General features: G+C 64.3%; 14 protein-coding genes across 19 annotated transcripts; 8 read left to right on the forward strand and 6 right to left on the reverse strand.

The window, feature by feature from the left end:
• Positions 1-6,468: 6,468 nt before the first annotated feature.
• Positions 6,469-9,125, reverse strand: SLC35E4 (solute carrier family 35 member E4). The gene is made up of 2 exons (XM_086474382.1): positions 8,516-9,125; positions 6,469-6,896 (listed from the first exon to the last, which is right to left on the reverse strand). Exons 1-2 carry the CDS (start codon positions 9,123-9,125, stop codon positions 6,469-6,471), a joined length of 1,038 nt encoding a protein of 345 aa, XP_086330508.1.
• A 1,394-nt stretch (positions 9,126-10,519) lies between these two features.
• Positions 10,520-13,831, reverse strand: TCN2 (transcobalamin 2). The gene is made up of 10 exons (XM_086474405.1): positions 13,777-13,831; positions 12,890-13,082; positions 12,740-12,790; positions 12,428-12,567; positions 12,156-12,320; positions 11,914-12,089; positions 11,318-11,492; positions 11,011-11,203; positions 10,693-10,814; positions 10,520-10,594 (listed from the first exon to the last, which is right to left on the reverse strand). Exons 1-10 carry the CDS (start codon positions 13,829-13,831, stop codon positions 10,533-10,535), a joined length of 1,332 nt encoding a protein of 443 aa, XP_086330531.1. The 3' UTR covers positions 10,520-10,532.
• Positions 13,832-16,454: 2,623 nt separating this feature from the next.
• On the forward strand, positions 16,455-24,015 carry PES1 (pescadillo ribosomal biogenesis factor 1). 3 transcript variants are annotated; one of them, XM_086474021.1, is made up of 15 exons: positions 16,455-16,489; positions 17,025-17,104; positions 17,416-17,569; positions 17,668-17,777; positions 18,786-18,957; positions 19,214-19,303; positions 20,354-20,470; positions 20,627-20,704; positions 21,074-21,163; positions 21,384-21,514; positions 21,679-21,804; positions 21,966-22,150; positions 22,247-22,407; positions 22,731-22,898; positions 23,350-24,015. In XM_086474021.1, exons 1-15 carry the CDS (start codon positions 16,466-16,468, stop codon positions 23,434-23,436), a joined length of 1,773 nt encoding a protein of 590 aa, XP_086330147.1. In that variant the 5' UTR covers positions 16,455-16,465; the 3' UTR covers positions 23,437-24,015. The 3 variants fall into 3 exon arrangements, with proteins under 3 accessions (XP_086330147.1, XP_086330146.1, XP_086330148.1); XM_086474020.1 differs by having other exon boundaries at positions 22,247-22,395; XM_086474022.1 differs by having other exon boundaries at positions 22,253-22,395.
• A 9,302-nt stretch (positions 24,016-33,317) lies between these two features.
• Positions 33,318-35,983, forward strand: GAL3ST1 (galactose-3-O-sulfotransferase 1). Its single transcript, XM_009961238.2, has 2 exons — positions 33,318-33,442; positions 34,834-35,983. Exons 1-2 carry the CDS (start codon positions 33,318-33,320, stop codon positions 35,981-35,983), a joined length of 1,275 nt encoding a protein of 424 aa, XP_009959540.1.
• Positions 35,984-39,752: 3,769 nt separating this feature from the next.
• LOC147414280 (zona pellucida sperm-binding protein 3-like) lies at positions 39,753-42,187 on the forward strand. The gene is made up of 7 exons (XM_086474426.1): positions 39,753-39,930; positions 40,488-40,668; positions 40,804-40,921; positions 41,112-41,203; positions 41,536-41,630; positions 41,718-41,798; positions 41,916-42,187. The coding sequence occupies exons 1-7, from the start codon at positions 39,753-39,755 to the stop codon at positions 42,185-42,187; spliced, it is 1,017 nt and encodes a 338-aa protein (XP_086330552.1).
• A 614-nt stretch (positions 42,188-42,801) lies between these two features.
• Positions 42,802-44,617, reverse strand: MTFP1 (mitochondrial fission process 1). 2 transcript variants are annotated; one of them, XM_086474395.1, is made up of 4 exons: positions 44,566-44,617; positions 43,562-43,689; positions 43,235-43,467; positions 42,802-42,877 (listed from the first exon to the last, which is right to left on the reverse strand). In XM_086474395.1, the coding sequence occupies exons 1-4, from the start codon at positions 44,615-44,617 to the stop codon at positions 42,802-42,804; spliced, it is 489 nt and encodes a 162-aa protein (XP_086330521.1). The 2 variants fall into 2 exon arrangements, with proteins under 2 accessions (XP_086330521.1, XP_086330520.1); XM_086474394.1 differs by having other exon boundaries at positions 43,235-43,480; positions 43,515-43,689.
• A 686-nt stretch (positions 44,618-45,303) lies between these two features.
• SEC14L2 (SEC14 like lipid binding 2) lies at positions 45,304-49,822 on the reverse strand. The gene is made up of 12 exons (XM_086473953.1): positions 49,769-49,822; positions 48,222-48,297; positions 48,060-48,103; positions 47,780-47,839; positions 47,490-47,678; positions 46,869-46,964; positions 46,537-46,597; positions 46,372-46,455; positions 46,054-46,160; positions 45,825-45,964; positions 45,555-45,724; positions 45,304-45,455 (listed from the first exon to the last, which is right to left on the reverse strand). Exons 1-12 carry the CDS (start codon positions 49,820-49,822, stop codon positions 45,304-45,306), a joined length of 1,233 nt encoding a protein of 410 aa, XP_086330079.1.
• A 2,748-nt stretch (positions 49,823-52,570) lies between these two features.
• RNF215 (ring finger protein 215) lies at positions 52,571-56,673 on the forward strand. Its single transcript, XM_086473952.1, has 10 exons — positions 52,571-52,858; positions 53,728-53,856; positions 54,165-54,236; positions 54,314-54,399; positions 55,071-55,125; positions 55,450-55,554; positions 55,704-55,820; positions 55,896-56,033; positions 56,273-56,375; positions 56,499-56,673. The coding sequence occupies exons 1-10, from the start codon at positions 52,571-52,573 to the stop codon at positions 56,519-56,521; spliced, it is 1,116 nt and encodes a 371-aa protein (XP_086330078.1). The 3' UTR covers positions 56,522-56,673.
• A 1,128-nt stretch (positions 56,674-57,801) lies between these two features.
• Positions 57,802-64,306, reverse strand: LOC104340180 (coiled-coil domain-containing protein 157). The gene is made up of 11 exons (XM_086474427.1): positions 64,300-64,306; positions 64,044-64,110; positions 63,067-63,265; positions 61,435-62,143; positions 61,048-61,125; positions 60,503-60,693; positions 60,189-60,335; positions 59,661-59,766; positions 59,041-59,282; positions 58,117-58,193; positions 57,802-58,039 (listed from the first exon to the last, which is right to left on the reverse strand). The coding sequence occupies exons 1-11, from the start codon at positions 64,304-64,306 to the stop codon at positions 57,802-57,804; spliced, it is 2,061 nt and encodes a 686-aa protein (XP_086330553.1).
• Positions 64,307-64,845: 539 nt separating this feature from the next.
• On the reverse strand, positions 64,846-65,097 carry LOC147414283 (coiled-coil domain-containing protein 157-like). Its single transcript, XM_086474377.1, has one exon. It carries the CDS (start codon positions 65,095-65,097, stop codon positions 64,846-64,848), a length of 252 nt encoding a protein of 83 aa, XP_086330503.1.
• A 608-nt stretch (positions 65,098-65,705) lies between these two features.
• Positions 65,706-78,887, forward strand: SF3A1 (splicing factor 3a subunit 1). Of its 2 annotated transcripts, none has more exons than XM_086474485.1 (16): positions 65,706-65,771; positions 66,941-67,053; positions 69,475-69,679; positions 70,313-70,570; positions 71,009-71,083; positions 71,781-71,931; positions 72,203-72,396; positions 73,025-73,142; positions 73,262-73,447; positions 73,789-73,910; positions 74,075-74,317; positions 74,957-75,167; positions 75,915-76,069; positions 76,870-76,971; positions 77,183-77,254; positions 78,190-78,887. In XM_086474485.1, the coding sequence occupies exons 1-16, from the start codon at positions 65,706-65,708 to the stop codon at positions 78,289-78,291; spliced, it is 2,373 nt and encodes a 790-aa protein (XP_086330611.1). In that variant the 3' UTR covers positions 78,292-78,887. The 2 variants fall into 2 exon arrangements, with proteins under 2 accessions (XP_086330611.1, XP_086330612.1); XM_086474486.1 differs by having other exon boundaries at positions 66,950-67,053.
• A 1,341-nt stretch (positions 78,888-80,228) lies between these two features.
• Positions 80,229-90,087, forward strand: TBC1D10A (TBC1 domain family member 10A). Of its 2 annotated transcripts, none has more exons than XM_086474162.1 (9): positions 80,229-80,437; positions 83,721-83,835; positions 86,827-86,934; positions 87,265-87,371; positions 88,014-88,128; positions 88,408-88,473; positions 88,806-88,995; positions 89,309-89,463; positions 89,695-90,087. In XM_086474162.1, the coding sequence occupies exons 1-9, from the start codon at positions 80,229-80,231 to the stop codon at positions 90,085-90,087; spliced, it is 1,458 nt and encodes a 485-aa protein (XP_086330288.1). The 2 variants fall into 2 exon arrangements, with proteins under 2 accessions (XP_086330288.1, XP_086330289.1); XM_086474163.1 differs by having other exon boundaries at positions 80,229-80,434; positions 83,736-83,835.
• A 2,481-nt stretch (positions 90,088-92,568) lies between these two features.
• On the forward strand, positions 92,569-97,625 carry CASTOR1 (cytosolic arginine sensor for mTORC1 subunit 1). Its single transcript, XM_086474290.1, has 9 exons — positions 92,569-92,681; positions 92,834-92,904; positions 95,400-95,593; positions 95,748-95,880; positions 96,112-96,235; positions 96,894-97,007; positions 97,115-97,197; positions 97,371-97,465; positions 97,560-97,625. Exons 1-9 carry the CDS (start codon positions 92,569-92,571, stop codon positions 97,623-97,625), a joined length of 993 nt encoding a protein of 330 aa, XP_086330416.1.
• A 3,407-nt stretch (positions 97,626-101,032) lies between these two features.
• On the forward strand, positions 101,033-102,788 carry OSM (oncostatin M). Its single transcript, XM_086474452.1, has 3 exons — positions 101,033-101,069; positions 102,041-102,177; positions 102,312-102,788. The coding sequence occupies exons 1-3, from the start codon at positions 101,033-101,035 to the stop codon at positions 102,786-102,788; spliced, it is 651 nt and encodes a 216-aa protein (XP_086330578.1).
• The last annotated feature ends 1,596 nt before the right edge of the window (positions 102,789-104,384 follow it).

Consider the following 104,384-nt stretch of genomic DNA (forward strand, 5'->3'; position numbering starts at 1 on the left):
CTGCCCAGGGAAGTGGCTGGGTCACCATCCCGGGGGGTATTTAAAAGGCACGTAGACGTGGCACTTAGGGACATGGATTAGTGATGGACTTGGCAGTGTCAAGTTGGACTGGATGATCCTAAGAGTCTTTTCCAACCTAAATGATTCTGTGATTCTTTGATCCTATATCCTACCAAAGGCACTTTGGGAGTGCTCCTCCACACCCACAAAGAGCAACCTGGCAAACTAGCTCTCTGCAGGGCTCAAAGCAGCTCTCGTGACAGCTGTGGTGGGTGACAAAGAGCTTCACCTTCCTTTGGGCGTATTGCTTTTCTCCCAAGGCACCTTCTAGAAGCAGAGCAAAGACCCAACTCCTCATGGACATGCAAGAAGTTCCTCTTGGAAAACAGAAACGTCGAAGGAAAGAGACAGAACAAGCTGGTTGGGTGCATGTCAGAGAGCATCGGAGACATGGCAGACCTCTTGGAGGAGCCCTGCGTGTTGTGTGGCCACCAGGGGCCTTGGTACTCCTCAGACTGGATCTGTGACCAGGCAAGGGTGCAGTGGGTGACTGTGGAGTCACCCCCACCCCTCTCTACTCCAGCTTTGCAGTTGAGCACCAGGCTTTCCCTACAGGGAGAACAACGGTGCCGCGAGCCCCAGCAGGTCCTGCGGGCGCCTGGCTCTCGCGTGCCGGCCACGGAGGGCACCGCTGGCTGGGCCCCAGGCACAGGCACCTGCTCTCCGAGGGAGCGGAGACCAGGGCTTTGCGTACCCGGAGGTGGACGGAGGCTCGTTGAAGTGGGAGTCCTGATGGCCTGGCAAGTCCATGGCAACGAGGCGGGTCCGAGGGCAAGCTGGGAAGTTGGGTGGGAGTCCAGACCCAGCTCCGCGGGGCATGGCTGCAGCAGAGCATCGAGGGTGAGCACCTCGGTTTGAACGCAACTCTCAAGAGAAATGGGGGAAGGGGGTGGTGATGCTGCTGCCAGCGCTTTCTCGAACACCTCTTTCTTCACGGCCGTCAGAACCCGGGTGGGACACCTGCACCGGACCCCCAAACCCACTGAACCAAGCTCCCGTTCTGGCTTAGGGCGCCACTGAGGCACCATCTGTGTTTCGCTGTGGATCATAAGTTTTTATATAGGGGTCTTATGCCTACAGTAATCAGCACACCACTATAACCCCCTTAAACGTCTGTATCTCAGACCCCTACTTTATGAGGTAAAGTTATAAAAATAAAGTTGTAACTTTAAGAATGTCTTTAAGCTCGTGTGATTTCATCTTTTAGAAACTCAGCTACAAGCAGTCGACAGCCTTCTGAGAGCAGAGCGGTGAGCCCGTGCCATAGAGAGAGAGCAATAAAGTCACCAGCAAAGCCAACCTGCCCCAAAATGATTAAGAGCAAATTCTGGAAGGGTTTTTTTTGGGGTGCTGAAGCAGAGAATGTGGGCTGGAAGGGGGTCTGAAGGCTCATCCTATCCACCCCCTGGCCTCCAACCAGGCTTGGGCTGCTTCAAGCACCCTCAGATGTTGCTCACCACTGCTGGGCGTTGCGCTCCTCATGTCGCCTATCCGTGGGCCAGACTGTCCCGCCGAGGAGAATGCATTTCTCTTAATGTCTACTGTAAAAAAGGCTTTGCCATAATTCCAGCTCCAGAGCCAGGATGGTCCCTGATCCCATTTGAGGAATGTGATGTGGTAGGTTTAAGACCACAGCCCAGCATAGAAGGGAAGGATATCAGTAACTGGCTTAGGCTCCCTGGCTTAGCAAGCGTTCGTCCTTGCTGCCTCCCAGCTGCAGCTCCCTGGTCCCTCTGTGCCAATGCAGCAAGCCTCCCGGCCTCCCCGGGGGCAGCAATTAACCCCTTGTCCTGCAACATAGAAAATTCCCACCCTGTGCTCGCAGGCACCTGGCTGGCATGCAGTGAAGCCACCCTGGATCTCCTCTCCCCTGCACGGGGACATGCTGCTCCTCTGCCAAGGGCAGCAGCTGACAGCTCAGCCCCCAGCACGCTCCGCCGCTGCCCCGGAGGAAGGTTTCAGCAGCATTTTAACAGCAGATCCAGAAGAAACCAGCCAGCCAGCTCTCATAACACCACCATCCCCTCGGACACACACTTTTTTCTGCCATCCCAGACTTTCACGCTTCACCTGGAGCTTGTTGCCAGCCACTGCCTCCAGCACGGTGCGACCAAGCACATGGAGATGCCACCCATCCTTGCTGCTGCTGCTGCTCACTGGCTTCAGAGCTGTCACCCCTCCTTGCGTCTCCTGTCCCCGCTGTCATTTCAGGATAGGGAATGCAGAAACCCGACAGCAGCGCCCGTGTGGAAGATCAGGCAGCACGGGCTGGGTGCCTGCACGTGGTTAACCCCAGGCAGTGGCATCCCAGGGGTTAGTGAGCCCTGGCATGTGGGTGCCCCTGCCTGCCTGCGGTTGGGTATTATCTAAAAAGAGGTGAAAATCCAGAGGATGCTCGGCAGGGGCTGTGGATAAGGAAAAGCCCCCATATTTGGGGGCACCCAAAGAGCTGCTGGGGCTTCAGAGGCAGAATCGTGGCCCTTAGACCAGGGCGATGGTCCACCTCAGTACCCTCACCGTGTTGAAACCAGGCCCGGGGAGCCGGGGCTGGTGAGGGGAACCAGCCCCCAGCAGGGAGCGGGAAGCCGCTGCCCGCCAGGAGGCCGAGGCATGGGGACACACGTGCCCCTGCGAGGGCTGACCCGTCCTTCTCTGCTCCCGCTGGGGCTTGTGGCCCGTGCCACAGGGCCTGCCCTCCAGAAAGGCGTCTGCCTTGGAGCAGAGGTGTCCCAGTCTGCTCCCCCACCCACGAAGATGCCAGGGATGGGATGCCTTTCCCTTGCCCGGCTTAGCCGGAGCAGCGCTGGACCCGGCACATGGGCAGCTGCTGCTGTGCCTGTGGGAAATCAGATTCTTCCCGTGGCCAGAGCGGAGGGATGCCACCAGGCTGAGATCATGGCCTGAAATACCCAGAGAGAGGGCCACCATGCCAAGCCAGCCTGCCCGCCGCTGCCAGGCCCTTCCCAGACAGCATCCAAGCTCCCGGTCCCAGCACAAACACTGCCACCAGCCTGCACAGGGACACCCCGGAGCAGCAGGGCACGGGGCCGGCACCGCCACGCACTGAAACCGGGGCGGACAAGGCAAAGCCACAGACACAGGCAGGATCTGGGTAGACCCCGGCGCCAGCAAATGAGTCAGGGGGCTGGGACGGGCAGGTGCTCCCCCCGGGAAGGGCTCCTCGATCCAGCGATGCTGCAGGATCTGGTTTGCAGACCCCATTCCTCCTGTCCCCTGGTAGGGGACAGCGTGGGTGGAAGGTTCCGAGAGTGCCCAGGAGGGGAGTTTCGCCCAGTCCTGTCCCTGGGGCCACACCAGGATTTGCCTTTTGAAAAGAACCAGAAAACCAAAACAACTTTCAACCCTCCCCGTTGTGGAAAAGCTTCTGAAATGTGAGCCCAGAAAGCAAACAGGCTTGTGGCTGCCACGCTTTTGGCCAGAGCAGGGGCCACTTGCAGATAACTTGGGGCCCTTTGAGTCCTTTACAGGACGGGCACCCCTCCAGCCGTGGCCCTGGGGCACCCCGGGAAAGGTGGCACCAGCAGCGGGCACCCCGGCACACCCCGGCAGCCCGGCGAGCTGCCCTTCCTTTGTCGTGTGCTGGGGAAAGAGCCGTCACTGGGACGTTTCTGGAAGTGGCCTCAAAACTCCCCGCCACGATGAGTGGAAAAAAATTGTTGTTGGGAAAGAGGGTGGGAGCGAGGAGGGAGTTTCCAGTGCTTGCAGGGTGATGTGAGTCACGGGGCTGGAGAAGGACTGGACGGGTGACACCAGGGGACAGGATGCTGCCCAGCATCACGCCGCCCCGGGGCAGGGCGAAGCCACGCTGCGGGGCGGCCGGCGCCAGCTCCCAGCAGGACTGGCCCTTCTCTGGACGCGGGCGGGCGGTGACTCCTCTCCTCATCACCGCGTCCCTCCCATGTGTCCCTCCCATGTCCTGCGGGAGGGCCGCAGTGGGGCCCTGGGGCTGCTCAACCGCAGCTGCCGCTGCACCGGGGCGTGGAGAGGGTGGGCGCAGCAGTCCTGGCGTCCCCCAGGGCTGGGCCTATCCCGAGACATTTCTGTGCCTCAGTTTCCCATCCCTGCACCAGGTGGTTCTGCCCTTCCTGCCACGATACCGGCGTGCGCTTCGCGTGGGAGATGGCCCGGGGAGCCAAGGGTGGAGTCCGACAAAAATAGAGCTTTATTTCAGGACAAGTGCAATCAGAGCTGGGCCCTTCGACCCCGGCACGGAGACGGTGAGCGCAGCAGCAGCCACCACAGCCGCCGCATCCGGCGGTGCCGGTGTGCCTGTCGGGGCGCGCCGGCGTCCGTGCCAGGGCGTACACGTGCTGGACATCCCTTTGCCAGGGGGAGCGTGTGCCGTGCTGCAGGCCGGCCCTGTCCCAGAGCGATGGCGGGTGGGTCTGAGCCGTCCCCATCCCCTCTGCCGGGCTCTCGCCATCCCTGTAAGGGAGCCCCAGGGACGGGCAGGCAGCCCTGCCCGCGCCTGCCTGCTCCAGCCACGGCAAACTGGGAGGGACAGGGCCAGAGCCATGGTGGCCGGGAGGGCACGGTGGGGACGAGGACAACACGGGCAGCCCCCTGGGATCAGCACGAGACGTGGGGTTGGGGAAAGGAGAGGGGACGCTCACGCGCCCCGTCCCTCGGTGTCTTGTTCGGCCACGAGAACAGTGGGGACACAGAGCCCCGGGTTTACTCCAGCCAGCAGAGCTCAGTAGTGACGCACACGCACACGTGCACACACACGCACACACGTGCACACACATGCACACACACACGCACACACACATGCACACACACATGCACACACGCAGCTCTGTGTTTCCCCAGGCGGGACAGCAGTCGGATGCGCAGTCGTGTACCTGCAGCCACGTCCCTGAGCGTGCCCAGCCTGCGTGTGCACGCGGGGACAGGCGGGCAGAGCCAGCGCACGCAGCTGCACACGCACACAGGCACCTGCTCACCCGCAGAGCCTGCGTGCACACCAGTACCTGTCAGCCCGCACACGCGCGCACACACGCCCCTGTGCACGCGTGGCTCTGTATTTGCACACACAGAACCTGGGCACACGTGCCCACGGAGACTGTGTGCACCAACGCACCTGCGCACACCTGCACATCGGGCTCTGTGCAGGCTTGTGCACACAGCACCCGTGCACAGCAGCACACCCCTGCCCACGTGCACAAGATCTGCTTGCACACGCAGAGCCTGTGCACACCAACACACATGTGCACCCCTGCACATGAGGCTCTGCACACACAGCAACACACTTGTGCACACCGAACCTGTGCACACCAGCACGTGCATGCCCACACACACACACAGTCGTGCACACGGACACGTTCACACATACACAGGGTCTACAGCGATGTACACGTGCCCACATGCGTGAGACCTGCTTGCACACGTAGAGCCTTCACACACCAACACACACGCACCCCATGCACGCACAGCCGCACGCAGAGACCCGCTCACACTTTCAGAGCCTGTGCACACCCAGACGTGCCCACGCGCACAGAGCTGTGCACACAGAGCCACTTGCACATGCAGAGTCTGTGCACATCAACACACACGTGTGCACAGTGCTGTGCACGCCAAGACACACACATGCACACAGTGCCACGCACAGCAGCGGACACACGTGTGCACAAAGAGCTTGTGCACACCAGTACATCCATGTGCACGGTGCTGTGCAAACCAGCATACGTGCACAGAGAAGTGCAAACCAGCATAGGCACACACAGATCTGTGTGCACCAGAAAACACACGTGCACACAGAGCTGTGCACACGTGTGTGTGCGCAGGGCCACGCACACCAGCACACCCATGTGCACACAGAGCCGTGCACACCAGCACATGTGTGTGCATACAATGCCATGCACAACAGCACACCCATGTGCACACAGAGCCGTGCACACCGGCACACGTGTGTGCACACAGGGCCATGCACACTGGCACACCCATGTGCACACAGAGCCGTGCACACCAGCACAAGTGTGTGCACACAGGGCCATGCACCCCGGCACACCCATGTGCACACAGAGCTGTGCACACCAGCACACACAATGCCACGCACACTGGCACACCCATGTGCACACAGAGCCGTGCAAACTAGCACATGTGTGTGTGCACACAATGCCATGCACCCCGGCACACCCACATGCACACAGAGCCGTGCACACCAGCACACACGTGTGCACACAGGGCCACGCACACCGGCACGTGTGCGCACACCACCACGCACATCTGTGTGCACAGCACCACGCGCCTCAGCGCGCCAGCGTGCACCCAGAGCCGTGCACACCAGCAAACACGTGTGCACCCACCAGCCCGCCTGCGCACCCGCAGAGCCACGCTCGCTCACGCCCCGCAGGCTTCCATCCGCCCCCGTTCCCCGCGGGGACCCTACTCCCTCCGGGGGGGGCCCCGGCCCGGCCGTGCCGCCCAGCGCGCGGCGATGAGGTCCGGCTGGTGGTACATGAACATCCCAGCCAGCATCAGCCCGATGCCCAGGTAGCTGAGCCCGCTCAGGTGGCTGCCGAAGAGCAGGCGGGAGAGCAGCAGGTTGCCCACCACGGTGACGTTGCCCAGGACGTGGACGGTGAGGGCAGAGGTGAGGGAGAGGACGCAGAAGGTGGCCAGGTTGTAGAGGACGGAGCTCAGGCAGCTGAGCAGGATGCAGGCCCAGAGGGTGCCATCGTAGCGCAGGACACCCTCCCAGGAGGGACCCACCTCCAGCGCCACGGCCGCCCCAAAGAGGAGGCAGAAACTGGGCAGGGAGGTCAGGCAGAGCAGGGAGAGGGCGTCCAGCCGGTCCTCCTGCAGCAGCAGACCTGGGGGGTGGATGGGGACAGTCAGCAGGACACCCAGACCCTCCCAGCGGGGACGGCCAGCACCCACAGGGCACCCACTGACACAAGCCCTCCCCCCGGTCAGTGCCCAAGCAGTTAAAAAATCCCAAATGTCAAAGGAAAGGGGGAAATGGGGGGGACACACATGACAGCCCCTTCCACGGAGCTGAGGGTGCCCTGGTTCAGGGGGTGCCCCTGTTTGGGGGTCCAGGCTGCCACAGGGCAGGGTTGGACGGGGCAGTTTTCCCACCCCATTTTGGAGCATACATGGGTTCCACTTCCTACCCCCCCCCCCCCCCCCCATCCTCTTTTTTCAGCTGATATTGCAGCCAGCAGCAGCAATTCTGGGCAAGTGGCCTGTCCCTTCTGTGTCCCCACGACCCCTCCACGTCATTCGGGGACAGCGGGCACAGCCAGGCCAGCTGTGATGCACAGGCGTGCACAGGGGGCACGTGCCGCATCCCCAGGGCCGCTCTCCGTGGGTGCTGGGCAGTGGTGTCCCTCGGGTGGTCACAGCACCCCTGCTGCAGCCACCGGAAGTGTCCCCGGGGACCTTGGGGATGGCACGGGGCGTGTGCCCCGGGCTCTCGGCCCCACGCCAGAGCCCATCCCGTGGCGCCCGCCTGAGTCACCAGCTCTGAGGAAACGCTCCCTTCCCGGCCGAAAAACAACCCGGCCGGCTCCTCTCCACCGCCTGCCAAGGACATCGTGGCTGCCAGAGTCCCCAGGCACGGGGACAGTGCCCCTCAGCAAAGGGACTCGCAGGGGACGTGGCAGCCCGCAGCGCTGGTGCAGGGAGCCCACGGGGATGGGGACAAGGCAGCCTGGGTGTCCCTGTGCCGGGCCAAGGCACTGCCACCCCTCATGGCCCCAGGACATGGGACAGTGTCACTGAGAGACAGCAGTGCCCGTTGGCCACCAACGTTGTTTGCTTGTCACTGACAAACCGGGGTCACGTCACCTCAGGGCCAGGATCACGGCACAGCCCAGACAGGTGGCACTGGGGTGGCACAGGTGACAGGGTGGGCAAGGGATGGCACCAGGGCTGGGGTGGCACTAGGGTGGCATCAGGGACAGGGTGGGCAAGGGGTGGCACTGGGGGGTGGCAACAGGGACAGGGTGGGGAGGGGTTAGTGCTGAGGCTGGGGTGGCACTAGGGTGGCATCAGGGACAGGGTGGGCAAGGGGCGGCACTGGGGGGGTGGCAACGGGGACAGGGTGGGGAGGGGTTAGTGCTGAGGCTGGGATGACACCAGGGTGACACCAAAGCCAGTGTGGGTGGCGAGTGATACCAAGGCCAGGGAGGCAATGGCCAGCCCTGAAATTGGGGTGGCACTGGGGCTACAGGGGCACTGAGGTGGCCAGGGGGGAAAGCAGGTGACACTGGGACTGGGATGGCATGGGCTCGGCGCTGAGGACCAGAGCGCGGCGAGGGTTGGGGTGGCAATGGCACGTCGCTGGTGCCAAGGTGAGCAGAGAGTGTCACCAGCACCGGGGCGGCCCTGGGGTGACACCAACACCCCCGGCGCCCCGGGGGCCGTGCCAGGGGAGGGCGGGCGGGCGGGCGGGCATGCGGGACGGGGACAGGTGGGTGGCACTTACTCTGCTGGATGGACTTGAGGGCGCGGAGGACGGTGGCGGCCAGGAGGAAGCCGCAGCCAGGCTGGTGGAAGCGGAGCCCGCCGGCGATGCTGCAGGCGGCCCCGGCGCAGACGGGCCCCAGGGCGGCGTATTGCAGCGGGTGGTGCCGCCGGCCCCCCAGCAGCCCCGACAGCAGGAGGGTGACCAGCGGGGTGGTGGTGGCCACCGCCTGCGCCACGTCCAGCTGCACGTAGCTCAAGCCCAGGTTGCCCAACGCCACGCTGGTGCAGAAGGTGAGGCTGAGCAGGTAGATCCTGGCACGGGGCCGGGGGGCCGGTGGTGAAGGTCCCCGTGCCCAGCCCAGCGGGTACCCCACGGCCACCCCCGACAGCATGTGGAGGGACGACAGCAGCAGGGGGTAGCGGAACCCGTGGGTGGTGAAGATCCATTTGTTGAGGCCGGCCATGGTGGTGCCGGTGCCCAGCCAGGCCAGGACCGTGAGGGTCAGGGGCAGCCGCGGCGGTGGCGGCCGCCCCCCCTCCGCCTGCCCCGGGTCGGGTTTCCAGGGCCGGAGGGTCCCCTCGCCGACCGTCATCGCTGCTTCATCGCCCCGCCGGGACCGCAGGCACATGGGCACCGGCTCCGCTCCCCCCCGTTGCCACTCGCCGCTCTGCTTCGTCCTCCCCGCGCCGTGTCGAAAGCCGCTGGCCCCGGGAGGCGGCGGCGGCGACGGCGGCGGCGGTGGCGGCGGCGGATCCCCGGCTCCTGAAGGCAGCGGCGACGGTGGCGTCACCTCCCCGGGGGTGGTGGCAGGGCTCAGCCCCGGGGTGCCGGTGCCATGTGCGAGGGAGGCAGCGGCGGCGGCGGCCGGGAGCGAGCGGAAAGTTTGGCGATGGCGGGGAGCGCAGGGAGGGAGGCTCCTCCCCGCCAGGCCGCCGCCGCGTCACGGCCACCGTGCGGGGGTACGGGGGTGCAAGGGCGCGGGGGGGGGGGGGGGGGTGTGCACGCCCAGGGATGCTGCTCGGTGCGGCAGGGCCTGCTGGGAACCGGCGGCCGTGCATCCCCGCCGGAGGCCGGAGCACGGGCGGCTCCATGGCGACGCGGCGGCGGGACTGCGTCCGAGCGGGCGGGGGGGGGGGGAAGGCAGGCGCCATCGCTCCCCGCCCCCCGCCCGGGACCATCGCCCGCCCTGGTAGCGCCACCCTGACCCCAAACGGCAGCGGGACCCCCCCGCCCCGGATGCCAAACGGCAGCGGGACCCCCCAGCCCCGGATGCCAAACGGCAGCGGGACCCCCCCGCCCCGGACCCCAAACGGCAGCGGGACCCCCCCCGCCCCGGACCCCAAACGGCAGCGGGACCCCCCCGCCCCGGATCCCAAACGGCAGCGGGACCCCCCCCGCCCCGGACCCCAAACGGCAGCGGGACCCCCCCCGCCCCGGACCCCAAACGGCAGCGGGACCCCCCCGCCCCGGATCCCAAACGGCAGCGGGACCCCCCCCGCCCCGGACACTGCCTCGCCCCGGCTCCGCTCACTGCCGGCTGCCCCTCGGTGGTTTTTGGGGGTGGATTAAAGCCGGGGGGGTGGGGGGGGATCACGCAGGTTTGGGGCACACCCAGGAGGTCCCCCTTGGGCTACGTGTGGCACTGGGGTCACCGCAGCCCCCGAGCTCTGGGGGTGGTAGGTGGGGGCTCAATGGGGAGGGCCGGGGGTGTCCCCCGCGAGGGTTTACAGAGGACGGCCCCGGCTGGCAGCGGTGGCTCAGACACTCCAAAACTGGCTGCTTTGAGCACCCCAAAACCGGCCGTTCCCAGTGTCTGCCTGCCCCATGCCCGAGCGGGGCCGGGACCGGAGGAGCTGCTGGTTTGGGTGCTCCCATCCCACTGTGCCCGCAGGACACAACAGGGCATTGCGTGTCCCCTCTCTTCCCCGGGCGGGCTTGGGGTGCTGGCACTCGGGGCGCAAGGCAAGCAGGAGGCGGGGAGCCAGCAGGTCCTGTGCCCAAGGCAGGCGTTTCATTGCCATCACCCCCCCATCCTCTACCACTTGCTCAGGCGCAGGGTGAGGCTCTCCCCGTCATGAGGTCTGTACTCGGCAACACCTGCAGAGAGAGGGACAGGGACCCCGGGTGGGAGAGTGGCCGTGGAGGCCACCCAGGACCCCCCGCTGCCTCCCCTGGGACCCCCACCCATCACTCACCCATCTGCAGGCTGGTGCTGGAGTTGGTGAGGAGCTGCCAGTAGCTCCGCTTCTGCTGCTGGGCTTCCAGCCCCATCACCGTGGTCAGGAAGGGGCCCTGGGGGGTGTCCTGGGTGTCAAACCTGGTGGGTGGGAGAGGGGGGGGGGAAGAGTCTGGCCCCGGCACTGCTGGCAGCGGGGCAGATCTGCTGCCAAGCCGTCCAGGCAGTGGGGACTGAGGTGAGCCTGTGGCATGGGTGCAGGGCACGTGGCCACCCCAGGTGTGACACCCAGGGACCCCAGAGGGTCCCCCCCACCCCAGCACACAGGACCACGTACGTGAAGTTCTGGGGTCCCTGCACAGCGGCTGCCTTGAGCACGTCCAGGAGGGAGGCACCGGCGGGCGCGGGCACCGGCTGGTCATAGAGCCGGTGCTGGGGGCACCGCGGCTCGGGGCACACCACCACCAGCCGCACCGTCACCTTCCCCGGCACCTCGAGCGGCGACTCAGGGCTGATGGGCCTCAGCGTGTCTGCAAGAAGGAAGCCACTACGGCGCTGACGGACACCCAGCCACCGCTGCGGGGGCATCTATGCCAACCCCATCCCAGCTCCCCCAAATCTGCCGGCAGCACCGCGGCTCCTACCCGGCTCCTCCCGGCAGCGCATGGAGGCGATGTCCAGGTAAGAGCGGCCATGCAGCGCCGGCAGCGCCTGGGCCATGGTCGCAGCAGTGGTGAAGGCGTCCAGGTTCCCCAGGAGCGCAGCCATGGCCCGGCCGTACGCCGGCTGCAGCCGGCACACGTTGGTGGCGATGAAGACCTGGGGGATGGAGGGAAGGAAGTGGCAGGGCAGCGCCCGGAGGTGGGAGACAGGTCGAGGCCCTGGGCCATGGCCACCGCGCTGCTGCCACTGCTGCTGAGCATCGCCTGCCCGCCCAGCCCCTGCCCCGGGCACCCATGCCTGCACCCGCCCCTGCGCCCACAGCCACCTCTGCACCCGCACCTGCACCCCTGCTTATGCCTGCACCTGTGCCCGTGCTCACACCTACCATGCACCGGCACCCATGCCCACACCTGAGCGTGCACCCAGTCCTGCGCACGTGCCCACCCGCACCTGCCCCCCAAACCTCCACCCCTGCCTGCACCCCCACCAGCTCCTGCACCCCCGCTCCTCGCCCATGCCTGCACCCATTCCTCCACCCCACGTCCCACCCCGGAAACCCCCAGCACATGGCACCCACCTGCATGGCCCACGGGGTGCTGTAGACGTTGCCGAAGAAGCCGTCCTGGCCCTGTGCCTCAACCATCCTCTTCCTCACCCCGCGCCTGGCCACCCGCAGCTCCGCCGCCAGCCTGGTCCCCACCAGCCGCTCCCGCTCCAGGCAGGTGAAGGCCAGCGCTGCCACCGCCTCCGTGTCTGCAGGGACACGGCGTCACCACACCCTTGGGTGCCACTGCCCCGCCTGTCCCCAGGGACCCTTACCCATGGTGCTGCCGCCGGCGTGGTGCCTGAACCTGCCGTGCTGCTCGGCCGTCAGGAGCCGGCGGATCACCTCCTCCCGCACCCGCTTGCGGTGGACGCACAGCGCCAGCACGCCCAGGCTGTACTGGTAGTAACTGGTGAGAGGGTGGCCGTGCCGCCGGGAGCCTGGAGACAAGGTGCCACGTCACTGGGTCAAGCCACTGGCCCTGCAGCTGGACGTGCTGGTGCCCGAGTGGGTGCTCACCACGGTCACCCCGTGGGGATGCTCTCACCCGCCCAGTCCTCCTCCAGGTAGTACTTCAGCCATGTCACCAGTGAGCGCTGGGGACCGTGCTCCGGTGGGGGACAAGCGGCCCGCAGCCCCAGCAGGTACAGCGCCAGCCGCCCCGTCTCCGGCAGCTCCGCCTCGACGCTCCTGCAAGCCACCACGTCAGCTCTCGCCAGGGGCCACAGCCCCCACACCGCACCAGGGGGCTGTCACCCCAATGGCCGAGGGGACCACCCCCGTGGGACACACACACACCCCCCCCCCACACACACACACACACACGTACGTGCTGTGCTCGGCGGCCGCAGCACCCTGCCGGGGGTGGCCGTGGGGCGCAGCGTGGGGCCAGCCGGCTGCCTGCAGGCTCCTGCGGGGACGGGGTGTCAGCGGGCTGCCAGGGCAGCGTGGGGGGGGATGGGGGACAGAGGCACATGGTGGGGACCCGGTGTCCCCCCTTGGGACCTACCGGCCGTAGCGGCGCTGGAAGGCGTCCTGCAGCCGTGCCAGGTACCGCTCCTCCCCACGCGGGTCGTGGTCGCCGGCCAGGCGGAGGGCCAGGTAGACGCTGGGGTCGGGGTCCCGCGCCGGGTCCGCCGCCAGCCCCAGCAGCCGGGCGCTCAGTGCCCGCACCGCCACCGCCGCAGCCTCCCCTGGGGCTTCTACCCGCCACGGCCCCGGGGAGAGGGAGCGGAGGGTGAGCGGGTGCAGAAGGTGGCCGAGCCCACCCCCAGCACCGGTTGCGTGGGGCCGCGGTGGCGATGGAGACCCAGCCCCCCAACCCGGCCATGCGCCCCGTGCCCCCTCTGCGTCCATCCCTGTCCTGCGCAGCCGAAACCTCAAGTCTCCCCACCAAAAATGGGGAACAAACAAAATCAAGCGCCGTGACACGAGGCGGGAGCAAGGAGAGCCCAAAGCCCAGGCGCAGCCACCCTCCCACCGCGCCCGTGGGGCTGGCAGGGGGCCGGGGTGGCAGTCCTGTGCCCAGGGACCCTGCGGGACCTGCGCGGCGGGCGGGCGGCGGGCGCAGGAGCGGGGAGGTGGGCGTTGGGCTTTGGGCCTGGGAAGGGGGCACAGGAATCAGGCTGAACCCCAGCGGGCGCGAGGGAGAGTTCAGCCCCGGGGAACTCATCACCAGGGGGGTTTCACGACGCCAACGTCCTCCCCGGGGCCAGGGCACGGGGCTGGAGCAGTGGATGGTGCCCGTCCCCCCCCCCAGCCCGGCTCCTCGGGGACCTCTCGGCCACCACAGCCGGCTCAGGGACCCGCTCCGGGCATGAGCGAGCCCCGACCCCTGGCTCCAGCGGGACGTGGGGGTCCGGGGGGCTGCGGGCGGTGGCCGGCTGCCGTACTCACCGCAGAGCTGGGCAGGCAGGACCGCAGCCTGCAGCAGGATGAGGAGCAGCCACATGCTGGAGCAGGGTGGTGGGTGCCGCGGCACAGCCCGGCACGGCACGGCACGGCTGGCAGCCCCGGCAGAGGCAGGCAGAGCCCAGCCGAGCCGAGCCGAGCCGGGACACAGCCAGGGACGGGAAGGTGTCACCAGAGGCCGTTTCCGCACGCCGGGGCCGAGTCAGCAGAAATAGGAACAGGACTTTGGAGGCGAAGCCGAGGGGAGCGGGGCCGGGGCAGAGATAAGGCTCTTCCCCCCCCCCCCCAGCTGCCCGCCCTGGCACGAACCGCGCGGGCATCGAGGTCTCCCTGCCCTCCGCACCCCGGCCGGGGCGGCGCGACCCAAACTGCCGGTGTTGGGGGCCCAAAGTGACCGGTCAAAGTCAGCTCGAAATAAAACCAGAGGGGACAAACCCCCCCCCCGAAAATCCTGCGCCCTCCGTCCCCACAGCCTTTGGAAGTGAGAACTCCGCTGCTCGCCTGGAGCGGGATTTTTATGGAAAATGAGGATTAATCAGCCCAGCTCAGCAGACGAGGGGTGGGTATGGGGGGGCTGAACCCCAACAGGTAAATCCCCACAGCCAAGCGGGGGGGGGGGGGGTCCCGGGATGCTGCTGGGGGCTCAGGTCCCCATCTGCCGGGGGACACCCAGGCTTGGAAGGGCGTGACAGGCCGTGGGGATGCCCTCCCGCCCCCCACAAAACCCCTGGCAGGGGCTGAGGACAGGGCTCCTGGACTCCACCCCCCCCCACGCCCCCCCAGGGATGTGACAGGGACCCGACCAGGCACGGCTTGGCCAGGGCGCACCCACGGGTGTCCCACCGGTGACGCTGGGCAGGGAGGTGACCCGTGCCTTCCCGCCGCCGAGGCCAGCTGCCCGCTCCAGGGCACTGGGGGTGGGTGAAGGCGGCAGGAGGGCGGGCGGCACCGCTGAGCACCCAGAGGCACCGCAGGGTGGGGGGGATGAAGCACCCAGGGAGGGCAGCGCACGGTCACCCTGCCAGCTGCAACCCCGCGGGGGGGGGGGGGAGGCAAGTCCCCCCTGGGGGGCACACAAGGAGCTCCAGTGACCCTCAGAGGGCCGGGTCCAGGTTCGCAGCACCCACAGCCCTACGTGGCATCAGACAAACTCACATCAGGCTGGAAACTGAGAGGATTAGGAGAGCGTCTGCACGAAACCACAGCACCAGTTGCCCAGGCTGGTACCAGGTACCACAGACCCAAACCGCGACCAGACGAGGAGGAGAGGGGTTTGCCCGTTCAGGGCGCTGTGTATCCAGAGGAGACGGGTGTTTAGTAGGGAGTAAGACTAGGACAAGGGGGTCTTGACAGACACACGACACTATTCCCCAGCCTGGTAAAACAAAAGGTGCCAGATAGCTCAGCAATGGGAGAATCTCCACAGGAACCAAGGGCACGACTACACAGCTCTGTTAGATAAGATAACCCAAAAGAAAAAATTATTTTAAAATTTCCCTTGAAAAAGTCAAGGGAAGTCTGAACTTTTCAACTTCAGGAAACAGTGCGCAGGCTTCACCGCCTTATGAATATTAACTTCTCCACCCAGGAGATGCATAATGATATGGTAATGAAGCAGACGGTGCGTGATGCAAAGGGGGTTGCGTGTTAAGGGGTAAATGTAGTGCGTGTAGCAGGGGGGTCGGGAAGTCTGTGCCTTCCTTGTACTGCAGCCAGCGGGGAGCGGGGGAGGGTCCTCTGCGGCCGGGAAACGAGGGTGAAAAGGGGCTGCGACCCCAGCAGCTCGGAGAGACCCCACGGGATGCACCCGGTGGGCTCGCCCTCTATCCGAATAAAGGCTCTTTTTGCAGGACTCCTCTGTCTCCTTTGTCAACACTGAGCGCTGGTGCCAGGATTTTCCACGCAAAACTAACGGCCACGAACCTCCCGGAAACGCCTCACCCAGCCCAGACCGGCGACAGGCGCCCAAAACGCCCGCGAGGGCTCGGTAAGGCCATGGCCACAGCGCCGGGGCAGGCCGGGACAGACGAACCCCTTCACACACGGGTCGCCCTGCGGGAGATGCCCCGGCCCCCCGAAACTCGCCGTGTCGGAGGAAACGCTGGGGAGAGAGGAGCGGGTGGGGGACGGCCCGGCGCCCCCAGCGCTGGGGCCCAGGGAGGCCGAGAGAGCCGGGCCTGGCCCCCAGCGACACCCACTGCCAGGCCCTAGAGGGAGGGGACGCCCGGGGACGGTGTCCCGGCGCCAGGGGCTGCTTCCAGCTGGGGAGGGGGCACGGGCAGCCGCAAGGCCTGGGCACCGTCCCGTCCCCGCCGGCGGCCGCGCCCCGCCAGGCCTCTGCCTCGCTGCATCCCGGCATGCCCCGCGCCGCCCCGCAATATCCCAGCGTGCCCCGCGCCGCAGGACCCCTTCCGCTCGGACGCGCAGGGCTGCCCGCGGCGCGCCTGCTGGAGCCCGGCCCCGCGGCCTGCCCCAGCCCGGTCCCGCCGCCTGCCCGCCCTGCCCGCCTTTCCCGAGCTGCCCGCCCTGCCCGCCTTTCCCGAGCTGCCCGCCGTGACCGGCTCGGGGCGGCTCCGGCGGGTCCCGGGCCGCGAGCGCAGGCGGGGCGGGGGCAGGCCGGGGTCCTGCGGCGCACCGGGAGCACGCGGGCAGCGGCGGCGGCGGCGGCGGGGCCATGGGCGGGGTGGAGAAGAAGAAGGTACGGCGGGGCGGCCCGGCCGCCTCCACACACACACACGCACCTGGCACCGGAGCGTCCCCCTCCCCGTTCCCCCTCCCCCCGCTCGGTGTCCACGTTCACACTCCCGGTGCCCGTGTCGTCGTGTCCCGTCCCCGTCCCCCCCCCCGGTGCTGTCCCGTGTCGTGTCTCCCCTCCCTCCCGTGTCGGTGCCCCGTCCTCGCCTGGTAACCGTGCCCGCCCCCTCCTCCACCTCCGGTACCGATACGCGCCCGTGGCTGCTCCCCCCACCTCCGGTGCCGGTGACTCCCCCCAGCCCCGCCGTAGCGGTGCCCGCCCGTGTCGTGCTCCTCCTCCTTGCTACCGGCGCTCAACCCCATCCTCTGGTGCCGGTGTCTCCCTCTGTGCCGGTGCCCGGTGGCCCCATTCTGCCCCCCCCCCCGTCGGTTCCCATTTCTCCCCCCTCTGCAGCCCCAGGAGTCCCGGTGGCTCCCGGGCTGCCCTTCCCGGTGGCGGGGCTCCCCACCCCGTGACCCGCCCCCCCGTCTCTCCCCAGTACGAGCGCGGATCCGCCACCAACTACATCACCCGCAACCGGGCGCGGAAGAAGCTGCAGCTGAGCCTGCCCGACTTCAGGTGCGCCCGGGACCCCCCTCCTGCACCGCGGGGACCCCCCGCACCCCCTGAACCTGCCCAGACACACCCCCCCCCCTGCCCCGGGGGGTGCAGTGGGAGCTGGAGCCCGCGGTGGGTGCGTGGGGTGGCCCTTCCCATAGGGAGCATGGTGGCGTGTCCGGCGTGTGCCGGGCCTTCAGGCTGCCCACTTTGGGGGTTCCCCCACCCCACCCCGAGGGGTGGCAGCGGGGGAGGGGGAGGGAAGGGGCCCCAGGGCGTTCCGCTTTTGGGTACGCGGGTGCTGCGTGTCTGACCCTCGCCGCCGTCACCAGGCGCCTCTGCATCTTGAAAGGGATTTACCCCCACGAGCCCAAGCACAAGAAGAAGGTGAACAAAGGCTCCACCGCAGCCAGGACCTTCTACCTCCTCAAGGACATCAAATTCCTCCTTCATGAGCCCATAGTCAACAAGTTCCGCGAGTATAAGGTCATTGTCCTGCACGAGACCCCCCCGGGTGGTGCCCAGGGGGCCGCTCGGGGCTTGTCCTCTCCTGCAGAGCCCCCGGCCTCCCCCTCTCCCCGCAGGTGTTTGTCCGGAAGCTCCGGAAGGCGTACGGGAAGAGCGAGTGGAGCACCGTCGACCGCCTGAAGGACAACAAGCCCAGCTACAAGCTCGACCACATCGTGAAGGAGAGGTGAGCCGCTGGCCGAGGCCCAGCAGAGCCGTCCTCCTTTGGGAGGAGCTTTCCCTGCAGCCACCCGCACCGGTGGAGCCTTTGCCGTGTCCGTCCCTCTTCAGGAATCCACCTCCTGTGTATATTTGGGGGGGGTTGATGGAAACCGGTGTTTCTGACCTGGAGGAGAAGGCCGCAGCGTGCTGCTTGCTGGCTGTAGCGAAGCACGAGTGAGCAGCGGGTGCCCGGCCGTCCTCGATGGCTCCGGGAAGACCCTGAGAGCTCTCCTTCCCTCCCTGAGCCGTGTTTTCCTCGGAGGGAGGAGCTGGCGGAGGGTGAATCGTGCCAATGGAGTTGGTGAATGTGGTGGCAGTGAGAGAGGAGAGGACCCAGGAGGGTGGGAGCCTGCTCTGACGGGTCTCTTCCTTGTCCCGGTGGCGCCTGGGGCGTCGCTGTGCTGGTGCAGAGGCTAAAACGGCACCGAGGGACGGACGCTGCCCTCACAAGCTCCGTGCTGAGGAGGGGAGGTGGCCTGGGCGCTGGTGGCCTGGGCGCTGGTGGCCTGGGCGCTGGTGGCCTGGGCGCTGGTGGCCGCGCTGCTGCTGGAGCCGTGGGGCCGTGCGGTTTCCCTCCGGCTGCAGCGTTTGAGTCCTGCAGCTTCGGTCTGGCCGAGGAGCCCCGTGGGCTACACCGCAGGCCCCAGGCCCGCTGGCCTCTGAGGGGGTCCAGGCTGGGATTCCCCCCACGCACAGTCCCTGGGGGCGCCCTAAAACCTGTTTACACCCACCCTGTGATCAGGGGTGTTGCCCCATCCCCTTGCCAGGGAGGTTCCTGGCTCCCTGGAGAGCCCTGAACCTCGGGAGCTTTGTGACCGCGGGCTCCTTGGTGCCCAGGAGGGACACCCCGGCCCTGTGGGTCACCAGCTCTGGTGGGACGTGCAGGAGACGGATGCTCCACGGTGCCTGTTCCTTTCTTTGGTGGACGCTGGGGCTGGGTGTGACTCCCCCTTCTCCCCCTGCCCGGGCACAGGTACCCGACCTTCGTAGATGCGCTGCGGGACCTGGACGATGCCCTCTCCATGTGCTTCCTCTTCTCCACCTTCCCACGGACGGGCAAGTGCCACGTCCAGACCATCCAGCTCTGCCGGCGCCTGACCGTGGAGTTCCTCAACTACATCATCGCCTCCCGCTCCCTGCGGAAGGTGGGCGCTGGCGGGAGGGACGGGAGCGAGGCCTCCCTGCCCCGGGGCGGGGGGCCGTGGAGGTGGGGGCGGTGGATGTGCCCGAGCAGGGCACCGGGCCAGCTGTGCTGGCAGCTTCAGGTGGGGAACGAGTCTGCCGGGCTGTCTGCGACACTCCCCTGATGAACCTGCTGACGGCAGAAGGGTTAATAAGGACGGGGACAAGGGAGCACCCGTGGCCTTCCTCCCCCTGAGCCCTCGTTCTGTTCCCTGCCAGGTCTTCCTCTCCATCAAGGGCATCTACTACCAGGCCGAGGTGCTGGGGCAGCCCGTCACCTGGATCACCCCTTACGCCTTCGCCCACGACGTGAGTACCTGGGAAGAGCGCGGCAGGATCCATGTGGGACCCTCGCCGCTCCAGTCCCTGGGGCCGGGGAAGGGTTGAGGGCCCCTCCGGTGGCTCTCGTGCTGCAGAGGCAGGGGAGGCTGTGCCCAGCCTGTGGTGGAGACCATGGGGCCTGGCTCGGGAGGCATGTGGGGACACAACCCTCTTCTGCCCCCCCCCCGGGATGGCTGTACCCGTGTCCCCTGTGGCTGGCTGTACCAGTCTCGGCGGTTCTTTATTTCCTCTTGTCAATTATTAAAATATGCCTTAGTCAGCAATTAAAGATTAACCTGCAGGAATGAGGCTGGTAGGACTTCGGGAAGAGCTGAGTCAGACCCTGCACCCTCTGCCAGGGTGATTCTGCTGCATCCTTGCTCGGTCTGGGCAGGCAGCAGGGCAAGGGGACAGCTGTGGGTGCCACCGTGCCAGGACAGCCGTGTGGCCGTGCTGCACCTTGCCGAGACCCTTGGCAGGCAGGAGTTCACCGCCACGGCAGTGCCCTCTCGTCCCACGCCGGGGCTTTCCAGAGCTTGGCACAGTTGGGTTGAGGCTTTCCGGCCTTATGGCCTTTGGCATGTCCTGGGGCTGGCTCATCCCAGCTCAGCCCTGCAGCATCTCCTCGGCCAACCCACGTCCTTCCTTCCTTCCCGACTCACTCCCTTGAGTTCTGGCTGTTGTGGGGCTGACTGGGTCCCTGCTGGGTTTAGCTCCTTGTCCTGCTCTGCCGTGCTTTGCGCTTCTCACCTAGAGGAGCAGAGTCCCTGGACCAAGTCACCCAGGTCCCCATCCGTGATGGGATGAGGTGCTCCATCTGTCTGAGCAGGTCCCTTCGCGGAGGGGTGGCAGCAGGGACTTGTGCGGCAACCTGCAGAGCTCTCCCTGCCCAGGGTCTGGCAGTGGCCATGGATCTCCAGACCTTGCTGTGAAGGGGGCAGGGTCCTCCTCCCTGTGCAGATGGGAAGGGCTCCTGTCCCTGCAGAGGGGACTCTGGTCCTTTGTCCGTGTGTCCTCACCCTTCCCGTGTGCCTGCAGCACCCCACAGATGTGGATTACCGTGTGATGGCCACCTTCACCGAGTTTTACACCACCCTGCTGGGCTTTGTCAACTTTCGCCTCTACCACTCCCTCAACCTGCTCTACCCCCCCAAGGTGAGGTCACTGCCTGCCCCGGGGGTGTGCCACGCTGGTCCGAGCCCAGAGGGACCACCCGGTGTGGATGGTGGGAAGCGGGCCCGTGTTGGAGGGGCGGATGTTTGGGGGCTCTGGGTTTGGGAGCTGCCTCCCCACCTTTCTCTTTCTCCCCAGATCGATGGCCAGGCTGATGTTGAGCTGAAGCCTGCAGAGGGCAAGGAGTACGCCATGGATTCAGAGAGCTACCTGGAGGTGAGAGACGCTGCCATCACCGTGGTCCGTGGGAGGACCCTGCGTGGCCTTGGTGTCCTGACCACAGGCCTCCTCCTGGCGTGGGGCGCTTCGTCCCTGTGTGGTGGAGGGGGCTGGTCCCAAAGTCCTTGTCCCCATGGGCTGGCCAAGGGAGGAGCTGTGCGTGGCCTCAGGGGCCGCTGGCCTCTCCCCTGCGTGGCGGGGGACGGCAGGGCAGGGCAGCACATGGAGGAGGCCGAATATCTGCCTGGTCCCTAGGTCTTTTGAGCTCCTGCTCTGAGAAATCGTCTTCCTCTGTGAGGCTGCCCCTTTTCCCGCCCCCAAAGCACTGGCTGGGTGTGACGCCTTCTCGGTCTCTTCCTGCTGCAGAAACTGTCGGCTCTGAGCGCCAGCCTGGCCCGTGTGGTGGCACCAACCCACGAGGACGAGGTGGAGATGGACGAGTTCCCAGTGGAGGGGGTGAGAGCCTTGCGGGGGGGGGGGGGGGGGAGTGGCTTAGCCCTGGCCTTGGGTGGTCCTGTCTGTGCTATGTCTTGTGCCTGGGCAAAGGCTGGCAGGGCCTGGTGTGGTGGGAGGGACAGGTGGGAGGATGGGGACAGCGTCCGAGAGCCCCCCCTGTGGAGAGGGGCTTGGCAGGTGCTGCTCTCGGGCAGCAGGCTGGATGCTTTGCTCCGTGCAGGAGACCGCGGAGCAGATGGATGCGAGGAAGAAGGAGCAGGAGGCCCTGGAGAAGCACAAAAAGCTGTTTGAAGGGCTGCGCTTCTTCCTCAACCGGGAGGTGCCTCGAGAGCCGCTGGCCTTCGTCATCCGGTGCGTGGCGGGCAGGCTGTCCCCCAGCAGCCCTGCCACACCGTGCCTGCCTCCCCAGCCTCTCTGCCGGGACTTTTGAGGCCTGTCTGCCTGATGTCCTGCAGGTGAGGTGACCCTGAGGGCCCCTCCTGCCTGCCTGACACCTCGGTGGGTTTTGCTGGCAGGTGCTTTGGTGGCCAGGTCTCCTGGGACAAGTCCCTGTGCATCGGTGCCACCTACGACGCGAGCGACCGCTCCATCACCCACCACATTGTTGACCGGCCCCGGGTGGGGCAGGAGGTTGTTGGCAGGTGGGTGAGGCAGGTGGCCTGTCCCCAGCGTGGCCACGTGAGCTAGTGGGTGTCCCTGGCTGTCCCAGAGCTGTCCCACGCTCTGCTCCCTTGCAGCCCCATGGGCTCCAGAGCTTGGGGTGGGAGGAAAGAGCCTGAGCCCACGTCCCTCTGCCCCACAGGTACTACCTGCAGCCTCAGTGGGTCTTCGACTCCGTCAATGCCAAGCTCTGTCTCCCCGTGGCCGACTATTTCCCTGGTGTGCTGCTGCCCCCGCACCTCTCGCCCTTCGTGGCGGAGCAGGAAGGAGACTACATCCCTCCCGAGAAGCTGAAGCTGCTGGCCCTGCAGAGGGGCGAGAACCCAGGTGATGCGAGGGTCCGAGGTGGGAGTTGAGGAGCCGGGCAGTGTCACTGCCTCAGCAGGGCTTGCTCTCCCGTTGGTAACGGTGGTCTGTCTGTAGGGGAAGAGAGTGAGGAGGAGGATGAAGAAGAAGAGGAAGAGGAGGACGACAATGACAAAGAAGAGGAGGAGGAGGAGGAAGATGAGTCTGAAAAGGAAGAGGAGATGAAATTAAAGAAGATGGAAGAGCAGAAGACTCAGAGCAGCAAGGTACAGTGCTGGGCAGCGGGGTGGGAGCCCTGGGAGGCGGCAGCTCTGGTGAGTTCTGTCCCCGCTGGGGCGCTGCTCGCTGCGGGGCGTCCTGGTCAAGTCCCTGTTCGGGGACCGCTGTGGCTGCGCTGCTCCGGCGGCAGCCACCACACTGCTGGGTCCCGGGCCCACGGTCATGAGCTGCAGCTCCCATTCCCGCTCAGGACCTGCTGCCTGGTCTGGAGGGTGCTGCGGCTCTTGCGTGGCCCCCAGTGAATGGCGTGGAAGTGTCTGTCCCCGGGGAAGGGTGGTGGGTTCGCGGCAGCCGGGGTCCTGAGCTCTCCGGCTCCCTGCAGGCGCTTCCCGTGAAGGTGACGGCTGGCAAGCTGCGGCTGGAGGACCGGCAGCGCCTGGAGCAGGAGCAGCAAAGTGAGGAGAAGCGTCTGGCCATCATGATGATGAAGAAAAGGGAGAAATACCTTTACAAGAAGATCATGTTTGGCAAGAAGCGCAAAGTCCGAGAGGTACGAGCTCTGGGGAGGGGTGCTGTGGGTTGCCTGGGTCCCGGTGCTAGCTCTTCCCAAATCGGCTTGCAGCTACGGGTCGCTAAAGCTGGGTCTGTCCCCATCTCGGGGGAGTGGGAGCAGCTTCTGCTACGGCAGCTCTGGGCTGCTCCTTCCGCTCCTTTCCGTGCCTGGTGAGGGCGGGCGAGGGTGAGGCTCTGGCGTCGCCAGGCTGCGGTCTGTGGGCCCTGGCAGGGCAGAGCTCCCGTGCGCTCCCTCGAGGCCGTGGCGTGTGCTCAGCGAGGGAAGCTGCCGCCGCCCCTCTCCGTGCCCCACGCCTGACCCGGCTGCCGGCAGCGGGTGGGTCCATCTCGCACGTACGGCGGGCGGGTTTGGTGGGACCGAGGGTGGAGCAGCCCTTGGTGTCTGCAGGCGGATCTGACTGTGGGTCTCGGGGGGGGTTTCTCCACAGGCGAACAAACTGGCTGCGAAGAGGAAAGCCCACGACACGGCCGTCAAAGAGGAGAAAAAGAAAAGCAAGAAGGCACGACAAGCGTGACGGGGCCCGGGGGCTCCCCGTGGGGGCTGCTGGATGGCCATGCCCTGCGGTCACCATTGCGCTGGGGTGAAAACCCCTTAGCTTTGCTCTTGGGACAGAAATGCTAAATTAAAACGTTTCCCATCTGTAAATAACACCTCCCACTGTGCCTTTCCCGAGGCTTCCCTCCACCGGTGCCGCTGCCTGGCCTGGCCTGGCCTGCGGGATCAGTGTCATCTTCGTGCTGGTGCCACCTCTGCTTCCTGACCTTGCAGGGGCGGTGAGCGAGGAAGAGGAGGCCAAGGAGCGCTCTGGGCTCTTGCAGGTCCCTCTGGGATTGTTCCTTTTGAGTTTGCACAGCCCTGGGTGGAGGAGCCGAGCCCCCACGGCGGAGCAGGAGCTCTCCGGGGCTGCCCGGCGCGGCGGGGCATTGCGGCGTGTTTTGGAGGCTGGGCACAGAGAGCGGGGCTTTGCCCTGGCTTTGGTGGAGGGGAGTCCATCCTCTGCCCAGGCTGGAGCTGCCCCATGGCATCTGTGCGGTAGGCCATGCTTCTCTTGTATTTTTTTTATTGTTAATTAAAGAAGGTGACGCTTCCCTGATGGTGTGTGGTGTCTGTTCCCTCCCAGCCATGGCGGGGTGGTGCAGTTGCGCTGCGCGTGGTGCTCTGCCCGGTGGTGGACACGGCAGAGGAGGTACGGATCGGTTCCTCTGAGCTGCGTGTGGGGCTGGCGATGGCTCCTCCTGCCCTGGGTGTGTAGGTACATCTGCTGGGATGTCCCTGCTCCAGGTGCCGCAACCCATGGGCACCGTGACTTGGTTTACTCCTTATCACCCGTTGCCAGTCCTTGTTCCCAGTAGCAGGTTTGGGTAGGGTCTGGTCTGGTTTATCCTGGCTGGGTGCCGAGAGCCAGCTCTGAGTCAGTTGTGTTCAACCAGGGGAAGCACAAAGTTCTGCCCCTGGGGACGAGTAGCCCCAGGCACCAGGACCTGCTGGGGGCCACCAGGCTGGAGAGCAGCTCTGTAGGAAAGGACCTGGAGGTCCTGTTGGGCACCAACTTGACCGTGAGCCACCAACATGCCCTTGGGGCAAAGAGGGCTAATGGTGCTGCATGTGAAGTATCGAAGGAGGTTGAGGGAGGTGATCCTGCCCCTCAGCACTGGTGAGGCTACTCGTGCAGTGCTGTGTCCAGTAATGGGCTCCTCAGTGCAAGAGAGACATGGACACACTGGTGCATGTCCAGCAAAGGGCCACCAAGATGATGCAGGGACTGGAGCATCTCTCCTAGAAGGAAAGGCTGCAAGAGCTGGGACTGGAGAAGACATGGTTCAGGGGGATCTTATCAGTGGGTGTAGATCCCTGAGGGGAGGGTGTGAAGATGGAGCCAGGTTCTTCCCAGTGTTGTCCAATGCCAGAACATAAGGCAACGGGCACAAACTGAACCTCAGGAGGTTCTTCTGAACGTAAAGAAAAACACTTCACCGTGAAGGTGACCAAGTGCTGGCACAAGGTTGTCCAGAGAAGTGGTGGAGTCTCCATCCATGGAGATCTCATGACCAGGGAGGCTGGACAAGCTGACCCTCAGAGACGCCTCCACCCTCCCCAGGAAACTGTTGGGTTGCTTGCAAAGGGGTAAGGCAAAGATTTTGGGGGGGGTCACTATCCCTCTTCCACCTTCCTCCAGCAAGAGGCCAGGGGGGGGCGATTTTTTGGAAGTGCAGGAGACGTTATTTTGGGGGCTCTTGGCTGAGATAAAGCAATGCATGGAGAAACTAGGGCTGCCATGGCTGATGCCTGGTAGCAACAGCATTATTCCCCACCCATCCTTTCCCCCAAATCCTGGTTTTTTCCCCCCCAAAACAGCCACCACCACCCCCCCGCCCTTTCCTCACTGGGGCCTACTTCCGGCCCTGAGGCCTGTTCTCCTGCCGGGGAGAGGAGGAGGGTAACGCTTGGTTCTGTGCAGGTTTTATGGTTTATGTTTCCCTTTTCTGGATCGTTTTGGAGGTTGGGAAGGGGTGTCCCAAGGTGGGGTGGCTTGCTGTGGGGGTTTTGTAGGGTTTTGGTGAGCGTGGCCTCGTTGGGGGGTGAAGGTTTGTGTCGTCTCGTGGGGCTTATCAGGAGGCCCTTGTCTCCAGCCATGGTGAAGGCTGTGGGGCCTGGTATCTCGTGGGCTCATTTATCTCATGGGGCTTTGTAGGGACACCCTGGTCTGCAGCGGTGGTAAAAGTTATGCCATCAAATGGAGGTTTTGTGGGGACACCTTGTCCCCAGCCATGGGGAAGGCTGCGTCATCTTATGGGGCTTTTCATGGAGACATGTCTCTGGACTTGGGAAAGGCTGGTTAACTCATGGGGCTTTTGTTGGGACACCCTTGTCGTCAGCTGGGGTGAAGGCTGTGGTATCTCATGGAATTTTTATGGAGACACCTTGTTCCCAGCTGTGGTGAAAGCTGCGTAATCTTATGGGGCCTTTCATGGGGACATCATGGCCCCAGCCATGAAGACTGGTTGTCTCACGGGGTGATATGGGGACGCCCTTGTGCTCAGCTGTGGTGGAGGCTGCGTCACCTCATGGGATGTTTTTGGAAGACACCCTCTTTCCCAGCCCAGGCAAGGTGAAGGCTGTGCCACCTCATGGCACTCCTGTGGGGACACGGGCGCTGCCAGCCCCAGGGGGGTCGATAACCCCCAGCAGTGAGTGAGAAACCGCACAGACAGGGAACTGTTGATAACAGCCTGCCTTTCTTTCCCCCTTTCCCCACCTTTTTTCCTTTTCTTCCTTTTTTCCTTTTTTTTTTTTCTTCTTTTCTTTCCCCCTCTTTTCTTTCCTCCTTTTTTTTTTTCTTTTGCTCTGGCGGGTGGGAGGGTTTTGCCTTCCTTTTTCTTTTTTCTTTTTTTTTTCCCTGCTTCCTTTTTCCCCCCTTCCTTGACTTCACTTCTCAGAAAAGGAGGAGTTTCGACCACTTGAGAGCTCCTGGGGCTGCACCCAGAGCTGGGAGTCCACAACAGGGCTTCCCAACCCCACCGGAGCCACCGGACACCCACGCCGGGGCAGCAGATAAGGAAAGGGTGGCAGGCCCGGCGGGCAGAGCCGGCTGCTGGCAGCAGCCCCACTGTCTGGCTGCTCGGCCAGGTGACCACAAACTGGTCACACCACCCCAACGGCCTCCAGTTCCCCCTCTTTCACGGGCGCTAATGACAGCTTTTCCGCACGATAAAGGCACCTGACGCTGCGCTCGGCCAACAAGTGTCCGACAGGGCCAAGCCCTGGCTGGGACAGGGTGTGCCACCTCGGGGTGGCTGCCTGCCCATCTGACCCGTACCTCGGGCTCCTCACCGAGTCCCTCGGGATCCCCAGCTCTGGCGGGCGCTTCCTCGGCAGTCTCGGTTTTCAGCGTGAGTGCTTCGGTTTGTACTCCCAAATCTGGGCGGGGGGGGGGGGGGGGATTCGCTCTGCTGGCTTCCAGGCGGGAGGATAGGGGGCAGGGGGTGGGGGACGTTGTGGCGGAGCACGTCGCGGTGGAGCCCTCCCGGGGATGGTTTACACCCCGTGGGGTGCAGCAGGTAGGGCACCGAGGCTCCCCAGCTCGTTTACGTTGCACCCTGAGGCCATGAGCATCCCTTGACTGAGCTGCCACATCCCAGCCGCCCGCGGTCATCTCCTAACCGGAAACCCTTCACAACACCATCCCTCAAAAAAAGGGGGGAACCTGGAATCAAGAGAGGTGCCCTGCAGAGAGGGGTTGGGATGGTTCCTCGCCCCTGCGCCGCTGCTTCCAGGGAGAATCCAGGTAAGGGAATGGAAAGGCGAGCGGCTGGAGCTGGAGCAGGCGGCGGAGCCAGGGGTGTTATCTAATCTGGTGTCTGGTTATTTCACCCAGCGGCCATTACCTGTGAGAAACGGGCGGGGGGGGGGGGAGCAGGGTGAAGAGACAGGCAGTAATCCTCAGCCTTGACTCCAGCCAGAGCTGGGTGCAACTGGAAACGTGTCAAACAAGGACTTGGGGGGGGGGGGCTGTGTGCTTGCCACACGCTCAGGCATTATTACAGTGCCTCTGAGTAGGGATGAGTCTCCTGTCCCCACCCCGGCGGAGCCTCTGCCTCCCCAGGGGCAGGCCAGCGTGTCCCAGCGTTGATTTCTGGGCAGAGTACGCTTGTTCCGCTTGTGCGCGCTTGCACGCCTGCTTGCTCGCTCCTCTCCGTCGCCCAGAGGTGCCCAGCACGGCCGGCACAGCCTTGGGATTTAATTTTGAGGAGCCGGAGGAATCACTCATCCAGAGCTGGGGACACCGGGAGGAGTCTGTCCCAGGAGAGCGGGGACATGCCAGCGCCTGTAGGGAGGCGGTGGCTCTTCATCCGTCTTCTTGCGATGACTGAGGTTGTTCTGGCTTTTCTCGTCCCTCAGCGCGGGGCCGGGGGTTGCGCAGGTTAACCCCGGGGTGAGAACCGGTCCTGCCGAGGCAGGGCAGGATGTGACAGCTGCCTGTGATGGGGCGAGAGCTGCCTGCCCACCCAGGGCGAGGCGGGGTGACCCCAAGCCCCACGGGGACCAGCTCTGAACCCCAAACACCTCCATCGTGGACCGAGACTCGGGTGGATACCAGGCATGGCCAACGGGTGCCCTGTGTTTCCGCCGTTGGCTGAGCCCCCGGGGCGCTGGATGCCGGCACGGCCACCGCTCGCTTGGCTGCCCGAGGGAGCGTGCGGGGCTGTCACCGCCTTCGGCAGCTTTGAGGGCTGTCGGAAGCGCCAAGGCCGGATCTGGGCACACAATGGCCCCTTTTCTGCCCCACCACCGCGGGGTGACACACCAGCAGGGTGCCAGAAGGTGCTGAGCCCTCCCCCGGTGCAGCCGGGGCACCCGCTCTCCCCCTCGCAGGGTGCAGCCACATCGTGACAGGATGGCACCCTGCAGGTGGGGTGCATGGGGACACCCAAAATCCTGGCACAGCCAGTGGGACTGGAGAAAGGGTGAAAGGCCGGCGGCAGCATGGCGTCACCATGGTTATCGCACTGAGGTTGAGGGAGCACAAATATTGCTGCCATTAAGGCCATAAAAGCCGTTCAGATACGGCACGCCGTGGGGAGGGCAGGCAGGGGGAGGCTGCGGGAGGGATGGAGAGGAGCCAACAGAGCGACGGCCAGCGCGCCCCAGGGAACAGGCGGCCGGGTCGGTGGTGCGGGTCCGAGCCCCCACCGCAGCATTCCCCACCTCGAGGTGAGCTCCGGCCCCGGGCGGGAAGTGACAGCCCAGCCATGAGCCGTCCCACGAGAGGAGGAGGAGGAGGAGGAGGGTGGCTGGCGAGAGCTGGCCCTGCAGAGAGGAGAGGAGCTGGGTGCCAGCGCCGCAGGGCAGCCGGCGGCACCCGCGGGTGCTGGCTCACAGGGCCGAGCTGGGCCAGGGGCTGGCGGTGGCGCGGCGGTGCAGGGGAGCGGAGGGGCCGGGCATGGGGCTGGTGGTGACAATGTCCCCGTTGAGGCCGGTGCCGCAGATGGAGACAAATGGCCCCCTTGTTTTCGGTGCTGGCAGGCAGCAGGCGGGCAGCGAGCAGGCAGTGGGCTGAATGCCTCCTCTGTGGCACCAGGAGTGGGTGGGGAGACGGGAGGCTCGGGGTGGCAGCGGGCACCCAGGGCCTGGTCTGGCTGTCCCGGGGGAGCCGGGCAGTGCCCGGCCACAGCCCCGCATCCCTCTCGGCAGCGGCTCTCATTTCCCAATCTCTTTTTCCTCCTCCCCAGGCCGGTTGTACGGGGCCAGGAGGCCGGTGATGCCATAAAAAACCACAGCTGGTGGGGAGGCTTCAGAAAAGCCGACGTTTGCGGGGAGCTGCCTGGGAAGAGCTTATTCCATGTCGGAGCAGCATCGGCACCCCCGCCCTGTGCCGCCCGCTCCCCCTGCGCCCCGGCCAGCTCAGGAGAGGAGAGGGACGGCTCGCCGAGAGCAGCTTAAGCAAAGGAAAAGGTGATGCTTGGGGGGCGTTGAGACACTTGGGGGGGCGGCTCTATGGGGCAGGGTGCTGGGAACTGCGTGGGGATGGGTGTTCGCACCCACAGGGGGTGTGCAAGGGGGATGAGGGGGTAGGAAGCAGCGTGCCTGCGTGAAATTTGGCACATGGAAAAAAGCATGTGGGGTTGTAGGGGCAGGAGGAGCAAGCAGTGGGTGGATGCGCCTTGGGTATGGTGGCTATAGGGGTTTGGCCATAAGGGAAATGACTCCTATAGGGAAAACCCAAAAGAAGGTTTGGGGTTGTCCCCAGGGAGCAGGGGAGCTGCTGGGACACCGGGACGGGGCTGCTGAGCTGCATGGCCAGGGCCATTCTGGGGGGGTGACCCGTGGGGAAATGGCTGGTGCAGCCACGTCCTCCGGCTGGGAATTTCAACCGGCCGGCTGAGACTTGGCGCCGCGGCTGCCCTGCACTAATGGGAGCCCCAGGAAAAACGCCTCGATCGCCGAGTTTCTCCTAGTGAGCTATTAATAATTAAGCCATTCATTTAAGGCAAAGTCAATAGAGTAACAGGGTTGGGAACTGTTTGTGAGAACCGCGCCAGGGGAGGCAGCCCGGGTGGAGGGGATCATCCTCTTGGCATCCCAGCGTGTGGGGCCGGGGCGCTGTGCTGCCCCAGAGGGATGGCAGGGTCCCCCACCGGGCTGGGAGCTGGGGGGGGGGGGGTTAATGGCGCCGGCTCGCTCGCTTCGGCAGGGTTGCTGCCAACGCCGGCAGCGCTGTGCCCCGTGGCACGGCGGCAAGGACACCCTGCGAGCTGGTGAGATGCAGCTTCGCTCCTGGCTGGCAGCACCCGTGCCGGTGGGTGTCCGCAGGCGGGTGTCCCCTCTGGCACTGCCGGGCTCTAGCCAGTGGCTTTTCCAGGTGGTGCCAGACCACGGCACGATTACCACCGCGGTGTAAGACCAAACCTTGGCCGCTCCCAGGCACGCGAAACCCTCTGGCCTTCGCACCTATGCTGCCGTTTTGGGGTAGGGTCAGAGACACCCACTCCCCCTGAGGTTACACCGTACCCTCCCCGTGTCCCCGCCGTTCTTGCCGCGCTTGCCAGCGGCTCAGAAAATCAGCTGGGAAGAGTCTGGATGTGGCCAGCACTGCCCGACCCGGCGGTCCCTGCTGAAGGGCAAGGAGCCGGGAGCGCTTGGGCTAGCTTGTGGGGTACCACCAGGTGCCCCCACCCCATCGGCATCGCCCAGCTGCCGCGCTGGGTGCCGGGATGAGCTGTGCCCAGCACCCAGCCGCAGCGTCGGGCTCCGGTTGCATTTTCCATTCATTATTCATTGAGCTGGAAATCTCAGCAGCACGAGGTGACCCGGGGGGGGGGGGGGGGGGGGTGGGGGGAGCAGAGAGAACGGGGGAGGCAGGCGGGACCAGTGGCCCTGGGCTCGCCGTGCCCTGGGCACCCTTCGTGCTGGCCGGGTAACCTTTCTGCTTGGGGTTTAGCTTTGAAATCCCAAGGGATCTTTTGCTACGTGGTGGGTTGCGGGGGGGCTAAGCTACGTCTGGGGGTAAACCACGGCTCTTCCAGCCGGGATTTCACCTCTCCGAATTATCTGCTGGAGCCCCCAGGCTCTAGGGGGGGGGGGGTGGGGGGGGTGGGGTGATGCCGCAGCAGGCACGGGGCGGGGGGGGGGGGGGGGGGGGTCGGTGGGTTATTTGTGGGGGGTGTTGTTGAGCGGGCTGCGGGAGCGCGGCCAGCCGTGCCCGCGGGATGCCTGGGAGCCCGAGCGGCGCTGGGGCAGCCGGAGCCAGCGGGACCTCGGGGGGGTGATGCGGTCCCTGGAGCCGCTAAACGCGGGTACAGGGCTGGGGGGGGGGGGGGGGGGGCTACCCGGGGCTCTGCCCCCCGGCAGCGGGTGCCGCGGTCACGGGTGGCGTGTCCCCTTGTCGTGCCGCAGAGGACAGCCCCGCTGCAGTGCGGTGGCTGCCGCGGCGGAGCTGCCGGTGGCCCCCCGCGCCCTGGGCCCGCGGCGAGCGGCGGCGGCCGGGCAGGGGCTGCGGGGGGGCTGGGGGCTGCGGGGGGAGAGCGGCAGCGGGGAGGGGGCGGCCTGGGGGGCAGCGAGGCTGGGCATGGGGCTGGGGCTGCCTGCGGCGGGGGGGGGGGGGGTGCGTGTGTGCATGCATGAGGGTACGTGTGTGCATGCATGAGCGTGTGCGTGTGTGCATGCGTGAGAGTGTACGTGTGTGCATGCATGAGAGTGTTCGTGTGTGTGCATGCATGAGCGTGTGCATGTGTGCATGCATGAGAGTGTACGTGTGTGCATGCATGAGTGTATACGTGTGTGTGCATGCATGAGGGTACGTGTGTGCGTGTGCATGCATGAGAGTGTACGTGTGTGTGCATGCATGAGCGTGTACATGTGTGCATGCATGAGCGTGTACATGTGTGCATGCATGAGAGTGTACGTGTGTGCATGCATGAGCGTGTGCATATGTGCATGCATGAGGGTACGTGTGTGTGTGCATGCATGAGCGTGTGCATGTGTGCATGCATGAGCGTGTGCATGTGTGCATGCATGAGAGTGTACGTGTGTGCATGCATGAGTGTATACGTGTGTGTGCATGCATGAGGGTACGTGTGTGCGTGTGCATGCATGAGGGTACGTGTGTGTGTGTGCATGCATGAGCGTGTGCGTGTGTGCATGCATGAGAGTGTACATGTGTGCATGCATGAGCATGTACGTGTGTGTGTGCATGCATGAGCGTGTGCATGTGTGCATGCATGAGTTTACGCGTGTGTGTGCATGCATGAGCGTGTGCATGTGTGCATGCATGAGTGTGTATGTGTGTGTGCATGCATGATAGTGTACGTGTGTGCATGTGTGAGTGTGTACATGTGTGCATGCATAAATGTAGTGTGTGTGCATGCATGAGCATGCACAGACGTGCACATACATCTGTGTCCTTGTTGCATACGTGGGCGTGCATGAGGGTGGGGGGGGTGCGCATGTTGCTGTGTCCTTGTGTGTGCATGAGCGTGCATAGACATGTGCGTGTGTGCATGCAGGAGTGTGTCTGTGTCCTGGGGGGGGATCCACAAGTACATACGTGTGCGTGGATGTGTGCGTGCCCACACATGCGTGTGGATGCAGGGACGCGCACAGGGGTGTGTCTGCGTCCCTGTGTGTGCACACGCGGGCACGCATGGCTGGTTGTGTGCGTGTGCCCTCTGGCCGTGTGCATGCACACGGGCGTGCACACACATTGTGCCTGCACATACATGCAGGTACGTGCAGCTGTGGGGTTGTGCCATCCTGCCCGGGACCCGCGTTGTCCAGCAGGTCTGCGTCCCCCCGGCCCCCACGCGGGGCCACCCAAAGGCGCGGGTGCTGTGGCCGGAGGGGCCGGGAGACGCTGGCATGGCTGTGCTGGGTGGGTGTCACAGCACCCAGTGTGTCCTGAGCGGGTGTAGCTCCTGATCCAGCCCGGGGATTTTCTTGGGAAAAGGGATCCCAGCCGCCCTTGGGAAGCTCCTGCCCGTGCCGGTGGTTTGTCAGGGCCAGGGGAGCTGCTGGTGCGGCCTGGCAGAGGCTGCTGCCCCCTGGCACAGCTCCGCTCTCCCCGCCATTGCCAGCCCAGCGGCTTCTCCGACTGCCCTGGCGTTGGGCCGGGGAGTCGCTTTGGGTTTTCTCATGGTGGGCAAAGGGTGGGCAGAGCCGTTGCTCTTTGGCCACGAATCCGTTGCGCCCGCAGCTGGGGACACACCTGGTGCTGGCTTGCTTCTCTCCCGGCAGTGCCGGTGCCAAAAAGCCCGGTGAGGTGCTTCCTGGCACTTCCCGTGGCCATGAGATTCCTCGTGCTTTATTTGCTTGTGATTTGAGTCACACAGTCCCCCCAGTCCCCGCTTCCCTGTCCCCCAGTGCTAACACTCTCCTCTCTGCTGACCGCAGGTGACCAGGATGCTGCACCATGGGAAGCACTGGAGGTCCATGTGCAAGGGGCTCGTCCTGGGGACCCTCTTGACCAGCTTCATGCTGCTGCTCTACTCCTACGCCATCCTGCCGCTGCACGTCAGCGTGACAGAGTGAGTACAGCGTCCCCACATGTCCCCCCTGGCAGTCTGGCCACCCTGTTTCACACCGGGCACCCTCAACCGGAGATGGTCCCGGGGCTTCCCAGGCTCTGGTGGCTTCAGACCAAGATGTCCCTTTCCTACAGCCTCCCGCTGGAGACTGCGCCCTGTCTCATGGCAGGGGGGGTGGGGTGGGTAAAGGTGAACCCCAACTCACCGAGGGGTTGGGGACACTCACCCCGGGGCGACCTGCTGCAAAATGGCAACCGGCACTCAGCTCTTGGGCGGTGGAGGGGATGAGGAGTTGCAGCAGACCCGCCGCCCACTGCGGCTTCGTGTCCCCTGGGAGAAGGAAGAGCGTCACAGGAGAGGGTCCCCCAGCAGCCGGGAGCAGCGGGCAGAGCGGAGGCAGTTACTCGAGTGCTCTTTATCAAGGGCTTGTCCTTCAAGAGCAACCAGAGCTCTGCCACACGTGAACTCTCGCTCACAGAGACGGGCACGGGTGGGTTCAAAGCTCTCTGCTGCCCGTCACGGTGAACCCCGGTGCTCCTGGCCGTCCCTCCTGGCATGACATTCATCTCTAGGCTTATAAACAAGACCCACCTGCAGGTGTTTCACAAGCTGCGCGCCAACCCGCGCTGCCGGATGGGATCGTTATCAGGGATGAGCTTTGCCACTTCGTTAGTGGTGTCCAAAGTCACCTGACACTGTGGTCTCTGTTCCCTGCTCCAGGCATCTCAGATGACAGACAAGTCGTTCTCGGTGCTCCCCGAGGGCCCGCGAACTCATCTGCAGGGCCACACTGCTAGAATTACTGCCCTCTTTGCTGGGGGGGGGGGCTGGATCCTCCGCGACTTCTACAAGGGGTTGAGGAGCTTCCAGACCTTGCAAGAGTGTTTTCATCTCCCGTCCATAGGGTTGGGGCCGTGGAGAGCTCATCTCGATGCGTGTCCTAACGTCACCTGCACCAGGGTCACCACAGCCGTGCCCACGGGGACGGATGGGGATGCCCTGCACAGGCTGGCTGATGCTGGTGAGGGCTGACCACCCTGAAGACCCCTGTAGCGGCACACCCTCGGTGGCTGGGGTTGTCCAGGGGGTGAATGAGCTTGGTTCAGTGGCTCAGAGGTGCATCTGATGTCGAGGGCTTCGTGGGGGGCGCTCAGCTCTGCCCTGCTCACTGAGGAGCTCCTGCTGCGTGCGTGCCCCGGTCCCGCTGGGCACATGGCTGGGGGGGGGAAGGGGGCTCTGCCTGAAGCCAGAGAGCCTGGTGGGTGCTGGGGGTGAGCACCCATCCCCAGGCCCAGCTCCTCCAGCAAGGAGAATGGCCAAGCCTTCACGGTGGCTGGGCTGCGTTAGCTGAGCTGCCCTCACCATGGCGTCCTGTCTCTTCTCCCCACCAGGGTCCCCATCCCCTCCTCCTGCTCCTCCTACGCAGCCCCCGGCAAGGTGCCGGCGGTGTCCAACGGCACGAGCAGCCCCTCGGGGCGGAGCTGCCTGCCCAAGCTGAACGTCATGTTCATGAAGACGCACAAGACAGCCAGCAGCACCATCCTCAACATCCTCTTCCGCTTCGGGGAGAAACATCGCTTGAAATTCGCCTTCCCCAACGGCCGCAACGACTTCTACTACCCCTCCTACTTCGAGCGCAGCCAGGTGCAGCACTACCGGCCGGGCGCGTGCTTCAACATCATCTGCAACCACATGCGCTTCCACTACGAGGAGGTGCGCAAGCTCCTGCCGGCGGACGCCACCTTCGTGACGGTGCTGCGGGACCCTGCCTACCTCTTCGAGTCCTCTTTCCACTACTTTGGGCGCGTCATCCCCCTCACCTGGAAGCTGACGGGGGACGACAAGCTGGCGGAGTTCCTCCGGGACCCCTGGCACTACTATGACCCCAACGGGTTCAACGCTCACTACCTCCAAAACCTCCTCTTCTTTGACCTGGGCTACAACAACAACATGAACGCCAACAGCCCGCTGGTGGAGGAGCACATCCAGGAGATAGATCGCCGTTTCCATCTCGTCATGTTGCTCGAGTACTTCGACGAGTCCCTGGTGCTGCTGAAGGAGCTGCTGTGCTGGCAGCTGGAGGATGTCCTCTACTTCAAGCTCAATGCCCGGAAGGGTTCCACCATCTCCCGTCTGACACCTGAGCTCTATGAGAAGGCCACCTCCTGGAACCTCATTGACGCCAAGCTCTACCGCTATTTTAATGCCACCTTCTGGCGTAAGGTGGAGGCCTACGGGAGGGAGCGGATGGCCAAGGACGTGGCTGAGCTGCAGCAGGAGAATGAGAAGATGAAGAGCATCTGCATCGACGGGGGACACGCTGTGGACGCCAGCGCCATTCAAGAGTCCTCCATGCAACCCTGGCAGCCGCTGGGGGAGAAGTCCATCCTGGGCTACAACTTGAAGAAGAAGATTAACAAGAAGCACCAGAAGCTGTGCCGCAAGATGCTGACGCCCGAAATCCAGTACCTGACCGACCTGGGGGTCAACCTCTGGATCACCAAGCTATGGAGCCACGTGCGGGACTTCCTGAAGTGGTAGGGGACGGCAGGCGCCCCGCTCTCCCTGGGGAAGAATCAGGTGCTTTCCTTTTTCATACTCACGGTGTCTTTTGGATGGACGTGAGCAGAACCAGCTGGAGGCCCTGGCACCCAGGAACTATCGGGGGACCCTCCATCACCCTCCAGCAGAGCCCCAGCTTGGGCAGGAGCCTGTGGGGGGGCTGCCATCACCCACTGGCAAGGAGAGCAGAGCCTCTGCCTCCACCCCTGCCTCTGAGGGGTCAAGGACTTGGGGCTTGGGGGCGTTTTTTTCCAGCAGGATCCACTTCTTCCTTCCCCATGGAAAGGCCAGAGGAGGTATCTGTGAAGGATGTGGCCTCGTCACAGCGGGAGCAGGACATCCATCGTCCCGTCGCTGGAGGCACGCCGCGGGCCGGGCGGTGCGGTCCGGGACGTGAACGGCCAGCGGTGGCACGGGGTCCTCCTTGCCTGGGGTGGGCAGAGCTGCCAGCAGGGAACCCAAACCTCGAGGGGCTCCTCAAGTCACCCCGTTTCCCTCGAGCTCTGTCTTTGGGGCAGCGTTGTCTTGGCGCAGAGCCTGCTGCACCACTTCAGCAGGTTCCAGCCCGCGGGTGAGACGAGTGCAGCACATTCTCAGCCCACCCATAGTTGTTGGTCCACGGCAAGCTGTGACCTGGAGCCGCCTGGAGCCATTTGGAGAATGGAGAAACCACCCCAAAAGCCCTGGCATTTACCAACGGGGTCATGGTCCCTGCGGGCAAAGGGCATCCATGCAGCAGGTCCCCTCCCTGCCCCACACTGTCCCGGTTAGAGGGCCTCGTGGCACCGGTCCCTGCAGGGGACATCCTGGAAGGCCCATGGGGTCTGGTGAGAACTGGCATGGGGAGGAGATGGGGAGTGGGGTCCAGCGGCCACCCTCCCAGTGATGCCATCCCCTGGGCGCAGGGGGGATGCCGAGGGCAGGGTTTGTCCCCCTCCCCGCTGTGGCGGGGACAAACCTCGGGCGTCCCGGCCGGGCTGGATGACACCGGCAATGCCACGTCCTGCTGAGAGCGGCCCTGGCCGGGCACGGAGATGGCACCTGGGGCTGAGTCTCCCCAGCAGCGAAGGGACCCCCGCCAGCCCCCCCACCCCCCCATGTTCTGCTCCCTTTGTAAAGACCAGAAATAAAAAAAACAATTCTACTTTTGTAAAATAATCGTATATTTGGCAGTTTTTAGTGTAAGGATGGTCCAGCCGGTCTCCATCTGTCTCCTTCTCCAGAGGATGGGAGGGACAGGGACCTGCCCATCCCAGCAGCAGGATGCTCCGCTGGTCCCCGCTGCTCCCGGGGGGGGGGGGCGGATCCTGCTCTGCCCGGGGGGATGGCCCGGCCGCCCCTCAGGGTCCCAGCTCTGCTCTCCCTCTCAGCCCTGGGGGCAAGGAGCCTCGTGTCCCTTGGGCAGCACCGAGGAACAAGACCCCCAGCGTGAGCGGGGCACCCGGCTCCCTCCCCGCTGTTCCTGCGGAGCCGCCTGCGCTGCTGGGTGCTGGCGTGGGACTCCCAGGGTGTGCAGATGCCACCAGGAAGGTCTGCTGGTTTTGCAGGGACACTGGACCCATGGGTGACAGAACTCACTTGTGCCATCGGGTCCCAGGTCTGCTGCTGGCAGCACCCCATTTTCAGGGGTGGCCCCAGGACTTGCACTGGTGCTTCTCCAGCCGAAGCACCAGCAGTACCAGGGTGGACACGAGCCCTGATGGCCAGTTTGGAGCTACCACTGGGGCCACCAACTCAGCTGCGCGTGATGCAGCCCACGGGTACTGGGGTGGGCGCTGGGGACACAGAGCTTGGGGCACATCCCTGAGGTCCACAGGTGTCTTCCGTGACGTGCTGGGGTCGCCTGCTGGGAGCAGGTGCCAAATCCCACCTCGGCCACTGGATGCCTCTGCAGACGTGGGGGTGGAAAAACCCCTTCCGAGGCAGGAGATCGGCTGCACCGTCTCCTGGGATGATGTTGTCCCCGTGGGGACATGCTCTTCCCGCTGTGCCCAGGCCACCAGGTCAACCCGTGCGGGGGTGGCTGCGATGAGGTTTTGGGGCCATCTGAGACAGGCAGGAGCCATGGGCATGTGTGCTCCACGAGCTCTGTCCTGGCTGTGACCAAACTGCTGCCCCTGACCGGGCTGCCTGTGCCCCCAGGGCTGCCTGTCCTGGAGAGCGGCTGGCAGGGAGCCCTGCGGTGGGGAGCAGCAGCTCCGCACTTGCCTGGGGCCAAAGGGTGGAAGGAAAGTCCTCCTGCTGAAGGCCCCCCCCGCCCCGTCCCAGCACCCAGCAGCCTCCTCCTACGGGCTTTTGTTCTCAATAAATGGGAGCAAGCTGGGACTGTGGGTCCCGGATTTTGTGGTGGGACTGGAGCTGGGGCTGGGGCTGCAAGTAGGACCATAATGGGACAAGGGTGCTGCATTGGGGACCAGGACTATGTGATGGGACCAGGATCAGGCATGGGACCATGACTGAGTGGTGGGATCAAAACTGTGGTGGGCCTAGGACTGTGAGATGGGACCAGGAACACCCATGGGACCAAGACTGACTGATGGGACCAGACCGCGTGGTGCAACTGGAACCAGGGCAAACTGGTTGGACCCGGTCCAAAATGATCTGGTGGGGCCAGTACCATGCGTGGGACCAGGACTACCTGGTGGATATGGAACCATGAAGCGCTACCTGGACCTTGCTCAGGACCAGGACCAGGACCACGTGCAGGACGCCAGACTGAGTGGTGGGACTGAGACTGTGTGACGGAACGGGTACCAAGGGACCGGTGCAGATCCTTGTGATGGGGCTGGGGTGGTGTGTGGGACCAGCCCCACCTGGGGGACGGCTCATTGACTGTGGAGAAAATCAAGCCAATCCCCCAAACCTGGCAGCACCGCCTGGGGGCCATTGGCACTCAACCCTGGTCTTCAAAGGCCCCCAGGTGCTGGGGCTGGGGCTGCTGCTTCCTGAGGATGGGGCTGTGCTGGTTGGTGCTGGTGTGGGAGGCTGTCCTGGGGGTGGCAGGTGAGCAGGGCTGGGTCCTCCTGGCTGCTCCCCTTGGTTCCCCTCACTGGTTGTACTGGGGGAAGTGGGTGCTGCTTGGGTTTTGCCCAGTGCTGGTTCCTGGTGCTCTGCTGGACCTGTTGGCACAGGTCTTTGTGGTGGGGAGGAGACCCTGAGCTCTGGGTATGTGTGGCTGGAGCAAGGGGGCTTGCCAGGAGCTCCTTGTGCCCCCAGGTTCCAGCAGGTCTGTAAGGACCTGGTTTGGGTGGGGAGATTAGAGCCACTGCTGGGGTATGTGGCTGCTGGCGGTGGTCTCCCATCCCACTAGCAGATCCTGGTCTCTCCCCAGCCTTGGCCAGGGCCACGGTACTGGGGAATGCTCTTGGTGCAGCCCGTCCGCTCACAGGCGTGCCTGGTGCTGCAGTGGCTGGCGATGCGCAACCTTGCATTTTGGGAGGATGGTGGAGACCTTTGTGGAGCACCTCCTCCTCCAGCACCCACCACCACAGCAGCTGTAGTGGTCCCATGCCAGGGCCTGGCCACCAAGACCAGGGGAGGCCCAAGCTGGGGATGGAGGAGCACCCAGATCCCAAACCCAGCTGAGCTCCTGGTGCTCTCCCCTCCTTCGTGCTGCTGCCACTTGCCCGCCACGAGTCCCAGGGACACCTGAGGACCTGGATGTCCCCACTGTGCCTGGGACATGCTGCTCCAGCTGCTGCATGCTCAGCTGCACTGGCTAAACCCTCCCCTTGCTGCAGGGACCACCATGGCTCCAGCTGCTTCAGAGTCCTCCAGTCACACGGCGGTGGCTCCAGTGGTGCCCTCAGTGATGGGGACAAGGGCTGTGACCCCAGTGCTTGCTGCTGCCACCATGCCTGGTGGGGCTCATGCTCACCCCTACTTGGAGGAGCCCATCGTGAACTTCACCTTGAGGCTCCTGGATGGTGAGTGCTCTGGGTCTTGTGTTGGGTGCCAGCTTTGGGGGATGAGACCACAGGATGTGTCCAGCCAAGACCCCTGGGCTTGACCAGCAGCATCCAGCGCTTTCTCCTGGCTGGCCTCAGCACTCAGGCCCACCAGGAGAAGGTGGCCATCCCTGCAGGACCTCCCCTCCCTGTCTTGCAGAGGTCTAGGGCTTTGAATTGTGGTGCTTTGAGATGTTCTCAATCCTGTGCTCGATACTGTGATTGAATCTTGGGGGTCAGCTGCCCCTTGTCATTCTGATGGGTGACATGCTCCCTCTTGGCTCTGTGGAGGGGACCAGGAAGGTGCTGTAGCTCTGGAGAGCAGGCAGGGAAGCCAGACTGCGGTGACAGAGCCAGGACAGCTCTCGGCTTCCAGGGTCACGGGGGTGGGCTCTGAAACCAGGGAGCTGCAGGCAGGCACCCGCCTCACAGGGGTGGGGGCAAAGACACCTATGGGTGGTGGTCTGGGATGTCCCTGTCTGTGGTGGGACAGGCTTGGGGATGTCACACTGAACCCACCCTCCCTTCTCCTTCAGGGGACCCCAGTGCGATGAAGAAGCCGCTGGTGCTCAGTGCTGGCTCTGCCATCCGCCTGGAGGCCAGGGTCAACTTCAGTCCTGGCGTCGCCCTGAAGATCTATGTGGACCAGTGCTATGGGACCAGCTCGGAGCAGCTGGGACGCTCCAGAAGGGTCTTCATGGTGGTGAACAGCCGTGGGTCAGTGCCCATGGGGTGGGAGGTGGGGACTGCTGCTCCAGGCACCCTGAGGACCTGCAAGACCTGCTGATGGGGAGGGATGTCCAGGGCCTGGAGACAGCCTGGGATTGTCCCTGTGTTACTCTCCTGCCTCAGGTGCCTGCACGGGCAGAAGCTGGGCACCGTGTCTGTCCAGCACCGGAGTGGGGTGTCTGCCCTCCAGCTTACCATCCTGGCCCCTGTGCTGGAGGATGAGCCCGAGGAGGAGGAGGAGGTGAGCTTGGGGTGATGTCCTTGGTGGTGGGATGGAGGCCCTTTGGGGCTCCCAAAGCACCATCCCTCCTTGGGGCATCCTGCTCCCCACCAGGATGGTCTCAACCCAGTGGGCTTGGGTGGGAGGAGGGCAGTGCCCTCAGGAAGGACATGGTGGCGGCACGCTCTGCCTGGGGCTGGTGTCTCGGCAGGTCTACGTGCGCTGCCTGTTGATGGCGTGGGGCCCCGCCGGTGCCTGGGGACACGGCGCCAGGTCCTGCTTCTACAGCCAAGCCACAGCCAGGTAAGCTCAGCGCCAGTGCAGGCTCCCTGCCGGTGCCCCAGGACGTGAGCACCCGTGGGTGCTTTGGGAGCAGAAGCCACTTGTCAATGGGACCCATCTGGGGGACGAAGCCACCCCACCGTGGTCTGGATGCCACCTCTTCTCCTGTGGTAGCCAGGTGGCATCGTAAGTCCTGGCTCCCTCCTGGTGCAGATGAACTGGGAAGGTGCTTGGGGGGGATATCTCTGAGGTGGCCAAGACCTGGAGGGACCGGCTGGCGTGACATCATGTGGGCCTTGCAGTAGAGGCTGGGGACCCCTAGAACCCCCCCCAGCTCTGTCTTCTCCTCCCAGCTGGCACAATGCAGAGGACCCTTCCCGGAGCACTCTGTGCCACTGCTGCGACACTGGCTGTCCCCCTGGTGACACCCTTCCCAGAGAGCTGCCAGGTACCAGGGCTGGGGTGTGTGGTGGTTTTGGGGTCTTGGTGGGGTCCTGGGTCTGGGACAGGCTGCATTGGCCATGTCCTCCTGCAGGGCTCCTGGGAGAGGGGACGCTCCAGTGGGAGATGGTTGGACCGCTGCTGGTGCAGAAGGAGAAGGTGCCATGGTATGAAGGTGAGCGGACATGCCCAACCCTCTCCCCATGGCTCCAAACCCACCATCCCAGGTGCCGAAGCAACCTCTGAACCCTCGGTTTTGTTTTTGTTTGGGTTTTTTTTTTGCCGTTCCCAGCACCATGCCGCACGGTGAAGGGGCTCCTGCTGGCTGGGCTGGCGCTGGTGGGCAGCACCCTGGTGGCAGCTGCCTTGGTCAGGCGTCTGCTGGGGCTGGCCTTGGCTGCCTGGGGCCCGGGCAGGCGCCGGCAGAGATGGCAGCAGCCGAGGCGGCAGTGTCCCTTCCATGCTGAGCTGCAGAGCGTGGTGGGGGCCCTGGTCCCCAGGGAGCCAGAGAAAGGAGGTGAGGGGGGTCCAGACTACCGCAGCCTGGTGCAGAGGTCGGCGTGAGCTGGTGACCCTCTTCCTCCCCAATAAAAGGTGGTTTTCTTTTCTCTAAAGCTTCTCCTGATGGTACCATGTGGATGCCACCATGCCTGGAAGCCGCATCTCCTAGTGGTAGCTCCTGGTACCAGGAGCTGTGACTTCCAGGCATGGTGGCACGGACTGGGGGGATTTGGGTCCCAGGAGGCACCTCTAAAGATCTTGGACATGGTGGCAGCTCTGTAGGGACAGTCCCAGGGATGTCCCATGGGGCTGGTAGTGGCTGTGGAGGGTTGGAGAGGTTCCAGTAGGACCTGGGAGTGCTGGTGGGGCAGCTCTGGGGTATGCAGGGCCCCCCCCCTCCAGCCCAAGGTGGAGCTCCCCCAGGCCTTGGGACCTAGCCAGACCCATGTGTGTGTGTCGCCTCATGAGGGGACATGGCAATGGGTCCCTGCTGGCTCTGGCACGGCCGCAGCACCCAAGCATCACCCAGCAGAGGGTCAGGCTTGAAACCTTTTATTAGGACCAGCCATGGGGCAGGGTGGCCGCTCCAGGGCTGTCACTGGAGCGAGGGTTCACAGTAGGTGGGTCACAGCACCCCAAAAGCAGTAGTGTGCCTCAGTTTCCCCAGCCGGGGGGGCTCAGTGCGGGGCGGGGGGCTCTCCTGGTGCCCCGTAGATCTTGCGGAGGCTGGAGTCCATCAGGAAATCCACTGTCCTGCGGCAGGAGAAGGGGGTCAGCGGGGTCCTGAGGTTCCCCTGGCCATGATGAGGGGGGGTGCTGGCTGGAGCTGTCCCTAATCCCCCTGGGACCCCGTCCCTAATGTCACCAAGGCCCCAGCACCACCAAAACCAGGCTTAGTGCAGCCTCACCTCCCTAATCCCCGGCTCCTGCTGATCCCCTTCACTGGGGGGCTGTGTCCTGGCCAGACCCCAGCAACGCCCCTTTGGGATGGGGGACCCTGGCACCCCCATCCAGCCCCGAGCCCCTGCTGGGACCAGTTCCCTTAGGAGGAGATGTGCCCCAGGGGATGCAGGGATGGGGTGGTGGCACCCCCGTGTCCCCCCCTGTTACCTGTCGATGGGGGTGATGATGAGGGGGATGGCAGCCAGCCCCAGGGCGGTGGTGGTCCAGCGGCGGAGGGGCAGGGGCCAGCGGGTGAGGGCCCCCAGCAGGGCCAGTGAGGCGGCGCAGAGGCGGTTGATGGTGAAGCCGGGGATGGCCACCGAGGCCAGGCTCTGCCAGACGAAGGTGTCCACTACGGCCACCCCCACCCGTGTGGCCTGGGCAGGGTCCTGGCTGTGGGCCTGGGGGGGACACACACACACACGATGACGAGGGGTGTCAGTGGTGGGGGGTCAACGTCGGGGAGGGGTGGGGTGTGGAGGGGATGACACTCACAGTGGCAGCTTTCCGTCCCTTGTCGATGGCATCAGCGGTCACGTAGGCGGTGGCCACGCCGTAGCTGGCCCACACCACCGGCACTGGCACCAGCGGGCGGAAGGACTCGCCCACCTCGTTGGCATAACCTGGGGGGGGGTGGTCAGTGGGGCTGGTGACCGGCTATGCCCCCCCTTCCTGGAGTGTCCCTGTGCCACTGGGAGCAGGGAGGGACGGGTCCCACACAGGGATGGTTCGGAGCAGCCGGGTCACCTTGGTCCCCGGCTGCCACGGGGACAGCGGGGCTGATGGTGGCCAGTGACAGCGCCCGGTGCTGGTACCGGTGACTGTGAGTCCCAGCGTGCGGTGCCAGTACCGGTGACTGTGTCTGGGGCTGGTACCTGTCACCAGTGCCTGGTATCGGTGCCGATGTGCAGTACCGGTACCCAGTGTCAGCACCCAGCGTGCAGTGCTGGTATCGGGTACCCAGTACCGGTGCTGGGCGCCAGGGACCAAGGACAAGTGTCAGTGCCCGGTGCTGTTTGCGGTACTGGTGCCGGCTGTCAGTGCCCAGTACCCGGTGTCAGCGCCCGGTGCCTGACACTGTGTCAGCGCCCGGTGCCCAAGGTGCCGTCAGTGGCCAGTGCCGGTACCTGGTGCAGTCTGCAGAACCACTGCCCGGTACCCGGTGCCAGTGGCCGGTACCCAGTGCAGCGCCCGGTTCCGGTGCCCAACGCTGTGTCCGTTGTCGGTACTCGGTGCAGTGACCGGTGCCGGTGCCCGACGCAGTGCCCGGTACCCAGTGTCAGTGCCCGGTGCCGGTACCCGGTGCAGCCTGCAGTACCGCTGCCCAGCACCCGGGGTCAGTGCCCGGTACCCGGGGTCAGCGCCTGACGCGGCGCCGCCCGGTGTCAGTGCCCGGTGTCAGTGCCCGGTGTCAGTGCCCGGTGTCAGTGCCCGGTGCCGGTGCCCAACGCGGTGCCGGTGCCCGGTGCCGGCTGTCGGTGCCCGGTGCCGGTGCTCACCCAGGTAGCGGACCCACGTGTCCCGGTAGAGGTCGGGCTCCACCGCCCCCATGGCGCGCGCTGCCGCCGCCGCCGCACGAGCTCGCCCCGCCCCCGAGGGCGCGTCACCAAACCCCGCCCTGCGGCACGCGCCAGCGCGAGCAAAGCGGGAATCAGCCCGGCTGCGAGATGGCGGCGGGAGGGGGGCGGGCCCTTGGATGCGCACGTGACCCCGCGGCGGAGGCGGGGTCGGGCCGCCCTGCGTCACCGACGGTCACGTGGGCAGGGGGTGGGGCCAGGGTGGCGGGATCAGCAGGGCCCCGGTTATAGGGCGGGGGGGGGGGGGGGGGGGGGGCAGCAGGGCCCCGGTTATAAGGCTGAGGGGGGGGCAGCAGGGGCTGCTTATGGGGCTGAGGGGGGTGGTTATGGGCCTGAGAGGCAAAAAACAGAGGAGACCCAGTTCAGTCCATCCCTTTACTCCCCCCACCCCACGCAGCAGTGGGTGGGTGCGGGACCCACATAAGGCACAGAGGGGGGGGGGGGGACACACACGACACCCCAAGTGCTCCATCGCCCTCCGGCCCCGCTCAGCCCCCCCGCCTCGGTCGGTGAGCTCCGGGGGCTCAGCCCCCTTTCTCCATCCTCCCGGCCGCCGCGCTCTGGGGGGCACTGGGCCATCCTGGGGGCACGGAGCAGCTGCCTGACTGGCCCATGTGGCGTGGGGGACACCCAGGGCCATGGTGGGGGGCGGGGCCGTCGCTAGGGGCTGTGGTTGAGGGCCACCTCGCTGAGCCTGTCCCCCAGCTTCTGGATCTGCTGGGCAGAGGTGGCATCGGGCAGCAGCACCTCCACGCTGTAGCTCACCTTCTTGGCGTGGAGGTAGCTGTAGGTGTTGTCGAAGCGCAGGACGTCTGTGGGAAGATGGCGGGGGGGGGGGTGGGTGTCAGGAACACGGGGGGCACTCTGGGGGTTCCCCCCCCAGCACCCCAGGGAAGGGGGGGCGCACTCACAGATACCGGGTGTGGAGCAGGTGAGGGAGCCGTCCTCGGGCACCATGTGGGAGTTGTAGCGTTGGTTGGGGTAGACCTCGGCCATCTCGCCCGCCCGCTGCCGCTCCCCGATCTTGGTTTTCAGGTACACCCCGAAACCCACGTCGGCTCCCTCCGACTTGAACTGCCACCTGTGCCGGAAAGAGCCGGCGGGGTCCCACGGCTGGGCTGGGGACCCCCACCGTTGTGTCATCCCCCCCCTCCCCACGGCGTGGAGCCCCTCCTCCTCACCTGAGGACGCAGCCGGGGAAGAGGATCTCGTACTCGACCTGGTGGGACGAGCCGCGGTTGACCACCACCGTGTGCTCGTACTGCTGCGCCAGCTGGTCCCGCACGTAGTAGTGCTGGGGCACGTCCCCCCCGTAGTTGATCTGGAAGCGGGTGGAGATGGACGTGAGTATGGGGGGGGTGATCACGCGTGCACCCCTGAGGAACCCGGGGCAGGGGGGGCTTCTCCCACCTTGCTTGGGCACTTGGGGTCCCCGTCGGGGTCCGTCAGGGTGCCCCCGTACTCCACTGGGATCTGCTCAGGGTCAATGTACTTCTGCAGGACCTCCTTCCAGTTGGCTGGTAGGGTGGAGGACAGCGGGGTTTGGGGGGGCTGTGAGCCCCACGGGGAGCCCCAGCCCAGCCAGGCACTTCCCCCGCCCCGCCCCCCGAGCTGAGCTTTCACCCCTGGGTGGGATGAAAGCAGAGGGGGGACATAGCACCCAGTTTTTGGCTTCCACCACACCCCCGCCCCAGCCAAGGACACCCCAGGGAGGGGGGCAGGACTCACATCCCAGGACCACAACCTTCTTGCGTGTGTCCTCGCTCAGGAAGTGCTTGACGAGGTTGTAGGCCACAGGGAAGATCTTGGGGGCTGGGGGGGCAGATGGGGGGGTGTTAGCATGGGGGTCAGCACCCGGCCAAGGGGGGAGCAGGACCCTGGGGCCAAACTCACCCTTTATGATAAACAGGCGCTTGAGGGACTCGGGGTAGTTCTCCTCAAACATGGACAGGACCTGCAGGATGGGGAGAGCTTCAGGTCATCCTCCTGTCCCACGTACCCGCTGGAGCCTGGGGCGGGGGGGGGGGTTGGGGGGGGATGTGGGGCACCAGCAGCAGGGACCTGCTCTTGCATCATTGCATCATCCCTCAGGGCCATGAGTCAGCCCAGATCCCTGCGTCACCCCGTCACCGCCGCTGCGGAGGGGGGGGGGATGGCCACAGTCCCTGGCCAGGGAAGGGGGGGGGTCAGGCAGGGAGCCCCTCACCTCCCCGGGAGCCCCTCACCTCCCCGTATATGTCCACAGCTGGCTTCCAGAGGTGCTTCAAGCCCAGGCCCTCGCAGTCGTAGACCATCAGCACCATCTCGATCTTCTTGCCCAGCTGGGACGGGAGGACAGGAGGGCTCAGGCAGCGCCCAGCCCCTGTGGTGACCCACGGGAGGGGGGGGCTCTTGGCCAGCCTCAGTGACAGGGTGGTCCCCAACGGGCTGGCCCCCCCCTTGGCCAGACCCTCCTCCCAAGTGTTGGTGTAGGGAGAAGGGGAGTCACGGGCTGGTGTGGGTGCTGGGACAGGGACACGGGCTGGTGGGGATGGACAGGACATGAACTTATGGGGCTGGGGAGGACATTGGAAGGGGGGGGGGGGTGTGGACCAGACATGGACTTGCGGGGCTGACAGGGACACGTGGTCTCTGGTGGGACGGACAGGACGTGGAGTTGTGAGGCTGGCAGGGACACTGGCTGGTGGGGATGGACTGGACATGGACCTACAGGGCTGGGGAGGACCTTGGGTTGTGGGGATGGACCAAATGTGGACTCAGGGGACTGGCAGGGGACGTGGAACTTGCGGGGCTGGTGGGGGCAGCGGGGAGTGGGGCTGGCGGGGTGCGGGGAGGCCAGCGCCCACCTTCTGGCTCTGCTGCTCGCACTCGCGCCGCAGCACCTCGCAGTCACGGAACTTGTTCTTCAGCAGGTCCTGCTTGGAGGCGGAGAAGAGCAGCCCCTTGCCGTCCAGCGGCCCGATGATCTCGTACCAGATGGGGCTGCCCTCCCGGTCGTAGCCGCACATTCCCCCCGACATGTACTTCCTGATCACCTACGGGATCACGGGGGGTTCAGGGGGACCGTGCAAACCCCTGGGCAGGGAGGATGACAGTCCCCTCCAGGGACACCCACCCCAGGGCTGGGGACACCCACCTCGGGGGCCTCCCAGGCAATGATGTTGTCGGCGTCCATGTGCTTGCGGACCTCGACGTGCTGCGAGGGGAGGGCAAAGCAAGGCAGGGTCAGGGGATTTGGGGACACCCCCCCCCCCCCCAATCTCATGGGATGGGGTGCAACCCGTGGGCAGGTCCCTTGTTGGGAGAGAGGGGCTGGGCTGGTGGCCCATGGCACGCCATCTCATCCCAGGTGACAACCGGGAGCTTAACAGCGGTATGGCAGGGTCCCCCCCCAAAAAGCGGGGTACCCCTCTCACCTTGCGGAGCATCGCCTCTGACTTGGGCAGGTCGAAGGAGCGCGCTGCAAGAGAGCAGAGAGCTCAGCCCTGCTGCCGGCGACCCCGGCTCCACAGCCCCCCCCCCCCCCCCCCTCCATGGGGTCTTCCAACCCCCCTGCCCCCCCCCCTCCCTGGGGTTACCTCGGAGCCATTTCAGGAGGAAATAGTCGTCCTGGGAGGGCAGGGAGGGCAGCACGTCCTGCAGGTTCTCCCGAAACTACGGGGAGAAGAGGGACCATTGGCGGAGGGGGTCCCACTGCCTCCCACGCCAATAGCCCCAAGGATGGAGGCTTGTCCCCTCCCTGTCATCGTCCCCCCTAAAAAAAAGTCCCAGCCAGGTCTGGGACTGTCTCAGGAGAGAAGGGACACCCTGTGCCCCATCCCTGCCACCACATGCAGCCATGACGAGCGGCCAGTCTCCGCTCTCCTCCCTGGCAGGGACTGTCACCAGGCCGGCCACCAAGCACCGCATGTCCCCAAGCCAGTCCCTTTGCGCAAGGGCTCAAACAGGGGCTGCCACCCGCGCGGCTCCCCCCCGGGGAGGGTCCTGCTGGCCACCCTCACCCCGCAGGGACCAGGCGGACCTGTCCCTTCCTCTGCCATCGCTGGTGGCATCCTTGGGGATAGAGCCAGCCACCGCGTGTCCCCCTGCTCCAGTGACACCCCAGCGAGTCCCAGCCTCCCTGGCCAGCCCAGGGCGGGCAGGAGGGTGGCAGGGTGCAGAGCTGGGGGGGTGGTGGTGGTGGTGTTTGGGAGAGCTGGGGCACCCTGGGTGCAGATCTGGGGAGGGGGGTTGGGGGAGCCGGGGCACCCTCGGCACACGGCCCCGCAACACTCCAGCCAGGCTACGGCCCAAATCTCCGTACCAGTCTGCGACCTCCCCTTAATGAGGCTGATTAGATTATCTGCCACTGAATTTAGGTGTAATTAAACCCGGGATTAGCTTCTTCACCCTGAGAAAAACAAGGTGCTGGCAGACAGGTTTCGCAGCTTGCTTTTCTCACCCACCCATCGCTGCCTTGGCACCGGGAGGGTTTCGGCTTCGTGCCCCGTGCCTGCTCCCACCCCCCGGCCTCGGGAGCCCATTGGGGTCATCGCCCGCGGTTGGCGTTGGGTTTGGGTTGGAAGGGCAGCGATAAGAGAGATTTGCTGGTGTTGCCCTCTTGGTTGGGAGGGAATAAACCCAGATAACGCCCGGTGTCCCAGTGCGGTGCTGGGGAAGGCGTCGGAGGTGGCCGTGGGTGGCATGGCCACCACACTGGGTGACTGCCACCGGTTCGGACGGGCACCGTGGGCCCCGGGTGGGGGCGGAGGGTTTCCCAGCCACCGGTGGGACCAGCGGGAAGGAGTGGAGAGGGATGGGGGGGCTCACCGGTGCCCGGTCCCAGGGGGCCACTGGCAGGCCGGGACAGCGGGCGAGACCCCCCCAGGACCCTCCCGGCCCCGCCCCAGCGGGCAGCGCCGGGGGGGGGCTCGGCCCATGGGTTTGGGCTCCGGGATGGGGCAGCGGGAGCCCCCCCCCCCCCCAGGGACCGGGGCCGGGAGCGAGGGGTGATGCCCACCGCCGCGGATGCCGGAGCGTGTCGGGGCGGCCCCGGGAGCCCGTGTCGTGTGTGTGTGTGTGTGTGTGTGTGTGTGTGTGTGTGTCCACCCCCCCCCGCCCGCCGCCGCCCCCGGTACCGGCTCACCTGGGCCAGCGCCTCCGCCTGCCGCGGGCTGAGGTCCCCGACGCGGCCGCTCATGGTGCCCCGGCCCCGGCTGGGGGATGCGCCGCCTCTGCCGCGCCGCCGGCCCGGCGGCAGGTTGCGGAGGCTCCGAGCGCCGCCCCCGGCCCGCCCCGGCCCGCCCCGGCCGGCCTTGGACCCTGCCCGCCGGCCCTGCCCGCCCGGTCAGCGGCCGCCGCCGCCCCGGGAGCTGGGCGGGGGGGTACGGGGGGGTACGGGGGGGGGGGGTATGGGGGTAAATGTGGGATATGGGGGCTGTAGGGGGTATAGGGGCTATAAGGGGCGTGGAGGACCATGGGGACATGGGGAAGTATGGGGGCTATAGGGGCTATGAGTGGTGTGGGGGGAAGTGGGTGATACGGGGGAGTATGGGGGCTATGGGGGGGTATAGGGTTATAGGGGGTATGGGGGGAAATGGGGGCTTTGGGGGAGTATGGGGACATGGAGGGGTATGGGGCTATAGGGGGTAGGGGACATGGGGGCACGTGAAGGGGTGTGGGGGCTGTGGGGGAGTATGGGAACATGGGGGAACATGGGGCACAGGGGGGTGTATAGGATCTATAGGGGGTATGGGGGCACAGGGGGGGTATGGAGGCACGGGGGGAGTATGGGCGCTATGGGGGATATGGGGGACATGGATTGTCATGGGGATTATGGGGAGGTATGGGGGGTATGGAGGGTCATGGGGTGTACTGGAGGGTATGGGGGGCATGGGGCTATGGGGCAGGGGTGGGAGATGACGATATGGGGGCAGGTGGTAAGGAGAGGGGACGGTGATGGGGACAGGGGACAGATGTGGGAATGGGGATGGAACATGGGGCAGGGGACAGCGACGGGGACAGGGTGATGGCTCAGGGGCTGGGGGACAGGGGTTAGGGACTGGGGCAGGACCCTGGGGAGAGGGGACAGGGACAGGACGATGCAGAGGCACCAGGGACACCAGGCTCACCTTCCCACTGCCAGTTCACAGACAGTGGCCCTTAGTCCCCAGGGAGAGGGGACCTCCCCAAGAGGGGGACCCCAACTGGGGATAGGGTCTTGGCCAGGAGAAGGGGTCCCTTTAGGGGTCCCACAGCCCTGGCCCTGGCGCCCACAGACCTGCTCCAGTCAGGGTTCCAAGCAGGGGAAGGTTCCCCCATCCCCACTGTCCCCTCCCAGGACTGCTGTGTGTGTCCGTGCTTGTCTCCTGGAGCCATGGATGTCCCGTGGAGCCATGGATTTCCCATGAAGCCACCCATGTCCCATGGAGCTCTGTGTGTCCCATGGAGCCGTGGGTATCCCACAGAGCTGTGCACATCCCGTGGAGCCTTTCATGTCCCACGGCCTTATGGATGTCCCATGGAGCCATACCTGCCCCTTGGAGCTGTGGGTGGCCCATGGTCCCATGGATATCCCATGGAGCCATCTGTGTCCCATGGAGCTGTAAGAAGCCACACATGTCCCATGGAGCCATCCACGTTCCATGGAACCATAAGTGTCCCATGGAGTCCCTTGGAGTTGTAGATGTCTCATGAAGCCATCCTACCCCATGAACCTATGGGTGTTCCACAGAGCCACTCACATCCCATGATGCAGCTCCCGCGTTCGTGTCCCCTCCTTGGGGCAGTGACCATGGCAGCAGCCCCCCCCGGCTCCCATTTTGGGCTCCTCCACCAAAGCCACACAGGACTCCACAGCGGTGACCACCTTTCCTGGCCTTGTCCTGGAGCCAGCCGGGCTGTTCGTGGCACAGCCGAACCCATGGCAAAGGGGAGGTTTTGCCGCTGGTCACACTGGCTCCAGCCGTGAGCAGAGGGACCCTGCCCGCCCTGCGTTTGCAAGATGTGTGGGGACACGGGGGACACCGGGGGGACACCTAGACCTGTCCTGCAGGCACCCAGCAGCCATGGGAGCTGGGATGCCACTGCACTGAGTCCCCGTCCCTGGCGTGGCCCCCCGCCAAAAGCAGGTCAGCGCCGGGGCCTGTGCGGTGGCTAATCCTCCCGGTAAATCCCCCGGCTGGCACATGTGCTGGGCACACGTGTCAGGAGCGGGGCTGGGACGGTGACACCTGCAGGGCTACCTGGCACCTGCCGGGATGGGGATGGTCGAGGGGTGTCGGGGGGGGGGGGGGGGGGGGGGTCAGTTGGATTTTGGGGTACTTGGGTGTAGGTGTGTGCCTGTGTCGCCCAGTTGTGTGCCGGTGCCTGTCCCACTGCCGGTGCTGGTCCTGCTGCCTGTCCTGGTCCCTGTCCCTCTGCTGGTGCCTCTCCCAGTACCTGTCCTCATCCTGGTCACTGTCCCTGTCGCCATCCTTGTCCCGATCCTGGTCCCTGTCCCGGTGCCCATCCTGGTCCCAGCCCTAGTCTCAGCCACGGTCCCTGCTCCCTGTCCCTCTCCTGGTGCCTCTCCCGGTCCCTGTCCTCATCTTAGTCCCCATCTCTGTGCCCACCGCCATCCCTGGTCCGGTCCCAGTGTCGATCCCTTCCCCCGCCCCATCCCTGTCCCTGTCTCCGTCCCTGTACCAGTTCCCGTCCCGATCTCGTCCCTGTCCCCATCCCCGCTCCCGTTGCCTCTCCCGGTCCTTGTCCTCGGCCCTGTCCCCATCCCGGTCCCATCCCGGGGAGGGGGGGGGACGGACACTCTCGGGCGCCTCCTGGCGGCGGCCGGCGGCGCGGCGGGTCCTCCGCGGCGGCAGGGGTCGCTGCGGGGCGGGGCGCAACCATGGGGGCGGGGCGGGGCGGAGCGGGGCGGGGCGAGCGGGGCGGGGCGGGGCGGGGCGCGGCCATGGCGGCGGTGCGGGCCGCGCTGCTGGCGCCGCTGCTGGCGTTGTGCCGGGGCGGGCCGGGACCGGCGCCCGCCGCCCGCGTCGAGGTGGCGGTGACCGGGCCCGGGGCGGGGGATGGAGCCGGGAGCGGGGCGGGGGCGGCCGCGGCGGCGGGACACGGCGGCTCCTACACGCTGCGCGGTGCCGTGCTGGGCGGCCGGGCCGGGCCGGGCCGAGGGGCCCCGCGGGAGGAGGAGGAGGACGAGGAGGAGGAGGAGAAGGAGGAGATCCGCGGCCGCCTGCTGCTGGTGAGCACCGGCACCGGGGGGGGGGGGGGCTGGAGGGGGCTGTGGGCACCCGGGGGGAGCTGGGCACCGGGAGGCTGGCTGGGGCGGGGGGGGGACACAGATTGGGGGGGAGGGAGCAGAGGGAACGGGAGCACTGGGCGTTGTGGGAGGCAGTGGGCAATGGGGGGAGCTGTGGGCAGTGGGGGGGGGAATGGGGAGGGGGGAGCTGTGGGAACTGGAGATGACTGGGGGGACAGTGGGCACTGGAGGGGAGTGAGGAGGGGGGAACGGGGCACCGGGGGGCTGGGGGCGGGACTTTAGGCACTGGGGAGGGAAAAGGCGGGGTAGTGGGAACTGGGGGGCACTGGGCATTGCGGGGGGCAGTGGGCACTGAAGCGGCTGTGGGCACTAGCGGGGGGGCTCTTTGGGCACTGGAGGGGCAGTGGGCACTGGGAGGGAATGGGGAGGGGGGAGCAGTGGGAACTGGAGAGCACTGGGGCAACTGTGGGCACTGGTGGGAGCAGGGAGGGGGGAGCAGTGGGAACTGGAGAGCACTGGGGCGGCTGTGGGCACTGGGGGTTGGTGGGGAGGCTGGGGCCACAGCGGGTCGGTGGGCTCCAGGAGGCAGTGGGCACTGCGGGGCAGAGGCTGGGGCAGGTGGGGGGGGGGCGGATGCCACTGGCTGGGGGTGTCCAGAGGCAGACGGGAGGTACAGGCAGGGATTGGGGGGTAGCGGGGGCCAGGTCCTGTCCCCTGTGCCACCCCAGCTGCCGTCCTCATCCCTGCGCAGCACCTGGTTCCTCACGGGATTTGGGGCTGCTTTGGGGGTACCCTGAGCCTGGGGCATCCATCCCAACTCTCGCCCCCGCTGACACTGCCATCCTTCCCAGGTGGGAGATGCAGAGCCCGAGCTGGGCGCTGCCGACAGCTGGATCGGCGTGGTGCCGGTGGGCGAGGAGCCAGCCGAGATGCCCCGCGGCGCCAAGGAGGAGTCCTTCACCGCTGCCGTCGTCAGCAAGGTGACTCTCCGCCTGGCCTCGGGTCCTCTCCACCTGGTCCAGGAGCTGCCGTGGCATTTGGTAGTCACAAGCCGGCAGGGCACCTCCTGGGGTGTCTCCCAGCCAGATGTGGGGGCGGGGGGTGTCCCTAACGGGGCTTTCCGGCAGTACCAGCCTCTTTCGGCTCCTTTGTGCATCTTCAGGCCGGGCAAAGAGGCACTGCGTGCTGGTGTTCCCTGCGGTGGAACGGGAGCTGAATGAGGGCACGGCCCAGCTGCCCGTCCTCCTGCCTGTCCGGCCCTCTGAGCCTGCGCCCTCTGTCTCTGCAGATGAAGCGAGCCCTGGTGCTGGGGGCGTCAGCCCTGCTCATCCTGGCGCTGAACCAGAACGCCATCCGAGAGGTAGGAGAGTCCCGCCGGCGGGTCCCCGAGCTGGTCTCTTGCCCCGCTGACGGCTGTTGCTTTCCTCTCTGGTGCAGCTGGATGTTTCCCAGCTTCTTGCCAAGCCTGTGATCGTGATCCAGTCCTCGGACAACGTCACCAAGCTGCTGGGAGCGCTGCTGCGGTACGGGAGAGGCTGGGCGAGAGCCGGAGCTCTGCGCCTGGTCCCCTGGGTGGTGGTCTCAGCCAGGGGCCGCTCTGGAGGGGCCTCTCGCACAGCACATCGCGTTCGCGGGGGCTGGTGTCGAGCTGGCGCTGTGCGGAGGCTTGCTGGGGCTTAGGCACGTGTTTCCAGGGAGGGCTGGAGTCAGATCCAGCCCTTCCTCAGGGCTTGAGCCCTTCCGTGGGTCTCCATGCGGCAGCAGGGGCTGACAGTGACCTTGGCCAAGACCTTTAGGCTCTCAGTACAAATTAGCCAGACCAGCTGGTTATCAGCATGACGCCGGCCTCCCCACTGCCTTTGCCAGTGTTTTTGGCCACTGCCCACAGCGTTAGGACCCCCCATGTGGTGAATTGGTGTCGCTGCTGTGGTGTTTTACATGGGGAAACTAAGGCACGGTGGTGGGAGGAGGAAACCTGTGCAGGGTTGCTCAGGGGGCTGGGCACAGCTAGGAAGGGGGAGTCTCGCTGTCACCTCCCCTGTGTGTTCCTCTGTCCCTGGTGGCCCCTGTTGCCCACAGCTCCGTGTAGGCTGCCCATCCCTGCGGAGAAGGGGTGCTCCCTGACAGTGGGGTGCTGCAGGGCAGATCCTCCTGTGCCCACGGCATTGACGCTCTTCTCCCCTTTTGTTCACAGGGGGCTGCGTGCTACGGCGAAGATCACGTACCAGGCTGTGCTGCTGGAGAACCTGGTATGTAGGTGGTCCTCTTCTTCCTCCTCCTCCTCTTCCTCCTCCCGGTGGGAGGGCAGGGGCATGGCTGTGCCCAGCCAAACTTCCGCGACCGATTGGGAAGCTGAGCTGCAGGGAGCAGGAGCCAGATCCACAAAGGCTGTCGAAGCTGCTGGTGCCTCGGTTTCCCCAGACTCACTCCACGGGAGCGGGGCAGCTGGCAGCCGCCGACGATTCCTCCTCCCCTCGGCGTGTGTGATCCCCAACCCCCCACCCCGCACGGCGGGCCTTGGGCAGCGCCGCCAGCCAGCGCAGCCGTCGGCAACGCCGTCTCCTGCCTTGCAGGGAGTCACCCTCACCCTGTGGTCGACCTGCGGCCTCTCCCGAGGGGGCCTCTACGGGGAGTGGCAGGGGGTCATCTGCACGGGGGAGAACAGCTCGCAGGTCCAGGTACGGGCGCCGGTGCCGGCGAGCGCTCCTCACGTAGCCGGGGTTCCTGGTGTGGGGGCGGCAGCGATGGCGGGGCCGGCAGCGGCGTGGGGGTCTCCAGTTTGCCCCCAGCCGCGGTCGCTGACTGCTCACCAGGGCCTTTCCTGCAGAAGTACCTCCAGCAGCTGTGGAACACCATCCTGCTGATCGCCCTGCTCCTCTGCACCGGGGTGATCGTGCAGGCCCAGCGGCAGTCGCGGCACGACCCGTCGGAGCAGGATGCCGAGGTGGGAACATCTCTGCTCTGCTTCCCGCCAGGGAGACCGGTGGCGGGGGCCTGACCCTCTGCTCTGCCTTAGCAGCTGGACCTGAAGCAGCACATTCGGCGGCGGCTGTCGGCGCTGAAAACCCGGCGGTACCATCCCGGCAAACCGCTCCGGAGCCGGGCCTGTGAGATCGATAGCTGCGCCGTCTGCTTGGACCAGTTCCACAAGAGCCAGGTCGGGACTGGGGGGGCACTGGTGCTGCGCGGGGAGGCCTAGAGCCTATCCTGGTCACCGCTTAGGGCCAGCCCTTTGCTGCCCGGGGCTGAGCCTCCCCTCGCTTGCCGGGTGGTCCCTACCGGGGAGCGGCGTGGCAGAGGATTGTCCCCTTCCCTCGGGCAGCGCCGTGGAGGCAGGGCTGGCTGCGGCCCAGCCACCCGCTTCCCCTCACGTCTGCCATGTTTCCCTCCCTGCAGTGGCTGCGGGTGCTGCCCTGCTCCCATGAATTTCACCGGGACTGCGTGGACCCCTGGCTCCTCCTGCAGCAAACCTGCCCTCTCTGCAAGCGCAACATCCTGGGTGAGAGCGGCACCGGCACCCGGCCGTGCCCAGGGAGCGCATTTGTGCCAGGGTGAGGGTTGGGGAGGAACAGGAGCCCCCAGGGCTCCCCGTGTGATGGCCCTCCATCCTTCTCCTTTCCAGGGAACTGCTACACGGAGAGCTAGCTGGCTGGATGGACGTGCTCCAGGGACAGACCCACCGCCGCTCCGGGGAGAGGGAGGGGGTCAGGGGGTGCCCAGCAAGCGGCGTTGGCTGCCGGAGCGGATTTGGCGTGGCTGTGCCCGTCGCAGTGCCTGGCCATTCGGAGAGTGAAGGATCTCAGGGCTCTCCCTGCTGGGTGTGAGTAGAGGGGTGGGGGGATCCAGACAGCCGGTGCTGGGGGTGTGGGGGAGTGGGGAAAGGAAGCTATAGGGGCACCGGTGGGTGTAACAGGGTGGGGGCACAGAGGCTGGAAGCAGGGAGAGCCTTGGCCTGGCTGCACTCTCACCCTGCTCGTAGTAATTTTTCTAAGTCAAGTTTAGGTTTGTTTTTTTTTTTGTTCTGTTTGCCGGGGGTCTGGCAGGGTGGGCAGAGCCCGGCTTGGGGCTGCGCTGCACCCGGGAGCAGCCTGGCTGCGGCGTAAGCCCCCCTGCACCGCGGGTGCTTTGGGTGGCAGATTTGCTGGGGACAGAGCTGGCAGGGTGCTGGGTGACCCCCCCGACCGCACCGTGGGAGGGCAGGGGGGTTGAACACTTTATTGATAGTGACTTGTTAGGAAGGAGGGTACGAGTCCGCTGCAGAGCTCCAACAGGGGCTGGTTTGACCGAAGATGGGGGTGCCAGGGGGGCCAGGGACTCGCCCTGGGCAGCTCCTGTTCCAGCTGGAGGCTGCTGGGCTGCAGCATCGCACGCGTCCGTCTCTATTAAATCCGGAGCAAGGACAGGCTGCCGAGTCTGGCGTTGGTTGCGCGGCTCCCACCACTCTCCGAGGCTTGTGGGGTGGCTCGGGGGTTCAGGGCCAGCAGGCAGGAGGCTCGGTGGTCCCCGACCCTCTGGGTGCTGGTGCCTGCAGTGGGGCTTCTCCCCGGGGCTGCTGGGCCGAGGGAGAAGAGAAGGGGACATGCCAGCCCAGCCCTCTGTGCCGTTACCCTCTGTTTTACCACAAACCACAGCGTTTTCCTACGGAGAGGGACAACGGGGGAAGCCGCACAGACCTGTTGGGAGCCGTAGTCCTGCCGAAAATCAAGCGGCGAAGCAGCGGCCCGAGGGCGACCGGCAGCTGAGCCGTGGCGGAGCTGCTGCGGGGATGGTCTCCGCGGGGTTCCTACACCCAGGGCGCGCGGGCTCCACGGGACGGGCAGAGGGACCGGGTGTCCCGAGGGAACGCGCCTCGGGGATGCCCAGAGAGCGAGGTCCCGCGGGGCAGGGCAGGCGGCTGCTCGTTTCGGAGCTGGTCTCACGAGCCTTTAGTTGCGGTGGGCACCGGTGTGGTGAAAGAAGCGGCGGCGTGCTCTGCCTCTCCCTCTCGGCTCGGGGGGCCTGGGCACCAGGTCTTCAGCCCGGAGCGAGAGGCAGGGTCTGGCCTTGCAGGTGGGCTCTGCCAAGAGCGGCTTTGACCTCTGGCTGCCGGGAGCTGGCTGCCGGGCCTCGCCTGCGCGTCCCTGCGTCCCTGCGACGTCCCTGGTGCCTCGGCTGCTCGGCTGCCTGCGGGGGGTGGGAGCGGTTAGAGGGGAGGAAGAAGAGGGAAGCTCCCCAGTGCCTTCCTCAGGGCTCCTACTCACCCTTCGTCCTGCCTGCTGGCCTTCCTGCCGGGCTGGCTGCTGAGCTGAGACCACAGCTGGGTGGTCTGTGGGACAAACTGGGCAAGGAGAGAAAAGGGGTTCAGTTTCCCCCTGTTCAGCTCCAGTCTCGCAGCCCCAACCCCTGAGCTGGTGGCAGTGGGACGGTGGTACAACAGCCGTGATGGGGCCCCCGTAAAGGAGCTGGGAACCAGCCCTGGGCCCCTCAGCTGAGCAGTCTCTCCTGCCAGCACCAGTCAAACCAGCCTGATCTCCTGGTGGCGCAGCAGCCCAGGCCCTGGCCCGACCGGGGTGGGCACAGCCCAAACCCACAGAGCTGCTCTAAACGTGGTGAGGGGCTGAGCCGGAGGGACTGGCCCAGGGGTCCCTTCCCTGCCCTGTCTGTGCCCTTTGCTCCCAGGGAGCGAGGGACCCTGGTGAGCTGCCCCTGGCCCAGGGGCCGTGCCGGGGCGGGTCTGGGCCTGGGCGCCAGCGGCTGTGAGCTGCGGTGCCCTGGCATCGGCTTGGCTGCTCCGGCTGGGAAAGCATCCCCTGGGAGGAGAAGCTGGAGCTGCCTGGAGGTCGAGCTGGGCTCCTCCAGGCAGGCTGAGGCCCTGGGACCCCAGCGAAAGATCCCAGCCCTTGCCCAGCTTCATGCCCTTCTGGCAGCGCCTTTGTCCAGCTCAGCCCCGTCCAGGCTGGGGAAGCGGCTGCTGAATCGCAGGGGACGTTGCGCAAGATGCCCCAGGGCCTTTTGGGACCCAGAGCCTTTGCTGCGAGGGTACACGACCAGGGAACCCGTCCCCAGAGGATGGGGGCCGGGGCCAGGGGCCGTGGGGGGGGTCTTGGGGTCGGCAGCACCCCGCTGGCACGGGCACCCCTCTCCCTCGTGGCACCCAGCTCGCCCTGGCTGAGGCGCAGCCTCACCTTCAGCACGCCCCGCGCTGCAGCCGCCTTCAGCTTGGCCAGCGCTGGACCGAGCCGCGCCTGCTCCTGCTCCCGCTCCAGCCCGCTGATGCGGATGCTGTTGGCCCGGAGCTGGTTCTCCGTGTCCTCGGTCAAGCTCCCGGTGCCTGCAAACAAAACCCCGGGTCCTTGCGGCAGGAGCCGGAGCTCAGCCCGCTCCTGCCTGCCTGCCTGCCTGCTGGGAGGGGATGGCAGCGGCCCTCCTGCCTCCCGAGCAGGGGGGCTGCCCGCTGGAGGGGAGCTTGCCCCAACCTGGGAGCACCAGCCCAGCCTGGGAGGTGGCAGCCGGGATCCAAAACCCTGCTGCCTGGAACCGCGAGAGCAAGCAAAGCTCTGCCCGTGCCCTGGCCCTGCTTTATTCCCTGGCCTGGAGGTGGGAAGAACAGCACCCAGGCAGGGAGGCATCTTCAGATGGTGGCAGCTGAGCACAGCCCAGGGCCCGAGCCCTTCCTGGCTGCGAGTGGGACAAACCGCGTGCTCCAAATCCTGCTGGCGGGGCTGGGGCCGGCGGGATCCCCTGCCAACTCTGGGAGCCCCCCAAAGGCACAAGCCCACTGTGAGGAAAAAGAAAGCTCCCTTACTCTCAACCTGCATCTCGGTGGGGCTGTGGACCTCAGGGAAGAACACTAGGAGCTTCTCCCGCTCCTTCAGCTCCTGAGCCTGCGCCTCCAGCTTGGACGTAGTCACCTGCAGCTCTGAGACAGACTGCTCCAGGCTCAGCTTCTCCTTCTGCAGCACCTCCAGCAGCTCCTGTCCGGCACAGCAGGGAGGCCGTGAGGTTTGCGGAGCCATTTCCCAAACCTCAGGACAGCCTGGGCGAGCCCCATGGGAGCACTTGGACACTTGCCCTCCCAGGAAAGCTCCCTCCCTTTCCTTCTGTGCCCAGGATGTCCCACGGCAGTAGGAAGTGGACCGTGACGACACCCAGGGTCTTGGCTGTCAGGTCCCTGTGAGAGTTGGAAGCGACAAACCAGAGGGATCTACCCCAGGGGGTCTCAGGAGGAGATGGCCATGTGACAATGTCCCAGCAGGGCCCAGAGTCCCCCTCCTGGAAAAGCTCTGCCCCGCTCCGGGCAGCCCCCTGATGGGGGCCGGGTGCCAGCGCTGACCTGCTGTGCCCGGAGCTGCTGCTTGCTCTGCTCCCAGCTCTCCTCCAGCCTGGCCTTGTCCTCCTCAGCCTCTCCCAGGCTGGCTTGCAGCTCCTCACGCTCCTGGTCCAGCCTGTCGAGGTGCTGCACCAGGAGCCTCTGCTTGGCCTGCAGGGACTGCACAGGGCAGGCGAGCCTGCAGAGGGCTGCTGCCCCCCCCCGCTCCCCACCGCCCTGACCCCGGGCAGCAGCACCCATGAGCTCAGCCCACCCCCGCAGCACGCTGCGGGGCTGCAGAGCGGCTCCAGAGCAGGGGACTGCAGGCCCGGCCATACCTCCTCGTGCCTCAGTATGCTCTCCACTTTGGCCTTCTCCTTCGCCAGCAGGGTGGTGGTGCTGCTCAGCTCCTGGCCCAGGCTCTCCTGCTGCCCAGTAAGCAGCTGCACCTTCTCCTCCAGCTCCAGCACCTGGCTCCTGGCTGCCTCCGTGGTCCTCCTCTCTTCCAGCAAGGCTGTCTTGGTCACCTCTGGGGAGAGACACCGCACCTTTGGCCCAGGCGGGGCAGGAGGGAGAGAAGCTCCCAAACAAGGTGTCTTCAGGGGGTCCCACGCCCTCCACAGGCCCCGACAAGGGGGAGGCAGCTCTGCCGGCAGGGCTGTGACCCCCTGGATCGCCACCAGCACCAGCACCAGCCCACTCTGGTGCTGGGGGATGTTTGGGCACTGCGACGAAGGAGCCTTGTCCTCCCCCCTGTTCCCACCAGTGCCATGTCAGACTGATTCTGGGGGAGCTGGGAGTTACGGGGGTGTGAAACACGGGTGAGAGTGGAGCGAGGCTGGGGGGGAGATGCGTCAGCTGGGTGAGCCCCAGGGGTCCTTACCCAGCTCCTGCACAGCAGCCTGCTTCACAGCCAGCTCCTCCTTTAAGGTGGAGAGTTGCTCTTTCAGCACAGCAGCTCCTAAAGCAGCACAAAAACTCGACTAATTCAAGAGCTCCTAAAAACCCCTGAAACCAAGCAGGCAGCAGCCAGCCCCACCAAAGCGTTTTTCCCCCCCGTGACTGGATCGTGCTGTGCTTCAGCAGGGAGGAGGCCCTGAGAGGCCGTGGACCACCAGCTCCCGCTCACTGGGGTTAGTCTCCGAGCAGCGAAAAGCCCCCAGGGCCCCCAAAAATCAGTGGCAAAAGGCCCTGCTCGTGGTGGTGGGACCGAGATGTGACCGTGGATTCGGCCCGCGGCTGGGAGGGGATGCTGGGAACAGCACTGTACCTCGCCGTAGGTCCTCCTTGTCCTGCTCCAGCCTGGCTATAGCCTCTGAATGCTGCTTGTTCCGGACTTGCAGGCTCCACTCAGCCTCCTCCCTCTGCTGCACTTGGGCCTCCTTCTCTGCCTGCAGCAAGCGGGAGAAGTCCTCCACCTGTTTCCGCAGCTCGTCCTTCTGCTTCTCCGACTCCTCCAGCTGAGATTTGAGAGGGCTGATCTGCTGCAGCAGCATCTGGAGGTGCTTGCTGATGCGGGAGAGGTCCTTGCTCTGCTCTGAGGCCCAGTAGCTGATGTCCGTGGCAGAGAGGGTCCTCCTCCCTGGGGTGTCCTCCAGCACCTCCTGGAACCGGCGGAGAGCCGAGGGGATGTTCTGGCTCCGGCAGACGCCGGTGATGGCTTGGCCGACCTCGCGCAGGCCGGCCTGGGCAGCGGTGCAGGCGGCGCAGGGTGCCAGGGACGAGCCGGTCGTCTGCGTGGCGATGCTGCGGCTGCCCTCGGCCGTGCTGCGGGCAGCCCCGGGCAGGGAGCTGCCCGAGGCGTCGCCGTCTGGTGCGCGGGCACTCGGCGAGGGGCACGGGGACGCGGGCTGGGCAGCTTCCGTGGGAGCCCTGCGCTTCCAAACGCCAGGCGAGCAGCGTCCCAGGCGCTGCTGCCCCGGTTTCGCAGCCTGGGGAGGGGATGGCCGTGGAGGGATCTCCTTCCTGCAAGCCTTCTGCTGGGGGAGAGAGCACAGAAGAAAACCAGGGCGCGGATCAAAGCCAGTCAGCTGCAAAGGCTCCAGAAGAGCCCAAATGCAGAGGCGTGAAGCATGGGGGCAGGACGTGGGGGCAGCCAAGGGGCGATGTGGCCAGCGAGCACTTCTCTTGGGAGGAGAGAAGTTCCCCGCGCGCGGAGGAGGACAGCTAGCGAGCGCTCGGCTGCCCTGTTTCCTGGGTTCCCTTACAAGCCAGGCACACGGCTCACGGGCAAAGCTCGTGTGCTTCCCACTCCCTGGCACGGGGGGGGGGGAATTGCATTTTTACCAGCTGCATTTTTGCAGCTCCCGCCACGACTTTAGCAGAGCTGTGGGTTCCTGACGGGAAGCCTCAGCAGGGAAACCTGCTCCCCAGCTCCCCTTCTGGTGACCGGCCCTTCTTTCCCACCTCCTGTGCTGTCCCCTGCTTAGGTCGGGTGAATTATTGTGAGGCTTTGCCATGAAAATGATCAGGTTTTGGGGGGTGTGCAAAAAGAAATACGGGGAGGGGTACAGCGTTTTTACCAGCAAGGATTTCAGTGATTTGAGCCAGCTCAGCCCCGCAAGCAGTGGGGTCAGCAGAGCTGCAGGGGCACACGCTGGCAGGAGGAGCATATTATTCCGAGCCATAAAGGCAGCCAAGCTCAGCCGTCCAGTGGAGGCCTGGGGGAGGATGGATCCAGCAGCACAGCTGGGAGCAGGGGTTAGAGGGAAGGGACTCGGGCTGGGAGGGGACAGCGCGAGACAGACGCGTCCTGTCTGACACACAGGTCAGCACGCAGAGGGTCGTGAGCCGGAGGCACGTCTGGTGTGGCCACCATGACCTCAGCACGGTCCAAACCACGGGGGGCGGGGGGACGGGGGTGAGGCAAGGGCCATTTCCATGACCCCTGCGCTCAGCTCACGGGCATCAGGGCCCCCGAATGTCCCACCTCGGCCAGGAGCTGCTGGTAGAAGGCTCCCAGTTTCAGCATGCTGCCCCAGTACCGCCTCGCCGTCAGCCCCGCAGACATGCAGGGTCCCACTGCCCGCGCCGAGGGCACGGCTTGCTCGCCCAGCAGGTGTTCTGCGTAGCCCGTGAAGCTCTGAAGCAGCAGCAGCAGCCTTTTCCAAGAGAAACCCAACACAGCGTAGAGCAGCAGAGCAGTTGTAACGGGGCAACGGCCCTGGGGGTTTCAGAGCGTCGCCAGCCCGAAGGGCCAGGGCCCAGGCAGGGAGGATGTGCCCCATCCATCCCCTGGGCAAAGCTGGTTTGGCAAAGGAGGGTGGATATCGGCGCTTGCCTGACCCCTCCCCAGGCCTGAATCACTCCCCAGAGCGAGCGATCTGTGGTGGGATGAAAATCCCCCTGCAGCTGCTGGGACACAGGCTGCGCCCGCTGCTTGCAGCCAGCCGCTTCCAAGGGGCTGTGGTGAGGCTCTCCCGAAAGCCTGGGGGCACCCCCACTGCTGCTACCAAGCCCCAAGTGTTTGGGCCCAGAGCCCCATGGGAGTGGCTCAGCTTTTCAAACAGAGCCCTCTGTTCCACCCCTGTTGCAAAAGGTGCTTTCGCCTCCCAGGTCCTGGAGGTGCAGCCCGGTCGGAGCGTTTCCAAGGCCTCAGGGGCAGCTGAACAAGCCTGCCCTCGGCTGCCCAGGGGCCTGCGGCTCCCGGGCTGGAGCAGCAGCTTGCTCGGCTCCTTTGTGGCCAGCATTTGTGCTGGTAGGGAAAGGGCTAAACCCTGACAATCCCTGACTCCGGCCTCACTGGGATACAGAAAAGCTTTACTTGAAGATTTTTGAGTTTAGATTGGCTTGCGTCTTTCTTTTCCTGACTTTTCCTTCCCCCACAAGGATGGTTTTAAATCTGTGCTGAGCAGAGTTGACAAATAGGTAACACCTTACCCGACAAGATGAAACAGAGCTTGAGGGAGTTCCCCAGGCTTGCCCTGTAAGTCACTGATAACATGAACTGGGCCGAGAGAAGCACCCAAGGAGAAAGTTCAGACCGACCCCTTGTACCATTCCGAGGCCCAAGGCCTGATGAGCTCATTCAGTGACTATTTATGGACAAAGGAAGCCCAAAGTTCAACCAGCAGACAGCGTGAGGAAGACTAGGAGCGGCCACCGGAGGGTGAAAAGACCCTAACCCTAAACCTACTGCGCATGCTCGGGCTGTGTAAATGGATGCCGGGAACTCATCGCCATGAGACCGCCCTTCTCAGGAAATCTGATGACTCTGTATGATTTTTGTGTGTATGAACTGATGGGTTTTGCTAAGCCGTTGGGGCACTCCTGGTGGAACGAGCCCCAGGGCTGCCCAGCGCTGCAATACAGAACGCCTGCTTGATAACACCCTGTTGGTATTGAGTTTTCATCCTGGAATCCTCACGCAGCTGCACCGAGCCTCCCACCTCGGTGAGGAGCATTAGAAAGCCAGGGAGTTTGGGAGCTCCGAATTTTCTATCGGTAGCTCTGAGCTCTGTGCAGGGAAAGGGGTTTGAAAAGTCAGCGTGGAGCTGCAGAGCGTGAGGCCAAGGTGCCAGCACAGTGCTCATCATGGCAACAGTGGGGAAAAAAGCATCCCAAGCCCTTGGCCCCGTTGGCCCAGCTGGACACACAAGTGTCCCCTTCCCTACAGCGGGAAGGAGCCGCTCTGCCGGCCCAGCTTGTGTGGAAAGGGGCGGCCGGGGCTGGTTCTGCCTTCTCACCTGTCTATCACCAGCTCCAGCAGCACCACGTGGGAATGCTGGGTGAATTCGGGGTCGCTCTCGCAATAGCTGTAGCGCTCCAGCAGCGCCGCCATGTCCAGGTCACAGGACACTTTATCGGGGAACTTCCAGGAGGGGAAACGCGCTGTCCCGGCCCGGGAGGAGACGTCGGCGATGGCTGCCTGCAGGTCCCTCAGGTCGGCCCGCAGGCTCTCCATGCAACCGCGGTGGCCCAGGAGGTGCGCCATTGCCACCGAGGGCGCAGGGCCCGGCCTGCGGGCAAGGGCCTGCCGGGCTGCGCCAGGGCCCTCGGGCCCGGGCCGGACGAACAGCCCCGCTGGGGAGAGAGCAGCACAGCGGCCCCCGGGGCCGGAGGAGCTCGAGAGGGCCGGGGGAGCGAGGGGAGCCGGGCCGGGAGGCTCCGGGCCGGGCCGGGGCCTGGGAAGGGACGCGGCGACACGAAGCCGCCGCCCGCCTCGCTGCCGCCGGCTGCTATGGCAACGGCCAGGCCACGCGCCCGGAGCCCCGCGCGGCAATGGTACGCTCCTCCTGCCGCCGCCTCCTGTAGGGATTCCCCCCCTGCGTGTGGCGCGTTAATGGTACTTCCCGGAGCGCATGCGCTCTGCCCTACCCACACGCACCCCCCCCCCCCGTCCTTTCCGCCGTTGGCCCGTCGCCCGCAGCCTGCGAGTGCGCCTGGCCGTGGCGGCGCGTCACTTCCGGCGCGGCTGCGCAGCACGTCGCGTGCGGCCGCCATTTGGCCTGCGGTGGTGCGGGTTCGGCCCGGCTGTCGCTCGTCTCGGCCCAGGAGCGGCTCCGGCGGGGGAAGCGCTCCCCGCCGCCCCGAGGGAGCACCATGCCGGCCGGCCCCGTGCAAGCGCTGCCTCCGGCGCAGCCGGCGCCGCCCGCCGAGAGCAAAGCGGTGAGGGCCGCGCGGGCGGGGGCAGGCCGTGCTGGGGGGGGGGGCGCTCCGCCGGCGGGGGCCCTGGGCAGGGCCGCGGCGCGGGGCAGCGGGGCTCCCTGGGGTTCTTGGGGTCCTCCGCTGCCCCGTGTGTCGGGCTGTTGGGGGTTGTTTTTTTTTTTTGGGGGGGGGGGGGTGTTTGCGGTTCCCTCCTGCCGTTTGCTGCGGCTTCCCGGAGCAGCTCCCCGCTCGGCCGTTGTCGGCCTGCGGCGGGGCGGGTGGAGGTTGTGCCTCGGCGTGAGGCTGCGGCGTTTGGTGGAAGCGGCCCGGGGTTGTCTTTGGGTTGGGCGTGAGCTGTGGGAAGAACCGGGAAGAAGGTGTGCGAGGCTTGAGCACCCCCCGGCCCGGTGTGCTGGAGAGCAGAGCAGTGCCGTGTGTCAGCGTCCCGTGCCCGGTTCTCTTCTGCCTCGGCCACGTTCAGCTCGCAGGAGCCTCCTCCCGAGCTGGGGCTCCATCCCCGATGCCTCTGGAGCTGCTGTCCTGCCTGCACATTCCAGCGTTTCCCGCAGCAGCCTCAGTGCTGGCCCAGCTGTACAGCAAGGCAGAGCAGGGAGCTGATGGGATGGAAAACCTTGGGCGATGGGGTGCAGCTCACACAATCAGAAGGAAAATGGGGGTTCCCCCCCAAAAAAGCCTTGGTGGCTTTCACGGCTAAGTTAGCAAGGCAGCTCGGCACCACAGTTAAATGAAAACATCTCTGGAGTGTGGTGGTGCCTTATCCTACAGCTCCTTCTGTGGTACCCGGCGTTCCTTAGGCGTGAGAATGCAGAACAGTTTGTTAAGGTGTGTTAGGATTGTTGCTCCCAATGGAGATGAGGAAGTTGAGAGCGAAGGGTGATGAATTTTCCAATCCAACCACCTGAAAATAAACCCAGTCTGGGTCTGCAGCCTGCCAGGCTGGTTTTTTTGCCCCCTGGTGCTGGTACATAGCATGTAGCTCAAGATGATTTGAAGTTCCTTCTCTTGTTGTCAGCTTTGGTTTGGGCTATTTGAATTCAGTATCTTGTCTGATTCCAAACGCCCCGATGAAAGCTGCCTTCCTGTGCCACCACCTCGCCACCTTCCGAAGAGCTGCGAGGCAGCGACACAGAGGAACCGCCTCCATGTGTGTCTGTGCACTTTTGTTGCAGCCAGAAGAGGAGCCAAAAGAGGAAGCAGCACCAGCCAAGCCTGTGGTGGGAATTATTTACCCTCCTCCAGAGGTCAGGAATATCGTAGACAAGACTGCCAGCTTCGTAGCCAGGTAAACGACACCGGTGGCGTCTCGTGTTTCCGGGGCTTTTCATGGTTCTCTCAGTGCTCGTGTCTGCGCAGCTCCAGGAGCTGAGGCAGGTCCCTCTGTTGGCGGAGGGTCACAGTCACGGCAAACTTGCCTACACCACGGCAGAGAAGCCGGCACTTCTCTATGGCAGCACTGGGAAGCACGGGGGATGGCTCCACCTGACGTGCTTCAGAGTTACATCTGAAATTCGGCATTTTTATATCTTTCTTCTGCAAAGTCATGATCTTTAACATATTTTAACGTAAGCATGCGTGTTCTGCCCACTATTAATTTTGACATTTACACTGATTCGTCCACCCTATGACACGACTTCATTAGTATTCCTATACTAATATAATCATTGGTTATTTTACTGATCAAAATCTCTGATACTCAAATCAGGATGGGGAGGATGTGAGAGCCTTCACAGCGACATTCCTTTGTTTCTGTGGTCTCATCCCATAAGAGAACTAGCTGAGAATGTGCAATTTCACCCCTTGTACCTGTCTCCCTGCCTCCCTGTTCTGTGTTCTGCACAATTTCACAACCCGTAGCAGCTTTAGCTTTGGCCGTCGCTGTAAGGCAGCAGCTGCTGTCTCTGAGCGTGAGTGAGGCTTTGTGTATTTCTTACCATAATGCAAATTAATTGAATCAGGAAATAAATATAAGTCGTTAGTTGTTTTTTAAAAGCAATTAATTACCAATGAAAAGTCAGCTAGCTATTCAAAATTCAGATCTGATTATAACAACAGTCCTGCGATGTTATGTGAAGGATTTTAAGGACTGAGCCTGTAGCAGTGAGGCGGTGGAAGAGAAATGACAGTATTTGACTTAAGAGGCATAAGACACACTTTGCTAGAAAAAAACTGTGGTAGTAAATAAATGAAAGTTCTTGGCAAAATCTATAGCGTGTCCTTCAATACCCAGGTAAGGGTTCTTGTTCTGAACGATCTGAAGGGGAAACCAAATTCTGGGTAGGAAGGGAACCCCGTTACAGGCGCTGCTCCGAGCGAGGAAGCCAGGAGGAGCCATGGCTGCGTTGTACAGCGTGTCGGCCAGTGGTGGGTGATGAACTTCCCAGCCCCAGGGCGCTCCCTCGCGCGCTGCGCCCGGAGGCGAAGTCCCGGCCCCGTTTGGGTGCGGCTTGGTGAGCCGTGCCGGCGGCTGGGGGGGGTGTGCCCAGGCCTCCCCCCTTCGCCAGAGGCAGCGGAGCGCGGGCCTCCGCAGGGTCGTCTGCTCCTCCCGGGGGTGGGTGAGCTGCCCCTGCTGCCTGTGGGGTGGGGTTTTTTTTTCCCTTGGTGCCTGGAGCAGGTTGATTGGCACGAGTGTAAATGTCCGGTTTGGGGGAGGAGTCTAAAAGTTGAATAATTTTACTCCTTTGGCTTCTTCCATTTGCCTAATGCCATCATTGTGCAAGTGCGAGCTGGAAGTGCTGCGTAGGTCAGCGTTGGCTGTTGTTTTTCAATGCTGGAGTGTTTCTGGCTGGTTTGTCACTACGTGAGGTCCTGAGGGCCCAGGTCTTGGCCCTCCTGCTGGCCTACGAGTAGCACCAGGGTTAAATACCCCTCAGCTGCCCGAGTTCTTCACCTTCGTGGCATCCAGACAGGCTGAACACCGCGAGCTTTCACCTCGCTGAAACAGGGTGGTGGCTGCTGTGAGTTCAAGGCAGTTACTGACTGCTGCTCTGGCCAAAGGCACTTGTGTAACTGATCTCTGAGATGCTGCCGCGGAGCGTTGGCTTCCTTTGAGGATAAGGAAGGGGCTGTGACGGTCCTTTGTTGTGGTAGAGACCCGCTCTGTTGAAAGAGGCGGAGTGTCTAACCAAGACTTGGAGTATCCAGAGGATCTGAAGAGAAACACGATGCTGTGGCAGCTGTTCACTTTCTCAGACTGCCCTGAAATAAACGGCTTGTGCTTTGGATGGGAGGAGAGGTCGTTGCCTGAGCTAAAACTTGGGGCTCTCCGAAATGCAGCGCTCTGGTGTGGTCAGTGTCTGTGCAGGCTGATGGTTACCTGCTTTTTGCTTATATGAACTTTCTGGAAATGAAACTGGTCTTAAAAGCTTGTTAATAAGAGCGAATGAAATTGGTCTGGTAAGTACCTTGTGAACTGGCAGTCCAGTAAATGGCCTTTTGTTTGTGCGTAGCCAGAGTGTTTAGTGTCTTGGGAAATACTGGCTGGGAAGCATTATAGGCTAAATTAGGACAAATGCCTTTAACTTGTGTGTCTGCAGCTGGCTGCTGCATTGGGTGTGAGCTGCTTAGAGGTAAATTCTTTCCGTGTAGGAGAGAAAGTTGTGTTCCGAGGGGCTGATGCATCGATACATCGTACTGGGAAAGAAAGAGACGTTTACACATGAGTCGATGCCCATTCATCTACATAATTTGTCTTTTTCCTCCCCAGAAATGGTCCAGAATTTGAAGCTCGAATTCGTCAGAACGAAATAAATAACCCAAAGTTCAACTTCTTGAACCCCAACGATCCTTACCATGCGTACTACCGGCACAAAGTCAGCGAGTTCAAAGAGGGTAAAGCACAGGAGCCCTCGGCTGCGATTCCCAAGGTCATGCAACAGCAGCAAAGTGCTCAGCAGCAGCTGCCACAGAAGGTACTTGCTTTTCCCTTTGGTCCAGAACTTGGCTTCTAACTGGTTGTGCCCCAGCCTGTTAAGCAGGAGGTCTGAACGACAAGGCAAACAGAGGAGTTATTTATACGTTTGCAAAAAACAAAGCACCGAGAGGCTTGGAGTTTGGTGCCTGGGACTTTGTTTTGATGCAGATGTGCATCCCCCAGTTGCTGGCAGTTCAAAGTTGGGTGTGAAAGAGCCAATACGTTGTTGTACTTGGTCCGTTTTAATGACGTTTAGTTGTGTATCGACTGTGTGAGTTTAGGACTCCGCCCATAGGCGAGTTTTTAGAATCCCTTGGAGTTCAGTTTGGACTTGTGCAGGCCCTGGTCTGTAGAAACATTTCCCTTTTTTCTGCTGGAAGGATCAACTTCCCCTTGCATTGTGGAGTACAAAATGTCACTAATCTTGAGTTGTGCCTTTGTACGTACTGAGTGGAAAAAGGGCCGTGGCTGAAGCTGAGTCTCTCGCGCGCTTTGCACGGCCGGCAGTCCCGCTGGGTGGTACCGACTGTCCGGGGGGATCGTAGCAAGGGGGAAGGGGCCGTGGGCTCCCCGGGTGCTGGGTGACAACTTCCTCCTTCAGCCGCTGAGCTGTCTCTGTCCTGCTCTGCAGGTGCAGGCCCAGGTGATCCAGGAGACGGTCGTTCCGAAAGAGCCACCCCCGGAGTTCGAGTTCATTGCGGATCCTCCCTCCATCTCGGCCTTTGACTTGGACGTGGTGAAGCTCACGGCGCAGTTCGTAGCTCGGAACGGGCGGCAGTTCTTGACGCAGCTGATGCAGAAGGAGCAGAGGAACTACCAGTTTGATTTCCTTCGCCCCCAGCACAGTCTCTTTAACTACTTCACTAAGCTGGTTGAACAGTACACGAAGGTACTCTTGCCATTTACCTGTCAAATCGATTCTTCCAGCAGCAATATTGATTTTTGAAGACTATTGAAGCCCGACAAAACAGCCAGACTAGGAATTTGTGCCGGTCCAGGGGCCATTCCTTTAAATCTCACTGTTCCAGTACAGGGACTGTCTTGTGCCTTGTTGGCAACACGCGGTGCTGAACACAGCGGGCTGTTACTTAAACGTGTCAGACGCTGCTGTGGGTTTTTAAATACAGAGGGTAGCTGGACAGCCAAGAGTGACTATTTTTAAGTGCAGGTACGAGCAGTAAGTAGCGAGAGGGTTGCAACAGAATAAATGGAACGCAGCCCTTAGGGGTCTGCCGATATTTTTAGCAGTGTGGAAAGAGAGTAATTGCTTTTAAGGAGGCTTTGGCAAAAAGAATCGTCACCAACTGTCGTGCAAAATGTGTTTCAGATCTTGATCCCCCCAAAAGGCTTACTCCTCAAACTCAAGAAGGAGGCCGAAAATCCCAAGGAAGTCCTGGATCAGGTATTGCACGAAAAACGTGCGAATTGCCGAAGCATCTCAGTTATATGTTGCGTTTTTTTCCTCTTTGCATGTTTCTGACTCACTGCCAGCGAATACAAATACACAGAGAACCAAACGGGTGCGTCCCCTGCCCGAGCAGAGGGTACCCCCGCTTGCCTGCGGGCGGCGGGCCGTCTTTGGCTGGGGGTGGTTTACTTGGGGCATCGTAGAGGCATAAACACTGCACGCCATTTCCAAGCGCTCTGTCAAGTAGCATGTTTCCCTCAGACAGCTTCACTGTGACACCTCGGTCACTTCTAGTCCTTCCAAGCTGTTCTTTGTCGCTGTGACTTCAGTCTCTGTCACAAAGACTGCTTTTGCTTTGGCAAGGTGACGTTACAGGGTGGTAATAAAGTGTCTGTGAACTGTTTGCTGGCGGAATCCTCAGGGTTACCCGAGTCATGGCATACCTGGGTGGCTTGGTCTTGGCTCAAGAAGCCTCCAGCTTTAGAAAACCGCTTTACAAAGCTGGTGCAGTACATTACTCGGTGTAATGGCCAACCTGCAGTTTCTAAATGAAATACAGAGATTTCTCTGTCAGGCCAGGCCTCTGAAGTAGTGCTTGTGTAACTGCCGTGAAAGGGTTGGTGGCGTAAACTTGTGGATGCTGTAGAGATGACTGTGACGTTTGACACGTGCTTTATGTCCGCTTGGGCAGGTGTATTACAGAGTGGAGTGGGCGAAGTTCCAGGAGCGAGAGAGAAAGAAGGAAGAGGAGGAGAAGGAGAAGGAGCGTGTTGCTTACGCCCAGATTGATTGGCATGACTTTGTAGTCGTGGAAACAGTTGACTTCCAGCCCAATGAGCAAGGTACTGAAATTAAGTGAAGTAACCTCTATGAAACTCATGAGTAGGGACTATGTCCTGAAACACCCTTTAAGTGCCTCCTTCGTCCTGTGTCATGCTGGTGTTGGTCTGTATAGACTCCATTGTTCTCCTCTATACACCTGGGCTCCCAGGAGATTTTGATGCCGCTGCTTTGTAAAGAAATTGCTTTTCATGCAAGAAACTGCTATTTCTGTACCTGCATTGAGCAATGGAATGGGATAGAGAAAGAGAAGTTCTGTTTTCTGTGTTGTAGGGAATTTCCCTCCTCCCACCACTCCAGAAGAGTTGGGAGCTCGAATCCTGATCCAGGAGCGTTACGAGAAGTTTGGGGAAAGCGAGGAGGTAGAGATGGAGGTGGAGTCAGATGAGGAAGATGAAAAGCAAGAGAAAACAGATGAGCCCCCAGCCCAGCTGGATCAAGACACCCAAGTGCAGGATATGGATGAGGTAACTAGGCATTAGACTCAGCATTACTTTTGTCCCCTAAAGTTTGTGTGGTTTATGATGCCTTTCACTTTTACTGTAAGAAGTTCCTTGAGGCAATGAGATTTCCTTTTGATGGAATTTCGAAACAGCCTGTTTCTGCTGGAATGCAGTATTTTTAGTGTTTTCCATGACAATACAACTTCCAAGGGAGAAATACAGTGATTTTTGTCACCTAACGGTGTGGATTTTGTATTTCTGTGGCCGAGCCTTTTGGGCTTTTTTTTTCTGCGCAGAGGCTGGAGCTCTGACAGAGCTAAACTCTTCCTCTACCCCCTCTATGTGCTGTTTTTCTGGTACAAGGAACAAGACCGTGGTTAACCGTAAGCCCTTGCTTGCTGTGCTGTGGTAATGTGGAAGCAGAGGAGTACTTGCTTCCTCTTCTGAGTCCACTGAATTTCTGAATCGTGATTGTCCAGAGGAGCCACTGTAGCAGAGGTGTCCAGAGGCAAAATAGCTCTTTTCCTTTGCAGCTGCACAGTCGGTTCTTCCCGCGCTGCGTAGAGCTTTCGTGCCTTTCTCAAGTCTTGTTTGTTGATACTTGACTACAGGAACTTGGTTCTGATTTTTGTTTTGTTTCTTTTTAAATAAGGGTTCAGATGATGAAGATGAAGGTCAGAAGGTTCCTCCTCCTCCAGAAACCCCGATGCCACCACCTCTTCCTCCCACGCCGGATCAGGTCATTGTGCGGAAAGATTACGATCCCAAAGGTAAATCAGGCTGGTGAAAAAAAAACAAAACATTGTTTCTTCCTGAATAGTCACAAAAGCATTTGTTTCTAGGCTGCATCCTCTGAGGTGTTTTTAACAGTGTGCTTTCGTTCTTCCAGCCTCAAAACCATTACCACCAGCGCCAGCTCCAGATGAGTATCTTGTTTCCCCCATCACTGGAGAGAAGATTCCTGCCAGTAAGATGCAAGAACACATGCGAATTGGTCTCCTGGATCCTCGATGGCTGGAGCAGCGTGATCGATCCATCCGTGAAAAGCAGAGTGACGATGAGGTCTATGCCCCAGGTCAGCTTTGGTGTCTGACCCAGCTTGCGCAGTTCCTAGATGAGTTCTGTGAACAACCCCTCACTCCCCCCCCCCCACGTCCTCCCCATCAGGACCATCTTAAATGTCACTTTCTGGTGTCCCTAGTGTGCTGGTTACGTGCTACCCGTGTCATTAGTGCATCGAAGCCTTTCTCTAAACGTAAAGGCAAAGAGCAGTAGCTGCTGCTGAGCAGCCACCCGTTGCAGTCTGTCTCTAAAGAGAGCAGGCTCGGCCGTTAGGTGCCGTACAGTTTAAAGGAGGTTTGATCGTGTTTGATGTTGATTACGTCACTTGAGATGAGAATTTCTCTCTTTTTGCAGGTTTGGATATCGAGAGCAGCTTGAAGCAGCTGGCCGAGCGCCGTACTGATATCTTTGGTGTAGAAGAGACTGCCATTGGTAAAAAGATCGGTGAAGAGGAAATCCAGAAACCGGAGGAAAAGGTAGAGTGGAAACTGTTTAACAGGTTCCTGCAGTGTTGTGAATGCTCAGAGGCAGGAGTCTTCTGAACTCCTGACTTGCTCCGAGGCTGCTCTCTTGACTTGTTTCCAGCTCGCCTTGCAGTCCAGACAGGCCAGAGTTATTCTGATTTATTTTATCCCCTCAGGTGACCTGGGATGGCCACTCGGGCAGCATGGCCCGCACACAACAGGCTGCTCAGGCCAATATTACTCTCCAAGAGCAAATTGAAGCTATCCATAAGGCCAAGGGACTGGTGCCAGAAGATGACAGCAAGGAGAAGATCGGTCCCAGCAAACCCAATGAAATGCCCCAGCCACCCCCTCCTTCGTCAGCGTCAAACCCCCCTGCCAGCGCTCAGCCTATCACCTCCGTTCCTCGTCCACCCACAGTGAGTGTTTGGGCTTCCAAAAGCAAACTGCTCTCGTCACAGTTAATGAGAAGGGAGTCCTGACGAAGGTCAAGGGTTTTAACAGCAGGGTGCTGGCTTAGGAGCAAATTTTGAGTGAAGTTCTTGTTTCCAAATGACTCCTAAACCGCCAAAGGAACTTGAATTTGCTGTTCAAAATGGAAAATAGGTGGAGTTTTTCATCCTTAGAGGTACCAAAAAGACTTGATCAGCCGGGCAGAGGAAGAACCTGGGCAGTGAGATCTTGGAGGAAGGGCGTATGGCTAACAGAGGAATGGGTGGGGGCCTCTTTTTTAGGTGTGAAAGGGCATGATGCAGAACAGAAGTAGCCTCAGGTAGGAAACGTTCGCAGGTGACTCACTTGCCCAGTGTTCCTGCCCCAAGGGTTTCTGCTACATGACCCTGAAATAGCTCCTTGATTGCTCTGTGGCTGGGGTCTGATGCCCAACAACAGCTTAATCTCAGCTGGGGCTGGCCGTGCCGTGGCTCGCTGAGCTTCCCAGCCGGCCTTTGGCCAGCAGGAGCCCTCTGGGTGTTGCCCTGGTTATTTTAATCAGGATTGTGAACAGCACCGAGCGTTCCTGCGTGCACCTGCTGAGGAAATCTACCCTCTCTCTCCAGATGCCCCCTCCCGTTCGTGCTGCCGTTGTTTCTGCCGTTCCGGTCATGCCTCGTCCCCCGATGACTTCCGTGGTCCGGCTGCCTCCAGGATCGGTCATAGCCACCCCCATGCCACCGATAATCCATACTCCACGCATCAACGTTGTCCCCATGCCGCCCTCTGCTCCTCCGATCATGAGCCCCCGCCCGCCGCCCATGATCGTACCCACAGGTCAGTCACTTGGGCGGTTTGTGGTTCGCTGTCAGCTGGTTCCTGTGTAACCGGGCTTGAGCTTTGCTTCTTTCTGCCCCTGATAACGGCGGGTTCTTGGGATCGCGGACCCCAGGTCCCATCGTTCAGAGCTCTGGGGTGTTTGGCAGGACTTTCCTGGCGGTACTGCTTTGGGGCTCAAGACTCCCCCTGCAGAATTCTGTCTCGCCCATTTAACTGTGTCCTCAGGAGCCTGCCCAGGTGAAGATTAAGAATCCACACTGCTTTCCAAAAGGAACCAGATAAAGAGGAACTACCAGCACCTCACTGGGTGTTACAGAAGTTGCTGGTGCAGGAGGAAAAGCTGTTGTCTGGCCCCTTTCCTCGTAGCAGCTTCATAGCATGAGGTGTTTTTAAGTTGAAAAGCACGACGTACAGAACAATTCTTCCTTTTTTTTTTTTTTTTTCTTTTAAACCGAGGTGCTGGCACCGCTGCCGGCCAAACCGAGAGCGTTTTCTTTTTTGCAAGGTCTGCAGGAAGCTCTTACACTGCTTGCTGTCTTTTCCTGGACGGTTTCCCAATATAAAAGGTCTCCTAACGTTTGAAGTTTGAATGTTACTATTAGTTGTGTTAACTTCCTCCGTGTATCCTGGCCTTTATTTTCAGCCTTTGCTGGTCTGCTAAAAGAGTTTGACTGTCAGGGAGTGTCTGCTGTAGAGCCAGTGGGTGACTGCAGGTTGTGTTGTGTCCCCCTCGTCCCGTTTCAGCCTTCGTTCCTGCGCCTCCCGTGGCTCCGGTCCCTTCCCCAGCCCCGATGCCTCCTGTTCACCCGCCGCCGCCGATGGAGGACGAGCCAGTCTCAAAGAAACTGAAGAGCGAAGACAGCTTGATTCCAGAGGAGGAGTTTCTGCGCAGGAACAAGGTACGGGTGTGGGTTGGCTCCTTGTTGAGAAGCGCCGGGAGTCTTGACCCCGCTGGGCCGTTCCTCCTGTGCCCAGAGGGGCTGCGAAGCCGGTTCGCCAGCAGAGGGGAGCTGATGGGCTGAAGTACTTGGCAAGGGAGCAGCTTCCTGAGCCGGCTCCTTCCTCCTGTCATTCCCGAGCCAATTGAACCGCTCTCCGCTTTACTGCAGAGAGCGGTACGGCACCGCCAAGAGAAGTTTAGTAAGACAGCAGTCTTCTGTAATTAATTAAGGGCCGTGGGAGGTGGGTTTGTATTAATGCAAGGAAGAACTGAAGCTGTTGATAAGCTTTTAAGCAGAGGACGGCTAAGCTGGAGGTGCAAGGAGATTGAATAAATCCGTGTCAGCGTGGTAGTGTGGTAATGTGGTATGTTCTGTAACAACACGAACTGAATACCTGCCTGAGGGGTGCCGCCATGGCGGGCTGAGTTTGAAGCCCTTTCCCAAGGCTCTGTGCTTCTCCTGGGCATCTGTTCGTACTGCGTGTGCGTGTGATGGGTGGGGAATGGCAGCAGCAGGAGGGCCTGATGAGAGAAATCCAACCAAGTCTGTTGTTTTGGTGGCGGTGAAGTAACTTTCTCACTGCTGAGGCGAATACATTTCTGTGTGTTTACTGAGAAGTCGAGATACGTGGCTAGTTTTGGGAATAAATAATCTGTCTGCCGCTGTGTGCCTGTAAATAATTTGTCTGGTGCTCTGTTATCGTCGTCCGGAGCCTCCTTGACTGTGAGGGACGTTATCGTTATCTTTGTTTCCTCCAGGGCCCGGTCACGGTCAAAGTCCAGGTTCCCAACATGCAGGACAAGACGGAATGGAAACTGAACGGCCAAGTGCTGGTGTTCACCCTGCCGCTCTCAGACCAGGCACGTAGCTGCTTCACCCGGCCTCTACCCCTCCTGGCTTTGCTGCCCGGTTTCTTCGCGTGCAGAGCAGCAGCTGACCTGAGCTGTAAACCCTGGGTGTTCCCCACGCTGCCACCTCCCGCCCAGCGGGGCTGCGTGGCCGGGGGGAGCCGGGCTGGGCAGTGGGGGGGAAAAAAAAAAAACCCTGAGCGAGCCCTGTGGTTCTTCCTAGGTGTCCGTTATCAAGGTGAAGATCCACGAGGCCACAGGGATGCCGGCTGGGAAGCAGAAGCTGCAGTACGAGGTGGGTGTAAGCCCTTCAAATGGGGTTTGTTGCTTCGGGGCTTTCTCACAAAACCCAGCGTTTTACGAGAAGAAGTTGGAACGTTCCTGCCGCGATAGCGGGAGGAGCGGAGGGGGGTGTTTCCGCTGCCCGTGCGGCACACCTGGCGCCGAGCTGCCCGCACCTACGGCAGGCCGGGCCCGTATGGGTGGTGGCATCGGCGGGTCTGCGCGTTGCGGCTGGTGCAGCTGAGCGCTCTGAGCCCGATGGCTTCCTCTGAAATCAGCCTCTTATTTGGGGGGGGGGGGGTGTGTGACATTTGAATGCGGCAGTCTGCTCCCACTGCGCTGTCACGTGCCCTGGAAGGTGGGCGAGAGTACCCTGAAACCCTGGCAGCTCCGAGAAGTCTTTCCCCACAGGGTGGAAGGGGAAGAGGGCTCGCTCTCTTTTCCTCTCGGGGCTGGAGCTGCTGGAAAGGCGCCCTTCCTTCTTAGCGCGTGCACAGGCACAACCTGCTGCCGGAGCCGTGAACTGTGGGCGCTCCCCTCCTCGGGAGCGCGTCTGTGGGCAGGCGCTGTCTTCACCCGGGGGAGAACGGAGGCGTAACTGATTGTTTGTTCCAGGCAAAAATGAAAGAGGGCGGGAATGGAGCCTAAATCCCTTCCCTTGTTGTGGGACTGTCTCTGCCTATACGTTTGCAGAGGTGTAGATAGTCTGTATTGTCCGTTTGTGCGCTCGCATCGTTCCCAGCACACCCACCTCCTCCGGTGCCTGTCTTCTGAGACACTGGGATCCCTCCAGGGTTTTTCAAAGCCTGCAGCATTCTGGCATCACCCTCTCCTGAGAGGACGGCCGGGAGGGCTTCGTCTGGGAGGTTTGGTGGGAAGGGAGCAGGAAGATTTCTGCCGTGACTGAGGGGGTTTTTTTGTTGTTGTTTGCTTTTCTCCTCCCCTCAGGGCATCTTCATCAAGGATTCGAACTCCCTGGCTTATTACAACATGACGAGCGGCTCTCTGATTCACCTGGCGCTCAAAGAAAGAGGAGGCAGAAAGAAATAGGAGCTGTGGAGCCCAGAGGCGGAACGTGGCTGCGTTGCCACTTGTGTAACCCCAACCCATTGCATCCTCCAGCGTTTTCAGGGCTCCTGCAACTGCCTGCCAGCTCTAGTTTGAAAAGAGAAGCTGTGAACCCCTGTTTGGGCGGCTGATGAGAGCGGGGGAGGTCGATAGAGCCCTGAAACGTGTAAATGTAGTGACCTAGTGTGTAACTGCAGCAGCCTGTTAGTGATCGATGCTTTGCTCGCGTGCCGAGTTCCCTTGTGAAGCAGCGCTGAGGCCGTGCCCAGCGTAGCCTGGATCCGGCTTGGAGGGGCTGTCGCTGCCGGAGAACATCCCCCGTCTGACCACAGCGCTCGCTGCTTCACTGAACCTCTTTCTAACAGAAAACCTCTTCCTTCTCCGTGTAGTTAAGCCCCTTGTTCCTTCCCTTGGATCTGTCTCCCCTTGCGCTGGCCCTGACTTGGAAGTTTTCCCTCCCTCAGCATGAGCGTTCGCGGCTGTTCCCTGCGATGAAGGCGATCGGGGTCCGCGCTGCTTCTGCCCCGCCTGGGGTTGGGTTCAATAAACACCCGCCTCGGCGCGGGGTTCTGGCTGTTGCCGCTCTTGTTCCTGGGGCTTTCGGTTTTTTAGGTGGAGATGTGCCTGCCTTCAGAGCACTCAGGTGGGGACAGACAGCGGGGGGTTGGGATGGAGCAGTTTACGGGAGGAAATCCTTTCTGTTTTCTAGGAAAGGCGGCAAGAAAAGGGTTTTGTTAAAAGTTTTCCTAGTGCTACACGGTTGTTCCTGAACGCAAAGCGTGTATATAGGAAGGCTTATGTCTAGGGGGGGCACAAAGACTGCTGGGAACTCAGGAATTTATTGGAAAACGTGTTTTATATCACACAGCTGGCATCTCTTGGTTCTGGAGAGCGGGTTATTCCTGTCCCTTCCGTCAGAGCTGTGCTGCAGGTTGATAGAAACATAGTGCAGAGTGAAGTTAATTGACAGAGAATTAGGTGCCCAGGAAGAGGCAGTTGTCTGAGCTTTGGGTACCTCTGTTCTTCCTTTGGGATCATCCAAAGCCGTGGATTTATTTTTGTTTTCGTGGTGGTCAGGGGGTACAGAACATCCTGTTTACCTTACTCTGCGAGAGAGAGATGAAGCAGGAGGGAAGAGCCAGCATCCTCCCGCCTCCCTTGTGCCCCTCTCGGAGGGCAGGAGGAAGCGCTGGAAGGTGGCTGGCGCTGGCCCAGGCCAGGTGGCCGGCAGTCCCCTCTCTGACAGATGGCCACGCGTCTGCTTTGTCACACAAAGCTGTCCCTGCTGGCGGCCACCACTTTCGGGTGGATTTGTGGCTGTATCGTGCTCCTGCCCTGCACGAAGGTGCAATTAATGACTTCCTTTTTGCTTTTAAAAACCAGGCACCAGGTACGATCATCGAGAAGCATTAAAAAACTGAGTGGCAAGTGGTGGTTTTTCAGAGCTGATCCAAGAAAACTCTGAAATGGAGCAGTTTCACCCAAGACTATTTTGGCAGCCTGGCCTGGGAGCTCAGCCCTGCCAGGCTGGTAAAAATTCCCGCTGGAAAGAGCTTGTCCAGTGCTGCCGCAGCACGTATCCAGCCTCCCTCGCGCCCCAGTGCCGTCCCAGTGCCATCCCAGTACAACCCCTGGGCTCAGCGCTGTCCCAGCCCCAGCGCTGCAGCACTGCCTGCCCTGGTCCCGCCCCTCGGAGGCAAGCCCTGACGGACAGCTTCTGTCCCGTCCGCTTGGCCAATCATCTCCCCGGCGGGGGGCGGTTCCCCCGTCGCCATCCGTGCGGCTGGTTGGCGGGAGGCGCGCTCCCGCCCAATAGCAACGCGGGGGCGTGGCTCGGCGGGCGGAGGGGAGCGGGGGCGTGGCCGCCGCCGTGGCCGCGGCATGGAGGAGCGGCCGCGCCGCCGCTGAGCCGCGCCGCCATGGCCAAGAGCCGCGGGGGCGGCGGGCCCGGCTCGCCCGGCAGCCGCCACCACAGCCTGGCTGGGACCCGCGAGAGCCTGGCCGAGCCGGGCGGCGACGAGCTCAGCTCCCTCGGTTCTGACTCCGAGATTAACGGCGGCGGCCCTGAGGAGCGGCGCGTCGACAAGTTCGGCTTCATCGTGGGCAGCCGCAGCGCCGAGGGGCCGTGAGTGGGGCCGGGACTGGAGGAGGGGGGGGGGGCCGGCGGCCTCGCGTTTCGGGGCGCTGAGGGCTCGGGGGAGCCGCCCGGAGGCCGTCACCGGCCCTTGAGCCCCCGCAAGGGCCGGGTCGCGGGGCCTCGGCCGCTGGGCCGGGCCGGTAACGACTCTTTCCCGCCCCGGAAGAGCAGCCGTAGCTCCCGGGGCGGGTTGCGGGTGAGAGGGATGCGGGTGAACGCCCACGCCGCTGCTCCGACGCCTCTTTGGTTGTGTGGGGCTGCCGAGGAGCCAGCCCCGGCTCCCCCGGGCCCTCCCGGTGCTAGTGAGGCGGCTCGGGGCCGGTGTCCGCCCCGGTGTCTCTGCGGAGGTGTCCCCGGGGTGCCCTGCCCGCCGGGCAGCGCTTCCGTGAGGTGTTTAAATGCCCTCGGGGGGAGCGGCGCGGGCAGGAGCGGGGCAGGAGCTCTGCCGTGTCCCCGGCCTTCAGCGCCAAGCCCGGGCTCTGCTGCCCAGACCGGTACCCGGGGGGGCATCGTGCCGGTAGAGGCCACAGCAGCCGGGATGTGAACGAGGAGCCCCAAAAGCTCTTCCCGCTTTTTTCCTCGTCCCTCCTGCGCCGGTGAGGGGGAAAGGCTGGAAGGTGGCGTCCACCCCGGGCGCGGGAGGGAGCTGCCAGCAGCGCCGAGGCCTCCTCGCCGAGGTCAGTGTCTGGTTACCTCCGGGCCTCTTCTCCCAGCGCTGGATTCCGGCGTATTTTTGGCCGCCGTCAAACAGGGCCGGCGTTCGGCCTCCTGCCAGGGGAACCGGCATCGGTAGCCGCTGGCGAAGGCGGCGCGGTGAGAAGGCGCTGGCCACCCTCCCTCTGCAGAGGAAGCCCTCGGAGGAAGCGGGGTGGCCAAAATCAGCCACGAGCAGCTCACAGCTGGGCCAGCCCGAGGCGCTGGGCCCCGGGGCGGTGCCGGCACCTAGGAATGCGCCCCCGGGTTGCCGGCGAGCTGGTTCGGCAGCATGTTTGGTGTTTGCTTTCCTGGCCGTGGTTTCACGGCGACACCCGGGAGCACGCATGGCAGCCCGCTCCTCTCCAGCCGGGACGTTAACCTGGAGCGGGCTCCCCTGCGGTTTGCCCATCTGAGCGCTGTGCTGTCAGTTGGGCCCCGTGCCTCAGTTTCCCAGTCTACGAGGAGTAAAGCCTTCGCCCTCGTAAGCCTTTGGGTTGCTTGGCTGGTCTGCCGGGAGAGGAGGCACCGGAGGTTTGATTGCTGGTGCTGGGCAAGGTGCATCGCTCTGGGTGATAAAGCCTGTCCCTGCCCGCGGGGCTCACAGCTCGGCACTGTAGGAGCGGGCTGGCCTCTCCTCCCACCCTGCTATGGCCATAACCCTGCGTTTTGGGGACACTTTGGATGTCCCGGCTGTTGTCCCTGTGGCTGTCGCTGGGTGCTTGATGTCAATGACCTTGTCTCTGGGGTTCAGCAGGCAGCAGCTCCCCTGGACAAAGCTCCTGGTGCTGAGATTGCAGAGAGCGTGGTGGCTGTGGTCGCTGGGGACTCAGCCTTCCTCCCATGCCCTGTAGATGCGTGGGGGCCCAATCCTGCCCTCCTCCAGGGCTTTGAGCCACTCTGTGTCTGTCCGGGAGTGGATAAACAGGAGTGCATGGCCTCCCTTCGTGGCTGGCAGAACTGGGCTCCCTCTAGCTGGAAGGATTTGGGGGAAACACAGGGAGGGCAAGCGGGGTGTCCTGGTGTCTGGGTACACCAGGAAGGGCCGAGCTGTGGGGTTGTTGCCCGCAGCGTGGGTGCGGAGGAACGCCTTCCCTGCGTAGGGCACTTCACCACCTCCTGGCCTGGGGTGCCACCACGCCGTCCTCTCCGCCTCGGCCATCTGAAATGCCTCCGGTCCTCGCTCTGTGCCCGCTGCCAAGCAGCCATCAGCTGGTAACAGCTTCCAGTCTGGGCTGGCCAGGCTCCAGCAGGCCAGCGGCCAGCTCCTGTATCCAGCGTCCAGCGCTCCCGAGCTTCCCACGCCTCAGAGAGCCCCAGCTCCTCCGGCAGCCCAGGCTCCCCGGCTCAGGGCCAGCGCTCCCTCCGGCCCCGTGCCGGGCTGCGCTGCTGGCCGGGGAGCTGCCGGCCGTGCCCAGCCTGCGCTGGGGAGGGTGGGGTGGCCTCACCGAGTAAAGCGGATCGTTTTGGAGGGGATTTGCTCTCTGAAACAATCGTGCTTGGCCCTGTCTGACCCGCTGTGGTGGGTGGGACCCGGCGGGGAAGGGCTGGGCAGGACGGTGCTGCCAGCTGGATGCGGCCCTGGGCTCTCTAACACAGAGAGGTCTGGGAGGAGGCAGGGCCTGTGTGGCCTGTAGTGGGGCTGGGTGCTCTGCACCTCTCTGGAGGATGCTCAGTGTCCAGGCCACTGTCCTCGGGTCCTCAGAAAGGATCTGGCTACTCCTGGGGTTGGCATGGCTATGGGGCAGTGTGGAGCTGAGCCCGGGAAGGCATTGAGTCTGCTGAAGTCGGCCCTTCTTCACTGATGGCTTGAAGGAGCTTCTGCTCTCCCTGGGATGTCCGCGCCCAGGGCCTGGCCGAGCTGTCTGTCACCCCAGCTGCTCGCTGACGAAAGGCAGAGGGTGCCCAGGGAGGGCTGGAGGCCGCGGTGCCGGATTCCTTCTCGCCGCCTTGGGCATGGCGGCAGCATCCCCCGCCCGCCTCGGCAGGGTTAAATCGGATTCCCCGGTTAGGCTGAGCGGTTGCTGGAAAACACTCCCCTGCCTCCTGGGGGACCCTCAGCCGGCTCGGAGCCGGGCCTGGAGCAGTGCCAGGCTTTTGGGGTGCGAGCATGACCGGGGGCCGCGCAGATGACATGACGCTTATGGCCCCGGCTTTCTCCGCCTGCAGCCAGCCCCTGCGGGGGAGAGCGGACCTCGCTCGGCTCAGCTAATGGCTCTGGCTGCGCTCCCCGGTTCCTCGCCTGCCTGGCGTGCCCTCCTCGCTGGGCAGAGGTCCCCAGGGACGCTCAGGCACGCGGTGGGTGCAGCGCAGGCTGCTCCCGAGGGGTTTTGAACTGCTGGGGAGTTGGGGCCACGCTGGCCCGGTGATTTCGCGGGCGGTGAGCGCATCCGGCAGCGCCGAGCAGCTGCCAAAACGCCGGCGCTCTCGAGCGTGTCCCAGATGGGCTCTGCGCCCGCTGGGTGTGGGGGGGGGGGGCAGCCATCCGACGGGGGGGGGGGCACCCAGGGTGCTGGAGAGGACTGGGGAGGTGCTCTGCCCTGCAGGGAGGGCTTGGCACCGCGCTGACCGGCCTCTTCCCCCCCCCGTCCCGCAGGCTGGAGGAGGTGCCCTTGGAGGTGCTACGGCAGCGGGAGTCCAAGTGGCTGGATATGCTCAACAACTGGGACAAGTGGATGGCCAAAAAACACAAGAAGGTGAGTAGCAGCCTTGTCCCTTGGGGCTGCCCCCCAGGACAGCTGTGCAGGTGAGAGGAGGCGGCAGGGAGGGACAGCCGGGTGCAGCGGTGTCCCCTTGAGGCTTTGGGGCAGCCTGCGTGTCGCCAGGTCCTTGCAGACAGACAGCTAACGCTGCCTTTCGGTGATGCTCTTGGCTTGAATGGGCTGTTCCTTCCCCGTGACGCTTTTCATGGCGGGAGGGAAGCTGGAGCTTGCAGGGGGCTGAGCCTGCGGTCCCCGAGCCAGCCCACTCCTGCTCCTGTCTGCTGCACGCTGGGCTGGAGCCTTCCTAGGGCTTTTTTGGCTGCCTGCAGGCAGCCATGGGAATTGTTCGGTCATGGAAACTTCTGTTCTGAGCATTTTGTAGACCAAAAAAAGCTCCGTGTAGGAAATGTTTGAGCCTGATGTGCTTGATGCTGGTCTGTAAGCCGGTGTCCCCAGGGGACCTGGGGTGGTGTGTGCTGGGTGGCTCCGTGGCTTGGTCCGTTGGTGCTCCCTGACCTCCTGAGCCCGCGAATGAGGCAGGAAAGGGACGCAGCAAGCCCCGGGTTGCTGCTGTGCATCTGCTGGAAGCGGTGAGGCCGCTGGCACGGGCCAGTGGTGCCTGAGTGCGGCTGAAGGGCTGCCACCTCCTCCTCCTCCCCCCGTGCTGGCAGAGCCTCCTGGCACTGCTCTCTGTGCTGCGCTGCCAGAGCACCGTCCCCTCTTGGTGCCGTGGTGAACGACGCAGGGATCCTTCGCCTGTTTCTTGGCCCCTCACAAAGGGTTTGGGAAAGCTTTTCGGACCGTGGCAGGCGGGCGCTTTGTTCTGCGGGCGGTTGCTGCTGCTCTCCGGCCGTGCCACAGCATCGCCTCCGGCCTCGGGTGAACGCTCCGGCAGCCGCACGTCTGGCAGAGGAGCTCCCTTGTGCTTGGGCTGAGCTCCCGGGGGTCTCGGTAGGGTTGGTGTGCCGTGTAGTAAAAATCTGTGCCCAGAGCCTCTGAAGTCTGTTCTGGAGAGCTGCCGCGTGCCTGGGGCTGCTTAGGGAAGGGAGCCAGGGCCTGGCCTTGGATGCTGTCGGTCGTCCCTGATCTGGCAGGAGCCTGGCTGCTTTGGTGCAGGGCCACGCCGCGTGGCTCGGGCCCTGCTGCTTCGGAGGAGCTCCCTGTGCCTCTGAAAAACCCTGGTGCTTTTCTGGCTGCCTCACCAGGGTTGGCTGGTGGCCCAGGCGATCTCTCGGGCCAGCTCCTGCTGGGCTCGCTCACACCTGCGCTGCTCCAGGATCCCCAAACGCTCCTTCCCTTGCCCGCCTGGCCCAGGTCCCAGTGGAGCCGCGGCCCCACATCCTTCGTGGTGCTGAGCCGTGCCAGCGCCGTGTGCCAGTCCTCGCCCTCCCCAGCAGGACCGAAGGAGGGCACGCACGTGGGCAGCTCCCGCTGCTCTTTGCTTTCAGCATCCCTCAGCCCAGACGTGCTCCCTAGTCCCCTGGAGAGGGCACGGAGGGGATCCCAGGGACCGGGTACCCCCAGCCCAGGGGTGATGGCAGGACCCGGTACAGAGCCAAGGGGGTGAGATGCTCAACTGCTTGGCCCCAGCTGCCCTGAGCCTGGCCAGCTGGAGGGGCTGCCGAACCGAAACCCAGCAAGGCGGCTTCCTTCCTGGCAGCTTAGCCAGCAGGAAGGGGAGCCGGCTCCAAAAGGGAGCTGTCAGCAGCAGCAGAGCTGCCCGCAGCTGCCCTGGGCATCGCCCGCCGCGTTTCCTGCGAGCACAGAGGCCCCGTGGGGCTCGGGACACGGCCGGGTAAACAAGCTGCGCTGCGGCGAGGGAGCAGCAAACCCTCCCGGGGACGTGGCGTTTACCACCGCGCTGGGCTGGGCTGCTTGGAAGCGTAACCGCCTGCTCCTGAGCTACGCCAGCAAACGGGGAAAAGGAGCTCCGGGCAGGCAGGAGAGGCCCAGGGGAGGCTTTGGGAGCTGTCGGCCACGGCTCGCAGAGCCCTGGCGCTTCTTGGGCACCTGGCGTGTGCCCCCGCGAGCGGGGGCGTGAGGCGCGGAGGCCGTGCTGGAGTTTTGCAGGGTTTTGTGTGGGGTAACTGCTGAAAGCTCGTGGGCTTCACCTTCCTGTGTGCCCTGGCCGAGGACTGTGGGGAGATGGTGCTTCTGCTTTCCCGGGAGTTGGAGTGGGACGTGTGGGAAGTCTCTGGTTTTGGTCCCTGCAGGGGTGCTGGCAGCGGCAGGGTTAAGGCAGCTCAGCTCCCTGCCGTGGGGTCGGTACCAGCGGGTGCTGCCTTGCCTGGACTTTGGTCCTGGCCGGTGCCCTGTGCCAAGAAAACCAGGGGCCGACTGTGGGCATGGAGCCTTGGGAGCCGGCCATGCGTGGAGCTGGGGCCAGGCCTGCCCTGCCCGCGGTGAGTGGGTGGAAAGGCCGAGACGCTCGGCAGGGTGCACCTCCCTGCTCTCCATGGCCCCACGGGTGAGCAGCAGGGCTGGACTGGGGGCCAGAGAGCCCTCCCCTGTGTCCCCAGCACTTCCCGTGGGCCATGCCGGGGTGGGGAGGGAACCACCCGCTCCCAATCTTGGCTCCAATATTTGCTCTTCCAGCTCCCAGCAGGATCCTGCTTTGAGGCAGAGCTGGGCTTGTTTGGAGCTGTTTGCAAGCCACAAAGCCTCAGCCGCGCTCTTGGCAGCCGCCTGCAGCTCGCTCATGCTGGTGCAGCCCTGGGAGGGGAGAAAGGGGTGAGCAGGGTCTCTGGCTGCAGGTCCCCATGCCGTCTTGTGGGAGCGTGCGACGCCAGGCGCTGTCATGGGACGTGTGGCTGAGCACCCTGTCCCCAGGGGTGCAGGGACACATCCCCTTGTACAGGGAGGCAGCAGGGACCAGCCTGCCGCTGCGGTGCTGGGTCGGGCTCCTGTCTTGTCCCAGAGACCTCTTTACTCCCCACTGCTCGGTGATTTTTTTTTTCCCCACGGCAGCTGTGTCTCTCCCCATAGATCCGGCTGCGGTGCCAGAAGGGGATCCCGCCCTCGCTGCGGGGCCGTGCCTGGCAGTACCTCTCCGGGAGCAAGGTGAAGTTGGAGCAGAACATCGGCAAGTTTGACGTGAGTGCCGCCGGGGACCTCGTTGCGCGGCCGGGGAGGGGGTGCTGGTGGAGGGGGGCAGTGCTGGGATGGCTCCTGCTCCCTCCAGGGCTGGGGCATCTGTTGGGGTCTCAGACGCTGCTTGTTCCTGCTTTGGGGAGGGGGGTGGGTGTCAAGGGAGCTGGTGTCCCAGCCCCATGACCTGATGGGACTCATGTTTGGGGCAGAGCTAGGTTCAGCCCCATGGCTGCTCCGCCGTCTCCCTTGGGCTTGCTGGGGGCCCTGCGTGCTGAGTGGGGCTGGCACCATGCCGGCGTGGGGTGTTGCTCACCCCAACCTTCTCCTCCCCAGGAACTGGATCTCCTCCCGGGGGACCCGAAGTGGCTGGATGTGATCGAGCGGGATCTCCATCGGCAGTTCCCCTTCCACGAGATGTTTGTCTCGCGCGGAGGCCACGGGTGAGCGGAGCTGCTGCGCGTCCAGTCCTCGGCAGCCACCGGGCTGGACCAGCACTGTGGGGTGGGCGCTGTCTATCCCAGCCACACTTGTCCCCCACGGTGTCCCCCCGCAGTCCTTACACCCCCCCCAGCTTACAGGGCACCCAGGCATGGGCTGAAAACAGGATGGCTGCCCAGGAGCGTGGTGCGTAGGTCGCAGCCCTCGGCACCAGCTCTGACACCCATCGGGCTGGGAATTGCCATGGCAGGAGGGCAAAGGGAGGAGGTGTCTGGCTGTGGCCTGTTTCACCAGGGAAATGCTGTTCCCCACGTGTCGGGGAGCGGCTGTGCCGCTCTGCTTGCAGCTGAGTTCCTGCCTGGATATGGCTCATCCTGGGAGACAGTTGTCTCCCTGCCCCGCCTCTCAGATCCAGGCAGGATGATGGGGATCTCCGTGGGCAGAACTTCCCAGAGCAGAGCCCTGGTGGTCGTGTCCAACGGCCCTGGGTTTGTGTGGAAGAGGGATCCCAGCCAAGGACTGACCCAAGCTTGCGGGGGGGAAGAGTGGTGGCCGGTGGCCAGCCTGCTCGGGTCTGCAGGGGAGGCTGCTGGGCTGCGTCCGTGCCCTCTCTCCACCTCTCCCTCCCCGGGCTGTCTCTGCAGGCAGCAGGACCTGTTTCGGGTGCTGAAGGCATACACTCTGTACCGCCCAGAGGAGGGCTACTGCCAGGCCCAGGCCCCCATCGCCGCTGTCCTGCTCATGCACATGCCAGCTGAGGTATGAGCACGTGGCCGGGAGGGCAGGGAGACCCAGCAGACCCAGTGGCCGGAGAGCTGGGACCAGTGGGAGGGTATGGTGCTGGCGGGGCAGGGTGCTCTGCTCGTGGCACCCATTTACCCTTTGGGGTAATTTCGGCTGGTGCAAGGAGGTGCCCTTCGCCCCGGATGTGCTCTGCCTCCTCCTGCCCGCTCCCGTGGTCCCCGGGAGCAGGATGGGGGCTGCAGGGACATCCCCTGGGGACGCCTGGGTGCTCACTCACTGTCCCTTGGCTTCCAGCAAGCGTTCTGGTGCCTGGTGCAGATCTGCGAGAAGTACCTCCCCGGCTACTACAGCGAGAAGCTGGTGAGTGAAGGGCCCACCATGCCTGCGATGGTGGCGGGGGGGGGGCACGTGATGTCTGCAGGCTGAAAGCCCTCCCAGCTCCTCAGCCCAGAGAAAAAAGGGAGCTTGGGGAGATCCTGGGTGCTCCCACAGTCTCCGTGTTGTGCCACGGCCCCCCGGGAGCATCGGGCAGTCAGGGATGGCGAGGGGCTCAGCGCAGCTTTGCTGCCGGTGGGGCACAGCTCTGCTCCCGTAGCCGGGTCTGGAGGGTGGTGGGCTGGTCCTCCTCTGAGGTGGGTGGGCTGGGGCCAGGCTTAAGGTGCTCACTGGGTCTCTCGACCCTGCCCCTGCAGGAGGCCATTCAGCTGGACGGGCAGATCCTCTTCTCGCTGCTGCACAAGGTCTCGCCTGTGGCCTACAAGCACCTGAGCAAGCAGAAAATCGACCCCATCCTCTACATGACGGAGTGGTTCATGTGCGCCTTCTCCCGCACTCTGCCCTGGAGCTCTGTCCTGCGCGTCTGGGACATGTTCTTCTGTGAAGGTAGGAGCTGCCCACCACCCTCTTCATCCTCGTGAGGCGACGGGCTGCGGCACACAGGAGCGCTGCTGCGGCTGCTTGCCTGTGCCTGGCACATGGGACCCGTTGTAGGGCAGGTTTGGGGCCGCTGTGTGCCTGGGGTGGAGACTGGGCTGTTTTTCTGGGGGTTAGAGGGCACATGCATCCCAAATCTACCCTCTTTCCTATCCTGACTGCTAGCAGGACCGGGACCTGGTGCCCCACGGTATCTGAGGGACATAGTGGCAGCGTCACCCTGTCCTGCCAGGCACTCGCTGCCTCACCTCTCCCCTTGCAGGGGTGAAGATCATCTTCCGGGTGGGCCTCGTGCTGCTCAAACACACCCTGGGCTCCTCGGACAAGCTCAAGTCCTGCCAGGGCCAGTATGAGACCATGGAGAGGCTGAGGGCCCTCAGCCCCAAGATCATGCAGGAGACCTTCCTGGTGCAGGAGGTGAGGTGCTGGGGAGAGTCTGGGGGCCCAGTGCTGCCCAGTTGGCTGGACTGGGCTGCCCCTGGGTGGGCAGAGCTGGCGTAGCGTGGGGGCAGTCCCTGAAAGACTCGGGTTTGGGGTCGCCCTGGGGGCTATCCCACACCCTGCCCCAGGGACTGGGGTGCAGAGCTGGCCCCGGGTGGCTCTGTCACCGTCGGGGGAGATGCTGATGGCACGAGTCTGTCCCCGCAGGTCATCGAGCTGCCAGTGACAGAGCGTCAGATCGAGCGGGAGCACCTGATCCAGCTGAAGAAGTGGCGGGAGACGCACGGGGAGCTGCAGTGCAAGTCCCCCCCGCGCCTCCACGGCGCCAAGGCCATCAGCGAGGCCGAGCCCCCCCCCCGCAAGGCGCTGGAGCCTGTCCCCTCCATCATCGTCCCCCCCGGGCCTGCCCCCGTGCCCAAGGCCCGCAAGAGCAAGGAGAAGAGCAGAGAAAAGGGCCTGGCCAGCCCGGCCAACGGCCCCGGGGCCGAGGGCAACGGGGCACCCGGCTCGGCCCGGGAGCTGCTGCACCCCCAGGTCTCCCCCCACCACCAGTCCAAGGAGAGCCTGAGCTCCCGGGAGAGCGAGGACACGTACTTGTAGGGCCGGCGCCGTGCTGGGTCCGCACCCCGGGCAGCCGGGCTCAGCTGGGCTGCGCACGTACCCGGGCTCGAGGACACTGATGGGGGCTCTGCGGGGACCCCCGGCACCCGGCGCTGGGGGCTCTGGGCTGGAGGGATGGGAACAGGCTGGCCGGTGGTGGCTCCGTGGGGACACTGTGGTCCCCCGTGTGCAGGGATGCCTGCTCAGCGTGGGCTCGAAGCTGGGGGGGGGGGGGGGGCGCATCTGTGGGAGCTTGCCCGGGTGTTGTGACCAAAGGGGACACCTTCGGGCTGAGCCGTGCGCCCACCCCGGCAGGGTGCTGGCACCGTGAGTGGTGGGAGCCCTGGCAGGGGGTGGCTGAGCCACCTGAGCTCCCTCCCCACAGCTGGGGGGGGGCCAGGCTCCCCCTTGGGCCCTTCTCCCTGTCCCAGAGCCCCTTGACCCACCGCCCCCAGCCTCCTTCCCGCGGCCCCCACCCTTCTGCCCAGCTGGGCAGACCCAGACCCAGTTCCCGAGCACTCGCCCCTGGCGCAGGGGGACTGGGGGTACGTGAGGAGCTGGGGGGACCCCTTTCCCCCCCTCCTCTTTATCTAGTGAGGATATATCAAGCTGTAGCCCTATACGTAGTACCGAATTTACCTACTCACTGAGCCTATTTATTATTCCTCCGTGGCAGTAACCGTCGCAGGACAGGGACCGAGGCAGGATGCGCCGGAGGCAGCGGGATTTGGTGCCAGACCACCACCGCAGGGCTAAAGCCCCCCCCCCCCCCATCCCTGGGCTCCCTACAGCTCGGGGGGGGGGGGGGGGGGGCGGGGAGAGCGTTCACCCTGCCCCCTCCCCAGTGCTGCCACCCACTCTGGGTGAGGTGAGGCAGGGTGGGCGAGCGGCCGGGTGCTCCCCAGTTGCGGGGTCCCCTCTCCCCCCCCCCTGCCCTCCCCAAGGGCCAGGGGCGGCTTTGTAAAATAAAGCGGGGAAAAACGGTTTTGTACAAAGGGGTAAATAAAGCAGGATTGTGTAAAGGCCCACAGCTCCCACAGTCTCTTCCCGTCACCCTCTGGTGGGGGCTGAAGGACATGGGGGGGATGTCACCTCCCAGCTTCGAGCAGCGAGCCTGGCCTGGACTCCTGGGTGCTCCAGCCCTGGGGGGAGTCCCGCTACCGTCACCCCTCCGTCACCACCCTGACAGTGCCACCCAGGGTGGCCAAGCCCTGCCTGGCCTCGCTGGCTCACCCAGGCCTGGAGCTGCCCCTGTTTGAAGTGTAAATGGGAGGACGCTGAGACCTGCCCCAGCTTGTGACAGTGGCCGTGGCTGCCAGGCCCTGGGGGGCTGACACAGGGTGATGAGCTCCCTTCCCAGCACCCAGACCTGCCCTCCTCTCCCAATGTCACAGCTCCTGTGGCCGAACAGAGCTGGGAGACCCTTTAATTTATCCCGTGACACCCCAGAGCTCAGCTTTCCACCCACAAAATAATGCCCAGGCCCTCTTTTACCTCCCCGTGCTTCCTGCAGGCAGGAATTCTGCCCAAACCTCCATTCCTCCCTCCAAAACTCCGTTTTCCCGGGGGGATGACTCAGGGCAGGGCCTGTTGGTGGTGCTGGGTTTCCCCTCTGCCCCTGCAAACCCCGGCTCTGGGGCCACTGCCCTGGGTTCGGTAAATATCCGCTGCCGGGCCGGCTGGTGGGGCTTGTCCTCCCCGAACTGGGAGATTTGGGGCCAGGGCTGAGTGTGGAGGAGCCAGCTGGGTGCTGGGGTGAGCCTGGTTGGGGTGGAGGGGTGGCGTTTGGGCTCCCAGTGAGCCTAGTATCAGCTTGACTGGTGCTGGTGGGGGATGAGCTGGGCTGGGAGCGGGTGGGGTCCGGCTGGGTCTCCTGAGACACCGGGTCGGGTATCCCGGGGCTCGGGATTTGGGCTGGTCCGGGTACCCTGCGGTTTGGGATTGGAGTGGTCTGGGCACTCCGGGGCTGGTCCGGGTAACCCGAGGCTCGGGATTTGGGCTGGTCTGGTACTCCGGGGCTTGGGACCGGGGCTGGTCCGGGTAACCCGAGGCTCGGGATTTGGGCTGGTCTGGTACTCCGGGGCTCGGGACCGGGGCTGGTCCGGGTAACCCGAGGCTCGGGATTTGGGGTGGTCTGGTACTCCGGGGTTCGGGACCGGGGCTGGTCCGGGCACCCCGGGGCTCGGGACCGGGGCTGGTCCGGGTAACCCGAGGCTCGGGATTTGGGGTGGTCTGGTACTCCGGGGCTCGGGACCGGGGCTGGTCCGGGTAACCCGGGGCTCGGGATTTGGGGTGGTGCCGGGGCTGCTCCGGGTCGGGCACCCCGGGACCCCCGGCGGGGGCAGCGGGGCCGGGCCCGGGGCGGGGCGGGGCGGGGCGGGGCGGGCGGCGGCCCCTCCCGCGGCGCGGGGCGGGCCCGGGGCGGGCCGGGGCCGCGCTTATAGCGGCGGCGGCGGCGGGGGCCGGTGCGGCGCGGCCGCCATGGACCTGCACATCCTGGAGCACCGGGTGCGGGTGCTGAGCCTGGCCCGCCGCGGGCTCTGGCTCTACACCCACCCGCTGCTCAAGCTGCTCTTCCTCCCCCAGCGCTGCAGGTACCGGCCTTCCTCCTCCTCCTCCTCCTTCTCCTCCGGTGCCCGGCACCGCTCCAGCTCCCCCCCCCCCCCCCCCCCTCGCTTTGCCCGTCCTAGTGCTCGGCCCCCGGGAGCGGCGGCGTCGGGGTGGGCAGCGCCGGTTTCTTCTTCAGGTGCAAGTTCTTCAGCCTGACGGAGACCCCCGAGGACTACACCATCATGCTGGACGAGGAAGGCTTCAAAGGTACCGTGCGGCGCCTTCCGCGGCCACCGCGTCCCTCGCAGGGTGGGCTGGCACCGCGGACACGAGTTGGGCACGTTCTCAGCCCGCCCGAGCGCAGCGACGCCCTGGGCCTGGGCCGCAGGGGGCGAGTCCCGGCTTGCAGCGAGGCTTCCTCCGTACGTGCCCGTCCCCGGGGCTCCTGGCCACGGAGCTGCCATCCCCTCGGCGCCTGCGCTGGGGCTGTACCAGCTTGCCCGGCCGAGGCTCTCCCAGCATGGCTGCCTTTGCCCTGATAACCCCCTCTCGGGCAGAGCTGCGCCTCCGCCGGCTCGTGGGACCAGGCTGTGAAACCCGTGGGGACGGTCTGTGGGGAGCCCAGCACCAGCCGAAGCCCCGGCTGCTCCCGGGCAGGGCACAGGTACCTCCCGGGATGCCCGCGGGCAGCGCTACCTGCACCGGGCGCTGCTGCCAGACCTCCTGCCATCTGTCCCTTGGCCGCTTTCACCTCTTCCCCCTGCTCGGCGAGGGCCCGGGGCCGGCCAGTGCTTCGGCAGAGCGGGGCCAATTCTGTGCCCACCCGGGCTGGTAGGGGTGAGCCTTGCCTGGGCATGCAGCCTGGCAGCAGGGACCGGATTTTGGGGTGTCCTGAGGTTGTTTGAGCCCTTCCAAGCCCCGAGAGGGGTCGTTCGGTGACGTCCCCACCGCTGGTGACCCAGCGCACGCCGTGTATCAGCCTCGCCACTGGTCCTGCCGGGGGTACCGGCCCGACGGGCTGTGCCGGAGGGGCTGGATCCTGCCGTGGCTTCCCACGCCCAAACCTTCCTGCCGAGGCCGCAGCAGCCGGCCACAGCTTATCACCTTGGACGTGCCCCAAGGAGCAAGGGTCAGCGCTCCGGCCGCGGGGTGCTCACCGGCCCCATCCAGCTCCCACCTCCCTCCCCGGCCCTTTGCTCGGGGAAAGGGGGCCGTGGGGCCAGGCTCTCCCCCCACCCAGAGCCAGAGCCGTTCCCCACGTATTGTTTTATTTCGGGGCCTGCGGACAAATATTCCTCAATCCCGAGGGGAGGGCGGGAAGTGCCGAACAATGGTCCTGCGAGCCGGCGGCCCCGCTGCACCGTGTGTACCCCCCCCCCCCCCGGGGCTGGGGGGCTGCCAGCGTCCCCTTCTGCGAGGCCAGGCAGGGGACCCCTAGCAGAGGAGAGCTGCACCCCCCCCCCTTGGGGATCTGGATGAAGCCCGGGGTGGGTGGCACAGGGACAGCGGAGTACCCCCGCACGCTCGCGGCCTCGCCCAGGGTGGTGTTGAAAAGCAATTAAGCGGCGAGGCGCTGGGATGGGTCCCCATGTCCCCGTGTGCCCCCCCCCCAGCCCCGAAGCTCGGCCCTGGGCCGGAGCCGAGGCTGTTCTGGCGCTTCCTGCGCAGGAACAGGCGCTGGAAACACCCGCCGAGGCCCCCGGATCCGGCCCTGTTCCCGCCCTGCCCGGAGCCATGGTTTGGGAGTGGGGTACGGAGCCTGTCCTGTGATGGGGTGTCCCCCCCATGGCTGCCAGACCCCTCCCTGGGGCGACCTCTGCTCCTCCATTGGTGTGATGAGTTTGCCTTCTCAGCTGGGCTGAGGGGCCGGGTGCCCACCGAAGGGCTGGGTGCTTGTGCGAGGCCGTCTCCTATGGGTGCTGCCTCCCACCTTTGCCAGGAGCACTTTGCAGACCCCTTGGGTGCCCACCCCACCCTGTCCCTTCCAGGGAGCGCAGTGGGGTGGGGCAGGGGGTGCCAGGGAGGGAAGGGGGGGGGGGGGGCGGTGCCTGAATGCATCCTGGGGCACCCCAGCAGCACCAGTCCCTTTCCTGGGCAGGAGGGTGGGTGTGGGGTGCGGGACACGAGTGCAGACCCCATCCCAGGGCGGGAAGAAGCAGGCCAGCCCGCACCCTCCCTGCCAATAAAAGCAGCTTTTTGGGAGGCAGCCTGGGCTCGTCCCCTCCCTGCCGGGCTGGCACACGGTGCTGGCACCCCCAGGACAGTGGGGTGGCCCTTTGCTTGTCCCCTCCGCTGGCCCATGTGCCCCCTCTAAGCATCCCTGGTGCTGGATGCTGGGCTGGGGGCTCCTGGGGGGCAGGGGATGAGCTGGGCAGCTCCAGGGCCCTGATGTGGTGCACCCCGACACCCTCTTGCACCCAGCTCAGGGTACTGGTGTGGGGAGGAGAGACACGTCCCAGAGGGGTCGTAGCCTCAGCCCTGCTCATCCCTGCGGCCAAATTCAGATGCCGTCCCAGGTCGTGGAGCGGCTGATCCCTGCCTGGCTCGTTCCGCTTGTGGATGGGGCTCGGCTGAGCCCCCAAACGAGCATTTCCAGCCCCACACCTGGGCCTGATCCTGCCCTGGCTCCGCCGGGCCAGCTCGTCTCCCGAGGGACAGTGTGACAGCTCTGCGGCACGGGCAGGGCACGTGGCATCAGACACCGTTCGGCTACACCAAGCCCCAGGGAGCTTCGTGCCTCAGTTTCCCCTTATCCCTCGCAGAGCTGCCTCCCTCCGAGTTCATGCAGGTGGCGGATTCGACTTGGCTGGTGCTCAGCGTCGTCTCCAACGGCCGGGCACCCTCCGGCTGCCAGGCCACCGGCGTCACCAAGATCGCCAGGTCGGTCATCGCGCCGCTGGCCGAGCACCACGTCTCGGTGCTGATGCTCTCCACCTACCAGACCGACTTCATCCTGGTGAGCGCCGCGCGGTGACGGGCGCGGCGGTGCCTGGTCCCACCGGGATGTTGGCTCTGCTGGAGCTGGGTGGGGACCCCACTGTCCCCGGCCGGTGGTGGGGGGCTGCGGGGAGAGGTGCCGGTGCCGGCCCTGATCCTGCACCCCTGGGCAGGTGCGGGAGCGGGACCTGCCGGTGGTGATCCACACTCTGGCCGGGGAGTTCGACATCTACAAGGAGGAGAGCGGCGAGTGCGTCCCCGTCCCCTGCGATGATGTGAGCAACGGCTTCCTCAAGCCCAAGCCGGGTGAGTGACGCCGGGTGCCGTGTCCCCCAGGGCCACCCCTGTCCCCAGGGCCACCCGGGCCCATGTCCCCCAGGTCCCCACCGAGATGCTCCAACTCCCATCGGTGGTACCCAGGGCCACCCCCCTGCGCCCTGAGGGATGTCGGGCTGCGGCGGCGGTGGCCACGGGGTGGCACTGCGGTACTGTCCCCAAGCTGTCCCCAAGCCTGATGGGTGGCTCTTCCCCTGCCAGCCGCCAGCCCCACGCTGCACCCGGTGCAGAGCCCCCAGACCCGCTTCTGCGTCCTGACCGTGGCCCCCGACACGCTGCCCGCCATCGCCACCATGCTCATCGACGTCCTCTTCTACTCCCACAGGTGGGTCCCGGGGATGGGGACACCGTGGTGGCCCCTCGCCCGGTGCCACCTGAACTGTGGTGACGCGTGCCTCCCCCGCCTTGCTCCCAGTGGCTTTTCAGGCTCTGGGTGTGTTTCACGAACTGGTCTTGCCCTCCCGAGTGTACCGGGGGGCTGAAGCCATGTGGGTGCTGTGGGTCCCGATGTCACCGTGGGAGATGGGAGCTCCGAGGTGACCTGAGGGATGAGCCCCCCATTGCAGCAGAGCCCAGGGAGGGGGAAATTGCAGGACAGCAGAGGGTGGGTTGGGAAAGGCTGGTGGGAACAGCGCTGGGGTGAGGGGATGTTCCTGGCCGGGACATCCCATGTCTGTTGGGATGAGGTCCCTTCTGGTGGGACCCTCCTGCTCCAGAGGCACCATAGTGCTTTGGGAATGCCCTAAAACTTGGTGTCACCCCTGGCTGACACCCGCTGCTCCCCAGCCCGGTGCCTGTGTGAGCTGCAGACCCTGTGGATAGCCCCTGCTCCCATCCCTCCCCTCTCATCCCCCTCCGCCGGCTCACCCCACGGCACCCCAACATGATGCTCAGACACCCAGCACCACCACCAAGCCCTTCTCCTCCCAGTTTCGGGGGTTGTGACCCTTCCCTGTGGCTCTTTCCCCACCCCTGCTCTGCAGCCCCCCGAGGGAGGCTGGCGCCGGCAGCCAGGACCTCGACTCCATCACCTTCTTCGCCTTCTCCCTCATCGAGGGCTACATCTCCATCGTGATGGATGCCGAAACCCAGAAGCGGTAGGTGCCGGCGGCAGGGCTGTCTGTCTGCCTGTCCGTCCTGGGGGCTGGGGGCTCAGGGAGGGGGAGGGGTTACACTCACCTCCCCCCCCCCCCCCACCTCTCAGCTTCCCCAGTGACCTGCTGCTGACCAGCTCGACAGGGGAGCTGTGGCGGATGGTGCGGATCGGCGGGCAGCCCCTCGGCTTCGGTGAGTGTGACCGCGGTGGTCGTGTCCCCCCAACCCTGTGCCACCGCCACCCGTCCTCCCCTGGAGCCGGGGGGGGGGGGGGGGGATGCTTCGGGGTGATGTTCTCTCCCTGCTGTCCCCACGGCTGTGCCACCGGGGCCACCGCTCACGCGGGGCTCCCTTTGCCTCCCCAGACGAGTGTGGCATCGTGGCGCAGATCGCGGAGCCGCTGGCTGCCGCCGACATCTCGGCATATTACATCAGCACCTTCAACTTCGATCACGCCTTGGTGAGCCCCCGCCCCTCCCCGGGGACCCGCCGCGCTGGGGGTGTCCCCCTGGGGCTGACCCCCGCTCTGTCCCCCCCCCCTCTACCCCTGGCAGGTCCCCGAGGAGGGCATCGCCGAGGTCATCCAGCTGCTGCAGCAGCGCCAGGAGAGCGGCAGATAGCAGCTGGCTGTCCCCACGCCGGGTGGCCCAGCGCGGTGGCACGGTGGGCTCCCCCTTTCCCCCCCCCCCCCCCCCCTATATTCAATATTTTTTAATTTTAAGGCTCCCCGCCGGTGTGGGGCAGAGCTGGGTGCAGCATCGCTCCCTGCCTGCTGGGGACGTGGAGACGTGGTGGCTTTAGGGACTCGGTGGCCTCGTGGCAGCGGGGCAGTGCCGTGTGGGAAGGGGGGGAGCCGTCCCCACCGGATCACCCCGTAGGCGAGGCCGAAGGGCAGCCCTCGTGCCATCCTCTGCCTCCAGCCCTGCCTGTGCAGGGTTGGGGGGGTCAGGAGGAGATGGGGTGTCCCTGGGGGCCTGCTGGAGGAGGGGACGTGGCAGGGGGATGTCCCAGAGAGCAGTCCTCTGTGCCACCGCAGCGCTGGGGGTGACAGCCCGGGGCTGGCAGGATGTGTCCCCATGTCCCTAAGGGGTCCCCTTGGGTGGGGCTGGCTGTGATGCTCTGGGGCACCCCTGGGCCAGCCCCAGGGAGCGTGAAAGTGTCCCCGGAGCTGGGGTTCCCCCTGGCACCCCAAAAATCCCCAAGATGTGTGGGGAAGCTGTGGTTCAGCCCCAGCCCTGTGTCCCCTCTGGGGTGGCCCTGTGCCCCTGCCTGGGCTGTCACCTATCACGGGGGGGACGATGGTGACCCCCCAGCTCCTCCCAAGCTGTATTTTCACATAGTTTTTAAAAGTCAATAAAAATCCTATTATTTTTATTTCCAAGTAGCCTGGGGGGGCGGGGGGGGGGGGGGCGTGGCCCAGAGTTGGTCCCTGGAGTGGTGGCACTGGGCAGGACGGGAGCGGCTGGGATGTGACAGGGGGTCATGGCAGTCCCCATGTCCCCACCGTAAGGTGACCAGGATGCGGCCAGCTCACCTGCCACGTATTTTGGGTGAAAAAAGGGGTGAAGGCTGCGGCCCCCAGCAAGTCACCATCCCTGGGGAAACTGAGGCACGGGTCTTACTGCCCCACGCTCGGCCAGCTCCCACAGTCTGGAGGGGGGGGGGGGAACTGTCCCCAAAAACCAGTCCCTGCTGTCCCGTGCACCAAGCGGGAGCGTGCCCGCGTCCCGGCCGTGTCCTCCTTGCGTCAGCTCCCTCACGCTTGCAAACCGTCGGGTTCCTGCAACCTCTCCGGGCGCTTTCTTTCCTGTCTCGCTGTCTTGTCCGGAGTCATGAGACACCGGTGACGCGCGCCGAAGCGATGAAGAAATTGCAGCCGGCCCATGCGGTCACCGGCGCTATTTTTGTCCCCGTTGGGTATTGCACAGTCCTCCGCCACCCGCTTTCCTCTGGCGGGGTGGCCGCCACGGTGGCCTCCTTCCTGCCCAGCCCAGCGGGGACCCGGCGCAGAGCCCTGAGAGGTGACAGTGGCATGTGGAGGGGCCAGGGCCACCTGTGGCCGTGGGGGACCTGAGGGCAGGTGTGCTCTGCCCGCAAGGTCCTGCTCGCCCGGCCAGGGTGTCCGGGGGTCCTGCCATGGCATCGCATGTGCTGGAGGGCCCACGGGGTCAAGGAGGGAGGGGTGGAGGCGTGGGTGGATGGAGAGGTGGGAGGGTGGATGGATGGATGGATGGATGGATGGATGGATGGATGGATGGACAGAAGGATGGATGGGTGGGTAGAGGGATGGATAGACAGGTAGATGGATGTACAAATGGGTGGATGGGTGGGCAGGTGGATGGATGGATGGACAGACAAGGAGATGGATGGATGGGCAGGTGGGTAGATGTACATACATGGATAGATGGATGGACAGAGAAGTGGAGAGATGGATGGGTGGATGGATGGATGGACAGGTCGATGGTTGGTCAGGTGGCTAACAGCCTGTCTGGCTAGACAGGCAGACAGGTGGATGAACTTCAGTCAAGCAGGTGTGGTGAGACAAGGACGTTCTCCTGGCTCCTCCACCCTGCCAGGGCTGGCCTGGCACAGCCCTGCCCACCCTGGCCCTACGCAGCCCAGCCCAGACGCCACCTCTGCCGGGGGATGCCCTGAGGAGGAGGAGGCAGCTGGTGGAGGAAGCAGTGCCAGCCCTGCTTCCGCAGCAGGTCGCAGGGCAGCTGGGGAGGGGGAATTTTGGGAAAAGAAAAGCGTTTCTTCCTCTGGAAGTGAGTCACAGCCCCGCTCTTCCGTCCTGGAGGAGATGTTGTTTCTGGGTTGTCCCCCCATGTCACCATCGACCCCCTTGAACGCACAAATTCGGCGCAGGGCGGCTCCCTCTGCTCACGGCGGCAACTTTTGATGCTCACCAAAACCAACCGCGTTGCAACGCATCTCAAAAAGCCGATAAAATATTTTCGCGTTTAGTGGGGTGGAAAAAAGCCTCCGTCAGTGCCAGGCTCGTGCCAGGCTCCATCCGCCGGGAAAGGGGAGCTCGGCGGGGCAAGGGGGTTTGCATGGGTGCTGCTGGCAGTGGCGAGGCCGTGCCTGGCCCGGTGGCAATGCCAGCTGGCGCTGTGCAAGCCGGGTTCTCCCGCGGCGGTATTGCATAAGCCTGACTCGGCAGTGAGGGCAGCGCTGCCTGCCCTGGGCTTCCGCTGCCCTTGGGCAACACCCAGGGCCCCGCGCGGGTCCCGGCGCGGCTGTTTGGCACCGGGCGGTTGGTGTTTCCTCGCCGGGGCCACCCGTGGGTGCTGCTGGGCAGAGGGGCTGAGCCGTGCTGCCGGGTGTCCCCCACTTGGTCAGCACCCGGATTCGTCACCGCGAGGGGTGGGTGAACAGACGGACAGACAGGGCATCCTCCGGAGCGTCGCTGTGCCGGGGTGCTCCGTACATCCCAGGCTTCCCCCTCCCTCCGACCCAGGCCGGATTTTGTGCTCCCACGGCCGGGCTTGGGATGCGAAGCCCTCCGTGATGGGACATGGGTGTCCCCACACGGCTGACGTCCCACCCCTGGGTGCCACTGCCTCTGCCCTCTTTTGCATTTGGGTTTCGGGGCGGCCGAGGCAGTTTTCGGTTCAACCAGCCCGTTGGGCACCAAGCAGCGAAACCAGGGTGACTCAAAGCATCCCTTTCCCGAGAAGCCAAGTCGTGAGGATCCAGCGGCACCAGTGCGGCCGGATCCGGGATGAGCAGTGGGACCGTGGGCTCCCGGGGCTGGACCCACTGTGACTCCCTCGAGGAACTGACTCGAAGAACAACCCCGTCGGCCAGCCGGCATCATTTCCTCCCGCCGGGGCGGCTCACCCCGCTCATTGGCCCCCAGGGCACGGCTTCACTTCTCGCTGGCTTTCCGTTGGGTCCGGGTGCCTCCTTCGGAGGTGGGGGCGAATGGGTGCACTTTAAAAGGCGAGCTTCCCCATCGCCGAGCAGTAAGGAAGTCGCTCGCGCGCCCAACAGCCCCACGCTGAAACACCCTGCCCCGGCCATGCGGTGCGACGGGCGGCCCCTGGGCGTGCTGGCAGGTAGGTGTCTGCCGGTGTCCCGCAACTACCCTCTCGCTCGCACGCCGGGCTGCGCCGAGCCGGCCGGGAGCCGCGGGAGGGAGCGCGGTGGCGCGGCCCGCGTGGGGGCTGAGTCAGCGTGCCGCGGCAGATGTCGTCGCCAAGGCTGTCACCCCCCCCCCCCCCCCCTCCCTGTGCTGCGGCAGTGTCACCTCCCAAGGGTGCTGGCGGAGAACGGGGACATTCCCCTGCCATCGCACGTGGGATGGGGCGCACCAGCAGTGGGCAGCCCATGGCGGCGGGGGGGGGGGGGGGGGTCCCTTTGTCCCCAGGGGAGAGAAGAGATGCTGGGAGGGGGCAGGCAGGAGGGGATGGGCTTTGGGGTCAGTTTTGGGGAGCGATGGCAGAGGGTCAGGGGTAAGCTTGCTGGCACGGGTCCCGCACCCCGTCCTAGCCCTTCAGCCCCCGCCAGCGCAGCAGGGCCAGACGCTGGGTGCTGGTCCAGCGCCGCATCCGAAGTCACTGCCAGGATGTGGCCGGGGGTGACGGGGGGGGGGGCCGGGACAGCGTCCGGCCAAAGCTGAGGGGCTGGATCCAGGAGTGTCACCTCTGTCCCCTCCTTTGTGGTGGCCCGTGCTGACAGAGGGAGCTGCTGGGACAACCGCCGTGGCTGGGCTGCGCTCCTTGGCTGCTCGGTGGCATCTTCATCCTCCTCACCGGCTCCCCAGCAGGCTTTTGGCACAGGGGGCGGCTCATCCCTGTGGCAGGACCAGGGACTTCGGCACAAGGGACGCGCGTGCCCGGCACACGCCGGTCTTGCCTCCAGGCCTGATGCCAGGGTGATGGGCGCACAGGGCTGGGCTCTCCCCACAGCAGCTGCCACCGCGGCACGGGGGCCGGTGAGCTTGTGCCTTTCTGGTGTGGGGAGGGGGCTTCCTGCCTTCACCCAGCGATGCCCCAATGTCCCCCATCTCCCTCCTCTTCCTCCCCAGCTGTCACCAAAGGGCTCTTCATCCTCTGGGCGGTGCCGGGCCAGGGGGGGCGGCCCCTGCAGCCCCCCACCCTGCAGCAGATCCAGGCGCTGGTGAGGCACATGGCCGAGGATGCGCAGGAGCTTTTCGCCTTCTACGTGAGTCCCCTTCCCCAGGGTGAGGGGTCGCTCCTGTCCCCTCTGTGGGGGAGCACGGGGCTGGCGGGGGGGGGGGGGTGTCCCCGTGTTGCTCCCATCCCACGTCCCTGACCTTTCCCCCTGTTCCTGGGCAGGAGGAGGACCAGCGCTTGGCCATCAACAACCTCTGCCGCACTAACCGCCCTCCTGAGTGGCTGCGGGGACCGGTGATGGAGACCTGGGAGTGCCGGGGGCTGCGGGGGACCATGGTTCACATGTCCCAGGCGCTGCAGGACATCACCCGGCACCAGCGCGACCTCAATCCCCCCGGCGCCGAAATCCTTCGCCGTTTGGCCAGCACCCACCTGAAGGTGCGAGGGCTCCTCAGCAACCTGGAGGGGCTTTTCCCGGCCCCCAGCCCCCGCCCCAGCCGCCGGCCCCCACCTGGCCCCACAGCACCCACCAAGGTCTTCCAGCAGAAGCTGGAGGGGTGCCGGATCCTCTGGAGCTACGCCCGCTTCATGACCAACCTCAACGCCCAGCTGGAGGCCAGGAGCTGCCGGGTGCACCGGGAGAAGCGGAGACCACGCCGGGGCCCGCGCCGGGGCTCGAGGCTGCCCAGACGCTCCTAGGGCAGCCCTGCCGTCGCCGGAGTTGTCCCCATCCCCATCCCCATCCCCAACTGGAGCCCCATCCCCAACTGGAGCCCCATCCCCAGGACAGGGACTCGCCGGCCGGCCGGGACGCACCACAGAGACCCTCTGAGCTCGCACGGGTGAGGACACGAGGGCGCTCGAAGCAGCTCCCATCACTTCGGCTTGCCGTGGGGACCGAGCTGTCCCCGTGCCACCGCTCTCGGCTGCAGGACAGCCCCGCTCTGCTGCTGGCAGCTCCCCCACCGCCTGCCCCGCGTCTCGGCAGCCCCGATGCTGCGGGGAGCTGCGCTCTCAAGGCGTGCTCGCGTGTCCCCCCCGGGTGCCCAGCACTGCGGGACGGAGCCGTCCCTTGTCACCAAGCCCTGCCGGATTTTTCCAGTGATTCAATGGGTCCGGTGACCCAGCCTGACTAAGAGCCGCTCGCCCAGCACCCGCCGTGCTGCCGGCAGGGTGCGGCCCCGGCCCACGGAGAGCACTGCTGGTATCCGTGAGGGCCACCGGTGCTGTCGGCCCCTCCACCCCACCTGCCCATCCCTGCCTGCCCAGCGCAGGGTTTGCTGACCCCAGAGAGCATCTGGGAGCAGAATCCTGAGAGCCTGGTGTCCCCATGAGCTCGGTGTCCCCATGAGCTCGGTGTCCCCGTGAGCTTGGTGTCCCTGCATCCTCAATGTCCCTGCAAGCTCAGTATCCCTGCACACACAAGTGTCCCTGTGTGCTTCGTGTCCCTACAAGTCCGATGTCCCTGCAAGCTCCATGTCCCTGTGCTCATCCCTGTCCCTGTGCTCATCCCTGTCCCCATCCCTGCCTGCTCAGTGTCCCCAAGCTCTCAGCATCCCCCTGCTCATCCCTGTGCTCTCAGTGCGTCCCCGCTGCCCTTGCTGTCCCTGCGCTTGTCCTGTGCAGCAACCCTGCACTCGCTTGGTGACCCGATGCTCTTAGTGTCCCCGTGCTCTCGGCACCCCTGTGTCCCCATGCTCTTCCCTCTGTGCTCAGCGTCCCCGTACCCTCAGTGTCCCCCCGCATCCCTGAGCCCCTAGGGCTGTGCCACCGCAGCCCTGCCTGTGCCAGGCAGGGGCTTGGCTCTGGCCACCGCACTGTGACAATGGGTGGCAGCACCCACCCCCCCACCCCTAATTTATACATTAATATTTGTGTGGTTATTGTATTTATTGAATCTTGCGGGTAATTTAATATGTCCCTGCAGCGGGAAGAAATATTTAAGGACATGTTTTTAATATATAAATATCTATTTTTATGATAACTTTTTTTTTTGTATCATGTTAAACTATGACTGTAACCAGGTTTTATTTATGAATATCAATATTTTTTGGTACTGTGAGAAGGGCAGCGCCCACCACGGGCTCGTGGCACCCCCGTATTTTTGTATAACGGCAGAAGGAAATAAAGTGCCGACCCCGGCCCGTGGGCCGCTGGGCGGTTGTGTCCCTGTGTCCCTGTGTCCGGGTACCTGTGGGCAGAGAGGGGCTGCGTTCTGGTGGCCAGGCCGTGTCCTCGCCAGGGCGCGCGGCACGGCACGGGATGGCGGCGTGGGGTGGGGTGGGACCTGGCCTG

The sequence above is a fragment of the Leptosomus discolor genome, chromosome 16, assembly GCF_034619465.1.
Source record: "Leptosomus discolor isolate bLepDis1 chromosome 16, bLepDis1.hap2, whole genome shotgun sequence".
NCBI lineage: Eukaryota > Metazoa > Chordata > Aves > Leptosomiformes > Leptosomidae > Leptosomus > Leptosomus discolor.

Bases quoted from the DNA above. Each gene is read 5' to 3' on its own strand.
- LOC147414280 (XM_086474426.1), top strand. From the start codon at position 39,753: ATGGCTCCAGCTGCTTCAGAGTCCTCCAGTCACACGGCGGTGGCTCCA. The intron at 39,931-40,487 runs GTGAGTGCTCTG...CTTCTCCTTCAG, and splicing joins CACCTTGAGGCTCCTGGATG to GGGACCCCAGTGCGATGAAG. The intron at 40,922-41,111 runs GTGAGCTTGGGG...GTGTCTCGGCAG, and splicing joins AGCCCGAGGAGGAGGAGGAG to GTCTACGTGCGCTGCCTGTT.
- PES1 (XM_086474021.1), top strand. From the start codon at position 16,466: ATGGGCGGGGTGGAGAAGAAGAAG. The intron at 21,805-21,965 runs GTGGGTGAGGCA...TCTGCCCCACAG, and splicing joins GGGCAGGAGGTTGTTGGCAG to GTACTACCTGCAGCCTCAGT. The intron at 22,151-22,246 runs GTGATGCGAGGG...GTCTGTCTGTAG, and splicing joins GCAGAGGGGCGAGAACCCAG to GGGAAGAGAGTGAGGAGGAG.
- SLC35E4 (XM_086474382.1), bottom strand. From the start codon at position 9,125: ATGTGCCTGCGGTCCCGGCGGGGCGATGAAGCAGCGATGACGGTCGGC. The intron at 6,897-8,515 runs GTAAGTGCCACC...TCCACCCCCCAG, and splicing joins CCTCAAGTCCATCCAGCAGA to GTCTGCTGCTGCAGGAGGAC.
- TCN2 (XM_086474405.1), bottom strand. From the start codon at position 13,831: ATGTGGCTGCTCCTCATCCTGCTGCAGGCTGCGGTCCTGCCTGCCCAG. The intron at 12,090-12,155 runs GTAAGGGTCCCT...GTGTCCCTGCAG, and splicing joins CGCCGGCGGCAGCACCATGG to ACACGGAGGCGGTGGCAGCG. The intron at 11,493-11,913 runs GTGGGTGCCATG...TCCATCCCCCAG, and splicing joins GCACCCCGTGGGCCATGCAG to GTCTTCATCGCCACCAACGT.
- RNF215 (XM_086473952.1), top strand. From the start codon at position 52,571: ATGGCGGCGGTGCGGGCCGCGCTGCTGGCGCCGCTGCTGGCGTTGTGC. The intron at 52,859-53,727 runs GTGAGCACCGGC...CATCCTTCCCAG, and splicing joins TCCGCGGCCGCCTGCTGCTG to GTGGGAGATGCAGAGCCCGA. The intron at 55,821-55,895 runs GTGGGAACATCT...CTGCCTTAGCAG, and splicing joins CGTCGGAGCAGGATGCCGAG to CTGGACCTGAAGCAGCACAT.
- TBC1D10A (XM_086474162.1), top strand. From the start codon at position 80,229: ATGGCCAAGAGCCGCGGGGGCGGCGGGCCCGGCTCGCCCGGCAGCCGC. The intron at 80,438-83,720 runs AGTGGGGCCGGG...CGGCCTCTTCCC, and splicing joins CGCAGCGCCGAGGGGCCGTG to CCCCCCGTCCCGCAGGCTGG. The intron at 88,996-89,308 runs GTAGGAGCTGCC...CTCCCCTTGCAG, and splicing joins GGACATGTTCTTCTGTGAAG to GGGTGAAGATCATCTTCCGG.
- LOC147414283 (XM_086474377.1), bottom strand. From the start codon at position 65,097: ATGGCGCACCTCCTGGGCCACCGCGGTTGCATGGAGAGCCTGCGGGCC.
- GAL3ST1 (XM_009961238.2), top strand. From the start codon at position 33,318: ATGCTGCACCATGGGAAGCACTGGAGGTCCATGTGCAAGGGGCTCGTC. The intron at 33,443-34,833 runs GTGAGTACAGCG...TCTCCCCACCAG, and splicing joins CTGCACGTCAGCGTGACAGA to GGTCCCCATCCCCTCCTCCT.
- SEC14L2 (XM_086473953.1), bottom strand. From the start codon at position 49,822: ATGAGCGGCCGCGTCGGGGACCTCAGCCCGCGGCAGGCGGAGGCGCTG. The intron at 46,456-46,536 runs GTGAGTTTGGCC...CTGCCCCCCCAG, and splicing joins GCGCCTGTTTATCATAAAGG to CCCCCAAGATCTTCCCTGTG. The intron at 45,965-46,053 runs GTGGGAGAAGCC...ACCCGCTTCCAG, and splicing joins ACCCCAAGTGCCCAAGCAAG to ATCAACTACGGGGGGGACGT.
- OSM (XM_086474452.1), top strand. From the start codon at position 101,033: ATGCGGTGCGACGGGCGGCCCCTGGGCGTGCTGGCAG. The intron at 101,070-102,040 runs GTAGGTGTCTGC...CTTCCTCCCCAG, and splicing joins GCCCCTGGGCGTGCTGGCAG to CTGTCACCAAAGGGCTCTTC. The intron at 102,178-102,311 runs GTGAGTCCCCTT...GTTCCTGGGCAG, and splicing joins AGGAGCTTTTCGCCTTCTAC to GAGGAGGACCAGCGCTTGGC.
- LOC104340180 (XM_086474427.1), bottom strand. The intron at 62,144-63,066 runs GTGAGCTGAGCG...TCTCTCCCCCAG, and splicing joins ATTCGGGGGCCCTGATGCCC to CAGAAGGCTTGCAGGAAGGA. The intron at 58,040-58,116 runs GTGAGTAGGAGC...CACCCCCCGCAG, and splicing joins GCCAGCAGGCAGGACGAAGG to GCAGCCGAGCAGCCGAGGCA.
- CASTOR1 (XM_086474290.1), top strand. From the start codon at position 92,569: ATGGACCTGCACATCCTGGAGCACCGGGTGCGGGTGCTGAGCCTGGCC. The intron at 95,881-96,111 runs GTGAGTGACGCC...TTCCCCTGCCAG, and splicing joins CTTCCTCAAGCCCAAGCCGG to CCGCCAGCCCCACGCTGCAC. The intron at 96,236-96,893 runs GTGGGTCCCGGG...CCTGCTCTGCAG, and splicing joins GTCCTCTTCTACTCCCACAG to CCCCCCGAGGGAGGCTGGCG.
- MTFP1 (XM_086474394.1), bottom strand. From the start codon at position 44,617: ATGGGGGCGGTGGAGCCCGACCTCTACCGGGACACGTGGGTCCGCTAC. The intron at 43,690-44,565 runs GTGAGCACCGGC...ACCCCCCCCCAG, and splicing joins CACGTGGGTCCGCTACCTGG to GTTATGCCAACGAGGTGGGC. The intron at 43,481-43,514 runs CCACCACTGACA...TCGTGTGTGTGT, and splicing joins CCCTCCCCGACGTTGACCCC to GTGTCCCCCCCAGGCCCACA.
- SF3A1 (XM_086474485.1), top strand. From the start codon at position 65,706: ATGCCGGCCGGCCCCGTGCAAGCGCTGCCTCCGGCGCAGCCGGCGCCG. The intron at 73,143-73,261 runs GTAAATCAGGCT...TCGTTCTTCCAG, and splicing joins GAAAGATTACGATCCCAAAG to CCTCAAAACCATTACCACCA. The intron at 76,972-77,182 runs GCACGTAGCTGC...GGTTCTTCCTAG, and splicing joins CCCTGCCGCTCTCAGACCAG to GTGTCCGTTATCAAGGTGAA.